General features: G+C 43.0%; 1 protein-coding gene across 18 annotated transcripts; it reads right to left on the reverse strand.

Annotated features, from left to right (window-relative positions):
• Nucleotides 1-47816: 47816 nt before the first annotated feature.
• On the reverse strand, nucleotides 47817-120682 carry SNX19 (sorting nexin 19). 18 transcript variants are annotated; one of them, XR_009215469.1, is made up of 15 exons: nucleotides 118468-120658; nucleotides 115826-115964; nucleotides 114470-114570; nucleotides 114216-114335; nucleotides 112125-112255; nucleotides 110765-110861; nucleotides 110094-110274; nucleotides 107434-107563; nucleotides 84123-84307; nucleotides 83125-83212; nucleotides 81235-82060; nucleotides 75491-75625; nucleotides 71603-72359; nucleotides 58210-58375; nucleotides 47817-49653 (listed from the first exon to the last, which is right to left on the reverse strand). XR_009215469.1 is itself a non-coding variant. In XM_058446201.1 (12 exons), the coding sequence occupies exons 1-11, from the start codon at nucleotides 120139-120141 to the stop codon at nucleotides 81928-81930; spliced, it is 2979 nt and encodes a 992-aa protein (XP_058302184.1). In that variant the 5' UTR covers nucleotides 120142-120658; the 3' UTR covers nucleotides 72377-75625; nucleotides 81903-81927. The 18 variants fall into 18 exon arrangements, 5 of the variants coding, with proteins under 5 accessions (XP_058302184.1, XP_058302185.1, XP_032023801.1 ...); XR_009215470.1 differs by lacking the exon at nucleotides 71603-72359; XR_009215471.1 differs by lacking the exons at nucleotides 47817-49653; nucleotides 71603-72359 and adding an exon at nucleotides 55962-57003.
• Between the last annotated feature and the right edge of the window lie 1214 nt (nucleotides 120683-121896).

The following is a 121896-nucleotide window of genomic DNA, read 5'->3' on the forward strand; positions in this document are numbered from 1 at the left end:
GCGATGAATCAGTCAGTCAGGCATTCTTATAACAACACTTATTAAGCATCCACTGTGCACCAGACCCTATACTAACTGTTTCATATACTGGAGATGAACAACTGTGGTTCTTGTGTTCCAGGAATTTATATATTAACAAGAAGGATGAAAGCAGAAACTATTAGACTTAATAACATGGATTGCAGGTATTCAACCACCTTGGCTTATTTAAAGAAAACAGCAATTTCTTAAGGGTCAGCCATGTGTTACGTCTTAAATATAACATGCTTTGGGCATGCAGAGGAAAAAGTGACCAATTTAAATGTTAGAGAGTTGTGAAAAAGGGTTTACTGAGGAGATGACATTTAACTTTGGCCTTGAAGAGATCATAAGATTTTGAAAATATTTTAAGAAGTGAGTTGCAAAGGAAGGAAATTGCATGGATTCCATAAATAGTTATGGAGCATCTCGTCTGTGCAGCATGGTATAATATGCTTGAGATACAATGTTCAGCCTATATAGCTGATAGTCTCTGTCTTCTTGGAATTTACATTCCAAAGAGAGAGGCAGATCCTATGGAATAAATGTCCAATTAATCATTTAACTACAATTCCGAGAGGTGCTACGAAGAAACAAAGTCTGCTCTGAGAAAAAATAACTAGGAGCCTGACTTGGTCTGTGTGGCCCGGATAAGCCTTAGGTCGATTCTCCAGGATAAGAAAGAATTAACCAGAATAAGATACTAGTTGTAGACAGCATTCCAAACAGAGAAGTTAGCATTTGCAAAGACCCACAGTAAGCCAAGGAGGCAGCATTTTGCCCCTTTGGGACTTTAAGATTCTGAAGAGTATGCTTCTCTCTGATATAATCCCATTTCTAGGGCTCTGCCTCTCTCTAAATATACACCAGGAGACCTGGGTTCTAGATGCAGCCAAATCACTAAGTAGGGGATAAGCGAAGGTATTTCAGCTAGGAGTCACTAATCATAAAATGACTTAAATAGATCATTCCCGCAGCAGCTTATAGTGTTGTGTATCTAAAATAGTTTTATAAACAGATGCCTAAGGAAGGATAGCTCCAAGCGCTTAGGTTGGTGCTTGCATTTTGTGAAATTTCTATGTTCGGATAAAAATTTTAAGTGGAATTTCTTTTTGTTTCCTAGCTTGACTCAGCAATAGGAAGCATTTTCAGGAATGCTTATGGTCATAAACTTTGCTTTGGTCTGATGATGTTAGTAGTGCCCCTATATTCTGCTCCATCATTCCTTCCCTTCACCTGCAATCTAATGGTCATCTTAGTTTATTCTTAGACCTCCCGGATGTTCACCACGGCCCCCCTCCAAAAGACCTCCAGAAAAACTTGCTCATTAGAAAAAATCTGAGTTTGTCAGACTTACTGCAATATGAAAGAACATCTCTTTTTTTTTTTTTTTTTTTGAGATGGAGTCTCACTCTGCCTCTCAGGCTAGATGCAGTGGCTCGATCTCGGCTCACTGCAACCTCTGCCTCCTGGGTTCAGGCGATTCTCCTGCCTCAGCCTCCTGAGTAGCTGGTATTACAGGCACTCACCACCATGCCCAGCTAATTTTTGTATTTTTAGTAGAGATGGGGTTTCACCATGTTGGTCAGGCTGGTCTCGAACTCCTGACCTCGTGATTTTCCTCACCTCAGCCTCCCAAAGTGCTGGGATTACAGGCATGAGCCATTGTGCCCGGCCTGGAAGAATGCCATCTTGACAGAGTGTTAGCAGTATCTCAAAAAGGCTAAGTACGTTACAGGGTTTTAGAACTTGGACAGGGTGGTGTTAAATCATGTCCTGAAAGGTAGAGAACTAGTTGAGATTGGGTAGAGTTGATGACATGTTAGTTTTGGGTTAATGAGACCAGTGAGGAGAGGTCTTGAGGTACGTCTTATTGGATAAGCTATTAGTCTTGTTAAGCAAGCCGTTTTATTGGTTCACCATCTTATCTTTCAGGAACAAATATTTTCTGGAGCAAGTCACTAAGATTTGTTTTGCCCAGCCACAGTCTCGTTTATTGATAAAAGAGGAGCATATATTTAGTCCCAGAACTGTTTAGCATAAGTGTGAGAAAACATGTTGGTTTCATTTCTCACAGGTCAGTCAGCTAAAGGGGACACGCATCTGTGTGGAAGGAAAATTATTTAATAAAACGAAAACAATAAACATGAAAGCAAAGTAAAGTAATTAAGGCTACTGGTTTTTTCCCATTGTTCTTAGATTTTCAGCCTCCTTTTCGGATTCTTGCTGATTCTCCTTAGGCCTTATGCCCGGGAAGCGCTAGGGGAAAGGGGCTGAAAACCGTTGGGAGCTCTTCCCTGAGTATCAGAGTCACCCACAGTTGTGGGGCACAGGCACTTTGCAAGTGTCTCCCCTTCCAGACACGTGTGGATCACCTCGGCAGGGCTCAGCGTGCTGGTGAAGGAGCTCCCAGTGGGCTCCAGCTGGAGAAACAGTGCCCTGAGTCTGCCAGCTGAGGTGAAAACGGAGACAGGGCCGGGCGCAGTGGCTCGTGCCTGGAGTCCCAGTACTTTGGACAGCCACGGCTGGAGGATCACTTGTTGCCCAGGATTACCTGGAAACATAGCGAGACCCTGTCTCCACGAAATGAAAACAAAAACCTGAGTGAGACTGGCCTGCGTTGCTGGAGAGGTGAAGAATGGAGTTGGGAGGGAAATGAGAGGCTGGACAGCTGGTGCAGCCCGAAAGTCTCTGTGCCTCTTTCACGGACTCTTTGCTTCCTGTAAACCGAAAATAAAATTATAAGCCCCCAACCCCCAACCATCTGAATGCCCTCTTTAGCCAGGACACGCTAAGATTTAACCTGAAAGACTGGTTGAGGCTGTGATGGGAAGTGAGGGTTGGAAATGCCTCATTAAACCTCTCTACCATTAAAGCAGACCTTCAGTCTGGCAAGAAACATGTACAATGTATTCTCTCTGAAGCCTGCGACCTGGAGGCTTCATCTGCATGACAAAACTGTGGTCTCTACAACCTCTTATCAAAACCCAGACATTCCTTTCTACTGATTCCAGCTCTTTAGATAAACTCTTTCAACTAATTGCCAGTCGGAGAAATTTTAAATCTACCTATAACCTGGAAGCCCCTGCCCCCACCTTCAAGTTGTCCTACCTTTCTGGACCGAATGAATGTAAATCTTAAATGTATTTGGTTGATGTCTCATGTCTCCCCAAAATGTATAAAACCAAGCTGCACCCCACTCACCTTGGGCACATGTTCTCAGGATCTCCTGATGGCTGTGTCACGGGCCATGGCCACTTATATTTGGCTCAGAATAAATCTCTTCAAACATTTTACAGAGTCTGACACTTCGTCGACACTCTTCTTCATGTCTAGCCACTTGCAGCCTTCAGTGAAGGACTGGATGCCATCATCTTAAAAGTGAGGTGGTTGGCCGGGCGCGGTGGCTCACACCTGTAATCCTAGCACTTTGGGAGGCCGAGGCGGGCGGGTCACCTGAGGTCGGGAGTTCGAGACCAGCCTGACCAACATGGAGAAACCCCGTCTCTACTAAAAATACAAAATTAGCCAGGCGCGGAGGCGCATGCTTGTAATCCCAGCTACCTGGGAGGCTGAGGCAGGAGAATCACCTGAACTCAGGAGGCAGAGGTTGCAGTGAGCCGAGATCGTGCTGTTACACCCCAGCCTGGGCAACAAGAGTGAAACTCCGTCTCAAAAAAAAAAAAACGAGGTGGTCACCCTCCACAGACAATGGGAATGAGTCTGCAGTTTCCAAGACCGTTGTACTCCACAGTCATGCTCTGTCTGTAGGATCTTCAACTAAAAACAAAATTCTGTGGACCTAAGCGACTAGCTGTGTACCAGGCTCTGGGAACACACAGTGAGTAGCACAAGCAGTCCTGCCTCGGGAGGCCTGGTCTAGGGGCTGCCCATAAGGACAAGGACAATGTGGCTTGAGAAGTTCGTTAAAAAGAAGCCCGGAGATCAGAACTCATGGGAACAGCATTTGATACAGACATGGGGCTAAAGGGGCCGGGGGTGGGAAGAAGCCATATCAGACTATTTCTTTCAGAAAAAGTTGGATTTCATTTTTGAAATCTAACAAGTTCACTTGCATCCCTATGACAATTGTCTCACTTCTGAATCCAAATTCTTAGCTAAGGCATAAATAGCCTTAGCCTGGGCTTGTCACCAGATGAAGTCGAATACCTTCACCTCCAGTATTTTCTAAGGAAAATATGTCCTTACGTCTCTGTCAGGGGAATCTCCTTCAGGACAGATGAGTTCCAGAGCTGTCCCTGTGTGTGGCACCCAGGAGGTTTTCACAGTGTGAGAAATGCATCCTTGGGAGATTGAGGATGGGTGAGAGGCGCACAGTGTTTTTATAAAGTGGAAGTTGGCTGGGGGAATAAAAGAGGTCAGAAATGTGAACTGCAGAAGCAGGTATATTATGAGGCAGCAAGAATACACATCTAAGTTGAGAATCTGAACGTTAATCCCATCCCCTTGAAACAGTCAATGCTTGACTAGTCCCTAGAAAAATTTTCATGGACCCCTATTTAAAGAATATTCATTTAAAAATAACTCTCATTTGCAAACTTAGCTGAGAAGCACTCCATCCATTCAGTATTTAGAATGCAGGAGTCACCCCTCCCCCAAGTTTATGGACCTCCCTTCTCTCCTTTTAAAAGAACATACATGTTTAGGCCAAAGAGTGGGCTGGGGCAAAGATGCCAAAGCCCACAGGCTGAGTTCCCATTCCCCTCCTCCCACCCTGCACAGCTTCCCTCACCTGAACTGTGGAGACTTCTAAAGCAGGGGTACCACTCTGCCTCGGGGTCAGTCCTTTGGGGAAGCTAGTAAGGTTAATTGAGCCTCAGGCTGTTTCCATGACAACAAAACAAATGGTGTGGTTCATAGAATCACAGTTTTGCTACAGCTGAAAGAATTTCAACCTGTCCAACACTTATTTTATAGGTATGGAAACTGAAGCCAGAGAGATGGGTGATTGATATTCCCCACATTTCACAGCTTGTCAGTGGCAGAACTGGAGCTGCGAGACAAGGCTTCTGATTTTCAAAACCAGGGCTGCACCTGCAGCAATGAAGCTATTTGACACACAGGGAGAGAACAAATGGGTGGACTGATTGTATTGTTCACTTTTCACCTAGCTGCCCCACTGTCCTTTAGACGTGCTTGTGATTTCTTCATCTGGGAAACCAGATGACCATGTACATCTCAGGGATTTTCAGAGGAACTGCAGCTGCAGATGACTGAATAACTCTCCTAAGAGTTTTTCACAACCTTGATCACCCCTCAAGTGGTCTCAGAGTCCCCAGGATTCCTACTGGGCTAGAGCTGGACAAGAGTCTGAAATGCTTCTAATTATTCCAAATTACAGATGTTTCAAAATGAAAACCCTGAGCAAAATCAGCTGCTTCTCTGGAGCTTTTTCATTTAATTTGGACTTAACTGCCCATTCCACACTTTGTACCTGCTGGAAATTCCAGAGGATCAGAGCAGGCCAGCCATGACCAACTCCCAATTAAAGACCCCCGTCAGCTGCACCTGACCCAGACGTAAACAGCCCTCCATGATTCTGGGAGAGGCCAATACCTGTTGTCTCAGCCTGTTTATGCTGTTATAGCAAAATACCTTAGACTGGACAATTTACAGATAACATACATTTATTGCTGACAGTTCTGGAGGCGAGAAAGCCTAAGATCAAGGAACTGGCAGGTTTGGTGTCTGGTTTTGTCTCTGCTTCCAAGATGGCACCTTGTTGCTGTGTCCTCACGTGGCCACAAGCACAAGGGTAAAAGGACTTCGACAGCTTTCCCAGCCCTTTTTTACTTTTTAATTTTTATTTTACTTTAAGTTCCAGCCCATTCATAAAGTCACTAATCCCATTCACAAGGGATCCACCCTCATGACCTCCTAAAGGCCCTACTCTTAATACTATCATATTGGTGTTCAGGTTTCAGCATGAATTCTGGAGAGGACACACATATTCAAACTATAGTCTCTTGTTGAGTGGGACTTCAGAGTTGGAGAAAAACACATCCCCCTTGCTTGGACACCATTACCTTCCCATTCCTCTGTCTGAAAGGATCCTGAGATGTGTCTATAGACGTCAGCATGATGGTACATCTGAAACTGAGCCTCCACGGAGCGTGCAGATGAATCAAGTCTAAAGAGCGAGGAAAAAAACAGAAATGAGTAATTGGTGAATTTAGGAAGAATAGAGAGTTCATCAGGGTAATCAGAAACAGTTTTAACATCAAAATTAGCAATCTCATTTCCTGAATCCATGGGTAATTATGTCTCATCATTTTAGAAATGCCTATAATAAATCCTTTAAAAATAAATTCCAGTAACTTTGCAGAAAAATAAGAACCCAAATGAATATGACAATTATCTAGAGTTTAAAAATATTAGGATGAGAAGGGATTTTTAGAAATCATCTGTAAAATGCAGATGATACACATACCACTTAGAATTTTGGTGAAGATGAAATGTTAGAATGAATGTGACCCACTTGGCCAGAGCCTTGTAAATACTATTATTATTTCAGCAAATATGGTTTGATCACTTTATGGGCCAAGGAAAGATGTGAGGTCTGAAGAGACTGACTTGTCTGTGGTCAGAAAGCTGCCACTGAACAACCCAAGATTAACATCCTTTAGAGTGATGCCCAGGATGGAATCCTTTCTGCTTTGCACAGTTCCAACACCCCACAAGTTTACATCAACATATTGTAACTCAACCCCAAAACTCTAGAAAACGCTAAGGAAGATGAGACTTTCTCAAAGACTCCTGGCACATTTCAGTCACTACACATCGTTTGAGGTTGCTGGAGGCATCACGGAAGGCTTTGCTTCCACCAGAGCCTCGGGCATTCACGTTGGTTAGGGGGCTGCTCAGGAGCGCCTTTGGGAAGAACTGGGAAGAAGGTGGTTAAGGCTTACATGGTAAGTGATGCCTTTTGAAAAGGACGTGATGAAGCCTTCTCTTTTACCCCAAATTTCCCGAAAACTCACCTACAGTGGTTATTTACTTTGGCTTCTCTCAGAATCACTGGAGTCTGCTTCATATCAGAATTCTGAGGAGCCGATTAGGGAGAGAATATGAGTTGGCAAAGCATGGGGTTGGCTGGCCAGGTTTGTCCTACCAGAATCTCCACGAGGGGCTCTTTAATGGAGAGAGGCAGAGGTAGACCACGCAACTCATGCACCTATTAAAACTTTCCTAATAACATATAAATCCTCTAACATTTTTTAGCTTGGAAAAAAAGCTATTAAATACTTTGTTACTAAGATATTCTATTAAATTCATTCTTTTAAATGCTGGCATATCTTTCCCCCTCTATTCATTGGATTTGGCTATTTTTTTTATAGCTTTAGACCCTTTCTATTCAAGTTTATGTTTAGCTGCTTTTTAAAATATATTTTTTTTCTTGTTTTTCCCTCCTTCCCTCCTCCCTGGTACTCTCCTGGATTTTAAAGAACATACTTTTGGGGAGGATTGGAAGAAAAGGCTGAGGCTAGAGCTTGCTCAGTCATACTTACCTAATCACAGCCATTCATCCTTCACAGCATTCCATTCCCTCTTTGTGTGTGTGTGTGTGTATGTGAGTCTATCTATATATTTATGAAGGCTGAGATATATCAACTTTTGAAAAAAAGATGGGTAAATTATACGTATTTATAATTTTGCATTCTGTTTCTTTGTTTTCTAGATGTCAGCTGAGGCCTCCCTGCCTCTCTTGAGATTAGGCAAAATTAGCAAGAATTTCCCACCACTATGGCCAATGGATTTCTGAAGTTCCCTCCAATATTTCTTTGAATTCATGGGGAGGGGACAGAGTGAAGCTGTGTTCTTAAGGCCTCTTCTGTGTCCTGGGCTACTTCTTTCCTGCTTGCCACTTTGGCTGCATTTATATCCCATAAAACTCTTGTCCATTCTAGAAATTAAAGAAACCAAAATACCCTCACATAAAAAATTACAGTGAACAGAGAAGACATTTCTACAGGTTTTAGGAGGATGGAAAAGGCATATTAAAATTGATGTATGACATAGAAACACAAACAGCCCCACATAGAAGAGTGGGCCTTACCATTCTTCAAATGTGCTTTGGCCACACTGTCATTTCACTGGCATTCCTGCCCTGGTACAAACCCTTGCTGTTTCCTTGGCTCTTCTCTTTCCCTTCCTTTTAAGAACAAAGACTGAAAATTTCTCATTTTATTTCATGCAGAGCCCACATCTCCTTTCTCTGGTGTGTTGGTTCTAAGCAAAGGAGCCTTACAAATGTTCTTGCCCAAAATCTCTACCCAAGGGGAATTCTAGTGCTGCCCCTGTGAAGGTAGCTGCACCACAACTAATATTATTTTTGTATTTACTTCATGTTTAGTCCACATGCTGGCTATTTTGTATGGCTTTAGATGAAAGCTATATACTACATATCTATAGAACAGCAGAAGGCATTTGTATTGCGAGTCCTTTTGGATTCAGGGTTGTTCCTCTGATTATCTGGTAGGTGTTGTTGAAATACTGCCTGTTTTCTCTCTCTAAACCCACACAGGAAATAGGGTAGGCCTCCTGGGGTGTCTGGCAAACTGGGAAGTGGCAAGATTCAGTCCACAGAAGTCGAAGTGAGGGTTTCCCCACAGGTGATCAAGAATGGCAAGAGCCCAGTGGTTCGTCTGAGTCAATAGCTCTTGCAGAGCACCAAGGATCATGCTGGGGAATCGAGATTAGTTGAGAAATCCAAAGATCAGGAATAGAGTTTAAAAAGAAGCCAAAAAAGTGTGCCTGCGTGTGTATGTGTGTGTGTGTGCATGTATTGGGGAAGGGGCTCAGAGGCAAAGCCAAGGATTAGAGGCCAGGCAGAGCTAGAATAGCCTGGAAGGATACAGGAACATCTACAACTTGCCGTTTTAGACAACATGCAAGCAGAGGGCTGCTCCATCCCTCACAGGGACGTACAGGTACTCCTGGGCACCCTTTTGTCCGTAGGAAGCCACGGCTCCTGTTCGAGTTTCGTGTTGTCAGGGTTCACTGGCATCGTATTCTTTTGTCAGCATCAGTCGCACCTCTATGATCGTTGTTGTTGGGGTAGTATTAAATGTTTGGAGTCCCCCGAGGGATTTTTACAGGGAGCAAGTTGTATTTTGAAATCTAAGGAGTATACACTGACTTGAAGCCTAGCTGCAAAGGCAGTTTTATACCAATAGATGTGTCTTGTGATGTAGAATAATTTGTCACTATAAAATTTGTAAATTACAGAACTCATTTATTAGCTTCTAGCTGAACCCTCATATTCAGGCATTTATTTTATTTTATTTTATTTTATTTTATTTTATTATTATACTTTAAGTTTTAGGGTACATGTGCACAATGTGCAGGTTTGTTACATATGTATCCATGTGCCATGTTGGTGTGCTGCACCCATTAACTCGTCATTTAGCATTAGGTATATCTCCTAATGCTGTCCCTCCCCTCTCCCCCCACCCCACAACAGTGCCCGGAGTGTGATGTTCCCCTTCCTGTGTCCATGTGTTCTCATTGTTCAATTCCCACCTGTGAGTGAGAACATGCGGTGTTTGGTTTTTTGTCCTTGCGATAGTTTGCTGAGAATGATGGTTTCCAGTTTCATCCATGTCCCTACAAAGGACATGAACTCATCATTTTTTATGGCTGCATAGTATTCCATGGTGTATATGTGCCACATTTTCTTAATCCAGTCTATCATTGTTGGACATTTGGGTTGGTTCCAAGTCTTTGCTATTGTGAATAGTGCCACAATAAACATACGCGTGCATGTGTCTTTATAGCAGCATGATTTATAGTCCTTTGGGTATATACCCAGTAATGGGATGGCTGGGTCAAATGGTATTTCTAGTTCTAGATCCCTGAGGAATGGCCACACTGACTTCCACAATGGTTGAACTAGTTTACAGTCCCACCAACAGTGTAAAAGTGTTCCTATTTCTCCACATCCTCTCCAGCACCTGTTGTTTCCTGACTTTTTAATGATGGCCATTCTAACTGGTGTGAGATGGTATCTCACTGTGGTTTTGATTTGCATTTCTCTGATGGCCAGTGATGACGAGCATTTTTTCATGTGTTTTTTGGCTGCATAAATGTCTTCTTTTGAGAAGTGTCTGTTCATGTCCTTTGCCCACTTTTTGATGGGGTTGTTTGTTTTTTTCTTGTAAATTTGTTTGAGTTCATTGTAGATTCTGGATATTAGCCCTTTGTCAGATGAGTAGGTTGTGAAAACTTTCTCCCATTTTGTAGGTTGCCTGTTCACTCTGATGGTAGTTTCTTTTACTGTGCAGAAGCTCTTTAGTTTAATTAGATCCCATTTGTCAATTTTGGCTTTTGTTGCCATTGCTTTTGGTGTTTTAGACATGAAGTCCTTGCCCATGCCTATGTCCTGAATGGTAATGCCTAGGTTTTCTTCTAGGGTTTTTATGGTTTTAGGTCTAACATGTAAGTCTTTAATCCATCTTGAATTAATTTTTGTGTAAGGTGTAAGGAAAGGATCCAGTATCAGCCTTTTACATATGGCTAGCCAGTTTTCCCAGCACCATTTATTAAATAGGGAATCCTTTCCCCATTTCTTGTTTTTGACAGGCTTGTCAAAGATCAGATAGTTGTAGATATGCGGCATTATTTCTGAGGGCTCTGTTCTGTTCCATTGATCTATATGTCTGTTTTGGTACCAATACCATGCTGTTTTGGTTACTGTAGCCTTGTAGTATAGTTTGAAGTCAGGTAGCATGATGCCTCCAGCTTTGTTCTTTTGGCTTAGGATTGACTTGGCAATGTGGGCTCTTTTTTGGTTCCATATGAACTTTAAAGTAGTTTTTTCCAATTCTGTGAAGAAAGTCATTGGTAGGTTGATGGGGATGGCATTGAATCTATAAATTACCTTGGGCAGTATGGCCATTTTCATGATATTGATTCTTCCAACCCATGAGCATGGAATGTTCTTCCATTTGTTTGTATCCTCTTTTATTTCATTGAGCAGTGGTTTGTAGTTCTCCTTGAAGAGGTCCTTCACGTCCCTTGTAAGTTGGATTCCTAGGTATTTTATTCTCTTTGAAGCAATTGTGAACGGGAGTTCACTCATGATTTGGCTCTCTGTTTGTCTGTTATTGATGTATAAGAATGCTTGTGATTTTTGTACATTGATTTTGTACCCTGAGACTTTGCTGAAGTTGCTTATCAGCTTAAGGAGATTTTGGGCTGAGACAATGGAGTTTTCTAGATATACAATCATGTCATCTGCAAACAGGGACAATTTGACTTCCTCTTTTCCTAACTGAATACACTTTATTTCCTTCTCCTGCCTAATTGCTCTGGCCAGAACTTCCAGCACTATATTGAATAGGAGTGGTGAGAGAGGGCATCCCTGTCTTGTGCCAGTTTTCAAAGGGAATGCTTCCAGTTTTTGCCCATTCAGTATGATATTGGCTGTGGGTTTGTCATAAAGATTCTCTTGCCCTTGTATTTTAATTAAAGAGTTTCTACATTTTGTTTTTGAAATATTTGTTTTTCTGATTATAAAGGTAACATATGTTCATCTGCATTCAAATAATATAAAAATAGGTAACTTAAAAAGTTGAAATTCCTCTATAGTTCTATATCTCCAGAGATTGTTGTAAGCAGTTGGGCATATTTATGTAACTATATTGAAATTTATATTTTATATGTATTTTGAGATTTGAAATTTATATTTATATTTATTTATAAATGTACCTTTATTTATATAAATATGCTCATATAAATATATATTGTTTAAATATATTTATATTAATGTAAATATATATTTATATTTATAAATCAGTCAGTTCTACATGAATTTCTTAAACTCAAAGATATAGATTAGACATCTTCACATTGATGCTGATAGATCTACCTTATTTTATTAGTAGTTGAATAGTATTCCATTGTGTGATAATTTTAACGTAAATTAACCATGATTTTATATGCAGTCCATTCTTATTGAATATTTATATTATATTCAATCCTGCACTAAGTATATTTTCACCCATTCATTGTGAATTCATGAGATATTTCCATAGAGAAAATGGAATTGCCAGGTTAACAAGTATGCATCTTTAAATTTTTATTTTATTTTATTTCTTTTGTTTTTTTTTCTTTTGAGACAGGGTCTCACTCTGCTGCCTAAGCTGGAGTGCAGTGGCACAATCATGGCTCACTGCAGCCTCAGCCTCCTGGGCTCAAGCAATCCTCCTGCCTCAGCCTCTTGAGTAGCTAGGATTCCAGGTGTGCACCACCACACCTGGCTAATTTTTTTATTTTTTGGAGAGCCAGAGTTTTGCTATGTTGCTCAGGCTGGTCTCAAACTCCTGAGCCCAAGTGATCCTCCTGCCCTAGCCTCCCAAACTGTTGAGATTACAGGCATGAGCCACTGATCCTGGCCCTAAAATTGAAATATGTACTACAAAACTGCTCTGCACCAATGTTACACCAGTTGATACTCTCATGAAATGACTGTTTCTTCACCTCTGACCAATATGGACTGTCTTTCAACCTTGTAATTATTTGCCATTGATATCCAAAATGTGGAATGTTTTAGAATTCTTTTTTCTTTTATTATAATGAAAATAAATGTTTTTCATATATTTACCAGTTATTTGTACTTTTATTCTATTCATTTCTTGTTTATGTACTTTGCTTGTGTTTCTACTGGAGTTTCTGTTATTTTTGTATGTATTTGTAAGAGTTTTTTCATTATTGTAGATATTCACCCATTCAATCATTTAACAAACATGGAGATTCCATTATATTCCAGATATTGTGGTAATTTCTGGAGTATTCAGTGGCGAATAAAATACTCGTCGTCCCTGACTGCATTAGGAAGAGACAGACGTCAGGCAAATAAACAAATACACATCTTATTATAAAGTGTGATTTATTCATTCATTCAATGAATTATCGGATGTCTACTAAGTGGTGGCACGGCAGGGCACAGGAGGAGTTCTCACCACTAAGTAGATTATGGTACAATTGTTATGAATTCTACATGATGATATGAGAATATTTATTAGGAAGACTGCACCAACTTTGATAATCCAAGAAGGCATCTCTGATAAAATTGTATTTGAGCTGAGAAATGGAGGAGAGGCCTTAGGGAGGAAGGAGAGCATGTGAAAAGGCCCCGTGCCAGGAAGGAGCACAGATACAGCTAAAGAGTAGGAGGAAGGCCAGCGGAGCTGTAGCACAGAAGTTAAAGAAGAGAATGACTAAAGAGAAGATTGGTCTGTGAACTGAGTTTGAGCAGGCTGGCCCTTCAGGGCTGTGATAATATTTTAAGCAACACAGGTTGAAAAAAACTGCAAATATTCTAATATTTATGACAAAAACCGCAAGTCTGCACACACATTTTGTATTCACATACATGTATATAGATGCATCTGCAGGGTCCTGGGATTGAGTGGGCTTGTCAAGGGAGACTTAACTCTTACCTTCTTTTTATTTTTTAAATTTTATTTTAAGTTAAATAAAATGTAAACATATAATTGAAAATACATCATTTTACGGGAAAACTTTTCTATAAGTTTTTAAAAAGGGCACCAATCACAGTCAATTGAAGGGGCTCCAGATGGGCTTTATGTAGGAGGCTGCGTTTTTGCAAGGACTTGAAAGCAGAAATGGGGCCAGGCATGGGCCAGTCATGAGCGAGTGTGTGGAGGTGGAGATTTCAGGACATTGTTGGGATATGGTGGGTGAGCCAGGATTTAGATACGTGAAGGGATATGGCTGGAGAGGATATGGCTGGGGAGGAGGCTTGAGGAGACCTTGGATTCAAGTTGTTTTTATTGTATTCCATAAACAAAGAGGAGTTTATTGAAGACTTTTGGCCAAGGCAATGACATTATCATAGTTATGATTTGTGAATTCCAACCTGGCACAGGCATCTGAGACGATGTAAAAAGAAGCAAAACTCTAAATGGGAGAACTAGTGAAAGGTGAATGTAGCAATTTGGCTTAGATTTCCTGATGTCTTGCTCTCCATAGTACCAATAAAAATGAGAAAGCAAGACAGACATTTGCAAATGGAGTTTAACAGTGCAGCAAATTTGGAAATCATAATTTTTTTCTTTATGGAGTAATAAAACAGCCCCTTTGTACCATGTATATTGATGAACCCACAGAGTCTGACTGTACAAACCAGCTTACAGAATTTTTCTTAGTCCATTTGGGCTGCTATGACTCAATATCTTATCCTGAGTAATTTATAAACAATGGAAATTTATTTCTCACAATTCTAGAGGGTGAGAAGTCTCAGATCAAGGCACTGGCAGATACTTTGTGTGTGGTGAGGCCTTATTCTCTGCTTCCAAGATGGTTCCTTGTTGCTGCGTCCTCACGTGGTGGAAGTTGAACAGCAGAAGGGGTGAACTCACTCCCTCAGGCCCTTTTATAAGAGTACTAATTTCATTCATGGGGGCAGAGCCCCCATGGCCTAATTGAAGTGGTGTCGTTGTCTGGGGTAAATACCCAAGATTTGTTGTGTCATGGCCACAGAAAACTGGATGCAGACACACCAGGGTGAGGTTAAGAGTGCAAGTTCAATACACAGAAGAAAGAGGAGAGCTCTCTGTGGCAGAGGGGCCCGGAGAAAATGTGTTGCCACTTCTGCAGTGAAATGCAGAAGGTTTTATAGATGGGCTTGAGGAGGCGGTGTCTGATTTACATGGGACACGAAAGATTGGTTGGACCAGGTATGCCATTTACATAGTGTGTGAAAAGCTGGCCACCGCACTCTAATCTTTCATTATGCAGATGGGTTCTCTATCAGGCCAGTGCCATGTTGCCTGCTTCTTTACTGTCTGGTGACAAAGAAAAGGGAAGGTAGAGCCTCCATGTTGAGCATACTTGGCTTCCAGGTAGCCCTTTTCTATTGGCACAGCTGCCAGCATTCACCTGTGCAAGCTTCCAGCTTGCTTATCTATGTCTGCAGCTCAATTTTTCAGGCTGCTCTTTGTTAGAAAAGAAATGATTTGGGGGCTGCTCTTTGTTAAAGAAACCTTGCTGAGGATGCTTTTGCCCTCACTATCTGCATAAATAATTTCTTTATTGTATCATAATCACCTCCTAAATGACCCAACTCTTAAGACCATCACCTTGGGATTTAAGTTTCAACATATGAATTTTGAAGGACACATACATTCAAACCATGTCAGAATTGTAAAACCAAGATAAGGTGGTCTCACGTATGGGCCACATTTTAAAATTGCATGTATGTTATATCCACAAGGTCCAGCAGCATTATAGGAAGAAGCAAAGGAATCAAACTATTACATTACTGAAAGCAACAGGTAGCATTTTATATGCTTAGAGGTTCACCTTAAAACCAAAGCATCATACATAAAGGCGTCTGGTTATGTGAGGTGAGGCTGAAGTTCGATTTCACCACGTCTGCTTCTGGGGCCTTCCATCCACATGAACAGAGTGCCAAAAACCCCAAAAGAAGGCAAGTGAAAAACAATCGGGCAGAGCCTTATCTCCAATCAGTTGTGGAGAAGATGAGAAAAAAGAGATCATTTTCTCTGGATGTCTCTTTACCCTTCCTTAAGATTTAGGTCATCAAAGCCTTAGAGCTCCTTGTAGCGTCTACTAAGAAATCCTTTGTGTGTGTGTGTGTGTGTGTGTGTGTGTGTGCCAACGTTAAGAAATACTTATGTGAAAATTGTATAAGGTAGGTGCGTGAGAGATCATACCAGTCATTGAATATTTTAAATAGAGGGAATTTAATGCAGGGAATAGGCTCGCAGTGGCTGGATGAGCTGAGAAGCCAAATAGGGGTCAAGGAGGTAACCCAGAGATTGCAGCAGCAGGAAACCACTACCTCTTGTGCAGCTGGAGGTAGAAAGAAAGGGGATGGCACTCTTAGATCCAGAGAACAGTCACCTCGAAGAAGCTGAAACCACTGCAAACCTGGAGCCAGGGAGGAAACACAGCCTGTGCCAGAGATGCCAGCCGAGGCAGAGAGGAAGGAGAGATACCTCCTCCTTCTCTCCTCCTGCCCTCCAGTCTCCTGCCAGGGTCCTCATGGCTGGACCGTCAGAGCCCAGCTGACAAGGGAGTTTGGGGAATACAGCCTGCAGGAGTTGGCCGTGTGATACAGTGAAGATGGGAAACCAGGAAGAAAGGTGAGCTGGCAAACAGCCCCAGGACTGACATGGTATCATTATTTCACCTTGTTTAGCAAGTTTCACTAATTTGAGTTTTCTGTAGATTATTACTCTATCATTTCCTCCATTGTCGGGCTCTTCCTTTCTTTGCTTTTTTTTTCCTTCTACTTCTGTTTATTTCATGATTTCTTGGCTAATGAGGAAGCAAAATCCTAGTTTTCTGGGACACAGGCTCACTTCTCTGTTTCTAGAAAGAACCACCTTGTCTTAAAGTAGAGAATGGATTAGAGGTAGAAAGGGTGAGAGTGTCCTCTGCTCCATGGAGCCTGCGCTCACCCACTGATTAGGTGTATATCATATCAGGAGGTGAATGTAGACAATGAACCAGGGCAGGTGAAGAAGGAAAACGGATTAAGCAGAGGTGACTCACTAAAAATTGTTAAGATGAGACTGGCCTTCCCATTGGCCGCTCCGTCTCTAAGTATCAGGTGTCCTGTGCTCTTCTCTACTCCATAGCCTCCACAATCCCACAATGGAAACTCTGTTTCTACCAAACGGGTACACAAACAGACACAAGAAGTATCTATGCCTCGAGCAAAGACCACGAGCCGTTTATACCATCCTGTGGGTCTAGTTGAGTATTCCTCTTCTAGAGGTACTTGCATTTAAAATTTTATCTCAAGTTATGCAATGAAATGCCTCTATTAAGTAAATAATATGTGTAGGAAGTCTATTTCACCTCTCAAAGCATATCAGATGCTGGTCTGCTATTCTGCAGGGCAGGCCCTGGTTCTGAAGGGGGTCAGCTAAGACTGGGAGGACAGACAGAGTGAGAGGGAGGCTAGAGTGGACTACTGGGGAGCCGAGAGTCAGACAGCCGGGAGAGATGTGCCCGGTGCTCAAAACTACACATTTGTCATGGTTAATGTCAGGTGTCAACTTGACTTGATTAAGGGGATGCCCAGATAGCTGGTAAAGCATGACTTCTGGTGTGTCTGCGAATGTGATTCCAGTAGAGATTGGCATTTGAATCAGTGGACCAAGTAAGGAAGATCTGTCTCCACCCAATGTGGGCAGGAATCATCCAATCAGCTGAGGGTCCGAATAAAACAAAAAGGTGAAGGCAGAAGGCAAATCTGTACTGTCTCTCTCTTGTGAAGCTGGGACACCCTTCTTCTCCACCTTTGGACATCAGAACTCCAGTTCTCTAGCCTCTGGATTCCAGAATTGCGTTAGCAGCCATTTGTGTCCTCAGGCCTTCAACCTGAGAGTAACACCATTGGCTTCCCTGGTTCTGAGGCCTTGGACTTGGACTAAACCATGCCACAGGACTCCCTGGTTCTCCAGCATGCAGACAGCCTATGGTAGGACTTCTCAGCCTCTATAATCATAAAAGCCAGTCCCCTGATAAGTCATCTATCTATTGTCTGTCTATCATCTATCTATCTATCTATCTATCTATCTATCTATCTATCTATCTATCTATCTATCTATCTATCTATCTATCATCTATCTATCTATCTATCTGATTTATCTGTCTGTCTATCTAATCTATGTATCCTATTGGCACCCTACTCTCTCTGGCCTCTTGGGTTGTAAGTCACATCTCTTAAGATCTGAAAATCTTGATGGAGTAGATTTTCTGCATTGGATAAGAAAATGAGGCTAGTAAAGCCCCCTAATGAGATTTATCAGATGCGGGTAGAGGGAGAGTGGTTAGAAACCATACCACTTAAAGCTGCCCAGTTAACTGAGTCTATCCTGCAGAATCAGGGTGAGCTCAGTGCCAAGGAAGGCAGAGGGAAAGAAGTAAAGGAGACTAAGTGATAAGGTTATATAAATAAAAATCGAAGGGAAAACATTGCCTTATCCAAAAAGAACACATTTACATTTTGATTTTATGTAATATACCTCCTGATCCACGAAGAGAACTCCCTAACCCCCCATGCTATGCGATACCGGGCAAGGCTAATCCCTGAGCCCTGGTCAGAACAGCACTCGGAAAACCATCTGTATGGATTTGCTGGCTTTCCTTAACAGGAGGGCCGCCGGCTCAACCCCTTCAGGGCCTGGTGAAGCTAAATTGCTGTCAGGCTGTGCAGGGAAATGCAAGAAGGTTCTTCCTCTATTACAGACGGGCTCTGTTCTTCCAGACTAGGGCTGCAGAGTATTGGCCGAGGATAAGAGCAGTTCAGGTTAGGAGTGAGGACTTGAGCGCAGAAGATCTTAAACTGGACTCTGCCCTAGAGAGAGAATCCACGAAGCACCAAGGACCTGTCCCGCTCTTGGATGCCCCTATAGGCAAGTGGCCCGGGCAGTTTGTTTTGCAGACAGTGGATATGCGGGGAAGAGAGTCAGTGAGGTCAACCCTGTTGTCTGGGTCATAGTTGGGTCAAGAAACAAATTTTGTTCAACAGGAACAACAAGGAAGTAATGATATAAACCAATCAAATTCTCTCTCGGGAAGTGAGAATGTGTGATGCGCCTAAAAAGGAGGGCCCATCAGGCTTAGACTCTGCCGGAAACATCAATGGGTCCTTTTTCCAGCTCCCAGTGCAGTGTGCAGCTTGTCCGCAGCGTGGGAAAGCTGAATCCTAGTGGGCTGTCCAGATGCTCGGAGGCTTTCTCAGCTGCTCCAGTTCCCCATGTATCTGGACAATGACCCTCGGCCCCAGAGCTAATCTGGGCATGAAGTGTTCTTGTGATTCCAAGTCCACTAATAGCATTTTAAAAATTATCCACTGTGAGGTGATGATTAGCTACTGTCACTTCTCATGATCACCCTCCCTCTTCCATGCATATATGCCTCCATGCATATATGCCTGGCTTGTTAATGATCTATAAATCTTCTAAAATGACATCTCAGCTTAAGCATCTTAAAAGTTTTCTGAAATCTAATGACTATAAGGGACTAGAGCAGAGTCTCTGTAGAACATTTGAGGTCATCCTCTCCAATCAGTGGCATTTTTCAGAGGACCTGCACCTTCCTTACGTGGACCTCCAAAGCTTAGGTACCTGGCCCTGAGTGAGAGGCAGAGCAAGTTTCTCCCTGAGCCTTACATCACCCACCCACCCCCCGCCCCATGGCAGTAGCAGGAGGGTGTGACATTCTGAGGGCCTAGGTGCTTGTCATCTTGGCCTAAGTTTGCCTTGATATGACTTAGCTACATGTGCTTTGGAAAAAAACAAAAGCAAAAACAAGCCAACCTGGTGAGAAAGCCTGAGATGGGATTGCTTCTCGGCCTTTTGGTTAAGTCAGGCGGAGAAAGCCTGTGGTGGGAACTGGAGCAATTCACTCTGGGCACTTGTCTGGTGAGGTCTGTCGCTGGCTGCTGTGCGGGTGGACCCTGGAGCTCTGCTCTCTGCCTGCTTAATCCTACTTCCATCATTGAGGAAAACAAACATTTTGGTCATATTTATGCAGCATTTGAATCACATTTTAAGTAATAATGCCAGGTCTCATGACTAGAAGACCAGTGATAGCAAAGAAAGAAGCACAAACATTAGATTACAGGTGTGGCCATGAGACGGGCTCCTGAAGGTCATTGCACCCACCCCCATGTTTCCACCTGTCCTAAGATTTCCAGAAAGAGGGAGGGACTGCAAGGAGGCACATTGTTTTCAAGTGTCAATTTTTTAAATGGAGAATCTAATTTTCTGAAAGTATTATTGGTTAGACTTTAAAGGAAGGATTTATGTTCCTATGAATTGTGTAGAAAGGAATTTTAATAACAGAGAGGCAGTGTGAGGCAACATGGGCTGAGATCGTAATTCAGGGACGAAAAGGCTTTCCAGGAGGGATTAGCAGGCACTGCAAACTCTCTCTATTACAAGAAAGCACTTCTATGTACTGGAGTCCTGCAGTGAATACACTTACAGGCATTTATTCACACAGTTAATAAATAACCCATTGCTTGCCCTTGCATCGATAATAACCAAGATCTGAATGCTAGGAATCCACACCTTGCTGGCTGCAATTTGATTATGTGGAGCAGGGTTTCTCCACTTCAACCTCAGCACTAGTAATATTTTGAGCTGGGTCATCCATTGTTGGGGTGGTAGCAGGGGTGCTGTCTTGTGCACTATACAATGTTTAGCAGCATCCCTGGTCACTCTCGTTAGAGTATTAACCACTGGTACTCCTCTATAGTTGTGAAAACCAAAATGTTTCCCAACATTGCCAAATGTCCCCTCAGGGACAAGTCCCTCTCCTCCCCCCATGTTGAGAACCACTCATGTAGAGGAATGACATCTTTTTCTCCAATGTTTCCCAACAATTAAGTTAGCTCTTTGGGGAGCTGCAGAGGGGCAGACGACGTCATTCCCAATAATGCTGATTCCCAGCAGGCTAATAGGAGTGGGACGTGCTAACCACGTGCCTGCCTGAGTTAATGATTCCAGTCTGGACAGGAGGAGTGGAAGGTCACTATGGCAGCAGTCAGTTTCACTCCCATCGCAAGCACCTGGTTTTCCTATGAACAGCCCTGATCAAGTGCTGAGTGGGCCGGATCCTGCTGAGGCTGAGAAAATATGAATTCTGGATTCAAAACATTAAAACAACTCATTGGCAACAGGCAGTGGCTAGAACAGAGATGAATAATTACACCACCTCCCTAGAAGAACACTCTTATTTTTACAGGAAAGAAAGCTCTGTGTGCTGAAGCAGAGGAGTGGAGAAATGTTGTCCACATAAAAAAATGCTCCCCAAACATGTGACATTACCCCAAGGGCTCTGAACAGAGGCACAGAACATCAAAAACAGACAAACAAAAACCTCTTGGCTCTATAGACATAGTGGATGCTTGCTCTACATTTGAAAAAAAAAATGTTTCTGTGGTCAGCAACATCTGAGTGCTGTTGGATGAGGTAACCCTGGGGTTGCCATGGAGACATATTTCCTAGTGGTGCCTGCATCATGAAACTGCATGAAGTTGCTTCTCATCTGCAGCTGAATGCCTCGATATTGAGGGAAGAGAGTCATTTGCAAACCAAGACGTACCACAAAAGAGAACAAAGCTGTTGCAACAGGGAGACTCTCCAAGCCCCTTCCATCAACAGATCTCAAAGGTCAGTTTGGACCCAAGGAGACCGATGTGGGGACAGCAGTAGTTTCTGAGCACGCAGCAAAGGTGAGACAGAGGCAGAGTAGAATAGAATATGCATGAAACAGGCATGCAAGTCTCCGCCATGCTAGCAGCCCACATCCAAAGAGGCATCTGTTTTGAGCACCCCTCTTTTGAAGTGGAAGCTGGCCCCTATGCTCTGTCTTGCATTTTGGATTCACAAAAGAGGAAACATTTCTACAGCCACAAATAGACTAGAAAAACACTTTAAAAATCCACATCTTTGTCAACACTTAATATTTTCCATTTTCTTAAATCATAGCCATCCCAGTAGGTATAAAGAGGAACCTCAGGCCGGGTGCGGTGGCTCATGCCTGTAATCCCAGCACTTTGGGAGGCCGAGGCGGGCAGATCATGATGTCAAGAGATCCAGAACATCCTGGCCAACATGGTGAAACCCTGTCTACTAAAAATACAAAAAATTAGCTGGGCTTGGTGGTGCGTGTCTGTAGTCCCAGCTACTTGGGAGGCTGAGGCAGGAGAATCACTTGAACCTGGGAGGTGGAGGTTGCAGTGAGCTGAGATCACACCACTGCACTCCAGTCTGGCGAGAGACCAAGACTCCGTCTCAAAAAAAAAAAAAAAAAAATGTCATTGTGGCTTTTATTTGCATTTTTCTAATGGCCAATTATATTGAACATTTTTATGTGTTTATTGCCATTTATACATTTTCTTTGAGGAAATGTCTACTGAAGTCCTTCTCACATTCTTTAATTGGGTCGTTTCTTTTTATATTGTTGAGTTAGGAGTTCTTTATATATTCCTGAATATTAGACACTTACCAGATATATGATTTCCAAATATTTTCTCTCATCTCACAGGCTGTCTTTCATTTTCTTAATAACGTCCTTTAATGCACAAAAGTTTTACATTTTGATGAAATCTGATATACTTTGTTTTCATTTGTTGCTCGTGTTTTGTTGGCATATCCAAGAATCCATTGCCAAATCCAAGGTTATGAAAATTTACCCCTGTGTTTTCTTTTAAGGGGTTCATGGTTTTTACTCTTTTAAAAAAATTCAACTTTTATTGTAGACACAGGGGGTGCATGTGCAGGTTTGTTACAAGGGTATATTGCACCCAGGTAGTGAGCATAGTAGCAATACGTAGCTTTACCCCTCGGCTATCTTGCCTCTGCGGGTTTTCTCTCCATGTATGGGAAATCTGTCACATGTCCCAGCTCTAGCCATCTTTCTAGCCCCTTCCTTTCTGTAAAGCTTTCTCTGATCCTGACATATTGAAAAAAAAAAAAAAAAAAAAAAAAGAAGAAGAAGAAGGCTATACCTATACATCTTTCTCATTCCTCTGAGGTCTCTTTGCATGTGACACTGCATCTCTTCCCGCCAAAAGGTAGACTCTATTTCTCTACGCTTTGAATCTCGGGCTTGACCATGTGGCTTGTTTTGGCCAATGGCCGATATTGTTACATGGGTATATTGTACCCAGGTGGCGAGCAATAGGTAGCTTTAGAAAACGCTGTTGAGGGTAAGACTCGACTGCATTCATGGGGCCTGAATTCTGCTGAAGTACGTTTCATAAGAAATCAGGCTGTGATGCCTAACTCATGCATATGCAAGTGGTGATAGGACGCTGCTGCATGGGTGTTTCTCACAAGGAGCAATGTCGAGGGGATCCAAGACAGGTGCATGAACGTTTCTAGATGAAACTCAGGACACTGCCAGTCCCAGTGGCTTTCTCTCTAAGGATGAACTCATACCCAGGGAAGACCGGAATCAGCCTTCAACAAGTGGTGCCTTGTGGTTGATGTATCTGCTTCCAATAAGCCAAGTTTTACAGTCTGTCAGTGGGCTGACTGCAGAGTTATAAATGTTGATCTCATAAAAAAGAAACATGAGTGGTTGACACATCACGTTGTATCTGTGTCGTTCTGTGCTCTGGCAGCTAGACCAGCCCTCGCTTACAGCAATGGAGGTGACATAAAAGCAGAATAATCAGATTTTAATTATAATGGAGATTTCTCCACCCCATGGGGCTCTGGAGGGCAGGACTATTGTGTGACTTCTGGTTTCCAGGGAAATATATTTTCCTGTGCCACTGCTGAGATACACTTTGTAAATGCTCCCCAAAGAAATACTGCAGAATGGGATGGCTTCTGGCTTTTAATAACCAGAGTGAGAACTGATAAAATATTTGAAAGAAATGGTAACTGAAGAAATACATAGACTTCAAAATAACACTTTTAAGCTCTCAAGACTTTACCCAAATCAAAGGATTTGTCTGCAAATATGATGACTTCAGTCTCCACTTTATGGTATGTCTAATTGCTAGAAGAGGTGGAGAAAGAATAGCTCATCTGAAGAACAACTCCTCCCCTGAATGCCCACTACATTTGAGGCTCTGCCTCACTTTGCTTCCTGGCAAGATATACTTCCATCCCTGGTCTCCCTGTCCTTTTCAAGATTTTATTCCAACCTATGTTCTAGCCAGGGATGCAAAGGAGAGAATCTCCCATCTCTGATGCAGGGAACTGTACATAACCTGATTAAGGGGACAGAACCATTCATCACCTGGTGCAGGAGACAGGACTGTCCATCATCTGAAACAGGGACAGAATCACCCTTCACATGAAATGCAACACAATCATCCATCACTAGATGCAGAGGACAGAACCACCTATCAATCACCTGATGCAGGGGGCAGAATCACCAATCATCTGATGCAGGGGGCAGACCCATCTATCACCTGATGCAGGGACAAGGCCATTCAAAACCTGAGGAGAAAGAGAATTACCCTTAAATCTCTGCCTGGATGGGGAAATCCTTAGGATCTGAGGCCACTCCAGGGACCTGTCTTCTCTCTGTGTCTGCTTCTCTCTTTTTATCTGCTCCTCTGCTCTCTGCCAGCTGACCTCCTCACCCTCAGCTCCCACATGTCCAGTTTGAACAGGGTTTTGGATGCCCCATTTGTCACTGAACCTCAATGTGCCCTTCACCTTCACCTCTGCTGTTCATGCCTCCATCTCCAGATTCCTCTTCCCAGCTTACCTCTCTCAGCTCACCTTTTCAGGACAGGCCATAGTAGGTCTTTGGAAGCCTGTAGACTGGCTAGCATGGGTCTTTTGACTGTTGAGTCAGTGGTGGTGGCACTGCAGAAACAGGAGGAACAGGAGGAAACAGGCAGAGCTGCAGGTGGAGCAGGTTCTCTTGGGAGGGCTGTGCCCCTACAAGTGGAGGTCAACCTCTTAGGAGGCCACTGGAGACCGTCCAAGTTCTTAAAGACAACACACTCCATCTCCTCCATGACTGTGTTCCAACTTACTTTCCCAACCTTCCACTAGCCCACAGGAAGCATTTGCTGGCCCTTGCAAACCCCTCAGCTATCTTGCCTCTGTGGGTTTTCTCTCCATGTGTGGGAAATCTGTCACATGTCCCAGCCCTAGCCATCTTTCAAGCCCCTTCCTTTCTGTAAAGCTTTCTCTGATCATGACTTACTGAAAAAAAAAAAAAAAAAAAGAAGGGTATACCTATACATTTTTCTCATTCCTCTGAGGTCTCTTTGCATGTGACACTGCATCTCTTCCCACCAAAAGGTAGACTCTATTCCTCTATGCTTTGAATCTTGGGCTTGACCATGTGGCTTGTTTAGCAAAGGGGACACAGGCAGAAGCTTAAAAGAGTATGCTCAGGGCTTTCTCTCCCTCTTGCTGATAGAAATCTTTCATGAGGGGAATCTAGACTAGACTTCTGGAGAATAAGAGGCCACATAGAGAGAGGTCATGCCTTTCCCAGTCATCCTAAACACGTGGATGAGACCATGCTCAATCACCCAGCCCTACTGAGCCAACCCTGAGCGGAGCTGCCCAGCCCACCGCAGAGCTGTAAGAAGCAGTAAGTATGTGTTGTTTTAAGCCACTAAATCTTGGAGTGGTCTGTTATGTGGCAAAAACAAACTGATGTGCCATCCCTCCCCATTCCCCATGCTGGACTCTCTCTCCCTTCTGGAACCCCATAGTATTTATCAGTATCTTTCATTAAGTGTCTGTCGCCTTCTACATTTTCTCATGATTGTTTATGGAAATACTTAACACGTATGGGAGAGTAAACTACTTGAGGGCTGAGTGCATTCTCAAATTCATTTTTGTATTTCTTCCAAGCTCTAGTCTTGCAGCATCTGATTGACCCCTGACACGAAGCAAGCCCTACAACGTATATGCAGGAATGAGAAGCAATGTGGAACAGTGATTTAGAACACCAGTGTTGGAATTGCTGAGTTAAAACCCCAGTTCTGCTACTTACTAACTGTGTCTTCTTGGGCAAATTATTAAGCCATTTTATTTCGCCACAGTTTTCTCATCTCTAAAAAGGGCATAATACTGCAACCTACATCATGGAATTACTATGAGGATTACTTGAGTTGATGTAAGTTGTTAAATATCAATAAATGAGAGGCAACTAGTGCTGCGTCTGGCCCACCCAGCATGACGAGGCCACACCATGGTCCCCTCGGTTCTCTACAGCCACCAAATGTCATCACGTCTCTCATCTACTGAGTGACAGGATCTACTGGCAACCTACTGATCTGATAATCCAGCATGAAGAGAGATGGCTGGACTCTCCCCAGGCTCTTCTCCCTCTATGGAACAGAGGGGTATTTATTTAAAAGGGAACCTTCAGGAGGTAGGTGGTAAATGCGGGCCTTTCAAGCCGTTAGGACAAGCTGCAGGTGCCTGCTCTATCTTGCATGACTCCAGTGATACTGGGAAGATTATGGTACCTCTCTCCATCTCCATTCCTTCCTCTGTAAAATAGGGTAACTATCTGCTTCACAGGATTGGCATGGGGCATAAATGTGCACGGCTCAATTAAGAACAGCCTTTACTACTCGTTTTCCTTCTCTCTTATCTCAGACACTTGCATTTCCACTGCAATGGTCCTGGCTACGTGGTCTTGCCTGAAGGAGACATTAGTTAATGCTGGATCTCTGCCAAAGGCCCCATTATAAATTCACCTAAATTTAGGACTGTCTGGAAATACCTTCATCTCCTGTGACCTTAGTTTCGACTTCCACCTCCATATATGGTGGCCATTTGCATAGCTGTAAAACAGGGCTGTGGCACATGACCACGTCTCCTCCATCCTGGGCTTGCCACGAGCTGCAGACCTGCACTGAATGTCAACCAGAACATGAAAGAGTGTGGTGCTGGAGCACACGGCTGCAGCAGACTCGATTTAACCTTCTAAACATCTTTCCGAACTCTTCACTGCTACAGCTACCACTGTAGTCCAAGCTCGTATCATGTCTTATCCAAACAACTGCCACTGCCTCCATCTCACCCTAAGACACATTCGGAAAGCAGAGTGTACAACAAGGGCTTCTGTGCTCGTTGCTTACTGAGGAGCAGCCCCAGGAATCAGAAGTGAGGGGCAGGCAGAGTGGAAAAGGAGGGATGGACAATACTGGGTGTGTAAGTGAGGTTACTGGTTGGGCGCCTAGGGCCTACCTGGAACCTTCTGAGCCTTCACCATCCCCTGCACCTTGCTGAGGGTTGCTCCTGGAAGCACGAACTCCCCTGCACTTCCAGACTGTGCCTATGCATGGGCCAACAGAGCTCATGCAATCGGAAGCTCTGGGGAAGAAAGCACTTGGGGTTGGGGCTGTTAGTGTGAGGTGGGGTGAAGCAAACGTGGAAGTTTCCCCCCTGGCTGCAGCTGGACTCAAAGGTGAGACTGAGTGGGCATGGGCCAGGGCACTGCTCACCCCTTGCTTTTCTCTGCCCTGGAGCTACGGTGACTGTTTTTTCAAAATGTAAAATGTATCTGTCCCAGATGCTTTCTCAACGGTCAGGATACAGTCCTAACATGGCCTGGGAGACCCTGACCCAGCTGTTGCCCAGCTCTGCCCGCCACACTTGCCTCTTCTCCCGTCACCACTACCTCCCTCTCTGCAATAGGGCCACGCTGCCTGCTCATCATTTCAACAAAAGTGCCTCTGCACGTGCAACACCCTCTTTCACTAGTAAAGCCCTATTTGTTCTTCACTTTTCAGCTCAGGCATCGCTTCCACAGAGAAGCCTTTCTAACTCCATCTCTAGGATGGGCCAGGATCCCTTGTAAGCCTCTTTGAGAATCTTCCTTTACACACAAGGAACTGGTGTCCGCAGCTCCTCCCCTTACCTGGGGTGAGGTGGGGGGCGGGGAACAGAAGAAGGGAAAACCAGTTCTCACTGCATACCTCCAGGATCTGTGGCCACTTATACTACGTTCTTGTGTTGCCAACTAAAAATATTAGGTGATTAAAAATTAATCAAACTAATAAGACAAGTGCCAAAATTGTTAATGGTTATCTGAGCTTTCTGGTGGCTTTACGCATGAAAGACCCTCCTTCTAGATTCCTGCCTTTTCGCGGTCTCCTCTCTTCTCCTGCGTCCTCTCATTGCACAGCTGGCGTCTCCCTTTCTGTGGGACCTGTGCTGTTCTCTTCCTGAGACTAGCTAGGTCCGGGAGAACATATCTTCCTGGTTCTTTGAGTGCATGTCACCCTTTGTCCAAGCCTTGGGCTCCACCACTCGTTATGGGCTTGCGGGAGAGAGCCTGCAGTACGTAGTGTCAGGAGGAGACACCTTGCAGGAACCTCTCAAGGAAGCAGATGTAGATGTTTCAGCCACCTGGTTTAAGCAGATCACAAAACTTAGGCAATAAATTTGACTTTAAATCTCTGTCAACTACGACCAAAAAAAAAAAAAAAAGACTCGAGGGAAGTTTTCTGATTTGGAGAAATTACATCCAGGAGTGTCTGTTTCGTAGGTTTGGGAGAAGTTGCCAATTTTGAACCTTTCTTTCAAAAGATTCAGCCTGTCCCCGCAATCACTTGGTTTTTTTCTTCCTTACTCATTCCTGGTTTTAAGCTCTTCCCCCTGGGGACACCCCGCTCCTTTTTTTTTTTGCCTTCCTCATTCCCTTCTGCCTTGGCGCACCCCCTCTCTTCCCTCTTCCATTCCCCTCCTCCGTGTTCCTCCTCCTTTTCTTCTCTCCATTCTCTTTCCTCCCCACCTTCCTTAATGCTCTCCTCTCTCTTCATCTTCATCTTCTCACACACCTCTCACAGGGTTCCCATTCCAGGGGCTTCTGGCAACTTTAAAGACTTGAGAGAACTCAGCTGTCACTAAATATTCCTCCCCGCTCCCCCACCAGTCCCTTCCCCCAAAGGCTTCGGAATAGTTCAGGCTCCAGCTGTCTCTCTTTTTGTAAATGAGCCTCTGCCACATTTTCCTTATAAATAAGAGCCATTCAGAGCAGTTTTCTCTTGAGCTGAGTGAGGGCCGCGAAGTGTCCATCCTATCTGCATTTCCCCAGCCCACCGTGCCGTGCTGTCAGACACCTTCCAGCCACTGCACCTGAGGCCCAAAGGCAACCCACGGTTCCTGGCCAGCAAGCCCACGGTGAGTGTGGCACCTCCCACTGCCCTTGCACCCAGCTTCAGCAGCCCTGCCCACCAAGGCTCATGGAGCCTTGGCCAGGGAAATCTGCCTCAGGCTTGGTCAGTGTTTTAGGCAGAGGAGTCACTTCTGAATGCAGTTTAAATGTCTTTGGCAGCAACAGAACACGAAGGTCTTTTAAAGCAAGTCGTCCCCTATCTGTCAGAACAGGGGAACCAGTTAAGATTTTATTACACTTTATCTCCAGAGGTGGGGGTGGCAAGGGAGAGCTCGGGAGTTATTTTCCATGTGTGAGATAGACTAAGTCCTGTGGCTTGCTAAGTTTATGCATCACCAGTTGCCAGAGTTCCTTTTGCTTTTTACCCTGGAGGGGAAAAATAAAACATTAAAACATCCACTTACAGATCAATTGCATCGTCTGCTGCTCAACAACACATGGGCTAGGACAGGAGGCTGCGGGCCAGGCCTCATTATCTGCAAAAACGGGTGCAACCCAGACAGCCTCTCCCTCCAAAGCCCTGACCGAGGGATTGCTGTCCATGCAGCTGGAACAATGAGCACTTGTGGGGGTCCTCCCCCCATCAGTCTAGGGCCAAAGGCTATCAGCTAGGGCCCCGAAAGCAATACGAGGTCTTCTACCAATGTTTTATTTTTCTTGCTTGGCTTTCTTTGAAATTTACATCCCAGAAGAATATCCTGGAACTTTTATAGATGACGGAGTTCCTTGGGAGAGATGGAAAGGGGAGGAAGAGGAAATGGGAAGAGATTGGCGTGGGTGCAAGGAGGAGGAGGTGCAATGATGGTTTAAAGGAGGAATGGAGGATGGAAGTGGGGTGGTGTGCAGAGCTGTGGTGAACTCAGCCTCGGAGCTGGGCTTGGCGGGGTTGGACAGGACCTGGGCTGCAAGCAGGGATCCTGTACATTTGAGGTACAGACTTTCAATCCACAGAGGTGTGTGTGTATTGCCCCACTTGATCCCAGCTTGCTTTCCTTCATTCCTTTGTTCATTCATCTGAAAGTCCTCATGAGCACTTGTTTTGTGACTGTTACTGGGGACATAGCAGTGTACAAGACAGGCACGCTTCTTCTCCTCTTGGAGCTTTCGACTTGGCATCAGCCCATTTGCCTCTGTGAGGAAAGGCAGTCGAAGCACCCATGAGTCGTTCGACTCTCAGAATCCAGCTTTGCCCGTGGTCTGACCAAGGCTGAGCCCCAGAGCTGCCACGTGGAGAGGCTGCTTGTCCACAGGCACAACTCCTGCAGGGCACATCGGAAAGCGAGGAGGCGTGCTGCTGGAGAAGGCCTAGCAGCAGTAACCGCCACCCTGCCAAAACCTGCCCTAACATGGAGAAGACCCAGGCAGCCAATGGCCTCCTGAATTGGGTTGTTTGACAAAGCAATGAATGTAGCCTGGAGAGAAGTGGGCTGGGACTGCAGGGCATGCTTTAGCTATCTTCAAAGATCTGAGGAGGCCATAGAGGGGGCACGGTGGAGGTATGTGTAGTGGCTCCAGAGGACACAGTTTGCAATGCTTGCTGGAAGTTAAAGAAAAAGGAATTTGGGCTTAATGTAAGAAAACATTATATAAAACATAGTAATGAGCTCCCTGTTTTTGGAGGCAGACAGGCAGTGTCTGCACCAACCTGCTAGTGATGGCACAGAAGAGGTGGCTGCACTGCATGAAGCTGGGCCTGCACGGTATCCCGTGCTCCTTCCAATTTTAATACCGTATGATTCTGTAAAACACCAAGAAACTTTATTTTTAAAGCCACAAACCACTTATTTTTAATTTGGGTGTTCCTTTCCCATATTATTATTATTATTTGTGGAGTGGGAAAAAAAATGTTTCCAAGGCCTTTCCCTTCTTTGCTGCCTCTGAAAAGCCAGACCTGGGCACGTTTTCATATGAGTATTTTACCCTAGAAACTCCGGGCAAACAGGGCCCAGTGCCTTATGCACTGGGAAACTGCACAGCTCGGAGATCCGGAGAAGTGCGTAGTGTTATCTCCAGTTTACTGTTCATTCTTAGAAGGTGCTCTGATGATGATTTAACTGTTTTCCTGTCTTGGTTTGAAGAGGCAGGAATTAAATGCCAGTGAGTATGTGTAACAAGAACTGTATAACCCTGCCCTTTGGGAAGGGTGTGTGGATCAAAGGTGAAGCTGAAATTACTCAGATCATGTAGACCTGCACTTTGAGGTTCTCTGGAGCAAGGCTTGTGATGCCTGGGACAGCAGTACTGGCAACAGCAGGCCTGGTGCCCTGAAGCCCCTGCTTCCTGCCTGTTTCTCTGGAAGTCAGCTGAGCTTCGTGGCCACTCTAGAGCACAGCCTTGGAGCCCCTCTCCGCACACATGCGTGTGCTGCCTGTCTCGGGTTAGCCATGGCCCATGAAGCTATCTCTGACTCCTGGGCAGCCAGAGGTGGGGTGGGGTGGCAGGGTGGGAAACCTCCCAGGCACCAACAGTGACCTTGGTGAGGCGCTGGGGGTGAGTCAGATCCTCCTCACAGACTACACACGGCTGCCACCTCCTGGAACTTGCCATAACCCAGGCAAGTCAGATCCTGGGCCTTCACTTGTGATGTCAGGGATGGGGGCATTGCAAAGGAGGGAGGCAGGGACAGCAGCTGGATGTTACCTGCTCTCTACTCAGGAAACCCGAGGCTGGAGATGGCTGCAGCTCTAGGCGCCCTGGGGGCTTCTGCCAGTCCCGCCTGGCTTCTCTCTTGGAATAGAGTGGAATCCTCGCAGGTTTATAAAACCAAGCCTGATTTCAGGAAAGGGGGTGTCCTTTGGGGCACCTTTGATTTATCCTGCCCTCCTCATCCACATCACGCCCCACATTGGTGAAACCATGGCATGTTTTCCAAGAAGTCCTTTCTCTCTCTCTCTGAGCTGAGGTGCCGTTACAAGCTGTTCAGAGGCCCCCATGCCCTAGTACCTCTGACACAGGCAGTTGCTGTGGCAAAGGAGAGGCACCAAACAAAGACACTGGCCCTCTCTAAAGACTTGGTGACTCTAGAGCCAGAAGTCAACAGTGGGATGGACAGATCATCTCCAACTCCTGTCTTCAAAATGCACCTGTGTTTTAATGGCTACCCAGGGAAGGAGATCCAGTCACTGGTTAACATTCTGCGATGGTGTCTGATAGCCCTCATGAGCTCCAGAATGTTCCTAGCCCTCTTAGACTTTCTTTTTGTATCTTCATCACTCCGACATTGGTGCTCTTTCAGGCCCTGTTTGCTGCAACCCTGACTGGAGCCTTCACATTTAAGTTCCTAATGAAATCTTCTCTTTGACTTTTGCTCATTTATAAAACTTTGTGCCAGTCCTTGGGGTCCAGAGAAATCAGTTTCTAGACCAAATGCCAAGTGCCGTCTCCCAGATCTGCAGGTGAGGGTAGTCACTAAAATGCCAAGTGACCTTTTTGCAATCAGACAGCTGAGGGTGACCTTGCTGGCTGGGCTAGGCCAAATGGGCTCTGGCAGTTCACTGTGTCTCATTTCTCTGCTATTTGACCTGGTTCACATTTGGCTGGGGGGACTGAGCCCAGGCAGTGGGCCCAACTCAGCGGTGTCCTCTGGCGTCTGCACAAGATCTTTATCACGAAGCTAGGCAAGGGCTGTACAATCCTTTCTGTTACTTCAGGGTAATGGTCAAGGTAGGAAGGAGCTCTGGCTGACCTGCCTGGAAGAACAGGTTGAGGTTTATAAGGTTGATTTCAGTAGTTTTGGGGTTTAATGGAGAGGGGCTGGCTGATGATGGCCTGGCCATAGCACTGAAGTCCAAAGACCTAAGGTATACAGAGGTCAAAGCTTCAGGATGGGCAGGAAATTTGTGCAGGCCAGCCTGGAGAGCCTTCTTAAGTCTTGAGGATGGTACATTCCCCAAGGGCTGTGACCACTTCGTAAATGTATTTTCACTCCCTTAGAAAACTCAGCACAGTACTGTCACATAGTATACAGACGATGGTCAAGAGCACTGAGTTCCAAGCCCTGCTCTAGGATTCAGCCTTGTGACTTGGGTGAGTTAATTAAATTATCTTCTCTGTGCCTCAGTGGGCTCATCTGTTAAATGGAGATAATAATAGTACTTGCTTTGCATGACTGTTACAGGGATTAAATGAGAGGATAAGCAATGACAGCAGTGTCTGGCACATTTGCTGATAGTATAGGCACACAACAGGTATTGATTGAGTGAATGGCTAAAATTCAGATGGAATTATATTGCAGGAGGACTAAATTCCTAGTTTGAGGCTGTTTATCTCCAGTGCTTAATTTCTGGTATTTGTCACCTATTTTATATGCTAGAGAGTTTCATAATTATTTAAATCATGTCACCAAGACAGCCTGGAAGAAACTAGTACATATATTGAAACCCCTTCCACCTCAAGGCTGTAAGCTGGGGCCAGGCGTGCACTGCCGCCATGTTCTCCACACATGTTTAAGTTCACGGGCTGAAATGTGCAATTCTTTGCTGTTGATGGAGCTACAGCTGCCTGGACGGGGCTCGGTTATGCTGTTCAGCCCCGTGCTGCAGCTGGCTCCTCTCATGACCAGAGGCCAACATACATCCCATGGTTTGTTAGGGTCAGGGCAGCCACCTGGGACCACAGACCAGAATGCTGCTCACTTATCTCCTTGGGGATTTGTATTTAGCCCTTGACCTTGCTGGCCCTCTGCTCTGGCCACCTGAGAAAGCTGGCACAAGACAACAGGAAATTGGAAGCTATGTCACAGGTCAGGTGTCCAGGGAAAGGCCTGAAGGTGACCACCCTGGGTGTCACGTGGAGGGAAGGGAGGACACCCTGGCAGGAAAGCCTGGACTCAGCTTGGGCTGTAGCCAACCCCTCTCTCTTCAAAGCACCCACCAAAAAAGCTATAACAGAGCAGAATGGCTGGGCCTCTCTCAGCCCTTCCGTTCCCGCACTGAGCTCACTTGTGCACCGGCCTCATGACTCCCCTGCCAAGTCCCTTGGCTTCCCTCCGCAGTCTGTGGAATCTGAGCAGGATGATCCCTGGCCCAGCTGTTAGGAATCATTTTAAGGATGAAAACAATTAAGCTGGGCAAGAAGCCCACCACTGAATCCTGCCGCCTTTTTTGCACCCTTGCCCATTGTTCTCCTTTACCCCTTTCTGGGTCACCTTTTCTATCTATCCACGAACCTGCTGAGAACATTCACTGACAGTGTGCTGGCTTTGGAGGCACCCGCCCAACCCTGTGGCTTTGGAGATCCTGGGGTGTGGGAGGAAGGGGTAACCGGATTCTGGAAGCATCTCCCCCAACAGGACGCTGGGCCAGATTCAGCCAAAGTGCTGGCCATCTGTGTAACGTTGCTAAGCAGTGTCCTTCCTGGACTTGTCCTCCCTGCCCTCTGGGCATCAGAACTCTTGGTGCTGATGTAACAGATGTGGACACTGAGGCATGTCTAAGGAAGGCTGTAAGCCGTTTATCCATCCACCCTAGGCAGCCCTTCAGGCTCTACAGGCCAGAGAGCTCACTGCTGCATCTAAAGAAGTTCCTCAGATATTTTGAATGCTCCTTGCAAGGGCAGGACTAGCTGAAGGAAGTGCTAGACAGGGCCCTGGGGCTCTGGACTCCAGCCTGCGAGCCAGGCAAGGGGATGACAGCAACATCTTTGGTCTCTGGTGCTCCACATGGCTCCTGAACTCCTCTGGACGGTGTCTGTCTCCCCTGCCCCCCAGGCCACTGTTCTTCCCGCTGCTGTGTCCTGGTATCTAGGACCATGCCTGGCACACAGTAGTCTCTCAGCAAATTTGTCTCACTAAGGCTGACAATGCCCACTTTCTGCAGCAGGGCCAGCATCCTTTCTTCACGTTAAGGCGTTGCTATTCCTTCTTCACCTGGGTTATTTGCCTTAAGTATCAAAGTCCTAAGCTAAAGGAACAAAACGCTAAGGTGGCTGATTTCAGGCATCGACAAGGGAGAAGAAGGCCTGTCTTGGGGTGGAGGTGGCAATGGGAGCTTCGGGAAGACAGAGAATGCTTGTGAGGCTCAGCTCCCCAAGTATCCCTAGAACTTCTTCATTACCTCTGTGGCTCCAGGAAAGGGACCCAGACACTGGCCCATGCCCAGTGTGAAAGCTGGCAGCAGGCGTGCAGGGGGAGCTGGGAAAAGCAGCTCGAAGTGCATGTCTCAGTGCATTTCTCAGCGTATCACCTTACTCTGATCACCCTGTTGGTGAGGGCGGCTGTCCCGCCCACCTTCACAGCTGCCGGGGTGTGGCTGGGGAGGGGAGCCTGGGCTGTGAGAACAGATGATTTCAATTTAAGCAGCATTTGGGGAGAGTCCTGTTCCACTTGCTCATTTTTCTTAGCACTCCCCCCACCCCTGCTCCGAAACTTGATTCAATCAGTGGTGGATGGGAAAGGCCTGTTTCCATGACAACCCCACTGTGAGAGAGAAAAATCAGCCACAGAGCAGGCTAGAATTTTATCTGGAAGAGGGCACTTGGGTGGGTTTAGAAATGGAGGCCCAGCACACAGTGCGATGGGCTCGCATCCCATGGTGGGACATCAGACCCTGGAGAAGGCATGGAACACGGGGTGCCATCAAGGATGTTTATGCTCAGAGAGACACACCTGCTCATTGCCTGGTTTCCATTAAACCTGCCTGATCTCTCTGGGCTCCAGGCCTACTGCTTGGGTTTATTTTCATGGCTGATGTAACCCAACCAGACTGATGAGTCTGGATCTTTCTCTTTTTTGTACAGTGCTTCCTGTTTAGTTGAGCATGTTCAATATTTCTGTGCACATTCATTTCCCATCTGATGTTTCCAAAGAGGACTGTGGTCTCGATTTCATCTTCCAAGGTGAATGCTCTGGAGCCCAAGGACCCAGATGTGTTGATAGAAAGCATGGTGTGGACGTTGTTCACAAAGGTTCAATCCAAAGGGAGGGGATCTTTGGGAAAGATTAAGGGTTTCAGTTCAACCTCTACACCCTTTTAGAGTTGTGGAAGTTGAGTTTCTAAGGAGAAATTATTGGCTGGACTTGGCGTCCCAGCCTATGTCCAGAATGAGATGTTCAGGAAAGGTGTTTCTAGGAGGCACGTTGCTCTGAAAATGTCCCAGTCTGGGCTTGAGGACTCAGGATACATCGACCCCTATCATTCTCTGAGGTTCTCAGTCTGCTGGTTTCCTGGGAGATCTATATGCAGCCCAGCTCTGGGCCTGGCAGAACTCATGGCCCTAGGTTTGGAAAAATCCCCAAATGTAATCTCCTCCAAGGGTTTTGCCCTTCATTCTGAACTCCATGGGGCCTTTTAAAGTAGATTGAATCCATATGTTTCTGATTCATTTACACTTAACTCATCAGAATGTTCCCTTTTTTTAAATGCGTGATTTGTTGTCTTAAGATGCCTTTGCAGTCTTGTTTATAAGCGCTTCTTTCCCCTTTAGAAACAAGATACTATGTATTGTCAAGGCATGTGTTGGGGTGGCTGTGGTAGAGACCTTCTAGTTTCAGGTCTGAGTCTCGTTTTGGTTCCTAAGAGGAAATGCACTATTTTTGCAGAGCTGCTTGGTTTGAGTGTTAAAAGATTTCATTTATGCTCTGAGCATGGGTTTGACAGCAAATATTTTTACTCCTTCTCTTAGGGTGGAAACTCAGTGAATGCTGCTTCCGAATAGCAAAGTAACCTTGGGAAAATTACTTAATCCTTTTGGTCCTCCAGTCTTTCCTCTGTAAACTGGGGATGAAAATACCCCCTACGTCACAGGGCTGTCATGGCAATAATGTATTTCAAGATGTTATAAAAACATGAGTCATAGAATTAGCTGGGGTTCCTCTAAACAAGCCCATGCATTGCTCTAGCCTTTCCTTCATATGTCATCCCTTGGGTCCACTTTACTCCAATTAATACATCAAGACTCAGCCCAAACATCACATAGTCTAAGACCTTCCTTGTATATCAGCCTTGACCCCCCAAGAACAGTCCATCAGTCTCTCCCCTGTGTTCGTGCAACACCTTACCCACGTCTCTATCCTCCGAGTCATCACTTGTTAGCAATTTGCTTATATAGCCCTATTTTCCCTTTATAAAACTGAGATCTCCTTGAGGGCAGGAAAATTATACTCATCTTGGTATTTCCAAAGACATGGACAGAATCTGGCTCATGGAGGGGCTCAATAATAGTTGAAAATAAGAAAAAGAAGACAGCAAAGGGAATACAATGCTGTAAATTCTTTTGGGAATTCAGGATGAATCCAGTTAACTCCACCTGGCTTTGTAAGAAGTGAGGCTAAGGAGAAAGTCATGAGTAAGATTTCTCCTTTTTTCTGTAAGAACTGTTAATGCCAATTAGAGGGCAGCTTCCAAAAACCACCAGCAGCAACAGCACACTTCTTCAGTAACTGTATCAGCTCCTTTAGTCACGCCCAAGTTTTTGAGACGAAACTAGAGATACCCAACCCATAGGGTCATATGTAATAATAAATATCAAAGTCCTACAGTAGAATTCCAAGCTATTGCTGAGGCAGGAGAATGGCGTGAACCCGGGAGGCGGAGCTTGCAGTGAGCCGAGATTGCGCCACTGCACTCCAGCCTGGGCGACAGAGCGAGACTCCGTCTCAAAAAAAAAAAAAAAAAAAAAAAAAAGAATTCCAAGCTATTTCCTTCTTTAAGGTATATCATGTGTAATGGGAAAGAGGAAAGTCTTTTCCCATTTTACGAAGGATTTTATTGTCAACACTGGTCCTCTCCTCTCTCTCAATCCATAACCTATGAGCATAGCTTTTCCCATTTTACGAAGGATTTTATTGTCAACACTGGTCCTCTCCTCTCTCTCAATCCATAACCTATGAGCATAGCCTTGGAGAAATAAAAAATAGGTCCATATAAATTCAACATTCAGAGTCATTGAATGTTAGATATGTAAAAAGCAAAGTGTGACTGCTAGTTACTGTAGGTCTTGGGGCAACAAAGAAGCATTGAAAAGATCCCTGCCTTTGAGTATTGGTTGTAGATAAAGATGCACAGCTAACTGCATGGCAGAGAAGATTTTGATAATTGCTAAAACAAAGGAACAAAGCATGGGTACAGAGGAGGGAAAAGTACCTATGACCAGTTTAATCTGGGAAGGCTTCATGGGGGAAAGGTGGTAACATTTGACCTGAACTTTGAAATACAGCTAGAACTTGACAGATGGTAATAGAGAGAGCTTCCAGACAAAGAGAATAACCACCTGAACATAGTTCATAAGGTGGACACGTGCAGAGCGTATTTTATGAACATCAAACAGACCAGGCTGGAGTGTATAGTTACTGGAAGGAACAGTGAGAAATTAGGCCAGACAGATAGGCTTGAGCTTGAAGTTAAGGACTTAAGACTTTATATCACTATTTTTTATTATGGAATGATTTTATCAGAACTATGGTATAGAAAGATCATCCAGGCCACAGTGTAATAATAATAGTCATCCTTTACTGAATACCTGCTATATTCAAGCAACCATTCTAACTGATTTATATGAATTAATTCATTTCATTGTCATTTCAATCTATGAGGTAGATTATATCCCATTTTACAGATGAGTAAAATGAGGCACAGATAGGCTGGGTGATCTTCCCAAGTCCAAACTACCAGAAATCAATAGAACCAGAATTCAGATCTTGATTTTTGGCCCCAGACCCCATGCCCTTAACACTTAACACTCTCGTAGCAAAGAAGCAGAAAGCAGGCAATTAGAAGCTATTTCAGTATCTAGTAACAAGTTCTGAGGGCTGAATGGAAACAGTGGTTTAGAAATAGAAAGAAAACAGGTATGAATGATACAGTAGAGGCACTGCCCCCAATTTGCTGTGGAGTGGAGGATGGTGAAGGAGAGCAGAGTCAGAGAAGACTTTGTGGCTTGGGATTTGAACCACAAAAGGCAAAGTAAATTTCAACGGGAAGGTGAAGAGTTCAGTTTTGAACATGTGGAACATAATACACATGTGAAACTATCTTGCAAACCATTGGAAGTGTGGGCTGGAGAAAGTTTGCAGCTACAGATGTTGAAACATTGTGGGAATCATTGAAGCCAGAGTAGGTCAGGCCATCAGGAGAAGCACAATCTCTTTGATGCCTTGTAACATAAACTCATCATTTTTCTTTTTCTGGTTACTTAAGGTATAAAATTCAGTTGTTGATTTGAGATCTTTCTTTTTTTAAATGTAAATACTTATGGCTACAAATTTTTCTCTTTGCATTGCTTTCACGGCATCCTATAAGTTTTGGTATGTTGTATTTTCATTTTCATTTATCTCAAGGTATTTTCTAATTTCCCTTGTGATTTTGTCTTTAACACATAGGTTGTTTAAGAGTGTGTATTTAATTTCTACATATTTGTAACTTCCCAGTTTTCCTTCTACTGTTGATTTCTAGTTTTATCTTATTGCGGTTAAAAAAGATATGTTGTGTGACTTCAATAATTTTAAATCTGTTATGACTTGTTTAAATCTGTTATGACCTGAAGAATGTTCCAGGTAACACTTGAAAAAATATGTACCCTGCTTGTGTTGAGTGAAGCATCCTGTATATGTATGTTAGGTATAATTGGTTTGTAGTTGTTCAAGTTCTCTGTTTCCTTATTGATCTTCTGTCTGGTTGTCTTACCCACTTTTGAAAGTAGGGTATTGAAACCTTCTACTATTATTGTAGGCATGTGTACTTCTCCCTTTGAGTCTGTCAATGTTTGCTTCATATATTTTGGAGCTCTGATATCTGGTGCATACATGTTTATATTTGCTATATCTTCTTGGTAAATTAACTCTTTAATCAATATATAATAACCTTCTTTGTCTCTTGTAAAGTTTTTAATAGTATGTTGTCTGGTATTAGTATAGCCATTCTTAACTGTTTTTTGCTGATATTTGCATAGATATTTTTTACTATCCATTTTCTTTCAACCTATGTGTGTCTTTAGATCTAAAGTGAGTGTCTTATAGGCAGCATATAATTGGATTATGCTTTTTAAAAAATACAATCTGGCAACCTGTGCCTTTTGTTTGGGAAGTTTAAGCCATTTACATTGAAAGTAATTAGTAATAGGGAAGAACTTTCTTATGCCATTTTGTTATTTTTCTGTAAGTCTTATAGCTTTTTTGTTGCTTATTTCCTGCATTCATTCTTTGGGTTTTGTTGATTTTCTTGTAGTGACAAGTTTTGATTTCTTTCTATTTTCCTTTTGTGTATATTCTACACATATTTTCTTTGGGGTTACATGGGGATTACATATAGTATCCTAAAATTATAACATTCTATTTTGAATTGATACCAAATTTACTTCAATTGCATATAAAAACTATACTTCTTTGAAACTACTCCCAATACTTTATGTTATTGAGGTCACAAATTATATATATAGTGTACACATTAACATAGATTTATAGTTATTTGTATGTACTTGTTTTTTAAATACCACAGAAAATAAAAAGTGGGGTTATAAACCAGAATTACAATGCCAGACTTTACATTTGTTCATATCTTTACTTTTACCAGAGATCTTCATATCTTCTTTGAGTTACTTTATAGCGTCCTTTCTTTTCAACCTGAAGGACTCACGTTAGCATTTCTTGTAGGGCAGAACTAGAAGTAATGCATTTTCTCAGTTTTTGTTTTGTCTTTATTTCTCCCTCATTTTTGAAGGACAGTTTTGCTAGATACAGTTGTGTGTGTGTGTGTGTGTGTGTGTGTGTGTGTGTTTTATTTTGGGACTTTAAATATTGTACAACTGCCTTCTGGTCTCTAAGGCTTCTGATGAGAAACTAATCTTACTGAGGATCTACCATATACGATAGATAACTTTTCTCTTGCTCTTTCAAGATTTTCTTTGTTTTAGCCTTTCAGCAGTTTGTCTTCAATGTGTCTCAGCATGGGTCTTTTTGGTTTTATCCTACTTGAAATTCATTGAGATTCTTGAATTTGTAGATTCATGTCTTTCCTCAAATTTGGGAAGTTTTCAGCCATTATTTCTTCATGTAAGCTCTCTTACCCTTTCTCTCTTCTCTTTCTGGGACTTCCACAGTCATATATTGATCCTTTTGATAATATCTCTAAATCCCTTATCCCTTAGGCTCTGTTCACTTTTCTTTATTCTTTTTTCTTTCTGCTCCTCAGACTTGATAATTTCAAATGTCCTATCTTCAAGTTTATTGATACTTTCTTCTACCTGTTCAAGTCTGCTATTGAAACCTTCTAATTTATTTTTCATTTCGGTCTTTGTATTTTTCAGCTCCATCATTTCTGTTTGGCGATTTTATAATTTCTATCTTTTTGTTGATACATTTATTTTGTTCATATATTGTTTTCCTGATTTTCTTTCATTCTTTTTTTCTTTTTCTTTTTTTTTTTTTTTTTGAGACAGGGTCTTATTCTGTTGCTCATGCTGGAATGCAGTGGCAGGATCATGGCTCACTGAAACCTTGATTTTTCTAGGCTCAAGCAATCCTCCCACTTCAGCCTCCTGAGTAGCTGGGACTACAGGCACATGCCACCATGCAGAGCTATTTTTTTTTTTTTAAACAGAGACAGGGGTCTTGCCATATTGCCCAGGCTGAGCTCAAGCGATCCTCCTTACTATACAGCCTCCCAAAGTGCTGGGATTACAGGCATAAGCCACTGTGCCCAGCCTCCCTTCATTCTTTATCTATGTTTTTCTTTAGCTCTTTGAGCATATTTAAGAGAATTGTTTTAAATTCTTTGTCTTATATCTCATCCTTGTGTTTCTTCAGGGATAGTTTCTGTCTTTTTATTTCTTTGACTGGGCTATGTTTTCCGATTTTTTTGTGTACCTTGTGATGTTTTGTTGAAAATTGAGCATTTGAAAAACAAACAAAAAAAACCCAAAAAAACAAAAAAACCCGTAAACTTCTCCCAGTCTTCGCAGGCTGGCTTTGTGTCAGAGCCATCCTCATCTAATTAGCCAGGCTTGTGTTCTGAGCCTTTGGATCTGAGGAGAAAGATTAAGGTCTTCTCAGGTCTTTTCTGAGCGTTCATCTTGCCCAGATGTGCATGGCATTTCTATCACCCCATATACACAGCTGTTTATACATGTCTTAATTCCCCAGTCTTACCTCAGTTTCTCCTCAGGGACTTAAATTGTCTACTCTACATTTCCATCTGTCAGCCCAGGTATCTACAAGTCTTAGTCTCTCTGCAGCTTTCCCAAGCAATGCCTGCTACTTCTCACTGCCTCAGCTCTGAGTTAGGTGCAAGAGACCAATCTTCAGGAAGCCCTCAGATAAGTTAGGACATTGTGAATACTCACTCCCTCCAATTCAAGTGATGGGATTGAGAACTGCCATCTCCTTCAGACCAAGATGGTGGCATGTCAGAGGAAGGAGGGAAAGGGTGAGTAAAAATACCCCAAAATTTTCTACCATTTTAAACTTGACTTATTTTTGATTGGGCATTTTCTTGACTGCTGTAGACCTTTGACTGTTTTTCATAGCTCATATAAGAATACTTTATCCTGTTTTTGTTTTTTTTTGTTTGTTTGGTTGTTTTTTTGTTGTTGTTATGTCTCTGTGAGGGAACAAGGCTTGGTACTCCCCAGTGTGCCATTTTGCTGATGTCACTCTCCATTATCATTTTTGTGACTCCTTCTGGCTGCTGGATACCCTTGACAGACCAAAATGAAGGCAGACAAGAGAGTCAAAAACTATGTCTCTTTTCATGTGCCATAACAGATGAATTTTTCCCATGAACAATATCTATGCTACTCAGGAATGACAAGCTATAAAGAATGAGCGTATATAAACAGAGGCCTTGGAAAGCCCCAACTCTTTAAATCTTAACCGCTATTCCAAAACATCAAACAACCCTATCCTTGTATAACCCTAATGTGAACTTTGATTTTGCCATGGTTGAGGTGATTTTGCCATGGTTGGTCCCAAAGCATATCTTGTTCTGGATAGGCAGCTGTGAAAATACTAACTTTCTTAGCTTGGGTTCCCCCGAAAGCAAAGTCATTTATCTGGGAGGTGATTCCAAGTTGCAGAAAAGAGGGATGAAAGAGAATGAGAAACAGAAGAAGAGGCCAATGTAAGAATGTTGCACTGATGCTGCTGCCATGCACATTGAGAGCTAAATTTTGCTGATATTCCTGAGAAATATACAGAATCATCAACCCCCAGGAATTGCCCACAGAACAGATGGGAAGCCAGAGTATTTATTAACTGTCAAGGGTTTCCCTTGGGGAAATTAACTCCTTCTCTGATTTTCCTCTGAGCTGCATATGTACCTGGGCCTGTCTCTGAGGTATTACGCTGCAGGTGGGGCAGTAGTGGAGTCTGCCACTGGTCAAGGGTGTGTGGGAGCTGGCTAAAGTGGTACTCCGTGGCAACTGGGGATGCTGATGTGTGTTGGGAAGAGTCAAGATGTCCATAGAATGGCAGTCAGGTGACAGCCTCATAAGCATAGATGAGGTGCTCTACCAAACAGAACTCAACAGTGTAAATGTAGAATCTCATCTTTTCTTTTTCTCCTATGTCCCTTCTCTACTTTTTCCTCATCAAATTTCATCTATTTATAAAGAATATTCATGCCATAATAATATGGAACTGAATTCCATGCTTTTCCAAGCCACTGCAGTTACACAAGTTGGCCCCCTACCACGTTGTTTTCTTAGCTTCTCAGTGGCTGTTAACCAGAGATACATATTTCAATCCCAGAGAGCAGTCCTTAGCATATTCTTGGGCTTTTCAGGGTAACTTTCTATATGTTGAGGAAGCAAGAACTCAGGGTTTTCCAAAAAGCTGTGGGTCCTAGTGGTTAATCTGTACTGGTTTGCATTAGTTTACGTGTGGGAAATGCAACACAAAGGAAGTGCCCAGCAACCCTGCACATAACGTGCAACCATTCATTCCGACTCTTTTCCCTGAGGATTTCTTTTGGCTGAACAGCAAGCTCTCTAGGCCCTGGAACCAGAGAACATCTCTAACATAACATAAACGCTGGGCAGCTGCTGGGAGCTGGAGAGGGCTCAGTCTGAACAGCTGTGTGAGGTTTGACCTTGGGGAAAACAACACCAAATCCCACCACCATAGGCTGGTTTCCATTTGGACTTAGTGCAAATGAGGCATAATAACAATTAAACAGATATACTTGGAAGGGAAGGAAATTAAAAAGGCATTTTATGTGGGGTAAGAAGAGTGGGTAAAGAGAAGAAATTTCATGGATGATAGCTGAGAGAAGCTTTTCTGGAACTGATAGAGGTAAAAACTATTATGGGTTGTTAGCTTTATGAGAGTAGGAACTTTCACTTTTCCTTTATGTGATTCTGTACTGTTTAAGTACATTTGTTTATTACAAACATGCCCGATTTTCTAACCCATCCCCCTAGAACACAGAGAGACCCTGCAATTGTAGAAGTGTAGACATGTGAAAGGAGAGGGGTTGAGGGGTGAAGCTGTGTTTTAAGACAGCCACAGACACTGATTAGACAGCTTGGGGTGCTTCTTTGAGTTGGATACTCAGTGGTAAACATCTTGGCTAAAAGATGTCCTGGGAAAGATTACATGAGGACTTGGGGCTTTAAATCTTGGGAGAAGACTTTTGTAAGATCACTTGAAATTCCCTAGGAATTGCTTACAGCACTATCATAAAAGGAACAAAAAAATCCATGTGAAAATATTAATCATAGGAGGCTGGAAAGGCAAAGACATTTGTGGCTGTGGACAATTTCAAATAAATTTTGTTGCCTTCCTTAAGCAATGCCAGCTGTGGGCCTGCTTTCTCAAACCAAGATGAACTGTAAGAGAAGAAAGGGGAGGAAAAGTCCCTCCCCCATACAGAGTTCAAGTGTGTCTGAATTAAGGCAGCTAAATTCTATTATTTTCATGTTCCTCAAATCACTATTGCAGGGTGGGGCTCATAAAGGCATAATAAATGTTTGTTCAACTAAATATTTCAATGACCCAAAGTCTATGTGGATTAAGAAAATTAAAATTATGTTCAATTTTCCTATTGAATTTGAATCCTGAGACTTTACTAAGCTTTCTCATTGTGTTTTTAAATGGTTTCTTAAACAAGTTTACCCAAAGGCTTGGGTCATTCAATGAATGTGTTTGCTTTATGGCATAGCTTAGCATGAGCTTTGCTGTCAGATGTGAGTTCTGGCTCCACCATTTACTAGTTATCTGACTGGGAAAATGGTTTAGCCTATTTAAAAGCTAAGTTTCTTCAGTTATAGAGTGGGTTTAATAACTGTACCTAATCTATGGAAGTTTGGTGATTAAGTGAGATAATCCTTATAGAATACCTACCTCAGTATTTTTCACAGAGAAAGCAATGAATGTTAATTGTAGTTGGTCATCAATATCCTCCTCCTCTTCTCCTTCATTATCTAGAAGAGGGGTGGGTAAACTAGGGCCCACTGCTAGTTTTTGTAAATAAGTTTTATTGGAACACAGCCATGTCCATTTGCTTATGTATTTTCTATAGTGGCTTTCATTCTACAGGGCAGAGTTGAATAGTTGTGATAGAGACCATATGACCCGCAAAGCCTAAAATATTTACTATCCGGCCCTTTACAGAAAAAGTCTGCTGATCCTTATTCTAGAAGGAAGAAAATCTAGGGATGTGTTTGTACTTTTCCCGAGCTTAAATTACCAGGAACTCATAGCTTTGATTTGAAGAAACTAGATGAAGAGTTTGAATAAACCCTTAAAGCATGGAACATTATGTTTTCTTCATAGATTTAAAAAATATGCCTAGAGGCAGAGATGATCACATGCTAAGAAATACACGAGGAATCTTTAAACCTAAACATTTTACCTGAAGAGAAAGAACAGTTAGAATCTTTTGGCTTAACAGAAAAGCCACAGAAGCAAGCAGAGAAATCCTAATGAGTTAGAGGACAATCCTTTCCAAGGATTTTGAGTGTGTCTTAAGTTATTTTATTGAAATAAAAATTCCTTTTTCTGAGTTCAGAGGCATAATCTGGAGAAGGTCAGAGAGCACTTATAGCCAGGAAGTGTTTGCACATAATAACAGATATGCTATTTGTTCCCAGGAATTTTTTTTCTTTAAACCTCAGAGTTAACATAGTCAAATACAGAGCAAGTGGAATTCCTGCTCTGTAATTCTAAAATTGTCTTTTTAGACTCATAGAAGAGAAAACAATCTGAAAAAAACCACTTGGAAGAAAGAGTGACTACAGTTGATGACAACAGATTGAAAAGAGAATTAAAAAGGGTCAAAAAACCCACAATGCTTTCAAGATTAGATAAAAACTGCTCTGGGCAGATGAGCTAGAGAGGGTAAGAAAGAGACAGGACCTGCCTAAAGAGAAGGGTTGGTATGGCTCAACATGAGGCCAGGCGAACCATAAGGACAGGGTTAGTGATAGCATTAGAAGTTGGCTGGCCTCGGGCCACAAGCACCACCCTTCACTGGGGCTTTGTGAGCCACACGAGAGTTGAGTGAGGGTACCACCACCCTTTCCTGAACACATGACATGTGTCTCTTGGCCTAAGGGGCTATTTTAGATGATCTTGTCTAGAAGGAATGATGGACGGCCCTTTGTGCCCTTAAACTTTGCTCATCTCTTTTCAAACTACCGCATATAATTCTCACGTTAAGGGCTAAGGGTGTGTGTGCATAAACAGAGAGTGGGACCTGGGCTACTGCAGGGTTGAAGTAAGGTAGAACTAACAGTTCCCAGTGTCTGTCCTGAGGCTGGAAGACAGTGCAGGGTTGACGTTAGCTGTAGATCTCCCCCAAACCAAGACTGTGGTGGGATCCACCCTGTGGAACATAGTAATGGTTAAGAGGTTGTTAGGAAATTGATATGCAGAAGTTCCCAAGCATTTCTCATTTGTCTCTTAGCTTGTCCTAAGGTGTGTAACAGTGATCATGTAAAGCACTGGAAATACTGCTTGCAGGGCAAGTGCTCAATGCGTGATTGCTAGTTGGTTTTTTTTTTTTTTTTTTTTTTTTTTTTTTTTCAGGGAAACAGAACAAATATGTTAGATATAGATATATACAAGAGGGGATTTACCATGGGAATTGGCTCACACAGTTCTGAAGGCTGAGGAGTCCCATGATAGGCTTGTCTGTAGATTGGAGAACCAGAGAAGCTGGTGGTATGATTCAATCTGAGTTCAAAGGTCAGAGAACCCTGGTGGGGGATGAAAAGAGGAGGTGCTGATATAATTCCTGGAGTTCAAAGGCTCAAGAACTTGGAGTCTGATATTCAAGGGCAGAGAAGATGGATGTACCAGCCCCCAAAGAGAGGGAAAATTCACCCTTCCTCTACCATTTTGTTGTCCTCAGTGGATTGGATGATACCTACCCAACACTGCTAAAGGCAGATTTTCTTTATTCAGCCTATTGACTCAAATGCTAATCTCTTCCAGAGACACCCTCACAAACACATTTAGAAATAATGTTTCACCAGCTATCTGGGCATCCCTTAGCTCAGTCAGGTTGACAAATAAATTAACAAACACATTGTTATTATTTTTATGGTTGAAACCAAACTGAAAACTTTGTTTTTTGCTGTTTAGCAAATAAATTCTGTTTTTTAAAAACAAACAAGCAAAAGGCACCTAACCCTAACCTAAGAAGTCAGCACAGCTTTCAGATCCTCACCCCTAGAAAGCTCTTGTCCTGGCTGCTCCCTCCTCCTTGCTCTGTGAGAAATTCCTTATGCAGCTATGTGCAGGAACTGACTGCGCAGGATGATCCGTGAGCCACATGTGGACTACCCCAATCTGCTTTTTGTTCCTAATTCCTGAATGAGCAACTGAAAATTCCCCATGTGATCACTCCCTCTACCAGCTCTTGCTTTCCCAGAAACACTAGGCTTGCTGTTTTGTACATTTGCAGGATAAAAGAAATGTAAACATTTAAATAATAATGTATTTTTAAAGGCATAATGGGGTTAGTTAAGTAAAACAACCCATCTCACATCATCTGCAGAAGAAATCTAATAAGTTTTGGGGTTCATTGGGGAACCAGAGAATATTCAATTTTATGAGAGGATTAAGTTTTTATTGAATTACGTCTTTATTCAAGGCGCTTTGGTTCATCTACTAAAATAGGGAGTTTAACTCAGTGATCTTTGGACTAGTAAAATGAAAATCATGATAAGAATCTTTTCATAAATCAGTTCTTTCTTTTCTTTTCTTTTTTTTTTTTTTTTTTTTGAGACAGAGTCTCGCTCTGTCACTCAGGCCAGAGTGCAGTGGCGCCATCTCAGCTCGCTGCAACCTTTCCCTCCTAGGTTCAAGTAATTCTCCTGCCTCAGCCTTCTGAGTGGCTGGGATTACAGGTGCGCGCCACCACGCCCAGCTAATTTTTGTATTTTTTTAGTAGAGATGGGGTTTCACCATGTTGGTCAGGCTGGTCTCGACCTCCTGACCTTGTTGTGATCTGCCCACCTCAGCCTCCCAAAGTGCTGGGACTACAGGCGCCCGCCACCACACCCAGCTATTTTTTTATTTTTTTTGTATTTTTAGTAGAGATGGGGTTTCACCGTGTTAGCCAGGATGGTCTCGATCTCCTGACCGAGATCCGCCTGCCTCAGCCTCCCAAAGTGTTGGGATTATAGGAGTGAGTCACCGCGCCTGGTCTATGAATCCATTCTTTCAATAAAGACTCTGCTGGGGCTGAGGGCTGCCAGATATTGGGTGTCCCTGAAGATGAAGCCAGTTGTGTCTATTGGCCTCTTCTCCAAATAGCCAAAGCAAGTGTGCTCAGTGCCCTGGAGTGGCCCAAGGGCAGGGGAATGAATAGTAAAAAGTGTCTCAAGAAAACTGAGTTCTAGTTATGGTTTTTCCATTAACAGTTGAGGCTCCCAAGCTTCTCTGGGCTTCAATTTCATCATCTGTAAAAATAAAGGCATATGACTATTGGTGATTTCAAAATACTGATCTCATGTCAAGTTAGTGACTTAAAACCCCTCCAGGAGAGGTTGTTAAAGGTACACATTTCTTAGCATAAATCTGGAAACAACCTAAGTGCCCATGAGTAGGGGAGTGGTTAAATAAGTTATGGTATATCCAACCATAAATGCCCTTTGAAAAGTATGAATTAAATCTGCATGTGCTGATATAGAAAGTTCTCTAAGGAATATCATCAATTGAAAAAAGTAAAGTACAGAGCAATATATATGGCAAAATTCCTCTTGTGTAATATATCTGTGTGTGTATCTGAAAATGCATATATATTTATACATAAATGCACATACATATATGGCACAAACTTGCTTTCAGTTATTGTTTACGTGGGGGTATACATGAAACTGTTTAGAGTGTTTATCTTAATAGTCTAACAGCTGTATGGGCAGGGTAATATTTAAGGTATTGCTAATAACAATAGTAATGTTAATAGTTAAGGGCTGATTCACCCCACCTATTTCTGATGTCTTCTTTTTTTGTACCCGTCAACATTTATCTACTAATGTGTTATAACAAGAAGGGGACTTGGTACTGTGGGCAGAATACTGAATGGGCAGTAAGTGGATCCGAGTTTAAATCATATTCTAGTTGAATATTCTTGTGCAAGTAACTTAACTTCCCTGGATCTCAATGTCCTCATCTTTTAAATGTGGCAATAGGACTAGCAATAAAACATGGTGGTTCTATTTTAATTTGCAGGTAGTGTTTATAAGTTATCCGGGGAGACACACAGGAGCGTACACACACACACACACACACACACACACACACTCAAATATAGAAAAAATGAGTAAAGAGCATTGCTAACTCTCAACAAATACTTTAAAGTTCTTTCTTAACACTATGGGCTACAGAGGAGAAATAACCTTTATCCTTGAGGAATTTTATGGTCTTGTATGGGAGACAAAACAAATTTGTGTGACCCAACTAGAGAATAATATAAAGCCACATATGACAACCTTGGATTAACCTCATTCTTACGGAGCTCCCTTTAAAATATTACTCACCTGAAACTCAAGAAAAACCAGACTCGGCAATAAATGTAAAACCCAAGTCTCTCGGCCACATTTGCACTGAAATGTAAAATAAAGGGTTAGACAGGTACAATTTCCTTCGTAGTGATAAAATCCTCTGATTCTATTATATAATCTCCAAAAGCAGGTCCAAACTGAATAATTTTTTTCCCCTGAAACTAGATTCCTCCCTGTTTAGTAGAGTCCCCATTTCCAATTTAGGACTTTGCCAACCCCATACAACTTCTTTGCGCAAAATTCCCCAAGATAAGGTCAAGGAGAAGGCCTTACATTACGTCAGCCCCATTATCTGAGCTCCAGAGCCTCCCTTGGCTCCACCCTGTCTGGGCAATGCAGTGGGAGAGGGGACTGGGCTGGGGGTGGCCAGGTGGCTGTCTAGCCTGCCTGGTCACAAAGACCCCAGTGAGTGTGAGATGAGCACATGACAGGGGCTCTGGGCAGGTCAGACTTGATGCCTAACTTGACCCCGCTGACAGCCAGAGTTTGATAAAGACATGATTGAGTTGGGGATTTCTTTCTGACAGTTTAATGGATGGCTATAATTAGGGGCCTGCTCTGAGGGTGTGGAAACACACAGACCCCATTGTAGGGAGGCTAAATGCTACAAAGGTCAAGGCCAAAATATGGTATGAAAGAAGCTCAACGTTTTCCAACATACAGGAGAAGTAAGTCAGCAGTGAAACGTGTTTAGTGAGCATGATCAAGCATAGCCAGTTCTTTTTGATGGTTGTCATCAGTGGTGGGTCTCTGAAGCAGAGTTTCAGTCCTTGTGGCTCCAGAGACTAGCACTCTAAAGGTGGAGTTGACAGGATAAACTTCCCACCTGATCTCAGAAAGCAACTGACTTTCTTTTCTTCTCTTGGAACCATCTCCTTGACTAAAAATAATAATGACAACAACAATAACTGAGACATACACATCGAATTTTAATGTTAAATTTAAACAGTATTTGTCGGTTTGTTTATGCTTCTTTGTCAAAATAATGATTAATGAAAGTGGCTTTAAGCCCTAGATACTTTCTGGGATGTTTTAAAAGACTTTTTCTTAGAATAAAGGAGTCATGATGTGCCAGCCATAATAAGATCCAACTAACAATGATCAAAAAAAGTACAGTGAGTAATGGCAATAATGTTCTCATTAAAGGAAAATAGCTCACAACTTAGAAACAGAAGGAATTAGTGAAACTCCATCCATCGAGGGCTCATAGGCTGCCCTTGGAAATGCTCTTACCTGGTCACAGTACTAGTGAATTCATTTCCTGGTTAAGTTTGTAAGGTAGGCATCTTGAAAGACATTCATTAATCAAAGAATCAAATAATCCCAGGGCTGAAAAGGATTTTGGAGGCCCTAGAGTGCCAAGAGGCTGACCCACCTCTGCCGTATGGATTCTGATGCTCTGACTCCTTTACACTGCCTATCCCAATCTGGGTAGCTATGAGTATTAACAAACTTGTCCTGATACAGTAGTCTCCCTTATCTGCAGTTTCACTTTCTACAGTTTTAGTTACCTGTGGTTAACCACAGTCCAGAAATAGTAAATGGCAAATCTCAGAAAAACACATAAGTTTTAAATTGCATGCCCTTCTGAATGGCATGAGAAAAATCTCATGCAGTCCTACTCCATCTCACCCAGGACGTGAATCATCCTGTTGTCTGGCATGTCCATGCTGTCTGCACTACTCACCCATGAGTCACATAGGAGCCATCTTGGTTATTAGATTGACTGTCATTTGTTTTGCAGTGCTTGTGTTCAAGTGACCCTTATTTTACTGAGCAGTGGCTCCAAAGAACAAAAGTAGTGATGCTGGCCATTTGAACATGCCTAAGAGAAGCTGGGAAGTGCTTCCATTAAGTGAAAAGTTGAGAGCTCTTGACTTAATAATGAAAGAATAAAAATTGCAATATTAAAGTTGCTGAGATCTACAGTGAGAATGAATTTTTTACCTGTGAAATTGTGCAGAAGAAAAAAATTCATACAGTTTTGCTGTTGCACCCCAAACTTTATCATAGGTGTGTATGTATAGGAAAAAAACATAGTTGGGGTTGGTACTATCCTAGGTTTCAGGCATCCATTGGGTGTCTTGGAACATATTCCCTGTGGATAAGTGGGGACTACTGTATTGAACTAAAATCTGTTTTTTTTTTTTTTTTTAACCTCCCACTGATTGGTTCCATTCTACCAATTGCGGTCACATAGACCAAGGCTAAGTCTCTGTTATATATGCTACTAGGACTGGCTACGTAATTTGCAGGGCCCAGTGCAAAATGAGAATGTGGGGCCCATGTTAAAAATTACTAAGAATTTCAAGATGGTAACAGAGCATTAAGCCAAGGGTGGAACCCTTCTAACTGCAGAGCTCTGTGTGGCTCTACAGGTAAGCACACCCAGAAAGTTGGCGGTGTAGGGAACTTTTTGTTTTGTTTCTGAATGACTGGATTTGGTACAGTGTTAATAGAAGGAAACTTTATTTTTCCTCCACTTTGTGTTATAGCTCTTTTTCAATTCCTTCTTCCTTCCTGCAGATCCCATGGAATATTCTGGTCTTTTGCAGATATTAAAAGCCCAGTTCAATATTTTATTAAACTCCAAGCTCTCAATCACTACCTTTGCCCTGGCTGGGGCTGGGAAACTTGTAGAGACTTGCTTCTTTTCTTTGTTCTCCTGGCTGGTCTACCTCCCACTCTTCATGTTGCTGTTGGCTCCTTCAGGGCTGGCCAGGGATAGAAGGAGAAGGGCAGCGGATGGGAAAGGTCTTCCTTACTTGGTAGGCCCAGGTGTGATCTGGTGTAAGGGCTCTCTGAGCTGAGCACTCAAGTGCTCCTCCTTTCTTTCATGGGTACATCTCTGGGTTCGTCTAAGCTCCTCCTCTGGGGACTTTGAACTGCAGTTTTCTGGTGCGGGGATGCCTCCTTTGGCTAGAAGTTGATGACATTCTCTCAGCCCATGGCTAGTGGTTCACTGCAGTCTCCTGCTGGGGTTGTCCACCCTGCACTCCCTAATTCCAGTGGTCCTCTTGGATAGAGTTTTCAAACTGCCTCATGCTGGTCTCTTCCTCAGGATTCACATGTGGACCTTGGGAAACATGTGTTTTTGCCCTGTCATTTGCATAGCTCCCTTCAGTCTGCCAGCACAGCTTCTACTCCCTGCCCACAGCCAGAAACTCTCTCCTTCAGATTTTCTTCCAAGTAAGTGTGACTCAGATACCAGTTCCAGAATCTGCCCCAATTCCAAGGAATATATGGCAATCCTGTTAGAGGTTCTTTGAAACTCATCTCAGTTGGCCTGAGTAGTGGAGGATTAGGAGGGCATTTCAGCATACAACTTTCTTTACTTTTTTTTTTTTTTTAAGGAAGAATTTTGCTCTGTTGCCCAGGCTGGAGTGCAATGGTGCAATCATGGCTCACTGCAGCCTCAATCTTCTAGACTCAAGCAGTCTTCCCATCTCAGCCTTCCCATCTCAGGTCCTGAGTAGCTGGGACCAAAGGCATGTACCACCACACCTGGCTGATTTTTTTTTTTTTTTTTGAGAGATGGGGTCTCGCTTTGTTGCCCAGGCTACAAGTTTCTTTCTGAAAAGCTTACCATTTGTTGCTCCTCCTTAATGGATACTTAGTCTTTTCTTATATCATCTGGAGATGAGTGATAGACCAACGCAAAAAGAACAAATTATTGGTCTTGCCCCTTTCTCTAAATTTGAAGGTAGTTGGCACCTATTGTGCTTAGTGTTAGGGCTTTAGCAGACAATGAGACAATAAAGAGAAGTCCCACTTGAACATCCTGTTACACAAGTAATGGACTAAGAAACATTTGAGGATAACTACAGCTATGGATTCAATGTTTGTGTCCCCCACAAATTCATGTGTTGAACTCCTAACTTCCAATGTGGCTATGTTTGGAGATGGGGCCTTTATGCAGGTAATTAAGGTTAAATTAGACCATGAGGGTAGCGACCTGATCTGGCAGAATTTGCATACTTATTCTTAATTCCCTTTCTCTCACATGTGCCCTTCTCTCTCCACCATGTGAGGACATAGTGAGAAGGAGGACATCTGTAAGTTACGAGGAGGGTCCTCAACAGAACTAAATTGGCTGGCACCTGGATCTTGGACTTCCCAACCATCAGAATTGTGAGAAAATAAATGTCTGTTGTTAAAGCCAGTCTGTCTATGGCATTTTATTAGTCAGCCCAAGCTGAGTAAGATGACTACTCTGCACTTTCGTGAGTGTTGCCTTTCTAAATGTGAGCACCTGCCATTCCTTTAATCCTCCCCAGCAAACCAAAATCTGTTTGCTCACCTCTCTGGACAGGCTCTAGTTTGTTACATATTGGAGTCACACTTTTCACAGGAATTGTTCTCCGTGGAGAACCATGAGCATAAGTGGAAATTGTGTTAAGTCACCTCACTCTTGAAAACCTGTTTGGTTGTTCTTAAAATGTAAATATAAAATGTGAGATCAGTAGGATAAAGAAAGGGTTGGATGCACAAACATATAACTAGGATTACTCTCTTGTAAACACAATTTAGATGGTTGTGTTTCTCTTTTGCTGAGGTTGCATGGTAGAATTTGGGTAACGTAAATGCACTTTTGATGTAATGTGACTGTACTCAACTTAAAGGATGATGCCCAGATCTGAACATGCTATCCCAGGGTGGTCTCCTGAGCAAAAGGAAGAGGACTCTCAACCCCAGGACCCAGAAACTATAGTTCTCTGAATGTTTCCTGAAAGTGCAGTGATGCTGGTGGCCTAAATCCATTCTGCTGTCTCATTTTCTCTATTTCATCCTTTCTGTGTGCTTTTTAAATGCAGGCACAGAACTCATACTTACATCTTTCTTTCAGATTCTGTCCTTTGATGTATTAAAATATATTTATTGCTCTTAAAGTATCTCCTCACATGATGCTTATTAATTGCAAAGAGAAAAACAGTTAACTTTACAGAGGGGAAACCTGACAGCCTTCCCCATAAGCAAATGACCAGTGTAAGGCACAGCGGCATCATGTGCCTCTGGATACTATGCACTAAGAAGGACATAACACCACTGTGCATATTGCTAAAAAGGCACAACCTCCATCGAACCTTGAGAAAACACAAGACAACACACCCAGATGGTGGAACATTCTATAAAAGTATATCAATGTCATTAAAGACAAGAAAGACTGAGGACCTAGCTCATAGATTGGAGGAGATTAAGAAGACATACTAACTAAATGCAATGTGGATAAGAAAAAGGCCATTGGTGGGAAAATTGGTGAAATTCAAATAAGGTCTGTAGATTAGCTAAGAGTATTGTATAAATGATAATTTCCTGGTTTTAATAATTTTACTAAGGTTTTATAAGATGTGAATGTAAGAGAAAGCTAGGAAAGGTTTTTGCAATTTTTCTTTGAGTCTATCATCATTACTTTAAACTAGAAGTTTACAAATTGTATTTATTGGGTCCCTCCTCTGTGCCACTCTCTGTGCTGGGAGGAGAGCAGTAAACCAGACACAAGCTCTGCTTGCAGAGGCTCACAGTAGACTTTGCAGAAGATCAAGCAGTCATGTACTATGTGTTATGATGGGTGCATGCATACAGTGCCAGAAAGAGCAAACAGCAGGGCTATTGGCTGGAGAAAACTGGAAGTGACATGGAAACTGAATCCCAAAGATGGAGTGGAGCTATCCAAATAAACAGATGGCTTATGGAAGAGAGATATGGGAAGCTGTTCAGGCACAGGGGCAAAATGTGCAAAGGCAGAGCCCGTTGGGGAACTGTAGGACTAGATCTGAGTGTGTCCTCAGTGTGCTGGAGGGCAGGAAGGGTGCGTTTGAAGTCTGTGAGCACGAAGGGGAGTAGAATGCAAGGGCCAGCCCAGGAAGGTCTCCTGAAGGCCTCCTAAAGAGCTGGGAATGTGAAGCCATTGAAGGATTCCAAACAGATATTTGAAATGAGATTTATGATGCAGTGCATGCACTCTGGTCACCGAGTAGCTAACTGACTAGAGCCAATAGTCAACGGCTAGTCTCTGATTCCAGTCAGAGTCAGTGTGGCCAGACGAGGCTATCGAGGTCATCCAGATGAGTGGACAGTGGCCTCAGCGGGTGTAGAAATCAGTAAATGCCTTGGTGTCTTTGTGAATCTCACCTCTTTCCTAAGAAGGGAAAAGGAATTAATGTGATTACCTACATGAGCTGAGTTCTGCACTGGACACTTCAGTCTCATCATTCCTTTATGTGCCTATCAAAGCCTGATGTTAGAGGGATAGTCATCTTCATTTGAATCATAGGTAATTGAGGCTCTATAAGGTTCAGTGGTTGACATCCACTCCCTGCATCACAGAGGGGTGAATGACAGAACTGAGATTCAAGTCCAGGTCTGCATGGCTCCAGAGCTCATCCTCTATTTACTGTAAAATTTCACATATAATCTAATAATATACCCGTCAGCCTCATGTCATTGGCCAGTTGTCATGTGTAAGGTTTACAACCGAGAGAAACTAGTTTCCAGTGGCTCCTATTTCAGGTCAGACAGACTGTAAGCACACACAGAGCAGCAATCTGCCCGCTTGGTCCAGTGCTGGGCCTGCACAGTCCCCGCGGTGAGTTCTCACCACAGCAGGCAGAGCTCTGCCCCGTACCCTCCCTAGCCCCTCTGTACCCCGGGCTGCCAGGTGAGTGGAGCTGTGAAAGTTTGCTCCACGCTTTTCACTTAGTGTTCCAGTTAGGGAATTATTGAATGGTCTTAAGCTATTTCTCATTCAGATTTGTGGCACACTTACTCTCTTTCACACTCAGCTGTGTTTCATGTTCAACTTATGTCCAGGTTCAAACTATTTCACAAAGATGATTTTAGATTATAAACTAAAGAGACCAAAAAGGCGGGGACATTCAAAAAAATTAGGCCTCAAATTATACAATTTCATGACTCAGTCTGCAAATGTAATCTTGTGTTGCCTCTCCTCTCTGCTCGGGGCCACCGTGATATCTTCCTGGTGTTTTCAAGTGAGGTTCTGGATATTTATTCTGAAGACCATTCTCCCTGACTTCTTATGTCTTACCTCCTTTTGCCCACAAAGAAACCTCTTTCCCTCTGATCACGTAATGTTCCCTCTCAGACTACATTGCTTTCCAGAGACCTTTTCATTGCCAACACTTCCAGAGGTCTGTCACACTGTCTTCATAAATGTGCCCAACATGGTTCCTACCCCTCCACCTTCCACCCACTTCTGGAAAGAAACACACTTTTCCCAGAACACTTTAAGTCCAAGCTTAGGGAAGCCACTTAGCTCCCAGAACCCATGGTAGATACAGTTGCAGGTAATTTGAGTTATATCCAGCACAGCAACAAATTCTTACCAACTTAGTCTTCATGAGCAGATGGGACCCAGTCCTCCTCCTAGCCCAACTGTAAGCAAAAAAATTATAGCAAAGCCTTTGCTTGGGGTCTTTTGGGACCAAACCACTTACAAATAGAATATCCCAGAGAACATTTTAATCCTTATAACTGAGGTATTTATCATCTAGAAATGTAGCCATTTCTATGTTGCCAGGTACCTTAGGCTATTTGAATAAGACCTCAATGCTGGGGTGGTTGCTATGAATGCTAAGCCAGTCACCTGGGTGAATAGCAAAATAGGATTTTAAACAATAGTCTGGGCAGGTCCTATGCAAGGGAGAAATTTGGCTTAACCCAAAATAATAGATTTTTAATGGTGGAAACTATGGGTAGCATATTAGCAGCAGGTGAAAAATTTTGTGTGGGAGGCTTCTGCCTTCCAAGCAGTCCTGTTTGTCTGCTTGTGATCCAGACCTTCAGAATTTGCTATCATGTCCAGGTAGTTCAGTGCAGGTGGGAATATCTCAAGTGACGTTTAATATTTAGTGGTGAATAATTTATGGTTTTCTCAAACTTCCTTTGCTCCTTTGTTTATTCATTCATATAATCAGCAAATGTTTATTTGGGTACCAGAGATTCAAATATGAGATTATTACTTTTAAAGAGTTTATACTGTATCAGAGAGAAAGACATTTTAGTGGGAAACAGTGTACAATCAGTAAGAGCTATTGTTGAGTTATGTAAAAGGCCCCGTGGAACACAGAGACAAGAACAAATTCTGCTTGAGGATCATGGGATGCTCTGTGGAGGAGATTGTGTTTAAAGTCGCAGCTGGACACCTTCACTAAGAGGTGAGGGGAGAGGGGTGGCATGGGAAGAGGACATTTCAGGCAGGGGTAGGGTGACCTACCATCCTGGTTTGCTTGGGCCTGAGGGAGTTGCTGGGGATCCAAGACTTTCACCGCTAAAACCAAACAGTTCCCAAACAAACTCATGGTCAATCGCCTTAGAGAGGGGGAAATTTATGCTAAGCATGAGAATGGTTTGGCCCTTCCCATTTCTACAATAATGATCAGTTCTATGTAGTCAATGTCTCTTTTCTCTTTAGATACTTGTTTTCTTGCCTAGCAAAAGTTTTACTTATTATGGGTTATTTATAGTAAGAGCTTTAAGATCCACTTTCTATAACACGTCACACCTCATTTGCTCTCCTAAACCAATGCAATGCTTCATTGAGTCCTTAAGCAGAAATGAAGAACTGAGATCTGTTCTTACCTCTTTCTTTTAGCTACCCTTCTCTCTTTCTTGTGCCTCTTTCTTCTTTCTGCCGACTTCCTTCTCCTTCCCAGTCTCTGTCTCTTTCTTCAGCACCAAGTACCTTCTCTGTTTCTGAGGAAGCAGCAGAGGAGGCTATGTGATCCAGAGAACTTGTTCTTGGCTTCTGGAAGCAGAGATGCAGGAATGGACCAATAAGGCATTAAACAAATTCATTTAGAATCTCAAGAAAGAAATATCTAACAGTATAATCATAATAACAACATTTTGATTTCTTCAGAAGCACTCCAATAGCTTCACCCGCATTAGCTAATCTTTTGCAGTGAGGAGGTGCAATTCCCTCTAGCCTGGCGGATTCTGTTTGGTTACAGTATTTATAGTGGCTCCTTTTCAGAATCTGATTCTCTGCCCCTTTCTCCTAATGAATCTCCATGTTGGTAGAAATACATTTATACCTTCCCTCCTTTAAAAATGGAATATGACACTAGAGACAGAGGGCATCCTAGTCCCAATCATCCAAGTTCACATATGTAACACATCTCTGTATTGTATATTCAGATGCATTTTCCCATCTCTATACCTAACCACCACATGAACAAGTAGAACTTTGGGTGGACAAGGAATGGAACCACACAGAAGTTTAAAAGCTTAAAACAGAAGTGGGGGTCAGCTGAACAGCCTGCAGGTCCTTGAAAGTGGGGCTGTGAGTGCTGGGTCCATCAAGATGCCCTCAGCACAGTGCCCACCCAAAGAGCTCACTCTATATGTGTTGACTTCCTGATTGATGTGTGTGCAGTGAGAAGGAGTCAAACCAAAGACCAACGATTCTTTTTTTTATATACATTTTTTTAAAAATTATACTTTAAGTTCTAGGGTACATGTGTACAATGTGCAGGTTTGTTACATATGTATACATGTGCCATATTGGTTTGCTGCACCCATTAACTTGTCATTTACATTAGGTGTTTCTCCTAATGCTATCCCTCCCCCAGCCCCCCAGCCCCTGACAGGCCCCAGTGTGTGATGTTCCCCTTCCTGTGTCCAAGTGTTCTCATTGTTCAGTTCCCACCTATGAGTGAGAACATGCAGTGTTTGGTTTTCTGTCCTTGTGATAGTTTGCTGAGAATGATGGTTTCCAGCTTCATCCATGTCCCTACAAAGGACATAAACTCATCCTTTTTCATGGCTGCATAGTATTCCATGGTGTATATGTGCCACATTTTCTTAATCCAGTCTATCATTAATGGACATTTGGGTTGGTTCCAAGTCTTTGCTATTGTGAATAGTGCCGCAATAAACATACATGTGCATGTGTCTTTATACTAGCCTGATTTATAATCCTTTGGGTATATACCCAGTAATGGGATTGCTGGGTCAAATGGTATTTCTAGTTCTAGATCCTTGAGGAATCACCACACTGTCTTCCACAACGGTTGAACTAGTTTACACTCCCACCAATAGTGTAAAAATGTTCCTATTTCTCCACATCCTCTCCAGCACCTGTTGTTTCCTGGCTTTTTAATGATCGCCATTCTAATTGGTGTGAGATGTTATCTCACTGTGGTTTTGATTTGCATTTCTCTGATGACCAGTGATGATGAGCATTTTTTTCATGTGTCTGTTGGCTGCATAAATGTCTTCTTTTGAGAAGTATCTGTTCATGTCCTTTGCCCACTTTTTGATGGGGTTGTTTGATTTTTTTCTTGTAAATTTGTTTAAGTTCTTTGTAGATTCGGGATATTAGCCCTTTGTCAGATGGGTAGATTGCAAAAATTTTCTCTCATTCTGTAGGTTGCCTGTTCACTCTGATGGTAGTTTCTTTTGCTGTTCAGAAGCTCTTTAGTTATAACCCATTTGTCTATTTTGGCTTTTGTTGCCGTTGCTTTTGGTGTTTTAGTCATGAAGTCCTTGCCCATGCCTATGTCCTGAATGGTATTGCCTAGGTTTTCTTCTAGGGTTTTTATGGTTTTAGGTCTAACATTTAAGTCTTTAATCCATCTTGAATTAATTTTTGTATAAGGTGTAAGGGAAGGATCCAGTTTCAGCTTTTTACATATGGCTAGTCAGTTTTCCCAGCACCATTTATTAAATAGGGAATCCTTTCCCCATTTCTTGTTTTTGTTAGGTTTATCAAAGATCAGATGGTTGTAGATGTGTGGTGTTATTTCTGAGGCCTCTGTTCTGTTCCATTGGTCTATATCTCTGTTTTGGTACCAGTACCATGCTGTTTTGGTTACTGTAGCCTTGTAGTATGGTTTGAAGTCAGGTAGCACAATGCCTGCAGCTTTGTTCTTTTTGCTTAGGATTGTCTTGGCAATGTGGGCTCTTTTTTGGTTCCATATGAACTTTAAAGTAGTTTTTTCCAATTCTGTGAATTAACTCATTGTTAACTTGATGGGGTAATCTATAAATTACCTTGGGAAGTATGGCCATTTTCACAATATTAATTCTTCCTATCCATGAGCATGGAATGTTCTTCCATTTGTTTGTGTCCTCTTTTATTTCGTTGAGCAGTGGTTTGTAGTTCTCCTTGAAGAGGTCCTTCATATCCCGTGTAAGTTGGATTCCTAGGCATTTTATTCTCTTTGTAGCAATTGTGAATGGGAGTTCACTCATGATTTGGCTCTCTGTTTGTCTGTTGTTGGTGTGTCAGAATGCTTGTGATTTTTGCACATTGATTTTGTATCCTGAGACTTTGCTGAAGTTGCTTATCAGCTTAAGGGGATTTTGGGCTGAAACGATGGGGTTTTCTAAATATAAAATCATGTCATCTGCAAACAGGGACAATTTGACTTCCTCTTTGTCTAATTGAATACGCTTTATTTCTTTCTCTTGCCTGACTGCCCTGGCCAGAACTTCCAACACTATGTTGAATAGGAGTGGTGAGAGAGGGCATCCCTGTCTTGTGCCAGTTTTCAAAGGGAATGCTTCAGTTTTTGCCCATTCAATATGATATTGGCTGTGGGTTTGTCATAAACATCTCTTATTATTTTGAGATACATTCCATCAATACCTAGTTTATTGAGAGTTTTTAGCATGAAGGGATGTTGAATTGTGTTGAAGGCCTTTTCTGCATCTATTGAGATAATCACGTAGTTTTTGTCTACCAAAGACCAAGGATTATAACTCTCCAACAAGCAAAAATACAAACTGGGAGAATGTTGTCAGTGGCACTTCCTCCCTTACACCACCAGCTTTTATAATTATTTCTCATGATCCCAGTGTCCCATTGACTCTTTTTAACCCCCAACAGCCCAAAGCTGTGGTGCCCAAACAAAGCTTCTGTTTTCCAGGAAACAGCTGATATTCCTATTGTTGTATTCCTTATTTTTATTCTGTAAGAGTGGGAGAGAGTGTACAAGTAGGTAAAAGTTACAGGTTCTAGCATCAGACCTGTCCTCCACTCCTGGCTGTTGCTTACTACCTGTGTGACTTGGGCATATCATTTTTTTATCTCAGAGCCCTTTCCTTTATCTGTAGAACAATGATAGCACAGATTACCTCAAAAGATTGCTGTGCAGTTCAGCTGGGATAAGACTGGAGACATGGGGGTCTTCAGGGACTCGAGCTGAGTGAGCAGCCCCGGAACCACTTTTTTGAAGGTTACTGGTTGGTTGAGCCAAAAGGAAAAGAGAGCTCTGAAGGATGTCTCATTAGCACTTTTAAGTGGGTAGTAGGTTTGCTCTGTCTGATTGGCTAGAACTGGTCACATGGTATCACTCAACCAGGAAGAGTCTGGGAAGTACAATTCTCACAGGTGCCAGGAAGGCACAAAGCTGGGAATATTTGGTAATTAGTACAGCGTGCACAGTAGCTAGCACTATGACTGGCACGTTCTTTGTGCCACTCTATGCCAGCTGTATTTTAGTTCAGATCTGTTATCTATAAAATGTTGTACGTGTATTGTTTAATATATTCAAAAGCGTTAATTGCTGGTAATTGATATATAACGTCCTCCCTTTCAGAAGTTTCTACAGCTTAATAGAAATTCCTGGAGTGACTCAACTCTCAGCCAGTAACTCAGTTAGTGGAAAGATTTGGGAAGTTTTCTGAAGGAGGTAGAATTTGAACTGGATTTGGATGTTTGGGTAGCATCTCAGTAACAAGCTATCAGGTAGGACTTTTGACGCATGGCACAGAGTGCCTGAGTTCTTTGCTTTGCGCATGCAATTTATTTATTTATGATTTGCCTATTTGTTTATTCATTCAGTTATTCATCAAATGTTTACCAAATGTTTATATGTGCCAGGCACTGGAGATATTAGCGTGGAGGAAGGCAAAGATGCTTCTCTTTGTGAAGCGTGCATTTTAGTAGAAGACATTAAACCAAAAAAAGAAAGTAAATATAGTAATAGTATAGTAGGTGGTGATATGGTTATCAATGAATGAAGCAGAGCAGGGGGTAGACATGCCAGGGTTACAGAGAGTGGGAGGGTGTTGCTATTTTGTTCGGGGTGGTCAGAAAAGCAATAGAAGAGGCAGGCTCTGTGCCAATCTAAGAGAGGAGCATCCACAGAGCGACCAGCAAGGGCCACTGCTCTGAGGGGAGAGTCTTCTGGGCCTATTTAGGGAAAAGAGTGAAATGGTGGAAAGAACAGAAACTAGGAGCTGGGTTATTATCAGGGTTTTAGTCTTGGCTCCAGTGTTGATTTACTGCTGTACTTGGAGCTGGCAATAAATAAAGTGGTTGCAAGGATCCACTGGGAGCTAGGCTGCCTGGGTTTGAATCCCAGCTCTGCCCTTTACTAACTGGATAAGTGGGGTGAATTGCTTCTCTCTCCAAGCCTCAACTCCTCCATCTGTACATGGGGGTGGGGACCCTCATACTTCATGCAGTCTTTGGGAGAATTAAATGAGTTAATCCACATAGAGCATGGAAACCAGGCCTTGACATGTTGTGAGCCCTCTCTGATGTTAGCTATTGCTATTCGAGCAAGTTATTTCCCCTCTTTGGGATTTAATACTGTCGTCCAGCAATTGTAAGCTTTGGAGACATGGTCTCTTTAGCTTCTCTCAGGAAGTCTGAGGCTAATTTGTAGGTTATGCTGTGGATCATTAGCTGGTCATTTGTTCTATCCTCAGGAACTGTGTATTTTCACAGTCTTCTTGCTGGATTTAGCTTCTTTCCAGTGAAGTTGAGCATGGGATCTTTCATTTGTCTTTGCTAGACTTCCACTTCTCTCTGCCTCACTGGTGGGCTTTATTCCTTCCTGGAACTTTGCAGACTACTTCAGTACATTTTGTTGATTAAAAACATTCTCTCCACAAACTTCAATACACTGGCAAAGGATCTCTGTAGCAGAAACTTTAAAACATGAAACTGCAGGCTGCTTTCTGTTTGGAGACCAAGCATCTGGGAAAGATGCCATTTGAACTAAGGGTGCACCAAATCATAGACACTCTTGGATGGCCCTTCCTGCAACATAGTTACAAATGCCAACAAGCATCTTACTGCTCTAGCCATGTGCTCTGGTTGCTTATCATATAAAATAGTGCATTTGAGAACCCATCCTATCCTTGGTCTGAACATTTGTCTCCCTCCGAAATTTACAGATTAAAATCCTAAACACCAAGGTGATGATATTAGGACGTGGAGCCTTTGGGAGGTGATTTGGTCTTGAGGGTAGAGCCCACATGAATGGGATGAGTGCCCTTATAAAAGGGGCCTAAGGGAGCTTGTTTGTCCCTTCTGACATGTGAGGTTACAGTGAGAAGATAGGGTCTATGAGGAAACGGGCCATCATTTGACACTGAACCTTGGTGTCTGGACGGTGAGAAATGTGTGTTTTTTTTTGTCAGCCACCTGATATGGTATTCTGTTATGGCAGCTCAGACACAGTCCTGCATCTTTAGAACTCAGGGTACACTGTGTGCTCCATCAATGCTCACGACCATTTGGTACTCACGCTGGAGTGCGGGGGTTCGGAATGAACACTGAGACCAGCCGTGCAGCATCTGTCCTCTCTTTCTGTGAGCAGTGCCATTCTGTATGTGACATGGACTCCTAGCTTTAGACCCTACAGATCACAGTGCAGTGTCTTTCACAGAATAAGTGAGGGTACTAGTGATACTAAGCTGGGTGATAAACCCTGCTAGGCCCCAGAGAGGTGCGGCCTGCATGGAGTGGAGAGTGTGTGGCCAGGTGAAGCAGCCCAGACAGAAGTGCCAGCACCACCATCCACTAATTGGGTGACCTCAGCCATGCACCTGAGCTCTGGGCCTCATCTTTCCCATCTATAACATGTGGGCATGTACCTTTGTTTTGACAAATAAATGACAATATATGCTTTTAGAAACTGGTGGCTACTAATCTTATGTAAAGAATGTGTGTATTTATCTTGCCAAACAAATACATGGTTGCTCGTCAATTTCAGATCATGACAAGTTGATATCATAATGAATTTGTCGTATTTCTTGGTCAGGGAAGGAGAAAAAAACCAGTGCCTAGTGATGACACCAAGTAAAGGTAAAACCTGGCCAAGGGTGGACCTGGCTCCAGTGTCTCTTCCAGTTCTCCTTCACCCTGGGGATTACTCATTTATCTCTATGAATGCAGATTTATGGACCTATAAATGAATATATGTGTTAGGGCCACCATTGCTTGTTGTAACTCCACAAAGCATATTGACCACAAAACCTATTGAGGGCCATGGGGGCCCAGCCTGCAACCCAGCCCATCTGCACCCTGCATCCTTATCCACTGCCTTCCTTACCACCGCCCACCCACATGCCAGCACTGCCGTGCGGCCTCTGCTGCGGCTGTCCCTTGGCCTACACTGCCCTTTCCTAATCTTTCCCAAGGCGACTCCTAACACCTTTTAAGACTGCCTAGAATCACCAGGAAGGCTTCGCTGGCCCACCCCTGCCCGCCCGGCTTCCCCAGGCTGGGAGAAGTCCTTCTGGGGGCTTCTGTGTGCACCTCTGTGCCTCCACGTCCCTCCCCACACGGTGACTTTGTGATGATGCGCTTGCCTCCCCTTTCCATGGATAATGAATTCACCCAGGACAGGGCTTTGTCTTTTTCATTCCTGAATCCGAAGCTCACCTGCTACTAGAGAATTTGTGAATTTCCGTTGAACACATGGAAGGCCTAGGAAGCTCTGGGGGAGAATGAATGACTTTCTTCAAGGCCTCCTGGCAAAGCAGCAGTGCAGTGGGAACCGGAGCCGGAGGACGCTGGCTCCTCCCCTAGAGCCCTCCGTGGAGTCACGGTGGCTCTTCTCTCCCATACCCAGCGTCCGGCGCTTGGCTTTGTTTCCCGGAGCGGGTGGCACTGTTTGGCCGCCACAGGCACAGCATCGTCTCTAGGCATCGCCCTCCGCACCCAGGGATGCGGTGTCCCCAGCCTTGCCTTTCTTGATGGCTAAAACAACAGCGCCACCTTCCGGCCTCAAGGCCACCGGGTGTGGCCGGACCTGGGAGACCTTGGGCGCCCTCTTGTGGAATTTCAGAAGTTGGGCTGCGGAAATGACTCCGTTATCCCCAGCTGACCGACCATGAGGCCCGCTGGGCACTTCCACCTTTGAGGTTTGAGCGGTTCAGTGGGCCTGTGCAGGGAAAGCCAGCCTAGAAAGCAAGCCTTTACAGCCACCTTGGCGTAGAAGATCAGAGGCATATGAGGTGAGGCACAGGGGACATGTCATGCTCCCTGGAGACAAAATGTCCAGAAAGCTCCTCTAGGCAGCAAATAAAGACGTTATGAAAAGGAACCGTGGAGAAAAAGAGGTGAAGGGAAAATAAAGGGAATGTTATTCTGACCCACATGCCTCACCGCTAGGGCTGAAGTCACTAACAAGGCCATTTAGCAAGAGCAGGCTGGAGTTGACAGCCTTTCCCCAGGAGTCTGCTGGTTTCCAGGTCCCCCGGTTTGAAGCACTCAGGAACACACTCAGCCCCTGAATCTTCACTCAGTTCCGTGGTGTTACTGGCAATCGTTGGATATCCCTGGCTGGGGCTCAGCCTCGGCTCCGGTGTCAGCTACATAAGAATCTCAGCATCTTGGGAACGTGAGCTCAACTTGAAATACACTTCCCTGAAAGGATTACTTTGTTTTGGGACAAGGCTCATATCAATCTGTCCTGCCAAGAGATTATTGCTGTTAAACCGTTGGTTTTCATTGCTGTCAAACATAATCTTACAAGGAGAGAGAGGGGCAATCACCCTCAACGCCCAGCTGCAAGAGAAGACTTTTGATATGGGCAGGACTTTTCCTGGCACTCTCTGGAGAATAAAAAAGGAATATGTAGAATGGCTGTTGTGTGATTAATGCTTACACCCACAGTGCGGCTGAGCCATTCCCAGGGGTGCACTGAGTGGGATCCCTCCACCTGCAACGACCCTGCTGTCATTTCACAGGTGCCCGTGGAGAAGGCCCATTGAAGACCTGGGGCTGAAAGTGCAGCTCAACTTTGCACATATGTTTGGATTTCCTCTCTATTCCAAGGCAGACAGTCCTCAGGGTTTGGCCTAACACAGAAAGGATGGGAAGAATAAAGAAACGGTGTTCCAACAGTATTTCTGCAGATCTAAGCTACTGAAGGGATGCTAGACCAACCAGTATAGATGCTTCCTTTTCCGTAATGCCTCGAAAAACACTTGGGAGTGTGAAGGAGTGAAATTTTATGCTATTGGCCTTGTTCTCATTTGCTTTTGATTATTATAAAATTATTCTAACGCAAAACCCATAAAAAACTGGTAACTCAGAATCTCGCCAGATGAACTGTTACATCGGACTACGCTCTAGGAAGAAGTATTAAAAATCAAAGACATTAACTTTCCAAGTGTTCATTTCCATCTGTTTTCCCTCTCTGGGACTCAGTTTCCTACTCTGTACAATTGGGATGGTGACCTACTTTCAAGGACCTTTATAGTTCAAATGCTCTTTGGTTCTGTGAAAAGAAGCCTTATATCATCCCATGGTGGGCTGCACGTCACATTATCACACAGAGTGGTCCTTGCTTTACAGAAAAATATTCATTTGCTCATTCATTCGCCTATCCACTCATTCAACCAACAGTGAGCACCTACGATATTCCTCACACTGCTGAGGGCGGAGCTGTAGGGTGAGCCGTAAATAAAGCGACGTCCTGGCCCTCACGGGGCCTGCATTCTTATGAGAGCCACACACAATGAAAGATTTAAACATATATAATGTAACCGGAAGTGACGTAAGCCAGGCACAGAAAGACAAACACCACATGGTCTCACTTACATGGGAACTCTAAAGAGCTGAATTCATAGAAACACGGAGTAAAATAGTGGCTAACAGGCTGAAGGGTTGGAGGACTGGGGAGATGTTGGTCAAAGGACATAAAATTTCAGTTAGGAGGAAGAAGTTCAAGAGATCTGTTGTACAACATGGTGATTACAGTCAACAATATATTGTATATTTGAACATTGCTCAGAGTATATTTTAAGTGTTCTCACCACCAAAAATCATATGAGATAAGACATATGTTAAATAGCTTGATTTAGTCATTCCACAATGTAAACATATATCAAAATATTATGCTGTACTCAATAAATCCATACAATTTTGTCAATTAAAACAAATGTAGTGTAATGTAATATAGTATAATAAAAGAATATAAATCAATAGTAAGTGCTATGAAGAAAAATCAGCAGAATATGGATTATGGGATAAGGAATGCTATTTTTTAGACATGGTGGTCAGGAAAGCCTGAGAAGGTGTCATTTGTACAGAGACAGTGGAGTAGGGGAGTGAACCATGCCAGTTAGAGGAAAGAGCAAATGAGAAGGCCTCATATTCAGGCATGTGCTTGGTGTGTAAGGACACTGGGAGACAGGGGGAACGAGGCTGTATTCCTGGATGTGGTCTTAGGTTTTGATTCTAAGATGGCTTTAGAGTTTAAGAGCATTCTCAAGAGTCAGTGTTGTGTGCAAGGCTCACTGCTAGGCCCTGGGAGTACCCAGAGATAAAACACAGTCTGTGCTAGAGGACACTGCTAAGGGACATGCACTCATCCACACAAGAGAAGGAGCTGACGGTGGAAGGAGGCGTGTGCCAAGCATCCAATGCATGGTGCAGACACTAGTTCTGAAGGAGCTCCAGAGATGGGGACTTGGGCACTCAGAGATGCCTGGGCGAGCAAGGGGAGTTTAATGTGGACCTTGAGGAAAGGACCAGGCAAACTGAGAGGCAGACTGTTCAGGCAAGGAAGGAGTGAACAGAGGGAGTCGGCAGAAGTGGGCATGGCCTCACCGGCAATGGCTTGGTTGGAACAAAAGCATCTCACAGCAGAGCCATGGGAAATAAGGGGTGTGAAGAAGCTAACCAAGGAGGAAGGATGTGGCCTGATTCCTCAAGGCTGGATAAGAAGGCGCTCCTCTGAATTCAAATGAGATTTCATGATCAACATGGTTAGGACTTTGATGCTATTACTCTAGGAAAGGGTTAATGGTTTCCCCTTGAGGCCTCATTCTCTAAGTGCTGAAAGGGCTGTTTACCTCACAGGCCACTAGGCCCCACCTGCCCCAGAGGCCCAGTTAAGGAAGGATGGCTGCTTAGCGCTGCCTCCAGGGTGGAGTCTTCTCTCGTGTGAATGGCTGCTCTCTGCACTCTGCCTAAGTCCTCCAGGTGCTCAAGGGCCTTGTGACCAGAAATCATCTTTCTGAAAGCCAACCTGACTGGCCCAGGAGTGAGCCCATCTCCATCCCAGCCTGTGTTTTCCTGTCCCTACTCCTGAGTATGAAGATGTGCAGGACCCCAACTTACTGGAGCACGGCTTGGAGCCTGGGGCAGCAGACCCTGTGTCCACTGAGAACTGTGGATGTGGAATATGCCCAGGACTGCATTCTCAGCCGTGCCTGCCAGCCGCACACTGGTGCCCGCCTGCTGCACCATCTATGAGATAATGTCTCTCCATTTTGGGATTGTGACATAGTTACATCAGACCTCAGTGGCCAGTGCTTGCATTCCAGGCCTGAGATCAGTGTGACAGCAGAGAAACCTGAGCCGCGAGGGACATTCTCAGGCTCAAAAATCACAAACCCGACAGGGAAAGGAATTTGATCAGAAAACGACACCATTTAGGTTATTTTAACGCCTGGATCTGAGCTGCCCTTTAAGCAGAGCCCCTTCTGTCGCAGGACTTTATTACCAAGTGACCCCGGCAGACGACTTTCATTTGTTTTTAACTGTAGAACAAGGTCATGTTTGCTTCGGGCATACTACATGGAGTGGACTTTGGGTGACAGGGTAAGGCCTGGCTCAGGCCTGTTTTTCCTTGCACAGAGCATGCAGGCTGACAGGGCAGAGGCCAGGTTCTGAGGCTTTGTAGCAAATGACCTCCTGTGGATGCAGGGAGAACTTCTTCCACTCTTGCAAATACAACTCCTAAAACTTCTACCTTTACTGAGGCACTATACTGTTGAATGCCACCTAGGCATTCTTTGATCATCTGAAACTTGCAACTAAGAGGTGGGAAGAGACAACTGTTAACCACTTAGAGGTGACTATTAGTTCACCAGTCAATCAATTTATGAATCAAGAAACATTTGTATATCTATTTACTAAGCATTTTTTATGTGCAGGAGAGAGTACATACGAACATACAACAGTCTTCCTTCTTAAAAAGTACACAATAAAGGTATGAGAAACAAGATTTGTATTCAGAGAACTCTAAGACAAATGGTCAAATATTCAAATGGCCTGGCACTAGTGGTAATTCCAGCGGACAAACAGCATGAGAAAAGGCCGGGAGACAGTAATAAATACGTGCCCATTGCAATGAGTTACCCAATCAAGCCCCTTTACCTCCTTAAGATGGCAGATTAGAAGACCCTCTTCCCCAGAGGAGTGGGAAAGTCTGCCTTCAGGCTGTCAGTAATACTAAATAAGAGTGCTTGATTTATAAATTTTAAAAACATAAGAAGGTTTGATATTCTGCCCAGAGCAACGGAGGGCAGCGTGGTTTACCAGCAAAAGGACTGAACAGAGTGCCAGGAGCCCTTAGCTCTAGACTTACTGAACAGAAAGAACTTGGGTGAACTTTTCATTGAAACACTGAAGGCTTTAGGTTCACACCTGTATATGAAGGATAGTCCTGGTGTAGGGCAGCAAAAATGCCACAGAGCTAGAAGCTGGAAGACCCAAGTCCTGGCTTTGCTAATAATAATGACATTTATTATGCACTGTGTGCTAGAGGTTGTTCTTAAATATATTAGCTCATTTAGCTCCCTTGCCCACCCAATCTCTGTGAGGAAAGCACTATTCTTATGAGCATTTAATGGACAAGGAAACTAAGCTACAGAGGTGTGAAATCACTTTCCTAAGGCCAGAGAGCTAACTACTGACAGAGCTGGGATTCTACCTGGTTGGTTGTCGGCATAGCCCGTGTTCTTAATCTCTGTGCTGCTGCCTCCCAATAAACTGGGTGAGTGATCCTGGGCAAAAGACAAGCTCGCTGCATTTCAGTTTCCTCTTCAGTAAAATGAGGACATGAGTATTAATAACTTGCCAAATTACCTTAAACAGTGATTGTCAAGATCTAAATAAGACATTGGATATGAAATACTTTGTGATATAGAAAGTCCTATACATGTGTGAAGTCTATTCCTCAGAGGAATGATGAAAAGATGAAATGAGATGGCTGATGGGAAACGCTCTGGGACATGAACATAAAAGTGTGACTTGGATGATCAGTGCCACCACCGTCCTGGGAAAGGCTAACTGGCAGTGAGCAGGCTCTTGGACTCCATGAAAATTTAAGGATGTGGCTTCTTTTTCATATCTGTATGGTATCTTTAGTCAACTTGATTTGGGCAGGTTTAAAGAGGAAAAATGAAGGATAGGAAGTTTTTATCCTAGAAGCCTAGAGAAAGTGAAGCATATTCCTTTCAAGAAGAGAATCTCAAGGTTTCTTTCCTTTCTTCCTTCCTTAAATTGAGACCCCAATGAGGTGGAAGAAAATCTCTACTGAGATGAGACGCATTTTTAGGACACACATGGAGACCATCATCGTTGTTCCAGAATCTGGCCATGTGCTAAGAGACAGCTTCTGCTCCCTATCAGATATTACCAAGCTGGACAGCATCTTTTCTATGATCCAGTTCAACTTCTGTGTATGGAAGAAACTGAGGTCCAGGGAAGTGAAGAGATTGGTCCAAGATCACCAGAACCCACGACTACAAGGCAGCTCTTCTGATGCCAGGCAAATGTGTGTTCCTCCCCATTTCACTGCCTTTCTTTTGGGTGGGTTTGGGGTGAGTTAAATTTTTATGAGAATCTACATCATAATCCTGTGACAATTCCAAAGAACAAAATGATTTTTTAAAAAATCTCTTCTTTGAAATGGCTCCACCTCTGCCTTCATATTGCCCGAAGAGTTAAACAGACACAATCTGGATGAGTCTCAAAGATAGTAAGAATCACCTGTTTTCTTGTGGTAAGAAGGTGCTTCCAGAAGGCTGATTTTTCACTTCTCAGGCCTTCCCTTTTCACACACTGGGGGCAGAGACTCTCTCCTACTGACAGGAAGAGAATTAGCCTCCTTTGGTGTTACTGCTCCTTCCCACTTTAGCTCAGCATTATACACACAAAACGGGTGGGTGCGGAGCCCTTTCACCAGGGACTGGGTTGCAGAGTCTGTTAGTGGAAAAAAAAGCAACACCCTTTTTGAGCCTGGAATTCATCAGATTTTTTTCCTGTGGCGATACAGAGGCCCCTTCACCCCAGCAACCAAGAGGCTACAGCTGGATATGTGCTTATGAGATGGGTCATAGTTAAGAGCTGCCAGCCTGGGGTCTGTTTCTGGGACATTTCCACCTTAGATTAGACAGGCATTGGAGTCAGGAGCTAGCTGGTTACTGTAGCAACAGGACTTCAAAGCTTCACATTTCAGATGGAAGCTGCTACGCTATGAAACTTGCTCAGGACCCACTTTTTCTCAGTTTGAGGTTAAGTACTCCTCCGCCCCCCACACCCGACCACACCCCATGCCCAGTATACTTTTACAGCAGAGAGGAGGTCTGGAGGAGACAAGGGCCTAAGGCTTCACCCTTGCTCACTTGGAACTAGGCATTCTTGCTGTCATCTGGTTTAGTCAAGGGGGTTGTGAGGGGTGTGGCCTCCATCACGAGTGTAGGAAAGATGGAAAGAAAATTGCCAGATGGGGATGAGGATTCCAAGCCTATCAGGAGGAAAGAAACATGTTACTCACCACCACAAGAAGGTTGCCAACTTCGCTTATGGATCAGCAACTGCTGGTAGGCAAAGTCTGTTACATGCCTGTCACTAGGCTATGCACCCGAGGATGGAGGCACTAGCTGGGGCTTACGAGTCAGAACAGATAAGGAGAAAATTGTCTGCCATGGTATATGCTGGGAAAACTCTGGGAAACAAGACAATCTGCCTCCAAGGGATTAACAGCCCAGTGGGGAAGACAGACCAACAGGCAAACCCTAAGGGCAGGTTAGAAAGAAGCTTGACTAGTGTAGGTCATTCAAAATGAAGACAGCTGTGTATGTCTCAGTCAAGCTGTGTGGGTCCAGCCAATTTAAGATAAACTCTGTTTAATTACGTTTTATGTTTTAAAAGGAAACTTCTTCATTACATTGCCTATCAGTGCAGTTAAGTAAAAAGGCACATGGAACTATATGAACAGATGCCATTAACAGGTTTTTGCTTTTACATATCATCTTTCCCATTTGAGCATTAATTACTCAGTATATATTTTTCTCATCAGTTTTCAGAAAGTTTTTCGAGGATAAACTTGTAGAGGGATCTGGGGAGAGGAAGCTTTATTGGGATCTCTAGGGGCTATTTTATATTTTCCAATATCTGAACTGTTTTTACAACAGATTTTCCACAGAAAGCTCAACAAGTCACTAAACTTTCTGAGTCTCAGAGTCTGGGACTTAAAATCAGGGGAAGAGATGTGAATGGCTAAACTTTCTAGTTGTGTGAATAGTTTGCAACATATAAAGAATTGGTCAAAATGTTTATTCTTAGGGTCGGGGGTTATTCTGACTTCACAGAAGGGAATATCTGGCCAACTTTCCTCATAGAATATCAATTGGGGAATCAAGTATAGGGAATATCATGCATTTAAGGTTCACATATAGCCTTAAGTTGATGTCCATATTGATTTAACTATCAAAAAGGCAATTAGATTAGTGGGGTAGCCAAGTCACCCACAAAGACTGATGAGCTGATATAGAAAAAAAAAGGGATAAAGAAAAAGCAATTTTGAAGTTCCATAAGAACAGGAGAAATGACAGATATGAAGAGTTTTTTGAAGAAAGTTTCTTCTCGGTTGCTATTTAGTTTTAACAAAGGAGTTTCAGAAATGAACATAGAGAAGCAATTGGGTGAGGCTCCCTGCTAGATGAAGAAAATTTCTATCACTTGGGAAAAATCCACAGAAATCCTAATCCTATTAAAAACTTAGGTCATTCCACCCCAACAGTACTCTTTCTTCCATGTCCAAAACCATACGTGGAGCTTGCTTGTGTTTCAATACAAGCTCTTGCCTCAGTCCTCTCCAGATTACTAAAAGGAGGTATATAACCCTGCTCTTCAGCAGGACGACCGCAGGTATTCCCGCTGCATCCGCATATGCACACTTACTTCCCTTTGATCTGTGGCAATGAGCTCTGGTGCTGCAAATGTCATATGCCATCCGCAAACCCACATGGATGCAGGGTACACACCTGAACAGGGGGTAGCCGCTGATGAAAACATTTGAGCAACAGATTTCTTTACCTCACCCAAACAGATCCACCGAAAAGGAAACTTTTTGGGTTCCCACCCACACGCAAGACGTACAAAGCTGTCTGGGGCAGGTCTGGTACAGATTAGCCAGTGCCCTCCACTGGAATAAGTGGTTAATTTCAAAGAGGTTTACGGTGGTTTCTCCACATATCTTCACCCTTCAAGCCTTACCTGCAAGCCTTTCCATAAAAGTCACCAGCACACTATCTCTGGGATGTGGAAGGTTGGGAGAAAGGAATCGACAAAATGAAAGTAACAGTATCAAGATCCAGACTTATTCACAAATTTTGCCTCTTAAATAAACAATCTTTAATTAAGTAAACTTTAATATTTATTTTGTACCTATCATGCACTAGGTATATACATATAGTTAGGGGGCATAAGGACATAATAGGACTAAAAAAGATAAAAGACATGTTCACTGCCCTTGAAGAATTATAACGTCTTACTGAGGACTTCATATACATGCACATTGACTAGACAGGCAGTGTAGATAACTGAAAAGAAAGTGGGAAGAGTTTGGGCTGGTGCAATCAGACAGTGCTTCTTGAAAAGGGAACTTGAATTGGTCCTTACGGGCAGAGGTAGCCTACTTGCCCAGCTGGAGGAGAGAAGGTAATCTACCACGTAGAAGGAAGAACAAGAACAAAAAAATGAAAGCAGGAAGGAACATGTGGTTTGGGCAGAATAAAAAATCCCTAGATTTTTGTGGAAGTTTCTCGTCTAACCTCCTGCCTAAACCATCTATAATACATTCTGTCCCCAAGAAAATGCTCTACTGCCAACTAAGCCTATGTGATTCTCCTAGAGATGCATGAGTCCTTAATGAAAGCTGCCCTCGCTCTTCTTGAAAAAGCCACTTGCATTTATAGATAACAGAGGGTAAACTTTAAACACAACTGCATAAAGTGGCAAGGAACTGGCCTGCTGTCAGCTCACTGAATTTGGATCCCATGCAAGCAGCATGTGTAAAGGAGGTAAACTCCAAAAGTGTTTTTCCTCCCTTAATAAGGTCTATTCTCCTTAGTGTCAAGTTATGAAACGCAGATATTTCATATCAACCTTCATGGTTAATCTTTTTGATAGTTACAGGAGCAGGATGATTCTTCACCCAGGGGCGCGGGCAAAAGGGCTGATTACCTATGCTCACAGGTCACCAAATCCAGTTCAACACACTATAAACAAGTCATTGCTTCTGTCGACATTTGAGTCCTTTGGTCTGCAATCAGGGGCTTCTGTGTCTATCTAGCTAGGTCTTTACTCTCATGGGTTAATCAAAGTTTCTGGAAGTAATCACAGCCAACTCTCCTTTGCTTATAACAGGGTGCAGCAGTAACATGGAACATAAGGTGGGAAAAAAGACAAAAGTGTGGATGATTCATACATTATTCACAAACTTACCTTCTTAATCACTACAACACTTTAATATTAAAATTAGCTTACACTTCCTAAACAAACACTGACTGGTGACAAAGGGATTGGGTTAAAAGGAGCAGATAATGTCACTTCAAGAAATGTTTTCTAAGTTTGGATCTTGATTACTGTTACCTTCGTTTTGTTTTTTTAATTCTTCCCTCCTAAGCTTCCGCATCCCAGAGATGGTGTGCTGGGGGCTTTCATGGAAGTGCTTGCAGGTAAGGCTTGGAGAAGTGAAGACAGGTGGAGAAACCAGGTTTCGTCAAGCTGTTGAAGAGACATCAAAGCCAGGAGTAATTCTCTGCATCCTGTCACATGCTTGTTTCTGCCTCCAAGAAAGCAGAGTTAAAATGGACTTTCAGCAGAGACAGGTGAGGATGACAGGGAGGCACTGCAAAGGCTCCGCAAGTCTGAAAATAGCATAGTGTGTCTGCCAAGGTGACTGCGGGTGCCCAAATTTCCCCCACCACTTCACAGTGGCCTTGGCTTTACACACTGTTGCTACCAAGTCACTGAAGGAAAAAGATTCTGATGATTTTCACTTGTTTCACGCTTGACAATTAAAACATTCTTCTGGATTTCCTTTTTCTCTTAAACCAGTCAATGTTGTCTTTGTGCAATAAGAAATATCAGGTAAGTCTTAAGATGTGGACATCACGTTTGGGACAATGTCTCCCTCACCGCCTCTCTCATCCTTTATACCATAAAAGAGTGATGGCAATATGCTAGCTGAAATTCACCCTTCGATGGTTTCATTTTCTTGTCTACAAAGGCAGGGTGAGCGACTGCTGCCCTGTGATTTCTGGCACTCCCAGTGGAAAGGAAGCAGAGGGGCCAAGTTATGGGAGAGCGCGCCCAGTTAGGCCTTCGACTACAAAAGTATCATGGTTTCCCTTTCTCCCCAGTTACCATTCTTTCCCTGGTTCCCATCCCCTTCCACATCCAGCAGTGTGGGCTGACCTTCCTTTCCTCATCCTGGGAAAACACATCTTGCTCCAGTGCCAAGTGAGATTGGACAAACAGCCGGTGTGGAGGGGGCTGTGGGAGGTACGGCTTGCCAGGACAGCTTGGCTGAATGGGTTCCTGAAACAAGGCATCTCCAAATGCTCCCTGCCCCTCAAACAGCAGAGGAGTGTGATAATCATGCTGTCAAGATTTTTAGAGCATAGCACTTACACTTTTACTAGGCCTCACTCCGGACCTATTGAATCAAAATTTGCATTTTAACCCGATCCCACATGAATCACACACACATTAAAATTTGGTAAGCAGTATTCTAACTCACTAGACCACAGGTCCACAAACTGACTCATGGGACAAATCCGGCCAGCTGCCTATTTTTGTAAATCAAGTTTTATTGGAACACAGCCACACTTGTTTATGAATTGTCTACAACTGTTTTTACACTACAATGGAAAAGCTGAGTAGTTACAACAGAGACCATACTGCTGCAAAACCTAATATTTAGTCTCCAGACCTTTACAGAGAAAGTTTGCTGGCTCCTATACTAGACTGTAGACTCCTTAAAAGTGAGAACCTGGTCTTGTTCTGCTTTGTAAGGTAGAAGGGCAGTTCAGTATAGTGGATATACATGTAGGCTCAGAGGCAGACTGACATGATTTGTATCTAGGCTCTGCCACTCCCTTGCAAATGACCGTGGGTAAGACAGAACCACTCTGTGCCTCATGTTCCCCACCTATAAAATGGGGATGTATTAGATTGGTGCAAAAGTAATTGCATTAAAATGGCAAAACTCCAATTACTTTTGCACCAACCCACTACATCAGAACCTACCTTTAAGGGTTGATTTGTGGGTTAAATAAGTGAAGATATGTAAAGACTTTAAGTAATGCTCTCAGAAAATGTTAACTATTAGCTGGTACCAGGCACCAGGCATTTTGAGAGTAGACAGGGGATTTGCTGAATGTTGGCAGAATGACCCATCCCTAGAGCAGACATTGTCTATCAATATCCATTCTCTGCTTCTTCCTTGCTAACATCAATTATTTCTGTAGACATCTGACCTTCATGGAAGATGACCTCATCTCTGGGGGAAAATACTAGTGAAAGCCAATCACAATGCCATTCTCAGTGTCAGTGGATTGGCATGAGGTGGGTGGTTCTAGCTAATGAGTCACAAGAGGTTTTTTATTTTATTTCATTTTGATTTGGGGTCTCTGTCACTTAGGCTAGAATGCAGTGGTGTGATCATAGCTCACTGCAGCCTCAAATTCCTGGGCTCAAGTGATCCTCCTGCCTCAGCCTCCCTAGTAGGTGGAACCACCGGCGAAAGCCACCACGCCCCACTCATTTTTTATATTTTTTGTAGAGACAGGGTCTTGCTATGTTCCAGGCTGGTCTTAAACTCCTGGCCTCAAACAATCCCCCAACCTTGGCCTCCCAAAGTGCTGAGGTTATAGGTGTGAGCCGCTGTGCCCGGCCTAGAAGAGGATTCTTGAAGGACTTCTGGGAAATGGTTCCATCATTCCTTAGAAGAAAACACAGAAGAGATGCTCCTGTTCTTTTATGAATTTTATCTCTGGGTGTGATGCCTGAAACTGCAGCAGCAGGAAGGCAGGCAGTCTGAGAGCATAGCTGACCTAATTAGAATGGCAAGGAAGAAAGATGGAAAGAATTCAGGCCCCTTAAGAGGTCTCAGAGTTGCTGAATCACCAAACTCCTGGGCTTACCTACTCACGTACTAATGTTATGAAAGAAAATAAATTTTCCTCATAATTTAATTCTTGTCCAGAGCATCCTGATTCATATAGCCAGGGACCATAGTTAGTTACACATATTTTTACTTCATCCAGGACCTAACAACTGGTGTTGGGTGCTATGAGCAAAGGAAGAGCAGTAGCTGGAAATGAATGACCTGGGTGTAGGACGCAGGAAGACTCAAAAATGTTCTAGGCGATGCAAATCAAAACCACGAGATATTAATATCACCTAATACCTTTTAAGATGCCATTATGAAAAAAACAAAACATTACAAGTGTTGGAGAGGATGTGGAGAAACTGGAACCCTTGTACATTGTTGGTGGGAATGTAAAATGGTCTAGTCACTATGGAAAACAGTATGAAGGTCTTCAAAGAATTAAAAACAACAATATATGATCCAGCAATCCTACTTCTGGGTATTTATCTAAAATAATTAAAAGCAGGGCCTCGAAGAAATAGTCATATTCCCATGTTCACTGCAGCATTATTCTCATAATCAAGGCGTGGAGCCAACCTAAATGTCCCTCAATGAATGAACAAAGAAAATGTGGCATAGCCATACAAAGGAATGTTTTCAGCCTTAAAAAGAAAATTCTGTCACATGCTGTAACATGGATGAACCTGGAGGACATCATGCTAAGTGAAATAAGCCAGTCAAAGAAGGACAAACACTGCATGATTCCACTTATATGAGGCATTCAAAGTAGTCAAACTCACAGAAGCAGAAAGTAGAATAGTGATTGACAGAGGCTGGTGGGAGGGGAAATGAGGAGTTGCTGTTCAATGGGTATAAACTTTTAGTTATGCAAGATGAAAAACTTGTAGCAGTCTGCTACAAAACACTGTGCTGCTTCTAGTTAAATGTACTGTCTCAAAATAAATAAATAAATAAATAATGTACTGTACACTTAAGAGGGTATATCTCACATTATGTGTTTCTTTACAACAATAAAAATCACCTTGTAAACTGGAAATTTCCAAAATGGAAATTGGAGTAGCTTATATTGATTTTAAAATTTATACATGCTGTCACTGATAGGTGGGAATTGAACAATGAGAACACTTGGACACAGGTAGGGGAACATCACACACTGGAGCCTGTCGTGGGGTGGGGGAGGGGGAAGAGATAGCATTTGGAGAAACACCTAATGTAAATGACGAGTTAATGGGTGCAGCACACCAACATGGCACATGTATACATATGCAACAAACCTGCACATTGTGCACATGTACCCTAGAACTTAAAGTATAATAAAAAAAATAAAATTTATATGTGCTCCTAGGCTCAGATTTAGGAATTTATTTTCCATTTAGGTTTTATTAAGTCTAATCCAAAAATGCAAAAATGAAACTGTGAGTTATATGTGATGAAAAAGTACAGCTTTCTTGAATTCAAATAAGCAATGGCAAAGATCACATTTAGAATTTGACAGAAAGAACACAGCATCCCTGCCTCATCTTTTTTATAGATGTTAGGAGAAGGAGAAGTAGTCTTATTTCAAATATCAAAACTCTGACTTAAATGAATAAAATTTAGTCACGAGTAAATACAAAAAACAAGCAAACAAAAAACCTTCCTGGATTAGCACAGGCCCAATTCTTCCCGGCCTTTTATCACCCTGTCAGCTGGGAGTATCTTTTCCAGATACCTGTGGCCCTCTACCAATTGTTACTCTCTTGTTGTCTGAACCTGCTACCCAAACTTGGCAGGTCATTTTCAAAGCCAGATGAGTTTTGATTGTTCCCTTGGCAATATCCATTATTTCCCTCCTGGGTAGAAGGGGGATCTGAGGACAGCTTATCTTTTTGGGGTACATGGAGTAGAGGTGGGGACTCTTATATAATATGAAATAAAAATAAGTTCTTTGGGCTGGAAGTGTCAAAAGATTCCTTAGAATTTATAGCCACAGGGATTTCATGGTGTGTCTGATGTACTGATTTTGTGCCACATTTGAGCCAGAACTGGCAGCAGATTCAAAGCAACACAGGTGGCTAAGCACACATGAGGGGAAGGTATGGGGAGAGAAAAGTGGCATAAAATAAGGCTGTCCCCCTATGCCCATTGAGAATAAGATCTTAGCCCTAACTGAAGGAGCTTAATGATCAACTCGAACACATTGGCTGGACTCCTGCAGGTACTCACGGAAGGTAGAGGTGCTGAGCTACCTTTTCTTGTCAAAGTCTAGGGCTGGAGATGCTTCAAGAACTTTGGAGCCATAAAGTCACTGTAATGGTCAACTTCTAAGGCTAGAAGGGGCCATGAGACATCTTATTTAAATCCTTGCCTTTGGGCAAGAATTGCACACCTAAGCTTCCCGAATACATCAGACACAATTTAGGGTTAAAAGCCTCCAGAGGGGCAAAAAAGTAAAAAGATTTTACAACTTTCTTCCACAAACCACTTTAATTATGTGCTCATCACCTACTTCAGAATCTAAGAGAACTTTGACACTTGTTTTTGACAAGTGTCTTCTCATCAGTCTAACTCCATTGTCTTCTCATCAGTCTAACTCCAAGACCTTCCTCCAAGTGGTAGGCTCTGGTAATCCAGCGAAAGCAAGGCGCTAACAGGCGAGTGTGAAGCCAAAGGGCTCCCAGTGACATCCTTGACAGCTTTTTGCCAGCTATTCACATACATTTAATATACAGCACTTCCCTGTGACTGTCTGCATCCCTTTCTACCAGCAATTCCTCCTGATTTATCATTCTCCAGCAATTCCCAATTGCTTTGCCTTTCTAATAGATGTTGCAGTCTGACAAACACCTTTGCCTTCATGCTGGTGTCGTTAAAAGACTGATTATAACCATAAGGAACGGGAAATAAGATATTGTTGTTAAGTTTGCTAATCTTCTCTGTTCAGAATAATAAAAGTTCTCTGTCAAAGACTTATGAAGGGAGATTTCACCCCCCCCCCCCCCCCCCACCGGCTTGCTAGTCCTACTCTTTGTGCATTCTTAAGACAGGAGGCAAGTGCTTTACATTAGAAAAACTGAGGCTGAATATGCAGCCTGTCATGCAATTTTGCTGAAGATAGAGGGTCAAAAATTCAAAAACTCAATTGCTCTAGGGCAGGGGGTTGGGAGCAAAGCCAATAAATAAAATGTGTGGTGCAAATGCCTTTCAGGAAAGGGTGTGAAGGGTGGGGTGGATTTACCAGAAGCTTTGGCAGTCAGCTTTGAAGTCTTCTGGAAAGGAAAGTGTAGCCTCCCAGGGAAGCAGCCTCATGACATCTTCCATAAGGCTGATGTGTTGGGAAACAGCAACACGTGAGCAAGAAGTTCCTTGAAAAATTTTCTTCCCTCCTTCTTCTTCTGGAACTGTTGGGAAACTAGATTAGACCCAGGAGTCTGGTTTTTGAGAATGGCCCTGAATGAATCTTTAGTTTCCGGGTAGGAACAGAGAGCTCAGAAGGTTGTTTTCTCCTCCAAGGAAATCTGGCCACAGTTTTTTTCCTGTTCTACCCAGAGCTTGTGTGCTGGTGGATTAAGCACATGTGTGCACAGGGCCAGGATTCTGGCAAACAATCTCAGGGAGGATGGCAAAAGGAGAAGCAAAAGGGGCTCATTCCTCTACCTCACAGCTTCTTTTCCCAAAGGAAACAGGATCTACTCACCAGCAACAATCCCAACATCACAAAAGGAACATGGAAATAAATGTGCATGCAACTGGGACACATAGACCCCTGTCACCTGCTACAAATGGAGCAGAAGTGGGAGACAAGTGAGCCACCGAGAACCTAGGCCTTCTTAGCTGTAGCCTACGTCAAGAGAGCACGGGCTTCCTGACTGGTCTCTGGTGGCCGAGTAACTCTACTTCCCTGACCTGGGAAGAAGGCGTGAATAACCAGCTAGGAGGAGACACCCATTCTCTTGGAGTTGCCTGGGGTATCTGAGGCAGAGGTGGTAGCAGCAGACTCCTCCACAGAGGCACTGAGGTCCAAGGATTCCAGGATGATGTCCCCAAGGCAGTAAATCAAATGCCTGAAACAAATGGACAAAAAACTTAGGGTCTGGCTCAGTCAGGAAACACAAGATCCTGTTTATGACATTTATTTTCTCCTCCCCCATCACCGATACCCTAAACTTCAATAGCCTGATGAAACCTCTGCCATGAAATTAATGTTTTTTAAACTAATAAAGCCTCTGACCCTAATAAAGGCAAGAATAGTTTTTATATAAGACCAGTTTTATTCAAGACTAAGTTTTATAAAATTCCATTTCTCTTTACATAGTTATATTAGCACTGCTCTGAAGAACTGTGATAACAAATCCTTGAGATGTCAGGTTACTAGACACTTTCAGAGCTCCTGACTACTGCTGTTTCTCATAATTACCTTAAATTTATAGGCTGCATTACAGGCAGTGAGGCAAAGCCAGGATCCTTGAGGAAGTTAATAAACACAGTCTACTTTGGGGTAGGGTTTGAGTGCAAGATTACTCAATACTTCCAGAAGAGTAACAGCCCAAGGGATGGAATCTACCTCTTCTGGATTATTCTAGGACTCTTCACCCAGCATTTCTGGTCCCTTTATGAAATTCCAACCTTACTGTCTTGTCTACCTGATATGAAGCAAAGACAACTCCTGGTCCTGACATGAATCACAGCTTTGCTATAAGGCCAGGGGCTCATGGTGAACATCTTTACATGGTCTGTGATACACAGGCCAGGGTACGCTCTTGGAGCATTCACAGGGGCTGGCAGATGTTGGCAAGAGCACTGAGCAAGTATGCTGAACAAGCCTGGAGGAGAAGAGGTCATTTTCAGCAGCTCGTGTGGGGGCCTGCATAGAGTTCTTCCAAACACAAATGGTGGTTGGTCCAAGAGTGATTTCCTAGCACGTGATGACCTGCTCAGAAGCCTGATGGTGTGGATTTTACTTAGTGTGTGGATCTGGACATCAAACTCTGTAGTCAGTGCCCAGAGCAAGGAAAGACTACAATGCTCTTCTTTGGAATGTGGGCTTTTCACTCAGAAACCTTGGATACCTCTGAGACCAGAGATGGCTTTAACTATGCTGATGTTGGAATAACATTTTTCCACTTACCTGTTGATGAGGGGTTGTTGTAGTGACTCCAAGACTAGACCCCAGCTCAGCTGGCATTTGTTCACCCCAAGAATTTCTACTACGAGATCTGAGGAGGAAAAAACAGATGGAATTTGTGTGTTATCACTGAAGTTTTAGATTCTAAGGACAGTCTCTCCCCAGGATCTCTGCCGTTTTGACATAGGTTAGGTATTTCGGGCATACCTCTAAACCACACAGCCAAGCTAAAATCCTCACAAAACAGGAAAAACCTGAGAAAAATACGTTTCTCAAGTTAGGTGCCTACATAAGAATGGGCTTCAAAAATTATTTTGTAACCTGTCACTCAAATGCAGGTACTCCTTCCAATGTAACAGTTTAGGTTGGCAAACAGAGTTATAATGATAAGGGTAAATAAAACTGATTGTCCAGAGCTAAGTTCACAACTGTTTCCTGGTTGTCACAGCCATAGGCAACAAACTGCCTTCCTGGCCCTCTAAAAACACAATGCAAGGAAAAACAACCTTCTCAGATTTTGTTTTTACTTATTGCTAAAGGCCATGTACCATACTCAATGGCTGCAATTTATTAAGTTGGACTTTCTGTGAGACATGTGATTTTCTTCCTTGGTCCCAAAATGCTATGAACTGGCAGAGAATCTGAAGTCTTCATCTCCTGGAAATGGCTCTGAGACCTGTCCCTGCAGGCAGAGCTTCCCCAGACCTGCCAGCAGGTAGAGAGAAAGTTATTAACCTAAATATCTGCAGGATTGTCACCTAGTATTTAGGGTGCAGCCGTAGAGTTCCTTTCCATTCCCTTGGCATCAGCTGAGCAATGGATAAAAGAATTGCAGCCCTGTTCATTTTCCTATTAGCCTGGGAAATGATGGGTCAACAGAGTTTTGAATCTAGCCACATTCAGGGCCCTTTTACAAACAGGAAAAGGTGCAGGGGTAATGGTGGCAAAGCAGAATGGAAGGGAAATGTGATTGGTATAATTGATCTCATTGGTCCAATTACCTGGGAGGACTCCCATCAGGCTCTGCAAAGCCTGTTTCTCAGCAGCCAGTTTCTGCTCTTGGGTCCTTACAGGCCGTGGAAACTTAGGCAAAACTCCACCAGGCCAGATGGACTCCTGAAGAAGCCGGAGGTACTGCACCCAGCGCTGTGGACTTGTTAAATTAGCTACCTGCACCTCTAGCCACCTGTGGTAGAAGAGAGATGAAAGCTTAGATAAAGCTGAAGGAAAGGTCATAACAAGGCAGCGGACTGACTGTTTATGTTCCCCCGCAGATTCGTATGTCAAAATCCTAACCCTCAAGGTGATGGCAGTAGGAGGCGGGGCCTTTGGGGAGGTGATTAGGTCATGGGGACAAAGGTAAATGCCCTTATAAAAGAAACCTGAGAGAGACTTCTCACCCCTTTTGCCATATGAGGACACAGGGAGAAGACAGCTGTCTATGAACCAGGAAAAGGGCCCTTGCCAGACACCAATTCTGCTGGTACCTTGATCTTGAACCTCCTGGCCTTTAGAAACTGTGAGAAATAAATTTCTGTTGTTTATAAGCCATTCAGTTTATGGTATTTTGTTATAGCAGCCCAAACAGACTAAGATACCATGAATTACATGAGCAATCAGAACCGGACAAAGTCAGCACTGACTCTTGCAATGGAAACCAAGCCAATTCAACAACCTGGGATAACAGAATTTGAAGATGAGTAACAATAAGAATCGTGTTATTTATGGAGTGTTCACTATGTGCCATCTACTGTACAAGCAGTTTTACAGAAGAGAACACTAAAAGGGCCTCGGTCTCTGGGCAAGCCTGCACCTATACCTTCCCAGCTCTCCTCTGGCAATGCTGCACCTATTATCTTTCTAGCTCTCCTCTGATGGGAAGCATTATAACCTTCTTGGTAGCATGTACACACAGACTTCATAGCTAAGGACTTAGCGATCTTTATACAAATTCCTCTCTCTACCTCCCCAGCCGTATCCCCTGGTCTTCAAGTCCTCATGACTGTCTTGGGGATTTCCTACATCTGCCCTTTGTTCATAATAGTTCTCTCACTAACAAGGGCCTTTTCTCGCCTTGCCTGAAGAGCAAGTCTCAAGTCTGCCCTTCTGGCAAGACCTGTTTCAACCCTACTTCCTCCATGAAATCCTTGACCATCACAGCTGGAAGTGCTCTCCTTCTCCACAGACCTCCTTTGGCAGGTAGTTCTGGAACAATTACTTTGGAATATGAATCTTTTTTAAGGTGTTTATAGCTTTACTTCTTCAACTAAATTATAAGCTGTAAGAGTTCTGTGTCTTGTACTTCAAAAAAATTCCCCGCAGTGTTTGGTGCTCAAGAAATGGCTGACTGACTGGTAACTCTTCTTATTTCAATGAAAAATTTTCCCTTTGTCTTACTTTCAAAAATGAGTCAAAATTTTCCCTTTGTCTTACTTTCAAAAATGAGTCAAAAATGAGGGGGAAGATATACCAAATCTGGAGTTCAGCTGGAAACCTAGAAAGTGGTTCAACGTTATTCTTTATCTGTTCCTGCATTTTTTTCAAAGTGCTATGGTCAGAAGTGAGGTTCAAGGCTGTTGAGGCCTCCCCTTCACCCACCTCATTTAAGACTGACATAGCTGTGTTGGTCATGGATGGACAATCAACCGCTTCTGTTCATGCACGGAAGACTCGTTTGATCCTGCACCACATGGCAGCTCATGCCATCACTCCTCGCTCCTATACTCGAGTCACTTGTCACTCATCCAAGAGCAGAGGGGGCTGCCAAGGCAAACTTTATTTAACCTCCACTCTGCCAGACAGTCTGCATTCCACTCAAGCTGGGCATTCCAGCCATGGGGGCTGCAATCCCCCAAGCCCAAGGCTCACAACTGATTCTAAGAATAGGAAGTGTGTAAGGTAATAGCAGGGCAAGAATGGCAGCCATCGATGGAGATCAAGAGTGGCACAAAGCTGTTCTTGTCCAAAATAGCCATCACGATCGTATTTGTTATTATTAGGGCCGCATCTCCTTTTTATAGGGCTTTTCATTCAGCGAGCCTAAGACGCCTGATGAAAGGGATCCAGTAGCAAGAATTCCTGTTCCTGTTTATATAAGAGGGTCACGAGAGGGAGGTGGCTGCAATGACCTGATCGGCTTCTCTGCAGGGGATTAAGTGACCCAAGGTCTCCTTTCTTCACCTCAAGCCATGTATACTTCCGCAATTTTTGCTGAGGAGAATGATGTGTCTTAGGGTCTCATCTAACTGTCTTGAGGGACAGGGGAAAAGTCTTGCAAACCAAAATCTTCAGCCACATGATCCTTCCTAGACTGAACATGTTACACGCCAGCAAGGCTGGGTACCTCAGCCATCTTCTGGGCGTGTCTTACAAAGCAAGAGTTACATTCTTTTGAATGAACATTAATTTATCTGATGGGGACAGGACCTCACATGGCATTATGACAAGGATATCCTCCTTGTTCTCTTGCATGGTGATTAAGTGTCTCATGTATATGTGTGGGGTGCAAAATGAATTTTATCATGTGGCAAAATATAAATTTATAAACTTATACAAATCTATAAGACAGCTTTTCAAACTCTAAATGGAAATGCTGGGGAGAGACATAAAAGTAGGAAAAGTAAAAATAAGCACCTGATGATGAGGATGAGTCTATGAGTCAAATAAATTTGTGGGAGCTAATAGGCACAACTCACTGACGAAAAGGACTGCCACCTCTGAGTAAGTATCAACTGCTGATGAGACAAAGACACTGTCAAGCACTGTACACACAAGGCACAGAACTGGCCAACAGGAGGCCCTGGAAACAGTCAGGCCCAGGAATGTAAGAAACAGGACTTCCACAAACTGGCAGAAATAAACTCCCTCCAGGCCTACAAAGAGGGACAGAGTTTGGAGAGCGATTTCTAGTCCCTGGGAGCTGCAGAGTGCCAGCTTTCCTTATTCTTCTCCACACTCTGAAGATAAAAGACACAAACCACACATCTGTACCACACATGGTTTCAACATTTGCTCTCTTTCCTGGATTCTCCTCTTGCCTATGTTCTGCCCACCCTTCCCCCTGTCAGCAAACAGAGGCTTTATCCTAGGCCTTTGGGCTCAGCATGGTCTTATTTCCTAGTCCCAGGCAGCCTGTGTAGAAGACCAAGTGCAACAAATCTTTCTTGTTCAGAGAACTTCTGAGCGATGGTGTCTCGTTAAAAATGATGAGCATGCCAATCTGGAAGGAAAACATGATAAAGAGCAAACCAAAAAAATCACCACCACAACTGCCACTGCCCTCACACAATACAATCTCTAAATTTTTAAAGCTGTAATTCAATTTCTAAGACATACTTTATTATCACTCGCAATGCCTTTCTTAAGTTGTAAATGGCTGTATTCAGGGATTTGGTATACTTTGCCTTGCGCAACACCTGGATGGAACCAACTGCCACAGGTTCTTGAGAGCAATGAAGAAGGTGGAGATTTCTTCATCCAAATCTCTTTCCTCTCCCTTTCATCCCTACCTTCTCTTCCTTTGGTTCTGTCATCCTTCTCTAAGGTAAAGCTCCATACACACCACCATTTCATTATCTAACTTTATTAACTCCCCTAATCATGCTTGGTTTATTTGGAAACTGGCTAGAGCATGGAAGACAAAGACATTAGGTGTAGGATTGTTAAAAGGGACAGACGTCTCAACTCCTCTCCATTAACTCTCTTCATCTCGCTATTTCTACACTGCATCTTTCTATTCTTACCACAGGAGTGGGAAGGTTAAAAAGACATTTGTATCCCTATAGAGCTCTCTTTAAGTGGAAGGGATGGAATTTATGTGTCTGAAGTCTAATACATCATAGGAGGTTTTCCAGCATCAGTTTCTGGACTTTGCTGGTACCATTTACTATTAGGCTGACAGAAATCTAAAGCTTCAAGGTCAAAACACACACACGTTCCTCTTACTATTCATTAGAAATTACTTATAATAGGCCGGGCATGGTGGCTCACACCTGTAATCCCAGCACTTTGGGAGGCTGAGGAGGGGAGATCACCTGAGGTCAAGAGTTTAGACCAGCCTGGCCAACATGGTGAAGCCTCGTCTCTACTAAAAATACAAAAAAAATTAGCTGGACGTGGTGGTGCATGCCTGTAGTCCCAGCTATTAGGGGAGGCTGAGGCAGAAGACTCGCTTGAACCCAGGAGGCGGAGGCTGCAGTGAGCCAAGATCATGCCACTGCACTCCAGCCTGGGTGACAGAGGGAGACTCCATCTCAAAAAAAAAAAAAAAAGAAATTACTTATAATAAATCATTTACTAAATACAAATGCTATTGTTTATGTAATACAAGATGCATGAAGTAAATATGCTAAAATAAATACGGTAGAGAATAGCCTCAGATAGCACTGGTTTTATTTTCCACCACTATTCCAGGTCTGATATTTGATTTAGAGATATCTCTTTCTATTATCCTGCCTTCATCCCAAAGAAGAGAAGAAAAAAGAACCCAAACCAGGTCTCTTGTGTCAAGCCATCTCTGAATGATTCAGAGCCTTACCAGGGGGCCTAGAAATAGCCAGTAAAATGGCCAAAAAACCCCACCCCACAACCACATTTTGACCCCAAGACATTCAAGAGCTTCATTTATGCCAGACAGGGGAGAAGAGATGATGTGGAGACCAGGGCTTGTCAGTAGCTGGGACTGCACATCCACTCCATGTTCAAGGGAACCTGGTCTGAAATAGCCGCAGATAGAGGAATGAAGTAATGACTAAAAAGGAGACAGTTTAATACTAGGGCTTAAGATGGCACTTCAAGGTTAGCAGAAGGTCATTTCCCATCAAAACAGCAGAATCAAATCTCATGAGTAAGAGGAGAAGGCTTTAGAGACCATGTCTAATCCAATTAGCCAAATCCCCTTCATTTCTTTTCTAACAGCAGCTATGGCTGAGTGAGAAAGGGTCTTGAATCAGTATGGCTTAATGAAGAGGAGAAAGGGAAGAAGATACTAAAGTCATAAAACAGAAAATAGTCATAAGATCCATACCAACATTCTAAACAAAAACGCCTGGTGCAGTCTAAATACAAGGAAAATAACAGGTCCATTCCTTCCAGCCTATTTATCTATTGGCTGTACCTCTACAGACAATCCAAGGGCAATTATGCTCCAACGTTAAGATACCAAATACAGTTCAAAGGAAAAGAGACAGAAAAGGAAGATCAAGTTAAAGCTTCTATCATCCTAAATACACCTTCAGTAAATTAGAAGTATTGACTTATTTTATTACCCTTAGAGCAGGGTTTTCAACGTTGGTACTACTGATATTTTGGACTGCGAAATCTTTGTCAAAGGGGCTTTCCTGTGCATTATAAAACATTCCACAACATCCCTGCCCCTCCTCGCCTCAAACTAGATGCTAGTTTTGCCAACCAAACATGTCTCCAAACGTTGCAGCATGTCCCCTGAGGACAAAATTGCTCCAGTTGAGAATTACTGCCTTAGACTTAGGGACTTTTGGATATAACTGTATCAGGCTACTTTCACAGTCATTTTAAACCTGATGGTTGTAGCACAATGTTTTTCGACCTGTGGGCTGGACATCATTAGAGGTCATATAATCTGTTTTGTTGTTTGTGATAACATAAAAATGCATCTCATGTTTGGAGACACTTGTTTCGTATGTATGTACATGTGTATGTATATATCAGATAGGCGTGCATGCGTATGTGTGTATGCACCTGTGCCTATGTATATGCTCATAGTGGGCTGCAATGTACAATGCATTTTTTACTGTAGGTTGAAGTTTTAAAAAAAGTTTGAAAAACACTCATACAGTGTCAAGAATTAAGAGTTCTGAGAGAAAGTAGGAGAAGCCCAAGCCACATTTTTAGCTTCCTGGAAACGCTCCCGATCTCCACCCACCCAAGCACCCTGTAAAATGTTTACAGGGGCCTCAACCATGAACACTGTGCTCTGTACTGCCAGTCCTAGCACATAAGTATGAGTATTGGCTCATCCAATCAGTAGCAGCAATCTATAGGGTGGGAGAGAAAGGAGGTCTTGGAGGTGATGGTGTAGATTCAGGACATTCTCCATTAAACAAACAGTTTTTGCCAATTTCACACCTGATAAAAGTTACACTTCTTTTCTCTCTGATGCCATTCCCAGGCCTCTGTCTTCCTGCCATGGCCCCTTCTTGTGTTTATAGACAGTTCCCCCTGTCAGCTCTCAGCTCTAGGCTTCTGTCCTGTAACTATCCAGACCCAAGTTACTCAGCTGTGTCTGAGAAAGTTCAACACTGCTACCCTCTGACTGTGTATCTAGGTCACCACCCTTTCCTGCCCGGTGCTGGGGAAGAATGAGGAGGAAACGAACCCCAAGGGCAAGAAACTACCACTTCTTTCTCCCAATGACTACTGTGAAATTTAAAATGGCTCAGAGTTTGCACAATTTCTTCTCTGATTTTTGCTTTCATGTTTTAAATCATGGATCCACATCTTTGAATCATGTACTTTAAGGGAAGACTTGACAGTCTCCTAAATATCACAATGTAAGAATCTGAGTTCCATACATTTATATCTAGCCACAAACAGTTTTTTTATTTTTTATTTTTTTAATTTATTTTTATTTTTTATTATTATACTTTAGGTTTTAGGGTACATGTGCACAATGTGCAGGTTTGTTACATATGTATCCATGTGCCATGTTGGTTTGCTGCACCCATTAACTCGTCATTTAGCATTAGGTATATCTCCTAATGCTGTCCCTCCCCCCTCCCCCCCACCCCAAAACAGTCCCCGGAGTGTGATGTTTCCCTTCCTGTGTCCATGAGTTCTCATTGTTCAATTCCCACCTATGAGTGAGAACATGCGGTGTTTGGTTTTTTGTCCTTGCGATAGTTTACTGAAAATGATGTTTTCCAGTTTCATCCATGTCCCTACAAAGGACATGAACTCATCATTTTTTATGGCTGCATAGTATTCCATGGTGTATATGTGCCACATTTTCTTAATCCAGTCTATCGTTGTTGGACATTTGGGTTGGTTCCAACTCTTTGCTATTGTGAATAGTGCCGCAATAAGCATATGTGTGCATGTGTCTTTATAGCAGCATGATTTACAGTTTTTGTTTTTGATTAGTAATGTACACATCACAGATATAAAATTAATATGTATTAAAAAATAGAAGGATTCTTAAGGAACTTCAAAAAATCATCTGTTCAACCTTAGTGGTTTTTCCAATCTCACCAACTCTACATATGAAAGCATTGGGCACCAAAAGGAATGGCTTATAAGAACATATAACTTGAGAGTTGGAAGGAAACTTAGAGGTTATCGTATCCAGTCTCCTCCCAAAGCAGAAACCTCCTCTGCAATATAGGCATAGACAAGGGTTGGGTCCTGTGAATCCAGAAACTTGGGCTTTTATCTTAGTTCTGCTACCCAATTAGCAATGTGACCTCGGGCAAGTGGCTTAATTCCTTAAAAGCATAATCTAAATTCGTTGAAGATGCTTCTTAAACCTTGCCAACCCAAATCTGCCTCCTTGTGTTAATAAATTCTAGTCATTGGTCCCATTGGTCCTAGTTCTACTCTCTGGAGTTACCAGATATTAGGTTAAATCTCTTCCAAAAGACAACATTTTGCATTTTTAAATTCAGCTATTATTTCTCCCCTATGTCTCTTCTATAACCTATACATCTGTGATTTTGCCAACCTCGAAGACACTCAATAAATGTCTGAGGAAAGGAGAGAAATGAACCACTCCTCAACCTGGCTCCATCCTCCGGGTGTGCTGCTTTGTTTTTCTTTTAAAATGATGTGCCCAGAACCAAACAGCTCTGAGATGTGACCTGACCAGCAAAGAACATAGGGGATTGATGCCTTCCTTGATTTAGACACTATACTTCTTATATAGCCTAAGATTGTGTTAGCTTTGTGGCACACACGTCAAAAGCACTGACTCATATTGAGTTTTCAGCCAACTAAAATCCTAAGGCCACATATGTACATTTAAAAAAAAAAAATCGTGTGCCCCTCTGTTAAGTATAGTCTTGCCCTTCTGTATTTGTGCAATTAAAAAAAATCAAAATTATAGTTTACAACATTTATTTCTACCAAATTCCATCTTGTTGGCTTTAGATTATCATTCTAAGTTTTCTAAATGTTTTTGAATCTCAATTTTCGTCATCTAGAGTTTTAACTACTCCTCTAAGATTAGAATTACTTGCAAATTTTCTGATGAAAAAGCTGATCAGGATAAGATGAAGAGCAGTGCTCTATTACTAGAAATTTTCCTCTAGGATGGCATCAGTTTATGATATTATTTAATACTCTTGGGCTAAAGACACACAACTAGCCACAAACTACTTAAATGTACTATAGTGCAGGCAACATATTCCATTTTGTCCATATGGATATTATGGCAAAAGCTTGTTGGAATCCATATACAATGTAACTACAACTGCATGCTAATCAGGCAGGGCACACTCCTACTGAACCCATAATGGTTTCTAGGGTTCCCCATTGCCCTTCCCAAATGTTCACAAACATCTATTTCATCATCTGCTTCAGAAATTTCCAGAGATAAATGTTGGGGTCAAGAACCTTTAACCATTTTTTAAAAAGGCAAGATATCTGTGCATCTCTAACCCATATGGACAAATGGCAATGTTTCTTAATGACTTTAGGTCTTTAATGTTAAATATAAATTTGTTAAGTTTCATGGGATATAATTCATCTAGGCCATGTACAGCTTTAAATGTACAAACTTTAAAATAGGTTACATGCTCTATTATTATTTTCATTTCTATTTTGGTCGCCAATTCTACTTTAATCATGTCTGTTCAATTCTTTTTGCTAGGCCATTTTCCTTGACAAAGAAAACAGAAAACAGCCTAGCAAATAATAGACCCATTCATTCACTGCTGAATGCATAAATGCTTTCACCATGTAATCAGTTAATACTACAGCATCTGTCCCAAACAATTACCTATATATATTTTTTCTTGTTAGTAACATGTGACATGTGTATGTGTTTTTCACCTAAGTCTTTTCCCTTAATATTTATCTACAACCTCAGCTCCTTCTGACTTGAAGCTTACTGGACCCTGTTCTTATTAGTTCTATTACTACTATTTTTGCATTGTTCAGTATGTGTCTCCTCTTTCAGTTTTTTAAATATGTTCACCTAGAATCTGATCGCAGTTAACTACGCCTGTTTCATTTGATGCTGACTCTTTTTCTTCCTCATTGGAAATGTGTGTTTAATTTGTTCATTCATTTACTCAAAGCACTGGTTGACCTTCTTGTAAATGCCCCCCACCCCCCCAAAAAAGACTATTAAGGTTTTGAAGGCAGAAATCTTATGTAATTCATTTTGACATCTCCTTTAGCATTTAATAGTGTCATTCACAAATAAACAATCAAATATTTACTGAATGAATCAATCCTGTTGCAAAACTTTCAGTGATACCTTCTGGTGAGAATTTTAAGTTAATCTGTTCTTACAGCATGTAAAACAGTTTTATCTCATTCTGTTATGCTCTTGTGAATTCCAGTACTCTCATCTATCTCTGCTTTCCTTTCTGTGTCAGCTGTTTTTCACAATATCCAGTTTTAACTTTATCTGAATTTTTTTTGTCAACGTCTTACTCTTCACTGGGTTGATGGTCTGCTGACAAATATATTCTTTCTACTATTTTTGAGTTGTATTCTGTCTGTGGTCAGAAGTCCACCATGTGACTAATCATATGTCATGGCACAGAAAATTTAAAAGCTTTGCCTTGGTACTAGCTACAAAGTTAGCTATTCATTCTATGTTTTTGTTTTTCTTCTAAAGAAACTTACAGATAGAAAAAAAGTTGAAAATATAATCTGGGCCTTAAGTTTTCTATTAAAAAGAATCTCAAAATTATTAGAGATACAGTACAGGCTTCTCTGGGTGTCATCATTTATTTTTATATAAATCAGAGTAGATACTAATCTATTACTTTAGTAAGCAACAGGATTTTAACCACAACCCAGATATGCTGTTCAGAAAGACATTACCCCATCTTTTTAGTTACGCTTCTCAATCTGCAAGGTGGAAAATTATGTGAGTCATTCTTGATTTGTTTCTTTCTCAACCCCTAATCCAATACCACATAATCATTTAAATAGTCACGAAATATGTGATCCTACCTCCTCAATATCTCATGAATCTATTACCCCTTTACCATCTCTATAGCAATGATCTTAGTTGAATGCCTCATCACCTTTTCTATCAGTGAAATCCCTCCCTAATTTGTCTTCCTGTTTCTAAGTTTGGCCCCTTCAATTAATTAATCCTCCACAGCACTATTTAAATGATTTTTCTCAATTGCAAATTTGCTCATGTCATCATCTGTTTATGTTTTGTAAACTGTTTCCTATCAAATGAGTGACAAATGTTTTGTTCTTGGAATGACTCACAGGACTCTGAATGAGCAGACTCCCTTTAAACTCTTCACTGTTATCACCAGCCATTATTCTTGCCTATCATATATTCCTAATCAATCATACTCAACTTCTTTGAGTACCACAAGTAAACTATATTGTTTTACTGCTCTGCCTTGAATGCTCTCTCTCTCTCTCACTGTCTGCTGGCAACTCCCCACATTCTTTAAATCTCATCTCTGATGTCATCTACTATAAGCCTTCCCTGGACCTCTCATAATTGATGAATCCCTTCTCTGAATCACATATAGAGTTCTTTTCAAAGCACTGATTTTATACTACAACTCCTATTTGTAAGTTTGCACCTCCAGTTGGATATCACACTTCCTATGGTAGGGGTTTTGGGTTTTTTTTTTTTTTTTGTATTTTGATCACTTAACAAAGTGCCTACCACAGGGAAGGCAATCAATAAATATTGGTTACTAAGTGAATTCATGCTGTATATGAGACAAACACTGGTCTTAAAACATGGCACACAGTTCAAAATAGGTTCTGCAGAAAGCATACATCCCAATACTTACAGCAGCAAAAACACTGAGCTCTTAATTATTCATGCTTATGGAGGAAGACAATTATAGATTTAAAAAAATCATGGACAATATAAAAATCCTTTGTATTTGGCATTCCATATGTGTTTATATACATGTCTGGCAGATTTACTTTCCTAATAATCTTTTGTTTAGGCTAATAATAAAATGAAACTGGGGGCTAATACACCAGCGATGGAGCTGATGTTGTAACGGGTATGCTAGGTAATAAGTCAGGTGATCTAGAACTAAGAATAATCCATGAAATGGGCATTCACATCTGGCTATGCATTCCTCTGGAAGGGAAGAGAGCTGGAAGGCAAGGGAGTGGATCAGACATGCTTCTTATCTCACACTATAAAGCCTGGAGGAGAGAGACAGCTGCCAGTAGCCTATGTTTGGTCAGTTTTCCTGGGAAATAGGCCCAGAGGATAGAAGAGATTGAAAGTCAAACAAAAAGTAAAGGGGGGTTATGAGGACTATGAGTCTAACTTGTATTTTGGGAAGTGCCTTTGATGGATGGAGCAGCATTGAATTGATTCCAACCCATTATCTGAAACTAGTAAGAAGAAAAGAGAGGAAGGTCGCAGAATGGGGGAGGAAAGACCAAAAGCAAAGGTCAGGTTACCTTTCTAACAAATGTAGAATGAGAAAAAGACACTTGGGGACTGTGTATTTTTAGGATAAATAAGACCGATTGTAAAGGGAACGCTCTAAAAATTTCTATACTTGAGTATTGTGACATGTTTAAGATTTCAATCTGAAAGTTTTTTCTTTTTTCTTTTTTCTTTTTCTTTTTTTTTTTTTGAGACAGTCTCATTCTGTTGCCCAGGCTGGAGTGCAGTGGTGCCATCTCGGCTCACTGAAACCTCCACCTCCTGGGTTCAAGCGATTCTCTTGCCTCAGCCTCCCGAGTAGCTTGGACTAAGGGCATGCACCACCAGGGCCGGCAAATTTTTTTTTGTATTTTCAGTAGAGACGGGGTTTCACCATGTTGGTCAGGCTGGTCTGAAACTCCTGACCTCAAATGATCCACGCACCTTGGCCTCCCAAAGTGCTGGGATTACAGGCATGAGCCACTGCACCCAGCCAATCTGAAAGTTTTCTATACACAAATCTAGTGTGCCTCTGAAGTCTTTCAAGTCAACCTTTTTTTGGCCCCGTACTATGTTGCTATCGACATACTATAATCCAGTTCTGAGAAAATCAGGACTGACAGACTTTAAAAATAACACTGAAAAGCGACAGACAGGTTTGAACCTGGCTTAACCACATAAAAGTCGAACAAACTCTCTGAGCTCTGGCTTCCTTCATGATAAATTGGGCAAATTCTTGCCTTGCCTTTTTCACAAAGTTATCATCAAGATGAAATAAGAAAAATCAAAAGTATTTCTAAAAGTGCTTGTGTGTTTGCACATGTAAAAGAGAAAAAGACTACTTCAGACCTTCTTTAAAAATTCAACCAGGTTCAGGGAACTAATGATGGCAGGATCTGGAGTAAGCTTCGCATTTCATGCCTCCGTTTTCTCACTTGTAAAGCTTACTCTTCCTGGCAGGCTCAGGGAAGTAAATACTGAAACCAGTAAAGCATTTGGTACTGAATAGTTAAGAAAATTGGGAAGAGGCCTCAGGGGGTTTTGGATAATATGAAAACTCTATTTCTGAATCCTTCCTAAAACCAGACCTCCATATACCAAACAATAAAACTTTCACTGCAGAGACTATAGGATCCAAAATGTCTCTGTCTCTTCTTTCCTTGTCCCCATGTGAACAGCAAGCCTGGCTCATTCTCAGTCCCCAGGTAGTTATCCTGACCCTGCCTTTCTCAGCAGCAAGGGCAAGGGCAGAGAGGTGGGGCGGGGAAGGGGGAAGGTAATTAAAATGGCCACCCATTCAGAAGAAAATTGAGTCCGTGGAGGGGAAAGGGCAGGGAGAGGGAGCAAAACCCTTAGTGCTGAAGCATCAGGAAAAAAGGCAAGACCCGAAAGAGGGAAGAAGGCAGTAATTTAGCGGTCGTCTTGACAACCAGAGTCCCTATTGTTCACGGGGGCTTTACCTCACAGGGAGATCTCCCTGTTCTGCTCTGCACATAGAACCCCCACCACAGGAAAGGAGGATGGGTAGGGAAAGGCTACAGGAGGCAGAAGTGATAAGTAATTATGTGCTCGCAGAAGGGGCTGTCCTCCAAATTTCTACAGATATTACAGATAACAGATTTAGAGTGCGCTCAGCCATGATTTGGAAGAAAATTATTAGGGATTTATTTAAATCAGCGGACATGGTAGGACTTCAAATTATGCTGTGAAAATGACTAGAGGAGGCTGGAAAAGACCAGCCTTGAGGAGAATAAAGAATACATATATGAGAAGCAGATGCCCAAGATAAACAAAGAGAAAAAACACTGAGAGGGGTGTAGAGGAGAAGGAAAAGTGACTATCATTAACACCATCACTTTGGTGTAGAAGAGCTACCCAAAAGTATTTCCAGTTTCCTGTCTACAGGCTGAATTGTAAAACCTTTCCAAGTAGAAGGCCATCTATCCCGATATGAAGGATGTAGGGACACCGAATGGCAACTCCAGAATCTCCACAGAATAGGAACTTTGGGAGCACTGACTACAGGTAGAAAACACAGAGGAGTAATAAATAAAACTGGAAAACAACAAAAAGGAAACCTGGGGGAGACAGGAGGCAGGTGTTGAGGAACTTATCTTGATGCTGCATTTGCATACCAGCCTCCCTCCCAGGAAGGCTGAATTTTCCCCGCGATATCTTTCGGGGCCAGCATTATACTAGAGTTAAAGTATATTTCCCACCAATTTACCCAACTCTCTCCCTGCTCCAGTACCAAGTAGCTCTACTTCTCCAAAGGGCACTTGGAGAAGCCTACAAGGACAGAGGTAAAGATCAAAAGTAAGCATTAACATACGGTTGCTTCTCCAAAACCAAGTTAATGGGAGAGAGCCAAACGGTCTCCATCCATGGCTGAAAGCAATAGGGAATGTCCTTGATTATGTAACAGGTTGATAAGATTCCTAACATCGGGGCTATTCAGCACTGACAATCTCCATCTTAGTGAATACGTAATGTATAAGATTTTAGGGTCACAGGAGACCCTGAATATAGGTCCAAGTAGTTTATAGAGAATACTGACAAAATTCTTGCAATTCAGATGTCTAGCTGGTCTCATCACCACAGACTCTGTTCTGCTCACTCTGTTCTGAATGAATCAGCTCCAGCACTGAATTTTTAACGGGTGGGATCCACTCAAAGGGGCAACTTCTGGTCATCCACACCACTCAGAGAAGCAAGCATATGCTGAAGATGCATTAGAGCAGAAGGAAGAAGGGTGAAAGATGAAAGAACAAGGCTTATCTAAAAGTCACTGGCACTAAGGAGTAGGCAGATAAGTGGCCTCTAAACCGTGGAGCAAGTCAGGGAATGGCTTCCATAGTGCTGTATCAACACCAGGGCAGGGGACTTATAACTGCAAAACAAACAGGTCTTCCTCAAAGGACAGCGAATGGTATTGTTTAACCTGCAGCGCCACCTGGTGCCCAGAGGGAGAATTCCTGTGCCCACGCCATGCAGCAGGAGTTTGGTAGGCTTTTGGTCACCTATTTGAAACAACAAAAGCAACACACATTCAGAAAGAAGCTGGCTAAAAATATTCCAGATTGCTTTTTATTTGAAAGTAGAATGCCCCTTCTCCCGTTTTAAAAATGTCTTAGTGTCTAGAATATTATTTAGCCTAAAGCAGTTTAAATGACACCTATCTCACAAGATCTAGCTATTATACCTTCTTCTATAAAGGCTCCCTAACATTTACCTCTAAATTATCTCTTATCCCCCTAAAAAACTTCATGCACTAGCCTATGATTCCCATATCGACAGTAACAGGCAAAGGAAGTTAAGTGGTTTGTTCTAAGTCACATAGCCTCAAAGCAAGATCTGAATTCAGATCTGACTTCAAAGTCCATGTTCTTGCTTTCCATGTGGAAGGAAAGAGGTGGAGAAAGTACAACAGCAGGAGATGCTTCCATAGAGGGCAGGCTCGGTGGGGCTTCATACTGGGAGGCCCAGGTTGGGGAGGGGCGCTGCACTCTTTGGAAAGGAGAGAGCCATTAGAATGGGAGATGGCCTGAAGGGCGCCCAAACCTCTGCTTAGGCCATACCATGGCTCTGGGAGTCAGAATTCCCCAATTAACTGAAGATCTGGGTATGCCCTGTGTGGAGGGAATGAAAGATTCAGTTTCCATTTTGCTTCCGTCCCCCAGCACTATTGAGGAACCCCTAAGATTCTTAATAGTGATAAGCAGAGGGACTGCCTCCAGTAGAATGACGTGTGATCTTCTGTGTTCATTTATTTGACACAAATTTATTAGGTGTCTTCTATGTATGGGGCTGGGTGTTGAAGACATAATGGTAAATAAGACACAGTCCCTGCCCTCAGGATGCTGACATACATTCTAAAGCTGTCATCAAAATGTCAAAATCTTAGGTTTCTGTTTGCAGTCACAGATGGGCAAGAGACACCAAGACCCTGACTTGGAAAAAAAGGCTCTGAGGTTTAAATACCTCATGATATTCTGTTTTTTTGTTAACTTTTACAATGAGCAATTCTGTACCTCTGTTTGAGTAAATGAGACTTCAGGAGCGCACACACAGAAATGCAAATGCAATGCACAGGCACACGGCTGTCAGCTGCCATCTGCCTGCTACAGTCTCAAAGATCTATTCCAGTAGAGACTGTTACTATGTGACAGGAAAGGCATGATGTCTTCATCCTAAGATGGGTGTAGAATAAGTGACACCCAAGAAATATGACAGGCAGACCACTCATATGACAGGGGAAACTGCTAGGGCCCATCCTGGCCCAGTCTATAGCAGTCAAGAGCTTCCTTTTGGCATGGCCTAACGGAAGAGGCCTGGGACAAGCAGCATTCCTTCCCAAGGAGCCACAGTACAATCTAAGCAAAGCCATCAATGAGAAAAATTAATTTCAGCACCTCTAAAAACAGCCCAAGCCAATGACTGGAGAGCCAGAAAATAACCGAGAATTCTGAAGACTGAGCTTGAGTTAATTTTGTATTTGGGGGTCTTGCAAAAGTATGCGTATTTCTAGAAAAGCTGTGCATAGGAAGAGATCAGGTATAAGACATAGCCAGGCCTCAGAGCTGAACTGGAAGAAAAAATTACACAGCAAAGGAAAAAACTGTAATCTATGCTTCCTGAGAAACTCTGAGTCTTAACGTTGATAATCTTTTCCTGATTGTGAATAGGATGTAAATAGAGATAGCTAAGAGACAATCTCTGGCTCAGAAGTGCTTTAAAAATAAAATCAGAATATGCAGACAAAAATAATTCCTATGCTACCATCAGATACATGTGTCCCTGAGAGTAGCCGCATGGAAAGCAAGAGAGGCTAGATGGGAATACGGCAAGGGAACTTTCAGGTGAACCCAATTCTAGTGGCCACTGCTTTGCGGGAAAGCTTGCATGGAGGGGAGGCAGGGCAGAGCAGTGGGAAACACATGAGCTCTGAGGCCAGGATGACTTAAGTGGAATCTTAAGGTGTGGTGGTTACGACTTTTATGATTTTGGGAACGTTATTTTATCTGAATGTAATTTTCTTCACTTATGAAATGTAGAACTATATGTCTATCTCATTGAATTGAACATTAATATAAACAGTACATAGCTGCTTTCCTGGTATTAATATTGTAATAAACGTCAGTTCCTTTCCCATTGCAATTACTCGTGCCCTTTTGGTGGCAGACCTGGAGGTTCTCTTAAGAAATAACCAATGTCACAAAGAACTGTTATCCACCTGCTAGTTAGACATATCCACCAAGAAAGAGGCCCTTGAAGTAGAGTTCCACTCAGAAAGCACCTTGATTCTAGAGCATTCTAAGAGAATAGTGGAAGCAAGAGGGTTCATGGTCAACCTTTCCCAACTGTCCTTAGGGGAGATGGACATTGCGCCTTGCAGCACAGCACTCTGCAGTGCTCCCAGACTCTGCCACAACTCTGCTGACCTTTCCTAGGAGACGGTTTATAGAGAGACATCTTCTCTAAGAAAGTGATTCCAAGGTCTGGTGTAAGGTCCAGAGCTTGCTATCAAGTTTCTCCTGGGTCCCCTGCTTGCTGGACTCCTTAAACCTGCACATCCTTTCTTTTTTTCTTCCTCTCTGTATACTTCCTAACTTTACACACTTTACACTCCCCTCTGCCAGAACCTTCCCCCCTCCTTTCTGCCAAGCCATTCCATTCCCACATGCCCCCAACACTCACACACACACACACACTATCTTACACACACACACACACACACACACACACACACACACACACTCTCTCTCTCCCTCTTTAACTGAGAAATCCTGACGCAGATGCCAGGAATGTGTCTGCTGCCCTTTTGACACAGGTCTGATGCCATCGTCGGGGCCATGGGGAGGGCAGCGCTGCGGACATGGCATTCACGTATTCTGCTGCTGGCGTGGTTCCTATTTTTATCGTGGCATTGCTCTGGGTGTCCAGGCAGGGCGCCAGTCCAGCTTCTTCTCATTCCCTCACTTATCGGGGCTCCATACCAATCCTACCCCTTACCCTGGCTGGATCTTCCTGCCCCAAACCCCCTACCATCAATGGAGCACAGTGTATCTCTCCTCTTTCCCTCCAATCCAGTCTAACTCTGAGTACTTGCCCAGTTTGCTAAATCTGATTCTGATGTTTGCAGAGATATTTTCAAGTTTCTTCTGTTTTCGGGCATGAGCAGAGTTTGCACAAGCCGGATTTGCTCCTTGGCTCAGACTGCTACCCGCTCTCCCCTTCCCCTCCCTTTGTCTCTCATTCCAAATAAGGAGTGCTTCTTGTTACATAATTGGATGTTCCCAGCACAGAAGCTGACACATGAGGTTAGGTGCACATGCATGCAAGACTTCCCTTTGACTTAACAATGCCTTTTTTGGGCATCTAACTTCTCTTCAGCTCCCCTCCCACTTCTCTCCACATCATCAACAATCAAGGGAGATTTATAAGCCTGGCTCAGATCAGAGCTCTTCCAACTTTGGCTTAGAAGGAGGGGTTATGAGGTCGAACTTATTCTGTTTTTTTTTTTTTTTTTTCCCTTTGCAGGATAGAGTGTGTGCTTATAATTTGACAGAAGTCTAGGGCGTCCAAGGCAGTAATGTACATAGGTCTTTTAAAGTTGCGAGATGGGTACACAAAGTTGGAAGCAGAGGAATAAACTTGCCTGCTTGGGGATAATAATACTGGAGGTTGGAAAATGAGGATATTTTAAGGAGGAGATGCACTCAAATCTGGTGACTATAGCATCCCTGATGGTCAAACTGCAGTGTGTTCTAAATAACTAGAGAAGTGGCAGTACCACGTGTGGCACCAACACCAACTATCCTGCTCTTTTAAGCACGGAACTTAAAGGAAGAGAACCCAAGTACCCTGCGAAAGCATATGGCTCAGCTACCCGTGGTTTCAGGGAAGGCAAACAATGTAGTCTCCTAGGCAGCAGTCATGGGGATGGGAGACAACAGGACCTCATATCATGCCTCTTGTGGGAGATGCAGAGGGTACAGTGGAGAGGTGCTGCAGCTCTGGAGGTGTCAAGTTTCTAGCACATTGGCTTACCAAAGCAAATAAGGCTGAACTATGTAGCAATGCATACACCACTTTTAAAAATTAAAACCTGCAATTGTCCCAGGGACAGTAACATAGGCTGCCTTTAGACTGCAGCAGTGCCCTTAGGTTAGCTGCAAGTGTGTAGATATGGAGATGCAGTTTGGATTCTACGAACTGCCTGATAATCTCCAGTACTTAGAGACAAAGATTTTTGGGTTGGCTTTTATCTTGCTGAATTGCAGGGCAAAGATCTGATCCTGAAATTTAGACAATCATCACAGCTATAAATCAGAAAAACCTGGGTTCAAATTCTGCTTGTGATATTTATTAACCCTGTGATTTTGACTAGATAACCCACATTCTTTTTTTTTTTTTTTTTTTTTTTGAGATGGAGTCTCGCTCTGTCACCCAGGCTGGAGTGCAGTGGTGCAATCTCCGCTCACTGCAAGCTCCGCCTCCCGGATAACCCACATTCTTTATAAATCTTAGTTTCCTTGTCTTTAAAATGATGGTCATGATACCACTTTCGCAGGACTTTTGGAGGAATTAAATGGTATTAGGTTGGTGCAAAAGTAACTGCGGCTTTTGAACAGCATGTGCATGTAGTGTTCAGTACAGTATTTGCACTAAGTAAACTCTCGATAAACATTTGCTGGACAGCAAATATGCTGATGCTGATGAGATTATCCACGTTTACACTCTGAATGCTAAAATGAGTTAGCTCCACGTCTGTAATGCACAGGGTGCTTGCAGGTATGAGACCATGGGCCCCCAGTGCCAGATCTTTGGAAGCTCTGGTGGAAGAACCGGTTCTTTCTTTAGATATCATGACTTCTAGCTTCCTATCTTAAGGAGGCTTCAGGAAAACTGTGAAACCAGCTATAAGGTACTGCAGAAGAGGGCCAAAAATGTCATTAAAAAGATGGGAAAAATGATTTGTAGGGATACATGAATGGCCTCAAACAGAGAAATATGAGATTCTTCATCTAATTCTAATCTGTGGAAGCTTGGGTGAGGAGACTGCTAACAAGATGTGGTCCTATTTTCATTGCTGCTAATACAAAACCAAATGGGCTAAGGATAAAGTTGGATTCTTAGATATAAGAACTTGTTGACAGGAAGGGATATGAGATAACTGAACATGTATAAAACATCTTCACCTGGAAATATGTACAATGAACCAAAGGTAACAGGCCATAGTTACAACAAGTTTTTCAAAAGTAACTAGCTGCAAAATTCTGTTCTTGCACAATATTCACAGTGGCTTCATTCAAATTCACCAAATATATTCAAAGTTTTCCCACTTTTCCCATCACAATAATGATGCTTTTCCATAAAATAGAATAAGACAAAACAAAAAAACAACAAGTCAGAATGTGAAAAGAGGAGAAAGTCAAGGGAAATTCAGCTGTAAGCCCTCTCCCTCATTTCCTTTATGGCATGAGCTACATTTGGGTTTTGCTAGTCTTCATTCACCAGACTTTACCCAGCTAACTGGAGTTGTGGTTGTAGTTGGGGAGTGTCAGGGATAGGAATGGAAAGGTGAGGAACCTGCCTGGGCAACATGGTGAGACCCCATCTCAACCAAAGAATTAAAAAAATTAGCCAAGCATGGTGGTGTGTGCCTGTAGCCCTAGCTACTTGGGAGGCTGAGGTGGGAGGATGGCTTGAGCCCAGGAGGTTACAGAGAACTACGATCGCAGTGCCACTGCACTCCAGCCTGGGCGACAGAATGAAATCCCATCTCACTGATATTTCATATATTGACATTTTACCCTCAATATAGGAAAAATGAAAAAGAAAGAAGTCTCACAGCCTCCGCTCTGAACTCTAAAATGAGCCCTGTCTTTCCCATGTTTGCCATGCACCTGGAACTTGCTTCCCTCGTATTTAACTTTCCTGCCTTAGATCTCCCAGGGCCCTGGCTACATGAAATAGTTCTTCTGTGATCATTCTCTAACTCCCAGAATATAGGCGTTTCTCCTTTATCTGGACTAGCCCAAACCCTTGAATATTCTGAGTTATTCAAACTTCAGGTAAACTTTTTCCTACCCCTTTTATATAAGGATCTCAATCTTTTTTGAATTTCTCCTAACTCATCTATACTTTTATCCTCATACTGAATAATTTCTTGTGTTTTGAAACCAATCTGTCATGTAAATGACCTCAAGGAGAAGGGCTCATTAATGGTCACATACTAGCTAGTTTTGGGATCTTCTCATTTTGTTTTTTTAAACCACTTAGAAGATTAGCAAAGGGAAGTCCAAAAAAAGAAGAAGAGAAATGAAGGCCTAATCAGTGACATCCAGAGGTCACAGAATAAAACTAAAGAGACTATACTTTCAAGCGTAAAGGTACTGGGAAGGGAAATGTTTATTTCTTTATTAAATATTTAATGAGTACCTACTATGTCCAGGCCCTGTTTAAGCTGCTGGGGAGACAAAGCTAGTTCCGGTCCTTAAAGAATAATAGTCTACACAGGGTTTCTCAAGCTTGATAATACTGATATTTTGGGCAGGATAATTCATGTTGTTTGGCACGGTGGACTGTCCTGTGTAGCTGCAGGATGTTTAGCAGCATCCTTGGCCTACACCCACTAGATGCCAGTAGGCATCCCACATCTCCTACCCAGTTGTGACAACAAAAAATATCTCCAGATAATGGCAAATGTCCCCTGGGGGACCAAAGTATCCCCTAGTTGACAACCACTAGTGTAGGAAAAGCAGATCATTTATATAAACACACTGTGATAAGTATTATTATCAAAACTTCGCAAGTTAGAGAAGACGACTCCTTAATTCTGGGGGAAAGAGAGCAGATGCTACAGAAGGTTTCACAGAATAAATGGCATTTTATGCTTAATATATGAAAAATGTTTTGCAGTAGGCCACGCAGACAAGAAGAGGGAAAGTTAGGAACACAGCAAAGGAACAGGGAAATAACAGGTAGAGAAAGACCATTCAAAGGCAGATACAGGAAGATGAGCAAAGGCCTGGGGGTAAATGACCACAGAATATTCAGGCAATGATGGACGTTTACACGGTGGAAAATGAAAAATAAGACTGAAACCAGATCATGCCAAGTAAGAAAGGAGGTGGAATTTTAATAGAAAGAAATAAATGCACATTTTAAACAGAGTGGAGCCCCTTTTCAAACAAAGCCTTACCTAGAGCCCCACTATATTAAACTGATCAAAGTGGAACTTCTTTGCTTGGGTCATGGTCCACTCAGTTTTCCCTGAGCTTCTAAGTTGGCTTCAGAAGCACTTCTGCAGAACCCTAGAACTCTAGGACACATATTGGAAAAACCACTTTTGTAGGTAATAGGATACTGCTGAAAGATTTTAAGTGCAGAATATATGTTCAGATTTGTTTTTCAGAAAAAGGCACTCTAGTGGCAGGGCTGAATACTGAGTAGGAACAAGGGGAAAAGCTTAAAGGGACAAAGACCAGTCAGCATTTTATATGTAGGTTTCACTTGGAGATCAGTCTTAAGGCCACAAGATACATGAAAAAAGCACACTGGCTTTGAAGTTGTACAAATCTGTTTTAAAATTCTAAGTGTGCTACTAATGATGACCTTGGGCATGTTAGTTGACTTTGCCAAGCTCTATTTTCTCATTCTGTAAAATGGGGCTACCTACCTCACTTGACCACTATAAAAAAAATACATGTAAATGGAGATTGGGCGCTGGCATAGAGAAGCGCTTAGCAAATATAGATGTGCATCATCTTCTTTCACTTGTCCTCTTTATGATTCAATTTTATTAAACCTCCTTGATCCTATGTAACCTAGAAAAGGGAGATTTAATTGCTTGCTGTTAATAACTTTTCGACTTGGTAAAGAATAGATACATAATTCTTTTTTATAAGGAAGTATTTTTTGAGTGACCTGTTAGCATGAGCTTCATGCTAACAGAAGGTCAGCATTTGGCTTCCTCTTACTTTGGGATGTGCCAAGATGTCTCATAAGAGGGAGTTCAAAACAAGAGTAGCCAAAACCCAAGCACTACGTGTGTCTGCCTGGCTCAGAGAGTGTTTCTGGCCTACTTCAGGTTAGCAAAGCTTACATCAGTTCCATAGTTAGAATGTCAGCAGCTAAAAACCACCTGTGTACAAATCTTTCAGGAGATCAAATGGTGTGAGGATTACAAAGACTGGATTAGAAAAGCCAACTTGCAAATCCAAATTTCCCTCTATTCTTTACCATCCTGTGTCAGTAAGTACTTCAGCTGTGAATATTTATGCCCCTCTCAGAGAAAACAATCTTTATTTCAAGAGCACTGATCTGTTTTCTCCTTTTCTTTCCCACTTTATCATCACAGTGATGACATAATGTCAGTTGAGACAAATGTCCACCATAACCAAGTGAGAGGTGCAGGGCTGGAGGATATAACTGGGTGGAAAATTGAGAGGAGGACAAGTTCAGCTAAGTATTTTAGGATCACACACAGTGTCTGCAACTCAGTACATTATGCCAGAAGTCTTACAGAACCAGATACTTTCAAATTGTAGACAACAAGGTAGTTAATAAAAGCTTTCTGATACTCTCAAGGCATTTTTCATCCCTGTAACCCCTGTAACACAGAATCTATCTTCTCTTACGGCTGCAGATTCCCTGGAGACTATTCAGCATTGCATCCCCCTTCTCCGCAATTTGAGATTCTGATGTGAGGGAGAATTCAGCAGTCTTACCTTTGAACTAGGGTCCCAAAGATAAGACGAAGAAACTTCTGCATGTTTTCGGTACACAGCCATTTCCACTGTTCTGTTAGTAGCAAGAGGAGCAGATCCAGGGCTGTGTCAGCTAACTCTGTCTCTGTTCCTGAGGGATAAAATGGCATCAAGAGTAACTCAGAAAAGACCCATACTTGAGGAACATCTTTCAAGGTACTGGGTGGCACCTGTGTCTCTCTACCTCCTGCCAATCATCTGGTATTTTTGCAATCCCTCTACACTCAAATCAAAAGATGTTTAACTCATATCTAGAAGGTTCAGTGACAGGCTCAGCATTTCTTTACAATTTTTATTAATGTTCCTGATATTGTAACCTAATAAATGTTTCTATGTTTTTAAAAGATATATCTATATATCTTCTAATTATATATATGTATATATGTATATATATGTATATATATATATGTGTGTGTATATATATATATATACACACACACACACACACATGCACTTATTTTGCCTACTTAGTTTCTATTTCTTCTGTATTTCCCCAGGATGCTGAATACTTTCTGTTCCAAATAAAATCACAACTAGTGACTAAGTGTAACTGGCAAGGCCTCCTCTCTTTCCAACCTTGCATTCCACTCGCCCCCACAAAGCATTATGGAAACACCGTGGCAGAAGTAGGGAAAGAGTTGGCATTCACTTTCCTGAAAAACCTCCATTACACAGAGCTGTGGGGTTAGGATTCAGGAGGGTTCAGTCTGATTTTGCGATAACATGTGGTTCTAGGAAGAACACCACACCTCTGGTAAAATGCCATAACAATTACTACATTCTTCCCTGTTTCAAAGACCGTAAGGGCCACAAATGAGCTTATACCCATGCTAAACTAAGGTTTCCTGAACAAATGTATTTTGTGGAAGGAAGCATGTGTTGTTTAAACCTGTCCTGGGGTTCCAATGTCACTTCTGATTTGCCTCCAAGTATATGATGTTAAAGAATGGATCTGAGATACCTGGTGCCACTGCTGTGATTAATATTATAAGTAATATCAACAATGACTTTGTTAGGGTAGGACAAATGGATATTCTGTGGGTCACATTGCCCAAGCTCTCCTTGAACATGAATGACTTCTGATTTGGACAGATCTACTAGAACTGAATCATACTTCCCTCTTAACCCCATATAATACATATTTTCTTTTCTGTTTGTATTGCAAGGATTGGGAGCTGATATGTTGTTTGACTTCTAATCATCTTCTCAAAGATGGGATATTGCATTCCTTGGGAGACAGTGTCATCCTGAGCCTTAGTCCTCAATTGTATGATTCCCTCAGGTTCAGCATCTGCTTGGAGCTGCCACCATGTGGTAACAATTAGTTACAGCAGTGAAAAATAAGAAAGCAAACAAGGTACCACCAAGCCAGTCCTCTTAAAGAAAATGGTAGATTTTTTTTAATAATCATATGAGCATTTTGAGTCTCTCAGAGATAGAAGAAGGGTTTCAGGCCTAAACCATCCCTCTAGAGATACGATGTTCAACATGTACAGGCTGGACTTTGCCTAGAATGATATTCTTACCACATTGCCCCTGCCCCCTGCCATCTTTACAGTCTCTTAGAGTTCTCTGATGCTTTCACTGTCATATCACTTCATTTAGTTAACTGTGAGATATGTGTGAAGGGATGGGGCTGTCAACCTCATTTTTCACAGACTTAAATTGAGGCCCTCAGAAGAGATGTCAGGTGATTTGTTCATGGGCACCTCAGGAAGAATAGTGAAATCAGCTTTTTCCCCAGTTTTGAATCCAAGATTTTGTGATCTTTTATTCTGAACAGAGGGCTTTATCTTTATGGAACTGATATACTTATTTTAAGTTCTTGTTCAGTAAACATACTGATTAATATCTAGGGCTTTGAATTTTTCTTCTATGGAGTACACATCTGCTCTTCTTCTCCTGGAAGGCAAAATTGCTCTGCCTCCAATGCATATAAGGAGGAAGTAGAGCTTTTACCTCTTCTCCCTCCCTACTTTATGTTGGGTAACTAGGTGGTATCATCTGCCATGGCAGTAAATAAAGATAAAAATAATAGATCTGGGGAAAAAAGACAATTTCCATCTTGAACACGTTACATTTCAGTTGCCCTATGGTATATCCAAGTGAAGATACACAATATTCAATATTTAAGGCATCACCATACATGTGTTAGAGCTGAAGCCAACAGTACAGCTGGGGTCACCCTGGAAGAGTGCGTAGAATAAGAACAGCGAGCCAAAAATCAAGCTCTGGCAGGTGGATCATGGAGCCAACAGAGTGGACTAAGAAGCCACAAGAAAGGCATGAAGGAAACCAGGAAACTGAGACACTAAGGGAAGAAAGTTTCTAAAGAATTGCAAGAGTCTGATATGCCAAAGCATGCCAAAAATAAGTTCAATGAGCTATCAATATTAACAGCATGATCTTGTCCTGCTGGATTAGAACTCCCTGTGTTTGTGCCCTGTTCTGCTGCTTGATTCCGCTGTGGCAACTATGTCCTACTCATCTCTGTGCCCCAACACAGCACCTCCAACACTGGAGTTCAACACATGGCATGCTCAGCTGAATGGAACAGAAATCAAAGTTACAAACTCATATTATCCCAAGTCCCAAGTGGATGCCACCCTGGCGCCACTCACCTGGATCGCTGTTGCTGGGGACTTGGGCTGGCACAGCTGCATCTGACACGCAACTGTCCACACGTCCTTTGGGAGGTTGTTCAGGATCTTTTTCTGGGGCTTTTGTTGGCTGCATTTCCAGTAACTTTGTCTGTTTTTCAATAAAAGATTCCATCCCAGACATGGATAGAGTCTCAGACTCCTAAGAAATAGCCAGTGGCATATCACATACGGAATGCTGACAGTGGGGGAGCAAATGCAGCACTCTAGGTTTCCCTGCCTCTCCCCTGCAGAAGTACCTTGGGTATAAAACCCAACTGATGCCATGACTACTTTAGGAAAGATTTTATTTTTTACCCAAGTTGCAAGTAAAACAGGCCTGCCCTGGGATTATCATTTCTGCACACATTTTTGGTCATCCATTTTTTTTTCAGGAACTAGCTTTCTTTCTTATCTTGTCATCCATTATCCGAAACCCACCATGGTTGAGAAGCCAACCTGCCAACCCAGAACTGGTAGGAATTCCAAACCACTTAGAGAAAATACTTTTAGCATAAAAGTTGGAGATCCAAACGTTGATTAAGTCATTTAGCAGGACATTTCTGACTTTAGAGAATATCTCAACTGCCTGTAACTGCAGGACCAACATCTCAGATATTTTTGCCTCACATTCTCTGGGTTTTGGTTCTTACCACATTGCCTTCCTGGAGACAATAAAGAATCTTGTCTTGTGCTTCAGTCACACTTAGTGTTGGAGAAATTTTACTGGATGAAAACCTCAGCCTGGACCTGGTACAGAAACGAAGAGCAGAAACAGGACGTAATTTATGGCCTTGAGCCCCACACTAAGGGCTGGCAAGTATTGATAATAAATCACAACAAGTATATCCATACTTATTCTGGGGAGCTTACTGTGGTCAGAGCTGCCAGGAAAGACTCTGCCCTGCAATCCCCCAAACAATGTATATTCTGGCAATTCTTAATAAATAATGTAACCCATACACTAAGCTATGTCTGCAGTGTGCTTGTGAAATGGCTTCTGCTAAGTAAAACTGGCATCAGTATGAATTATGGTTATATTCCTGCAGGATAGATTAGCTAACATATACTAGGCACTCACTAAAAATTTGCTGAAGATTAAACAGACAGGTGGCATAGAGCAAGTTTTTATTATTGCTATTCATGGTGTATCCTTTTTGGATATCCATTTATTCCCCTTGTGTTCCAAATAAAACCAGAGAAGGAACTGCAAGTGATAACATCAATGTTTCAAGGGACAGAGACCCATAAGCACAGGTATCATGGTCATCCTTCAATACATGGGCCCAGTTAAGAAAAGGTTAGGTGCTGTGAGTCTGTTATTGCTGGCCCACGAAACATAAGCACAGAGAGTCATACACACACACACACACACACACACACACACACAGATGCTCTCTCTTTCTTCATAAGGACTCAGATATAGATGAAATTTCCAATAAGGGTACATGTGGTGCCCTTGCTTGCCACATGTTGGCTTTGAATGCTGCCAGGGAACAGCTTGGGCCCTAGTGCAGGAGAGAGTAGCAGTAGTCAACCAGTTACTAAAATAGGCCCTGCAGGTTTCCATTCTAGCCCTTTACTGTTTATTGCTAATATATGCATCTTCTGAGCCAAGATTTCCAGAAATGATGGCAAACAGAGATCAGTTATAAGCCTTAATTCTTAGTAGGAAAGAAACATCTCAATTTTCCAGGAAAAGAGAAAAGAGAATATCCTAGTCAAAAGAGAATATTCCTCCTAGTCAAACATCCCTGGTCAGTTGGGCCCCAGGTTCCCATGGCAAAACCAAACATTCAGCAGTGCTGCCTCTGCAGCACCGCAGGCTCCCCCGGGTGGAGCACTGAGGAGCCTGGGGTCTAGCTTTGCCTAAAAACTGGTATGTCTAACCCACCTCCACTCCTCTCCTCTAGGGCTTGAGAATTGGCTCAAGAGAGAGGTGAGCATTGGCTGAGGATTGGGGATCAATTTGAGAACTGGGGAAAAGTCCCTGGGTAACTGAGGGCTTCTCACTTGCTAGCCTTCTTGCCTTCTGTCTGGGACTTGCTTTCGGTCTCGGCCTCACTCAGCTCCTCTGTGGGGCTCTGGGGTTCAGAGCGAGGAAACGCTGTCTTCAAGGTGTCCACAATGGCACTCACCACCATCTGTAGGGGTCAGAGGTGCAGGGTCAGTCCATCCACATCCACAGATGGAAACCGCCAAGCGAGCAGTTGCCTCACAGCACTTTATGCAACAGCACGAGGAGAGGGGCCGGGCTATCTAGCAAAGCCTTATCCAGTAGGAAGGTCGAATACCAGCTAATGACTTAGTGACAACTATCTTTCCTTTTTTCCATGGCCATAAAAATCTTTTTCCTTGAGGAGTAAAACAAACAATGCCATGGGAGAAGAAGCCAAAACCAATAGTGAGAGAAATAAAAACCTAAGAGTTCTGCGGGCTGGTGATGTATTTTTCAATTTCTTCCTTTTTATGTAAAAAAGTCATTTCTAGTTTCCAAATCGATAACACCTTCATCAAGATGTGCATCAGTGGAAGTACATAAGTAGGAGTATAAAGAGAAAGGAAGAGTGAAGAAGATGATCAAAAATAAAAATAACAGTTTAGGGGCACAGGTAATATTAACAGGCTTAGAGTAACTTACACAGAGCAAACAATCAGTTTTTCTAGTCAATTCAAACAATTTCTATTCTTTAGGTACAGAAAGAATAACAAAAATCACTCAGGTCAAAACTAAGATATCTGGAGTTGAGTTGTTATAACTTATCTACTCATAAAGACCAAATAAAATAATCCTCACAGAAGATTAAGAATAACCTCTATTTCTTCAGAACGGCAAAATGACATACAGATATTTGCTAAAAAGGACAATGTACAAACAAAACCTTAAACTATCAAAGAAACAGAATGAAACATTTACTCTTCCTCTGGTGCTTCTTGCTAATTAACACTGCTGGCTCAGAGCAGCACCATGCCTTCTTTGACTCATTCTTGTGGTATTCCTCCATAAGGAGTAAGCTAGCATAGCCAAGACAAGGCTGAAGAGAGTGGTCAGCAGACTACAGTAAAGACTGGGGGAGAACAAACCAGGGAAAGAACACTGAGGATGCATGAATTTAGATAATGCAGCTTAGAAAATACAACTTGTTCTCCAGGATCACAGAACTGTAGTCTGTGAGGGTGGGGAGGTCCTCATCTGTCTCATTCACTGATGTATGAACAGCAACTAGTAGAGTGCCTGGCTCAAAACAGGCATCCAATAAGTAGATGTGGAAATAATGGATGAATGATATCTGCATGGAACTCTGGGCATTTACCCAGTTGATCCCTTTTTAGTTTGTAGTTTTTTCCATAGCAGTGGATATCCCCTAACACCTACTACATGAAATTCTATTTTATTTGTTGCTCCAAGCCTAGATGAGAAGAGGGAAGCTCCTCTTCCACCAATGCGTCAGTGTTTACCAACCCTATAAAACACACACCACTTTTGATAAACATAAGCCTCAGACTTCTGCCCCAGAGATGCTCATATCAGTTGGTAATCACTGCTTACAAGCTCTGACATATTACACAAATGTCCTTCTTCCACCATCTCCATAGGTGCTGAGATAACCTCTTGAAAAAGATACAATTCTCTCCATACTCTGTTCTCTAGCGGAGAACCATGACACCACTCTAAATCCAGCCTCAGGTCCTGTCTTAGGCTCTTTTTCCTGGGTGACCCAACACTGGAAATGAACTTTACCTTCTGAAAGACCACCCCTCATGCCAGCTATCTGTGAAGACACAGATCAATCTTTACATGCCTCCAACAGCACAACAATACAATAATACCCCCAGGAGATATGTGTATACTTAAGAGTGTTGGGGTACTGTTTCCCAGCAGCTGTTCCCTGTGATTCAGCAAGCTGATGATTCAACAAGCTGATGATTCAACCAATATTTGGCAACAGGTCTTGACAATTTAAGTCCATGTTCTGTTGATGCCTCTGTGCTACCCCTTCCCACACCCTACTGCTCTTATTTTTCCAGCTCTGCCTCCATTCTGATGAATCCTCCCCATTTATAGATCAAAACTAAAGCTTAGCACAGTGGCCCTGCTGGTACCTTGTCTATTCTAGAGACCATAAATGGTTTCTTGACAAAGGCAATACGAGCATCTGTGTTCAGAGCAAGGAACTCCTGCACCTCCTCACTGTTAGCGATCTCCGGAATGGCACAGAGTTGCTGCAAAAGGAAAACACACACACAAATTTTAAAGAGAAATTCCAGTCCCCAAATCTCTCCACCTTGGCTTGGGTGTTCTGGGGTTAGACACCCAGGTTAAAATGAGAACAAGACCAAAAGAGAAGGATGCTGACCTTTAGGAATGATTCTAGGAGGCTCTTACGGGCTTCTACTCTGTCACTGTCCATGTTTCCAAATGGAAGATCTGGAAAGAGCTTTTTAGGACCCTTCACATCTTCAAAAAAAAAAAATCAAAATAGTCACTCATTTAACATTCACAGAGAGCTATTCCATATAAAACATATAAAGAAAACAGAACTATTGAATATATTTCCTTGGATTAAAAAAAACAATTTCAGGACTTCCAAATATACATATGATCCATACAACCCGAAATTGTTATAAGAGAGGGCTCTAAAGTCCAGAGACCCAAGTTTAAATCTGGGCTCAATCCCTACTATAATAATGATCTTAGGCCATTTGTGTTATCTTTCTGATTCTATTTCTCTTCTATAAGATGAGGATAATGAGGGCACCTATCTGATAGGCTGATGGGAGCATTAAAAGAGCTAACACGTGTAAAGTGCTTAGGAGAGAACCTGGCATGTATTTTCAAGCTTGGCTCAGTATTAGCTATTGTGTTAAGAAAGAAAATACATAATTTATGTCCAAACTTATTAAACTGTTTATTTGGGTAATCATCACCATTTTTGAAAAACAAAGTAATCAGTTACTAATTCTTAAGAGTGAAATTTTATTACATTAAAAAAAATTTGGCCAGGCGTGGTAGCTCATGTCTGTAATCCCAGCACTTTAGGAGGCTGAGATGGGTAGATTGCTTGAGGTCAGGAGTTCAAGACCAGCCTGACCAACATGGTGAAACCCCATCTCTACTAAAAATACAAAAATTAGCCAGGCGTGGTGGCGGGCACCTGTAATCCTAGCTACTCTGGAGGCTGAGGCAGGAGAATGGCCTGAACCTGGGAGGCGGAGGTTGCAGTGAGCCGAGATCGTGCCATTGCACTCCAGCCTGGGCGACAGAGTGAAACTCCATCTCAAAAAAAAAAAAGTCCCCCATGCCTGAGAGTTGTCAAACAGCACACAAAAGATCTGGGTGTTAAAGGAAAGTAGGTAGCAACAACTTCCGTGTAATATTTTAATATTTAAAAACCACCAATCTATGAATCTGGAAAAGTTAATTTAACTCCTCACACTAACTTACAGGCACAGGTGGAAATATGAACACTTATTTTTTAATCTTAAACTAGATGAGGCTCCAGAACAAAGCAGTTGGCAGTAAAGGACTACTTCTGAAAGAATGTGATTGCTGCTGTCCAGCACTAAACTTCAAAACTCCTGAAGCAAACCCAGGGAGCAGGGAACCTTGAAATGGCATTCTCCTCCCTGATCCCTCCCATAAACCAACAGGCCAATCAGGGTGGCTCGACGTGGGAAGCAAGCGGGCAGTAGGGGTTGGGGAAACTCCTGACTTTTGATGAACTTTCGTAGATCTGGTTTCTCCTCCAGACGGGTCTGCAGATTCAAGAACTCCCGATAGCGGCGATTCACAGTGTGGTAGGCCAGCTGCTGCAGGCCGCTGCTGTTTTCACCGTCAAGGGCTGTCTCGTACTGTTCGATGAACAAATTGATTGACTGAATCAGCTGGGTTTCAGCATATTCTATTCTGGCTTTACTACTTGGTCAATGGCCACATAGCAAGAGTATGAAACTAAGAACAAAGGGAGGGAGTATGTTCCTATTCTGTTCCAGAACCTCCTGTATCTAATTGCTCAGAAAGTCAGAAATGAGTTTCACTCCTCCACACTACTACTTTCATCTGAAAGCTGCCTCTCCCAGATACTTTCTTTACTTATAAAGATGGCTACATAACTATTTTTCAAATGAGTATTTGAATAGAAGGCATAACATCCATAAAAATGATACTGCCTCTATCACCTTTAAATTACAGGGCTAAACATTATAACGGGAAAACCATTTTTCCATTATACTCTCCTGTGATTATTTATATTAGTTAAGGGAAGAGCAATTAATCCAAACAGCAGATAAAAATCATGTTTATCTGCAATAAATAAAAGGGTATTTGTTTTGTTTCAGGCAGATTAATTTTCCTAATTGTTATTCTTAGAGCCAAAGTGAATTTTTCCTAAGTACCTAAGTATGTATCATCTGTATCACAGAAGTCACATGAAGATTGGAGATGTGATAAGGGGTCAAAGTCCACTGTCTTCCTAAGCTTAGAGGGCAGGGCTGGTATGTGGAAAAGACGACTTATACCTCATGTTCCCCAAAGAGTGAATACCACGGATAGCATGGAATCTGCAACTCAGCATGGGAGCACACTTCTTGACAGGGTAGTTAAGACACAACGAAACATTGTGGGAGAAGTATATATGTGCGCCTTCTCATTAGGAACAGGTTATTATTTTTTGGTTGAGGTATACTGTGGGCAAGAGATGGAAAAAACTACCTCCTTGTTGGTGGGACTTGTGGCTGGTGCTTTACAATTTTTTGGAGACAGATAGGGTATTCATTATGAGCTGATGTGAGCAAAGCAGTCCCTCAGAAAAGCATTGAGAAGGAAAGACCAGGTAAGAGCGACAGGTGGCATTCAGGGTGGGGCTCTCAAGCCTGGAGCATTTGGAACTATGAGGCTTTCTGTGGAATATGCTGCTCCTCGAGGGCCAATTTTCAACACCGTTATGGTTACTTCCATCACATAAACTGAAAACTATTTACTATCAGAAAGTATAATAATATTGTTATACAATTTAAAATCAGTTATATGTCCATATAAAAATCTAAACCCAATTTCAAACTACTCATAATTGGCTATATTATTTTGTTCTCATTTTTTACTTTACTCTTTTCTAATGCTTAATTGAAGTAGTAGCAGATGTCAAAATCTAGCCAACAACAAAAAAGAATGGGAGAAAAACTGTGAACTTAAACATTCTATCCATCAACTTAATTTTTCTGCTAATGAGGAGGGAAAAAACCTGCTGTTTAATGTCAGTATAAGAATAGTCATTAAAAAAAGATGAAATAATCAGAAGCCAACACTTAAATGTGAGAAAGGCGCATGGCATAGGGACATCCAGAATTAGAACAAAAAGGCAGGAAAATGTTAACAAAGTTATACCAGTCCTTTGAGGCTAGTCTCAACTATTTTATGACCTGACAGCTGTACTTCTATAATTTGCCTATAAGGAGTGTGTGTTTGTGTGTTCACACATATGCATTTCTAATTACGTCCATTCTGTCCTACTTGAAAATGTCATAATGTTACTTTCTAAAATGCTATGTCATGATGCAGCTGTGTTGAGCAGATCAAGGCAGGCCTTTTCCCTCTTACTTGGATTGGGAGTTTGGAAGAGTGTAGCAAGCAGGCTGTCCCTCGTGGTAGCTTTTGGACTCAAATGAGAGAAATTCAAGTGGAAGGCAAGTAAAATCCAATGGGTAGGATCTTGCCCAAGAATTTTCTTTCTAAACTTCTTCTTCCCTGCTAATTTCTTTTTCAAAATACTAGTATATTTTGTACTTTGTTTTAGGAAGGTAGGTTATTTACCTATGTCTGTCTCAGAAGATAGCAAGTTTTTGACTCTTGGAGGTGTTTAAGCAGACTTGGGAACAACTTGACAAGAGATAACATGAAGAGGGTTGGTTGGATTAGAGAGGCAATTCCCCCAAGATGGCCTTAGGACAGGCTGACTCCATGTTATCTGGAGAGTTCCATTTGAAATATAAAACAAATAAAATAGAGAATCCAGGGACCCCTCCTTAGAAATTCTCATACAGAATCCATCAGTCTGTCAGAATCTGTATATTTGAAAGGCAGCTCAAGTGATTTTGAGGTGCAGTCAAGTTTGGGAACCACTGAAAATATAACCCTCAGCATTCTAGCAGCCCTGAGGTTCCAGGATTGTTTGTGTGAGTACAGGATAAACGCTACTTTGCCTTACAGATTAGCTTCAGACCATTCACAGAGATAGATGCCTATTGAAAGAAACACTTCAAACTAACAGCATCTCTCCCCTGAGAACATTTGCTTCACTGACTGCTTTCCAAACCCACTCCTAGCCTGGGTGAGCACCCACGGCTTTAATCCTGTTACCTTCACAGTATAGAGTGTGTATGGGTGGAATCCGGTGCCACTGTGCTCTCGGGCTGTAATGGTGCCAGTGATACGAAGGTTCTGGATGATAACTGGACCATCAGGACTGCTTAGGGGCTCAAAGCTGAAGGTGGCTGAGTTGAGAGGACCAGGTGGAGAGGAGGAAAGCAGAACTGGTGGCAGAGTAGGATCAAGGCAGCTCACATCATTGGTGAGATCCTTCTCTAAGCATGAGGGCCGTGAGGGGCAGGTCTTTTCTGGCCCCTCCAGCAAAGCTGTAACAGAGGCGGTAACATCTCCTTGTTCTATCTCCTTGTCTGCTGTGTCAATGTAGATCTCTGGGCAGGAATTGAGTGTGGAGACCGGCAGGCCTGTCTCTGTTTCTGTCCCTGGACCCTCCTCAGCCTCTGCTCCTTCAGATGCCTCACCATCTTTGGGTTCCAGAGCCTGGGAGCCCTCTAGGGCACACAGGGCATCCTGAATTCTGTCGGAGAGAAAGTTGCCTGGGGTCATGAGCATGATGGTTTCTTTGCCCAGTTCAGACAGCGGAGACTCCAGCTCTGAGTCTTCACATAAGAACAGGGGACCTCGAAGATTTGGCTGTAGGAAATGAGATGAGTTGTTTCCTACTTTTCTTTCTTCACACATCCCACCCAAATCTCCCTCTACAGCTTCGTGGCCTTCTTCAACCTCTGGAGAGGGGCCTGCAGCACCCTCTGGCTCACTGTAACTTAGGAACACTGGGGCTGCTACTGGAGAAGCTCTCCCTTCTGCAAGCTGCTCTACCTCAGCAATCAGTGGCAGAGATGTGGGCACTGAGGGCTGTTCGGGGGCACTGGCTGGGCAGGCTGCTGGATCTCTGGCCTTGGAAAAGATACCCACGAGTACAAGGTGGATCCAGTCAGGATCTGACAGCCTGCTGATCAGTGGTAAGATTACATTGCATGTGATGAGTTCGACCACTACATGGCGTCCGGTACGAGTCTCCAAGTGGGGCTTGGGCACCAGCCCTTGAAGCAACAAATTCACAACGCCACGTGTATAGATGACTTCAGCACTGGGGCTGTGCACAGCAGGATGTGGGGCAGTAGCCCGGCAGTAAGCCTCCCAGAGGTGGGAAGGCTCAACTGGACCATTCTTCCCTGCAGTGGCCTCCTTTGCCTGAATGTAGCTCTGCAGGTGACAACCGCAGAGAGTCAGAACACTCTGGGCAAGAGCATGACTGTCCATCATGCTCATTCTTCTCCGAAGCTCCTGGACCAACCCTTTCATGGCTGCCTCCATTTCCTCCTCAAAGGCTGGCTCCTGGCTCACGGAACGGTACCAGGATAACACAAAATCTCGAATAATCATCTGGATGGTGCGGTTGATCTCCTGTTCCAGCTGCCTTTCTGCCTCAGGGCATGGAGGGCAGGTGGCCAATGGGATGAAGCGTTCCAGGTGCAGTCGACCTGAAGCCGCTCCAGCAATGCTGGAGCCCAGCCATCCTCCCAGCACCACTAGCAATGCGGACAGAAGGCACAGCAGCCACACGTTGACCAGAAGGTGTATGACCAGGAGCCAGCCAAGCAAGACCCCCACAGCCATCAGCTTCCGGCTACTCAACAGGTTATTGAGGTGACAGCTGGATCCAGCTGGAGTTTCCTGGAACGGTGGCACTGTTTCTGTCTTCATGGCTGAACAGACAAGGTGACTTCCCCAGATGCCAGCCCTCAAGATTTTACTTCAGAGTTAGGGAAGGGGGGGCATGAACTGTGTCTCAGATATGGGGCGATCTGGGTGCTGTTCAGGGAACCGGGGCTCCGGGCCCTCAAAGTCCTACAGGCACTGCAAAGCGACAGCTGCAGCTCCGCGTCTCCCCATGACTACCACTAACAGAGCCCTCGAACTCGCCCCTTCCAGCCGAGGCGTGGCTTTGGAGGAAAACTCTGCGGCCTTCATACTGCCCCAGGCGGAGGGCCTCTTCGCGGCCTCGGGGCGGGCGCTGCAGGGCCCTGGGGCCCACGGACACTCACACACGCAGAGGGCAGCGGCCGGCGGAGACTGGGTCACACGCCGCCGGGAACCGCGCGCCCACACTCAGCCCCGACCTGAAGTGGCCTCATCGGGGTCCTCTCCGGGATCCTCGGCCCGCTGCCGCCGCAAACCTGGGCGACTGCGCTCCGCAGCCGGGCCTGTGTTAAGGCTGACCGCCGGCCGGCCGCCGGCGACAGCTTCCGGGTCGACGTCGACGGGAGCGAGGCATGCTGGGAGAGCGGCCGCGCGCGCTGCGGGGAGCGGCGCTGCCCCGCGCCCTCTGCTGGCGAGGAGCCGCCCTGACGGCACCTGCGCGCGGTGGTCTCTGAGCCTGCGCCTGAGCGCGCACGGGGCGCGTGCTCGCCAAGGGCTGGCGCAGATTCCCGAAGTGCCACAAACCAGAGCCGCCGCAGCAATCACCGCTAAGACCCAGACTTCCAGACGCTTAAAACGCGACCTAGTTCTGGTTATTAAATGAGGCCTGTCCGTTACTGCTTAGGCATGCTGTCAATAATCCGGTTTATTTTAATTTCATGGAGACGTAGTTTCATTGGCCTGATGTGTCTTAACATTTACCCGGTTTCCCCTAGAGCCTGTACCCCGCGTCCCCAGTACACAGCCTACCTCATTTGTTGTCAGAAATTGCAGAATATAAGGCATAAAACAATACAGAGATAGATTTATGTTTTACATTTCATATACTGTATCACAAAATCAAATTTGTGATTGAGGGTTATTTGCTGGTGGCATTACACAAACAGGCAAATATTTTGAGCATCTGCTGTCTTCAATGTGAGAGGCAGGGTGGACAAATAGAAGCAGACCTTGTCCTCCAGGACCTCCTGCTAAGTGGGGAGGCCAGCGGTTTGTACGCGATTGGCTATCTAATAATGCCAGTCAGCGTGCGAGATAGTAAAATACAAAATATTATAGGAATTCAGGGGAAGAAAAGATCACTGTGGGTTGCAATGGTTAAGGAGAAGCTCACAGAAAAGGTGCCTTTATGCTGAGTCTTCAAGGATGAAGGTTTCTATTCACCTCTATCTCTTCTCGCCTTATCCTCCCCAAAAACACAGGAAAGGAAAGCAGAGATAGAGGTGTCCTTTCAGATAATCCTGTAATATATTTGCTTTGGAATATGCTCTATGTCGGATTGTTTCTGGCTTTAGCAAATTTGACTTCACTTGTCTACACAGGAACCTATAGGAAGACAAAATATCGGAAGCACTGACCAGGTGTAAAAAGTCTTAGTGTCAGTCTTGCGAGAAGCCAGCTTCCACATCCACCTTGGGCCCTAGGAGCTGTGCCCGCAGCGTGGGTCTCCTTTCCATTTAGGCATAGGATGCGCATCGTTTGCACAGAGCTGCTCATGGTTGCCCTTCGTCCACCTTCTCTGTGCTGTAAGCAGTCTTT

The sequence above is a fragment of the Hylobates moloch genome, unplaced genomic scaffold (genome assembly GCF_009828535.3).
Source record: "Hylobates moloch isolate HMO894 unplaced genomic scaffold, HMol_V3 SCAFFOLD_11, whole genome shotgun sequence".
Taxonomy (NCBI): domain Eukaryota; kingdom Metazoa; phylum Chordata; class Mammalia; order Primates; family Hylobatidae; genus Hylobates; species Hylobates moloch.

Coding starts and splice junctions, on each gene's coding strand:
- SNX19 (XM_058446201.1), bottom strand. CDS start 120,141: ATGAAGACAGAAACAGTGCCACCGTTCCAGGAAACTCCAGCTGGATCC. Junction 114,571..115,825: donor TCTACGAAAGTTCATCAAAA/GTCAGGAGTTTC, acceptor TTTTTTTTGAAG/ATGTGAAGGGTCCTAAAAAG. Junction 107,564..110,093: donor CCCCAGCAACAGCGATCCAG/GTGAGTGGCGCC, acceptor TTTATCCCTCAG/GAACAGAGACAGAGTTAGCT.